The 123736-nt window shown below is 41.6% G+C and overlaps 12 protein-coding genes, 1 long non-coding RNA gene, 1 other non-coding gene and 1 pseudogene across 21 annotated transcripts; 11 read left to right on the top strand and 4 right to left on the bottom strand.

The window, feature by feature from the left end:
* The first annotated feature begins 8465 nt into the window (after nucleotides 1-8465).
* LOC133905504 (histone-lysine N-methyltransferase, H3 lysine-9 specific SUVH1-like) lies at nucleotides 8466-10483 on the top strand. The gene has a single exon (XM_062347311.1). The coding sequence runs from the start codon at nucleotides 8483-8485 to the stop codon at nucleotides 10481-10483; it is 2001 nt and encodes a 666-aa protein (XP_062203295.1). The 5' UTR covers nucleotides 8466-8482.
* A 10227-nt stretch (nucleotides 10484-20710) lies between these two features.
* Nucleotides 20711-25063, top strand: LOC133904979 (UDP-rhamnose/UDP-galactose transporter 4-like). The gene is made up of 6 exons (XM_062346654.1): nucleotides 20711-20880; nucleotides 21673-21889; nucleotides 22635-22819; nucleotides 22897-23097; nucleotides 23935-24096; nucleotides 24400-25063. The coding sequence occupies exons 2-6, from the start codon at nucleotides 21760-21762 to the stop codon at nucleotides 24718-24720; spliced, it is 999 nt and encodes a 332-aa protein (XP_062202638.1). The 5' UTR covers nucleotides 20711-20880; nucleotides 21673-21759; the 3' UTR covers nucleotides 24721-25063.
* A 5787-nt stretch (nucleotides 25064-30850) lies between these two features.
* LOC133905335 (uncharacterized) lies at nucleotides 30851-32947 on the bottom strand. Its single transcript, XM_062347105.1, has 4 exons — nucleotides 32718-32947; nucleotides 32002-32124; nucleotides 31383-31485; nucleotides 30851-31213 (listed from the first exon to the last, which is right to left on the bottom strand). The coding sequence occupies exons 1-4, from the start codon at nucleotides 32810-32812 to the stop codon at nucleotides 30965-30967; spliced, it is 570 nt and encodes a 189-aa protein (XP_062203089.1). The 5' UTR covers nucleotides 32813-32947; the 3' UTR covers nucleotides 30851-30964.
* Nucleotides 32948-34025: 1078 nt separating this feature from the next.
* LOC133904226 (protein sym-1-like) lies at nucleotides 34026-36318 on the top strand. Its single transcript, XM_062345686.1, has 7 exons — nucleotides 34026-34387; nucleotides 34513-34600; nucleotides 35110-35204; nucleotides 35335-35407; nucleotides 35551-35643; nucleotides 35737-35823; nucleotides 35957-36318. Exons 1-7 carry the CDS (start codon nucleotides 34113-34115, stop codon nucleotides 36035-36037), a joined length of 792 nt encoding a protein of 263 aa, XP_062201670.1. The 5' UTR covers nucleotides 34026-34112; the 3' UTR covers nucleotides 36038-36318.
* A 2578-nt stretch (nucleotides 36319-38896) lies between these two features.
* Nucleotides 38897-43215, top strand: LOC133905436 (vacuolar protein sorting 38-like). The gene is made up of 6 exons (XM_062347205.1): nucleotides 38897-39269; nucleotides 39591-39797; nucleotides 40328-40508; nucleotides 41464-41618; nucleotides 41861-42091; nucleotides 42848-43215. Exons 1-6 carry the CDS (start codon nucleotides 39042-39044, stop codon nucleotides 42962-42964), a joined length of 1119 nt encoding a protein of 372 aa, XP_062203189.1. The 5' UTR covers nucleotides 38897-39041; the 3' UTR covers nucleotides 42965-43215.
* A 2675-nt stretch (nucleotides 43216-45890) lies between these two features.
* LOC133905288 (uncharacterized) lies at nucleotides 45891-49892 on the top strand. 2 transcript variants are annotated; one of them, XM_062347047.1, is made up of 4 exons: nucleotides 45895-46034; nucleotides 46146-46584; nucleotides 47193-48874; nucleotides 48963-49892. In XM_062347047.1, exons 3-4 carry the CDS (start codon nucleotides 47233-47235, stop codon nucleotides 49571-49573), a joined length of 2253 nt encoding a protein of 750 aa, XP_062203031.1. In that variant the 5' UTR covers nucleotides 45895-46034; nucleotides 46146-46584; nucleotides 47193-47232; the 3' UTR covers nucleotides 49574-49892. The 2 variants fall into 2 exon arrangements, with proteins under 2 accessions (XP_062203030.1, XP_062203031.1); XM_062347046.1 differs by having other exon boundaries at nucleotides 45891-46217.
* Nucleotides 49893-51709: 1817 nt separating this feature from the next.
* On the top strand, nucleotides 51710-52872 carry LOC133904261 (NDR1/HIN1-like protein 13). The gene has a single exon (XM_062345719.1). It carries the CDS (start codon nucleotides 51792-51794, stop codon nucleotides 52614-52616), a length of 825 nt encoding a protein of 274 aa, XP_062201703.1. The 5' UTR covers nucleotides 51710-51791; the 3' UTR covers nucleotides 52617-52872.
* Nucleotides 52873-63322: 10450 nt separating this feature from the next.
* LOC133905355 (uncharacterized) lies at nucleotides 63323-66816 on the bottom strand. The gene is made up of 5 exons (XM_062347121.1): nucleotides 66777-66816; nucleotides 64324-64388; nucleotides 63869-64102; nucleotides 63677-63752; nucleotides 63323-63597 (listed from the first exon to the last, which is right to left on the bottom strand). Exons 1-5 carry the CDS (start codon nucleotides 66814-66816, stop codon nucleotides 63323-63325), a joined length of 690 nt encoding a protein of 229 aa, XP_062203105.1.
* Nucleotides 66817-68162: 1346 nt separating this feature from the next.
* On the top strand, nucleotides 68163-75487 carry LOC133904724 (uncharacterized). Of its 2 annotated transcripts, XM_062346228.1 has the most exons (8): nucleotides 68163-68306; nucleotides 68385-68592; nucleotides 70377-70624; nucleotides 71408-71581; nucleotides 71692-71848; nucleotides 71963-72102; nucleotides 72200-72235; nucleotides 74173-75487. In XM_062346228.1, the coding sequence occupies exons 2-8, from the start codon at nucleotides 68475-68477 to the stop codon at nucleotides 75058-75060; spliced, it is 1761 nt and encodes a 586-aa protein (XP_062202212.1). In that variant the 5' UTR covers nucleotides 68163-68306; nucleotides 68385-68474; the 3' UTR covers nucleotides 75061-75487. The 2 variants fall into 2 exon arrangements, with proteins under 2 accessions (XP_062202212.1, XP_062202213.1); XM_062346229.1 differs by lacking the exon at nucleotides 71408-71581.
* Nucleotides 75488-78107: 2620 nt separating this feature from the next.
* On the bottom strand, nucleotides 78108-79013 carry LOC133905463 (uncharacterized). Its single transcript, XR_009907614.1, has 3 exons — nucleotides 78872-79013; nucleotides 78645-78773; nucleotides 78108-78559 (listed from the first exon to the last, which is right to left on the bottom strand). It is a non-coding gene; the product is annotated as an uncharacterized LOC133905463 (long non-coding RNA).
* A 6408-nt stretch (nucleotides 79014-85421) lies between these two features.
* Nucleotides 85422-85494, top strand: TRNAA-UGC (transfer RNA alanine (anticodon UGC)). The gene has a single exon. It is a non-coding gene; the product is annotated as a tRNA-Ala (tRNA).
* Nucleotides 85495-86687: 1193 nt separating this feature from the next.
* Nucleotides 86688-89052, top strand: LOC133905353 (uncharacterized; annotated as a pseudogene).
* Nucleotides 89053-91200: 2148 nt separating this feature from the next.
* On the top strand, nucleotides 91201-96601 carry LOC133904941 (ethylene-responsive transcription factor WRI1-like). Its single transcript, XM_062346592.1, has 7 exons — nucleotides 91201-91434; nucleotides 92016-92101; nucleotides 92497-92505; nucleotides 92634-92722; nucleotides 93939-94063; nucleotides 94763-94839; nucleotides 95637-96601. Exons 1-7 carry the CDS (start codon nucleotides 91247-91249, stop codon nucleotides 96215-96217), a joined length of 1155 nt encoding a protein of 384 aa, XP_062202576.1. The 5' UTR covers nucleotides 91201-91246; the 3' UTR covers nucleotides 96218-96601.
* Nucleotides 96602-96770: 169 nt separating this feature from the next.
* On the bottom strand, nucleotides 96771-100414 carry LOC133904942 (uncharacterized). 6 transcript variants are annotated; one of them, XM_062346597.1, is made up of 11 exons: nucleotides 100251-100414; nucleotides 100008-100082; nucleotides 99467-99628; nucleotides 99271-99379; nucleotides 98750-98862; nucleotides 98116-98184; nucleotides 97835-97950; nucleotides 97677-97731; nucleotides 97460-97580; nucleotides 97179-97321; nucleotides 96771-97084 (listed from the first exon to the last, which is right to left on the bottom strand). In XM_062346597.1, exons 3-11 carry the CDS (start codon nucleotides 99602-99604, stop codon nucleotides 96983-96985), a joined length of 966 nt encoding a protein of 321 aa, XP_062202581.1. In that variant the 5' UTR covers nucleotides 99605-99628; nucleotides 100008-100082; nucleotides 100251-100414; the 3' UTR covers nucleotides 96771-96982. The 6 variants fall into 6 exon arrangements, with proteins under 6 accessions (XP_062202581.1, XP_062202579.1, XP_062202577.1 ...); XM_062346595.1 differs by having other exon boundaries at nucleotides 96772-97084; nucleotides 99865-100082; XM_062346593.1 differs by having other exon boundaries at nucleotides 96772-97084; nucleotides 99467-99635; nucleotides 99869-100082.
* A 13792-nt stretch (nucleotides 100415-114206) lies between these two features.
* LOC133905376 (uncharacterized) lies at nucleotides 114207-121513 on the top strand. The gene is made up of 7 exons (XM_062347138.1): nucleotides 114207-114367; nucleotides 118581-118744; nucleotides 119293-119509; nucleotides 119621-120016; nucleotides 120115-120645; nucleotides 120730-120795; nucleotides 121122-121513. The coding sequence occupies exons 1-5, from the start codon at nucleotides 114350-114352 to the stop codon at nucleotides 120268-120270; spliced, it is 951 nt and encodes a 316-aa protein (XP_062203122.1). The 5' UTR covers nucleotides 114207-114349; the 3' UTR covers nucleotides 120271-120645; nucleotides 120730-120795; nucleotides 121122-121513.
* The last annotated feature ends 2223 nt before the right edge of the window (nucleotides 121514-123736 follow it).

The following is a 123736-nucleotide window of genomic DNA, read 5'->3' as shown; positions in this document are numbered from 1 at the left end:
TGAAATTCCTAACGAATTTTGGAGAAAACTAATCATGAAGTTGGGTCTGACCTTTTGGTTTTTTATATTGTGTCTTAGGTTTCCTACGTCTTTCATGTATTGCATCCAAACTCTACTTTTCAGGCTTCCATACGTTCTAAATTCCTATATGATTCCAAGTGCCTATGCACTCTAATTCTATATTTTTCCTGTTTATGTGTTTTTAAAAATCTTGTGTTTCAAAGTGGTATGGTATAAACCAAGAGAATAGGTCGGCAAGAAAACACTGTATTTTTTTAATGAAGAAAATCAGTAGTAAGTAGTATTACTCGGTTGAAGATGAGATTGTTTTGGGATCACCGACGGGAGGTGGCCCTGGCTAGTCAGGGGGAGTGCAACGAATATGAGGTAGCACAAAAACTGTCGCTACCTTGGGTAAGCCATAAAAGAGTGATGATATCTGATCGACGGTGATGCCATGCTTATTATGCCACAGGTCCATCTGCCCGAGTGTTTACACAATTAATCGTTGTAATTAAAGAAACCAAGCAAAGAACTTATATATATATGGGATTACTGAAAACATACTGCAATTATTTACAAGTATTTTCATGATAAGTCTAGCTACTGGAACCGGTAATATATACACTTTCATGTTTTAGTGGCCATTTTTTGAGTTTGAATGCACAGGCTTTGAAACAACATCTATGTAGCTACTTCACCACTCTATTCGTCTCAAAATAGATGATATTTTAAAGTTGAGTATAAGTATTAATGTGAAAGATAAAGTGATCATTTTACTCTTTATTAATAATATTTATTACGTGAAAAATGAAACTTATATTGGTAAGAAAGTTACTTAATAGATAGATAAGATTAGAAAATAAGTTATCTTAAAATTATAGAATACTATATAAACATTGTTGAAGAAGTTAAAATGTCATGTATTTTAGAACGGATGGAGTATTTGGTAACAAAAACGGTGAGGCAGAACTCGACGATTTGCTAGCTGCATCGCCCGTATATCTATCTTATCGGCAGGTGGTTATGCGTGATCCGATGGTTTTGCTTAGCTCTCAACGCAAGCTAAGCAATAATATCGATCGATCCAGCTAGTGGATGGATGATTGAGATTGATGTGTCGCGCGTGCTGGCCTGCCTGTCGCTTCAAGTCCTCGCACAGGCTCTAGTACGCATCGGCATGGCGTCGCGATCGATCGATCGATCGATCGGACACCGTCGTCGATTGTTGCTTCGCGGGCGGGCATGCAAATGGAAAATGCAGCCCGGCCGCCAAAACTGGAACAGGCAAGAACAGAATTTTACCCAGCACTCCAGCAGTCTTTCCCTTTTGCAGCACTGCAGTCTGCAGTGCACGCGTACGCATCCATCCATCCATCCATTGCCGGATCGAAAGCGATCGTGTTGCAGCTAGCTGCTAGTGGATCGACTCAGATGATATGATCCAGGATGCATGCCATGTGTACATCGATGATCGATCGCTAGCTTGGAGTAGAGTAGTGGCCTACTGGGGCATGTCCATGGTGCATGCATTAGTTGCAGTTGCTTGCTGGTTGCTTGGGTTGGCCACTTGCCAGATAGGAGTATATATACCGGTGACGCGCGCACGAGCAGGATGGCCATGGTTGACGACATGCATGTGTTTGTGCTTGTTGCTTCCCTTCCCCCCAAATCGAATAGTGTCTGTAGCTATAAGAGGAATAGAAATACCGAATAACTTAATATACTAAACATTATCATGTGTTACACATTGAAATGGATGGGAAAAAGTAAAGTAGATCTATTGGGCCATTCAAATTGTAGTACTATATAATTAGCAACATATAGAGATAAAGTCAAAACTAATTATCTCTTTCCAAACTCTATTCCCTGATGCACTTAGAAGTTCCGGTACAACTTGAGGTATGTTGTCTTTAGATTCAATTCGTTCTAATTAAACTTCAATAGATGTACCAAAAACTACTTTCTCAGTTCGTAATCAATGTCTCAATATTAGAGATGCAATCGGATCGAACGTTGATCCTATATCATATCATACATTTTTTTATAGTCGGAGTCAAACACAGATAGTATCGGATACAGATACAAATGCGGATAGTCTCGGTCACGAACATGATTTTATACGAATCAAATATGTGACGAGTCGGATGCTGACAATGTCGGTGACAAATATTTCTTCAGATATTGAGTAAAAGTAACAACCATATATATCACATATGTTATGATCGTTCGACCATTCTACATGTTCAAACTCAACTACATTAGCGGTTCAACATTTAAAATAGCAATATACTCCCATGTAAGTAGTCATGTTGGAGCGAAGCCAGAGAAACTACAAGTGCCCAATATATTGGCATGAGCTTCTTTAAATTATTTGGATACATTAACAACTTCAAATGAAAAAAAAAATCTCAACTTTAAAATTGCAGATCTTATCGAGAGCTACAATTTTTATATAAAAATCGTCTTCATCCGATTTCGTATGAAAAAGTTACAGCCTTTGGAAGACAGACTTGATAGTCGTCGAATATATCCAATTTTATTCTCGGATATCTGGTATCAGACGGATACTTGTCTCTCTATATATGAATCTGATATCTGATATACCTCCGACTCCGATATTCGAAAAATTTCTCAGATATCCGATTTTTTTCTTCGAAATACTATCCGAACCCCTTCGGGCGGTCAACTGGTCAAGAAATATCCGACTCATTTGCACCCCTACTTGACACATAGTTATATCTGCTGTCAAATGTCAAAATGTTATTAGCCATGATATCACACCTTGGAAACCCCAACCTAGACATCGAGTATGCATATACACCATGACATCATATTTTATTGTTTCCGACCTTTTTTTTAGGGTTCAAAACTTTTTGAAAATATTATGTTGTTAAATGCTTCGCATTTTCACCATATACTTATGAGTGAGAATTTCTTTGAAGTAGTTTAGATAGCATAAAATCATTTAGGAAGGAATGGGAGAAGGATTGATAGAAAAAGAGAAAATCAGGAAGACCTCACTGCACGTGGGCTAGCCTACGGTCTGATCGGGCCTCCCCGCGGTCTGACCGCCAGGGCTCAGAGCGGCCACTTAAGACCAATCAACCACCTCTCACTCCCTCACTTATTCACTTCTTCCCCACCCGAGAGAGAGAGGGCAAGGAGAGCTTCCTCACCATTCCTTCGCCTCGAGCTCAATGGAAGCCGAAGCTTGAAGTAGAAGGTTGCCCACGTCATCCCCAAGCCTTCCCCTCGTCAGAGCAATCCCCAAGCCTTCATCCACCCAAAATTGGAAGAGAGAAAGGAGAGCTCCACCTCGACCACCACGACAGCTGGAGATCGACAGAAACGGCTTCCCCAAGCTTCCCGAAGACTTCTCCAAGCTCCTCTTTGCCATCTTTCTCACCGGAGAAGCTTCCCATGTTTTCTTCCACCTCTAGGCCGGTTGGAGCACCCCGGAGTCTATCTTCAGATCGAAGCTTCCCCGGAGCTGACCAACCCTCAAGAAAGTTTCCCCACATGAAGGTGAAGCTCCCCAACCCATTTCTCCTCTTTTCTCCCGAGTTCCCCCACTCCCTATAGCCATAGGACCAAGCTCCACCTAGCTATAGACATCAATCCATGGGGCCTAAGCTTTTTGCCTCGTGCATGTCATCCAAACCACCAAATATGAACTTCCCTAGACTTGTAGAGTATTTTGGTACCACTCTTGACCAAAAGCACCACTGGTGACCTCGTCGAGGTGCTGCCGGCCAGGCCTAGCAGTTTGGCCGCCACCTAGGCTGGTCTGACCACCAAGATATGACTTGGCCGGTTAGACTCCATTTCAAACTCCATAGTTAGGAGTCAACCCTCCAGACCCCACGGTCTGACCACAATCGGTTCGATCTGACTGCCAGATTTACTCAGTACCGTTTTCTTCTATGTTCGACCCCCACGATTTGACCACTACCTTCCACGGTCTAACCACTAGACACCCAAAACTCACTGAGCTTAGTTTATCCTATGTGATGTTTAGATCCTTTCTAGCCCAATCGTTTCAACGTTCTTTTACAAATGTTTTCATGATCATACATCATAAAACGTACTTTATGGTATTGCATCATTCTTATTGCGATGCATTTTCCTTTTTTTAGTGATCGACAAACCGGAGAGTGATAGGTTTTCTTGACAAGAATTTTATGGTTGATCTTGAGTGAAGCTGAACATCAATGCAAGTATCGATGCATATTTCTCCTATATTTTAGTGAATTATTGGTTAATACCTAACTTAAAATTTATCTGAAATATTTAGAAAAAAGTCAAGCGGTGGAACGTTCCATCGTTCGCGAGCTATGTGGCTTAGTTACTTTTCACGATGAAATTAATGTTAGGAAAGAGTTGTGAGAATGAGACGATATGTGGACGGTATTAGGAGTAGGTCGGGAGAGGGATTCGGATACCATAGACCGCTTTGTATCGTTTAAGCACCGTTCATTGGTGCTGTTGATTTAAGCACTTTTTCGTACTATCATATATCTGAATATGGTAAGGATGAGCCAAGTATTGTAAGTCGTCACGTTCATTTGACTCTACCTTCGTACTCACTGTACTTTATTAATTGTTTTGCAGGAAAAGTTTAGAAGCCGGCTATTTGTGCCCCACTAAGGGTGGTGTGGTGATGAGTAGTTGCCATACTACTACTAACACCAATTGGTTGCTTTGTGGGCAAATGGCGCCACCAATCTTTGTTTTCTTTTAGATGTTATTCCACTGCAATTTGTGTATAACTACGGTAGATAATACTTGTCATTTGTTTATTTTATTAACTTGTAATCACTTGAACTCTTGTATCGTCGCGATGTTATGATGTACATATTGGTAGAGATATGTGTTGGATAATAATTCTCCTAGGAATTATCCAAATGCACATATTGGGACTGTCGAGATTGCCTTCATTTTAATCATTTAGTAGATGCGGTTGTTGCTTTGAGATGTGGGTTAGCACGTAGCATGTTGAACGATGAGCATTTGATTAATTCGAATGCGATTTGGTCAGATCTTCATACATGACTCATCAAATCTGTGAACAACTAAAATATGTAGTTCCCTATGTTGAATTGAATTACCGCTATTCTCGTGTTATATAAAATAATTATTCTGTAATTTATTATTAAAGTTGTAGGATATCTAAAATCAACCAAAGTAAATGGATATTTGGATTCAAACAATCATATTTATATTAGTATTCAAGGATATTCGAATTCGTTCTAGTCTTTTAAGTTGATCTACTTCAACCTAAAATAGGTTGATGGATATTTGGATTGAACTACTTCAACAAGTAAATGGATATTCAAATTGATCTACTTCAACAAGTAAATGGATATTCGGATTGAGCTACTTCAACAAGTCGATTGGTCGGAAAATATCCGACCCGTTTTGTCGGTGAATCAGGAACCGGGGTCCCCGAATCCTGAGGCCAGGCCAGCAATCCGCCACGTGACGTCATTCCGCGGGGTCTCCTCCGCAAGGTAAAAAAGATTAAGTCCCGGGAGAGGGCGCTCGGGGCCACGATCAGTGGTCCCCGAGTACCCAGGTTCTCCGATGATCTGCGAAGTCTAAGTGCCGGGAAGAGAGTGCTCGGGGAGGTATACGGTGACCCCCGAGTACCCAAGTCCCCCGACGACCAGGAAAGCCAAATACCGGGAGAAGTGTGCCTGGGGCCGCGAGCGGTGGCCCCGTGGGCACCCAAGTATCCTGAGGACCCACTGAAGGAAGTTCCGGGAGAGAGTGCTCGGGGCTGCATACAGCGGCCCCCGAGCACTCGGTCCCCCGAGGATCCGTACAAGCGTGCCCGGGAGAGAGTGCTCGGGGAGGTGAACAGTAGCCTCCGATCATTCGGTTCCCCGAGGACCAAGAAAGGGCATTCTCGGGAGAGAGTGCTCGGGGAGGTGAACAGTGACCCCCGAGCACTCGGTTCCCCGACGACCCAGGAAGCCCCCTGACAGTGGCCCCCACAGGGGCCCACTGGTGAGGTGTCAGCCAGTCAAAGGCCCAAGGCCGCATTTAAAAGCGCGCGTGGCCTGTCACCTCCAACTGCTCCCGCCACGCTCAGTGTCAGTTCCTGCCACATTCTGGCAGGAGGGCGTGGGGTCATTAAATGCACGGGTCCCATCCCGTGCCATCCGGCACGCCTCGGGATAACGTCGTGAGGGCCGAGATGTTCCGTCTACCGCGCTGCCGTGGCAGGAAAATAAGACAGGGCGGGCACGCCGGGTCGCTCTGCGGCTGCCCGGTGGGCCCTCTCCACGGTGCCCGTTGCCAGTGCATTTATGGTGACGAATGACCGGGCGCGGGGCGTATTTTCCACCCCCGGTCACTTCGCCCAGAGGCTATGATGACGCCATTTCCATTTATGGTGTCTTGGGACTCGTGCCCTCCCGTTCGGGGCATGCTACTGCCAGTGGGTATTTAAAGCAGCCGGCAGCACGGACAAAGACAGGCTAAGAATACCAGAACAGGCTGAATCTCTGAGCAAGCTCGACAAGTTAGACAATCTCTCGGAAGTAGGAAAATCTCAGAGAAAATGGGTAGAGAAGGGAAGAGAAGCAAGAGCACCCAAAGCCAACAGATACACACAGACCGAAGAAACAAAGAGCCACAGGTTCTAGGATAGACAAACATTCTTGTAACCAGCAACATCCTTGAGGGACATTCTCAGGGCATTTATAGTATCCATACAGAAGTAGGGTATTACGCCTCCGTACGGCCCGAACCTGTCTAAACCCCAGTGCATTTACTTCGTTCCGCACTAGATCATTCCACCCCGTCGGCCATCGCATTTATACCCATTTATTTCTCCGGCGAACATATTCAGTATCATCCCCCTGACCGAATCTCTAAAAAGGAGTCCCTCAGGATCCCTGCGACAGGAGTTGACCCTCTAACACGTTTGCACCCCTACTTAATAATAGTTATATATGTTATCAAATGTCAATATGTTACTAGCCATGACTCATCAAATCGCCGAAGAACTAAAATATGTAGTTCCTCCCTATATTGAATTACCGTCATTTTTTGTTATATAAAATCATTCCGTTATTTGTTGTTAAAGCTATAGAATATTCACAATCAACCGAAGTAAATGGATATTTGAATTCGGATTCAAACAACATAATTTGTATTAGTATTTGAGGAAATTCGAATTGGTTTGAAATATGGATACAAATGTGGAAAGCACACTACCCAGTTTGTGTTGGATCCGTTTCCACTCGTATCTGCGTTACAAGTTTTGTTATCTTTTGCTGGTATACTATCGTTGGTGAGATGATGGAGGGACATGCCTATATTTGTATGGCTTTGTGATTGAGCTGCTATGTTCAATGTTCTCGTATTATCTCTAAGTTTTAACCTGGAAAGAAGCTGAGAAGCAGAGTCTAAGAAAAATGTGTTTCGAGGTGCTGTTGAATTGAAATGAGTTGGACTTGCTGACGCAGCAGTCATACAATTTTTTACCGTCTAGCCTGGCCACGTCAACTACACCGCTGCACTGTTTTCAGTCGTTTCCAGCTGATTCCAGCGGCACGAATCTCAAGGTTCATCCAAGTGCAGCGGTGGAGAGTTGGAAACACTGTTTGTGAGGTGAGAGCCAGAGGTTTGTGCGTTATACGTGTATACGTTGAAGCGACTTGAACGAGGAGCGACTCCATAACTGCAAGTACAAATGCCTTCTTCTCCCACTTGTGAGCTCTGAAGGCTCAGCACAGTTTGCTCCGGCGACATCCTCAAGGTGACACTGGCACCCCCTCGTCTTCTCTTTCCTACCCAATCTGCTACATGTTTTAGTTTCTAATCATCTTTGTTGTGATTTTGCTAGTGTTCTTCAAGTTTGGTGTGTGTAAATGGCAGCCTCGAATAACTTAAGATTTAGATTTGTCTGTGAAAGAAATGGCCGCTCTTTTTCTGGTTGCTTGGACGAGCTCCTCAACTTCGCAATGCATGATTTCCCCCCCATCCTTTCTTTATTTGATACTTGTATTTTTGGTTAATATCTAAGGTGGAACGTGCAGCAGTAGCACGCTGAAACGTTGATGTTTTTGTGAAATGACATCCGCTCCAATCTGCAAATTTAGATGTCATGAATACTTGATACATATATCTCAGTGTTCAGCAACACATAGTGATCAAAGTATGCATTTTTTTTCTGGTTATGTTTATTGTTGACTTAATAAGATATTGTGCTCCTGTTCTTTATTTTAGAAGTTTACATTTGTTGTTCTTTGCTCGTTTTCTCTGTTCTCTCTTATATGCTGTTCTTTGTTTGGCATCTCCATTCTTTCTGTTCTCATATATCCATCTCACATATTTATAGTATACAAACATTTTCTACATGGTGATGGTAGTTCACATGCCATTTTCACTCTGCCACCATCACACAAGTCCAGATTGTTCAGTGACTCTTTTATCTACCATTGTTCAGTACCACTCCTAGCAGTTCACCATGGAGAACTCGAAAGACGAAGCAGAAAATGACGAGCAACCCCTGGAACTGGAGCCATTGCGGTCATTAGCGCCAATGTTCCCGACTCCTATGGGATATGATGTGGCAACTCAATCAACCGATCCACTGTTATTCTTTGTCACGCCATTCAGGCCCTGCTCCTCGCCAGAACGGCCTCAACAGTCTCCATCTTCATTTGCTCAACCCTTACCAAAGTCACCAATTCCTCTGAAGGCTACTCCGATCTCAGTGGCGTTTCCCATTGCACGACATGGAGATGAATCTTCGGATGAAGATTATGAGCCCTTTCGTAAACAGAAAAAACCATCATCGCTGAAGACAGCCAAGAGGATGCAGCCGGCTGGAGACTCCAACGAAGCCAAGATCAAGCGCAGGCCAACAAGGAGAAGCCTCAACAAAGAGCTCGTCTCCTGTCCATCCTCGTCAAGTGTCCCAAATGAATCTGTGGAAGCAATCATGATGATGTTTGATTCACTCCGGCGCCGTATACTGCAACTGGATGAAAAGGAGGACGCAAGCAGGCGGGCTGACTTGAAGGCTGGTACTCTCATGATGCAGAATGGCCTGAGACTCAGAAACCTGAAGACCATAGGACACGTACCTGGTGTTGAAATTGGAGACATTTTCTTCTTCAGGATTGAAATGTGCATTGTAGGTTTACATGCACCTTCCATGGCTGGTATTGATTACATTTCCACTAAGCATGTTGGAAAAGATGAGACTATGGCCGTTAGCATTATCTCATCTGGTGGTTATGAGAATGATGATGATGACAAGGATATTTTGGTGTACACAGGCCAGGGAGGCAATAGTCGGCATAAGGAGAAGCATGACCAGAAGCTTGAAAGAGGCAATCTTGCTCTTATGAACAGCATGAAAAAGAAAAATCAGATCAGAGTTGTGCGCAGCGCACTGGACCCCTTCTGTAACTCTGGTAAAATTTACATTTATGATGGGCTCTATCGTATTGAAGATTCTTGGATGGACAAAGCAAAGAATGGTTTCAGTGTTTTCAAGTACAAGCTGAGAAGGGAACCAGGGCAGGCTGATGGGATTTCAGTTTGGAAGATGACAGAGAAGTGGAAAGCAAATCCTTCCACGAGAGATAAGGTTATACTGCTTGACTTATCATCAAAGATTGAGAACCTACCTGTGCGCCTTGTTAACGATGTTGATGATGAGAAAGGACCAGGCCACTTCAACTATGTTACTGGAGTGATGTATTTGCAACCGCTTCGCAAGACAAAACCATTACAGAGTTGCAATTGCCCTAGTGTGTGCTTGCCAGGCGATGCTAATTGTTCATGTGCACAACTGAATGGTGGTGATCTTCCTTACACCTCGTCAGGATTGCTTGTGAAGCACATTCCAATGATTTATGAGTGCTCTTCTAATTGTCAGTGTTCTCAACATTGCCGAAACAGGATCACACAGAAGGGTATTAAGCTGAACTTTGAGGTCTTTTCGACTGGGGACCGTGGATGGGGTGTCCGGTCTTGGGACCCGATCCGTGCTGGCGCATTCATTTGTGAGTATGCTGGTGAAGTCATTGATGAAACAAATATGAACATGGATGATGAGGAAGATGAATATACCTTTCACACATCATGGCCCGGTGATAAGGTTTTAAGATGGAACCTGGGAGCAGAATTGCTTGAAGAACCAAGTGCTAATGTCACAACTGAGAGCTTAAAGAAATTACCGATTGTCATAAGTGCAAAAAATTCAGGCAATGTGGCTCGTTTTCTCAACCATAGCTGTTCCCCAAATCTCCTGTGGCAGCCCGTACAGTACAACCATGGCGATGACAGTTACCCACATATCATGTTCTTTGCAATGAAGCATATTCCTCCCATGACTGAACTGACCTATGATTATGGTACAAGAGGAGCTCCTCCTGGTATTAAGGACAGACTTCCCAATGCATGCAAACTCAAGCCATGCCTCTGCGGCTCTAACAATTGCCGTGGTTCTTTCTGATAAAAGACATGCTGGGCATGTATGAACTAATGCACTAAAGAAGGTAAGAAACATTATCATCTCTGATCTCTGTGCACTTTTAGCACCTTTGTCTTTCACCCATCTGTTATTTTTTCTCTGGTCATGCTTAAACTTGATTTGTATTGAATGATTATACATTTTTGATACATTGTTTTTCTTCTATGGCATAATGCGGCTGTTACTTGTTATGCATGGCTGTGCAAAGGAACGTGTTCTCACATATTATACAATAGAACTATGTGCCTTTTCAAGATCAACAAAGCATGTTTGCAATGTGACTTATTCTGGTGTCATTCTACCGAACTCTTCAGTGTTCTTTCTATTTTTTTTATAAATTATTTTCTTTAAGAAATGCAGCAATCATCATTGTCCTCTGAATAAATTTTGCTCCTCAACATGTTCTACTTTACCCCATCAAGTCCAGCAATATCTGTACATTATTTACCTAGCTGAATGATCTTCAACATGTTCTACTTTCCCCCATCAAGTTCAGCAATATCTGTACATTATTTACCTGGCTGAATGAACTCTTGTATAGTTATATGAGTAGTTATAGTTTATACTTTTTGGCGATTTTTAGGGAGCTTAACTGTACTTGCTGAACATTTGGGCAATGCATGTGCATTTCAGTTCAATGCTGTTTATTACTCTCTGGAAAAATCACCAGTGGATGTAATTTTTTGACATAAACAAGATAAGAACTCACATCAGGACTCTAGGTCATTCCAAGCATAAAGCAATTGACCTTTATGCTTGACAAAATTGGGAAAAGTTCCATGGGCAACTTAAACTTAACATGTCATTTGCCAATAATATTGGGGGATTGAACAGTTAGTTTTGGCAAGCCCAATTTGGCCTTTGTTGCCTAATGCTGCTATCTTGCTTTTCAGGTTATTGTGTTGATGTATGCTGCTGTATAAAGTGGAGTCTTTTGTAAGGGGGCCACCAACCTCGCATTTTGGATGCTGCTGGCAAAGAGGGAAACAAGTAGTAGAATGCAGAATCGATGAAATGCAGCGGCATGAAACATGAGGGTCTCATTTTGTGTGGTAGTGGGATTTCCTGTAATGCATGAATGAAATGCTTTTGTGTACAAACAATGTTGTCCGCCGAGACTTTGGAATGCCAGTATGTGACATGTAGATCTTTCACTCGCAGTACTACTTGCAGATGGGACACAAAAATGACAATGTAAACTCTGCTGCTTTTGGCGCTATGGAAGATGCAATATTTTCTGATAAAAAGTGACATAAAGTTGCCAGAACTATGTGATTATGTTTATGATGATAGCTTCCGATATGAAAAAAAGAAAAGTAAATACATTTGTCTGAGCCCAGGTTCGAATTGGGACCTCTGGTGTGTGAGACAAGCGTGATAACCAACTACACCACCTAGACAACTTGCTGGTCTCGATGTAAGTTATTAATCTATAGAGGATAGCAGAACCATTAAAATAACATTGAAACAGAATGTAGATCTATGGCTTATATGAATTTGCAGGTATATTGGAGCGAACTACAGTCGTGTGAGCTGTAATCTCAGATAGTATATTGGAAATTTGGAGAATTACAAAAAAGTTCAAATGTACAACAAAAATGATTTTGAAGTGATGGAACCGGGTTCGGTCCCTCATGATGGTCTCTCTTTCATATACCCCAGAGATAAGCTTGGCGCTCTCGTGACAATCACTGTACACCTGGAGGTTTTTGATGATCCTAATGGTCGCACCTGGAGCGGAAGCGATCAATGCGAAGGCAATGGCACGCCTCTCACTGTGGTAGGACAGGGCATCAGCCTTGTCCTCCTCTTCGACATCAAACAGCGTCGCTGAAGTGCTCGGCCGGCGCCCACATTCACTTAGTCTGGCCTCAATCTCTTGGACCATGGCGTGGCGTCGCTGAAGGCAGAGTGTGTCTTTATCACCTATTAAGAACTTACGGTGTAGCACGAGATTAATGGTTAGATGGGTCAATAGACGTTTTAATAATTTTTTTTAAATTAATAATTTTCTTCTATTTAGATCATCCAATGTACTCAAACAGAAACAAAAATAAAGAGAAATTTTAATAAAAAAAATTGAGCAAATACAACTCCACAGATAGTATATGAAATATATGTTCTATTTAAGATCAATCTATATATCTTAGCACTCGAAAGATCACAACTTGTAAAAAAACAAGAAAAGATAAACACCGAGCAACGAAACTCTACAAGTTAATTATCTAGAGGCAAATGAATTTAAGACCGCATCATATAAGCGTGTGTATACAAATTTTATGTCTCTAGCAACAAGAAGAATAACCTCACAAGGTGCTAAAATTTATCTAAAAACCAAAATGAAAATAAAATTCAAAAAACAAAAAACTTGCAAGGTAATCAATAGTGAAAAACTAGAAAGAGGTGAGCACAATAATATGAAGAAAAATAAACTTTATTGCAGTAGAGGTCAGTCCTATTTTAGACGGATTACAAAGATTTATCTCTTAAAATTCTCACATATTACATAGACTAAGCACTAATTCTTCTCTCCTTTAAAATCCTAGCTCTATGCTCTCAAATGGGTGGTACAAGAGGGCTCAAGTGGTTGGTTCATCTCCTTTTATAGCTCTACCTCTCTATTTATAAGTTTAGAAAGCTTGATATCAAAGTTTCCTAATTTTTTCCCCAAAATATTCCTCTCTTGTAGTACATTTCTACCTACCGCTGGGGGCATTTAGTTTAATTTTCTCCTCCACGACTTAGCTTTACCTCGACACAAGCTTTACGATGGTGCCACGTACTCTTCTAGTCCTCCCACAGTTTTGAGGCCAAACTATGAAACCTTAGCACGCTTTCTTAAAGCGTGACTCACTGCCTTGCTTACACCTTAAGCAAGCGCTCCGATATCGACGCGTGTACTCCGTCTTGCGATCCTGACCGCCAGTAAGTCTCTCCCGCTTTCGATCTCTCGGATCACCTTATCACTTACACCGGATCCCCTTCGATTGACTTTGTCAACACGCCGTCTCCATCCGCTTTTAATGCTTTGTTTGATCTCCACTTGTTCAACTAGGATCACCCTTGACTTTGCTCAATCTTCTTGATCGTCCGGCACCAAGCACTCCGATTGGCCATGATCATCCCATCGTTTACTGCCTAGTTGCATCCATCACCTGCATACCATGAGACAAGCAAACATATATCTCCAACTCCAATTCCAATTAGTCCATAATCAATGTGCTCAAATGAAATCCCAAATTGATTCAAATCACATCAAAGTTCATGTAAAACCGAAGATCATCAAACCAAATAAATACCAATATCAATCACTCATCACAAGTAAACTAAGTCATATTTCAACTTGTTTTCTCGATCTCTCCCTTGATGAGTGCATTGACAACCCTCAAAGCAAAAAGATTTTTGTTTAAAAAAATTAAAACAAGGATAAGCTCATCCAAGTGACAAAAACTGAAAAAAAGAGCAAAATATGTCACTTGGTATAAGAAAGATTGCAAAAGTCCTAGGAGAGGCAAAAACGAGCCAAAAACCTCAAAGAGCAAGAAAAACTCAAAAATCCAATAATACATGCTCCTCCTTGATGATTGCATATTTTCTATTTCCCCCCTTTTATTTCTAGATAAATGCAATTTTCTCCTTTTGTTGAATATTTGTGTATAATATTTTTAGGCATATTTTCTCCCCTTTTGGCAATACAAACATCAAGGATATAAGACAATGTCAAAGATGTGTAAATAAAATACAAGCCTATAAAGCTTCACATATAGATCACAAAGCACTTACAAGGAATAGAGATGTCAAAGCATTATGAGGAGTAAACAATATAACTCAAAGACGCACAAATTCTCTAAGTGAGTTTATATCACCGGCATCGGGAGTTGTCACGTCCCAAATTCCATAATCGCGTGATTAAACTTAATCATGCATCATTAGTGTCATAATTAATTTTGAGTTAAATTATTTTGGCGCACTAGAGCACTTCGTTTAAAATTAATTGGATGAGAGAAAGAAATTCGGGAAAGAAAAGAATTAAATTCGCAGTTAAAATGGACCTCTTACTCTCTAACATATGGGATCCACCCGGCCCCGCACCACCTCCACTCCAAAGGGGCAGCCCACCTGCCCTCTCTCTCTCCTCCTCACTCTCCCTCACGTCCCCACCCGAGTTCCCTCTCCCTCTCACTCCCCTCTCAAGCACTCTCTCCCTTTCTCCCTCAAATCTGCACTCTAGGAGCCGAATTAAGGTGAGCATGTGGTACCAATGCGATCACGAGCTCGTAAGCTATTCATCCCTCCAATTCATTTTCATTTTCCCGGAGGATTTGAGCCGAATTTGGTGTCTCTTGGTGTTTAGGGTGGAAACATGAAGAACGCCGGGTTTTTCATCTTCCGAGCCTTTCCTCCTTAAACTAATGGTCCTCAAGCTCAGCAAATATATCTTGGGTGAGTTTTCTAGGTTCCCATGGCATGGATGCGTGAATTGGTTGATCAAAATCCAAGAATTTGGAGTTAGGGTTGAAGTTCATGAGTTCTTGATGTTTTGGTAGCAATAGTCGAGTTTTGGTGGATTTCGGCATATGCGTGTGATCCTATGCGGTAGAGGAGGTCAAGATGATGCTTTAGGTCCAAATCCCCACCCCAAAGGTTGTCAGAATCATCGCCGGTGAGCTCACCAAGTTTTCCCGGCTGTATACAGCGGTATGACTGCCAGCTCAGGCTGGTCAGACCATCAGGGGCCAAAACCCTCTGTACTCAGGCGGTTTAACCGCGTTTCTGGCGGTCTGACCGCCCATATGCCTGCGGTCTGACTGCTGTCAACTGTTTCAGCATAGTTTTCTGTTGGCTGAAACTTATAAAATTTATAATAAATACTTTGTAACTCCAAAAATTATGAAACCAATTTTGTTGGTTTCATAATAAACTACTCTATATATTAAAAATATCCTCAGCCATTAAATGTTGAATTAAATTTCTAAGATTTGGAAAAAATTCCCCATAAGTTTCCTTTTCTGGAAAGTTTTCCAAAAAAACTTTTCCAAACAAGTTTTGAGACAAAATTTACCGAGAAAAAGTTTTTAAAAAAAGTTATCGAGAAAAAGGTTTAGAGGAAAAGTTATCGAGAAAAAGTTGCTTCAAAAGTTTTGAGAAAATAATTACCGAGAAAAGTTTGGCTCAAAAGTTTGAAAAATTTTGAACGAGAAAAAGTTACCGAGAAAAGTTTGGCTCAAAAGTTGTGAGAAAAAAGTTAACGAGAAAAGTTTAGCTCAAAAGTTTGCACGAGAAAAATTTGGAATAAAATTCCAACACAAACGTTTTTGAACAAAATTTTCAGCATAAACTTTTTTTTAAAAAAAATTAACATAAAAGTATCAACACAAAAAATTCAACTTTGTGCGGCCCAATCAGCGCAAGGCCCGACCGAGTACATATGCCACTTCCCATCTAGGCCTGCCCCCTCCCTGCCCCGGGTGTCCGCGCGCCTCGACAGCCCATCGTTCGTGACTTGGGCGCCCGCGGACACCCGCGAAACATGATTAGTGATTTGGTTTTGGGCTGCTTGGAGGGAGGAAGCGGCACCTGTATGATTTTTTTATATTTTAAATCAAAAAATTGCAAATATATGTTTTGAAAAATTAAAGATCTAGACTCATTTCAACAAATGATAGACTCTAGATTTGCAATTTATAAAATGAATGCATATATTTGTAATTTTTTATTTAAAAATAAAAAAATCCACTTGTATTGTTATGTTTTTTTAGAAGGGGTGACTTTATTAGATCAAGTGAAGCACAAACATTACAAATAGTAACCTAGGATGAAGGAAAACATAAAGAAATAACACAGGCCCTGTAGCCAACACCCCGAGCTTCATCTCCGATCCATCGTCATCAAACATGGTCAAAGAAAACAGAGCCGAACTCTGCACTGACGATGAGGGGCCATTAAAGGCCATTAGATTTTTCACAGTCACCAAGAGTAACATCCTATAATTAGGATGCATTGAGAGCAATGAACGCATCGGACAAGCTCGCCAACCAGAAAGGAACCCAACGCTGTCGAACACGTCAACGACGCGGAAGAGAGAACCGGCGCCTCCGATGAGCATGTCATCGACCCAGACTTGAAGCTCGCACCCCTTCACAGAGATGCAGCACAACAAACATATGCATACCCATCAGCAAATCTTTCAAAACACACCAACACACACAAACACTTAAACTACTAACCTAACTATCAAGACGTAGTAGATAAACTAACCCAAACACCGAGGGGTTGGGCCACCCTCCAGCTTTGAGGCTGTCGGAGGCAAGGGGGCTGGCCAAGTCGCCAAATCGCCTCAGAGTCACCTCGATGAATCGCTCCTGGAAGTCTCTCAAAAGCTACTTGTATTGTTATGTGGTCTGAAGAGTTCCCAGATAACCGCCTCCCAGCCCAAGTACAGCCCACTTTTTTTTTCTTGTAATGATTCTTCTTCCTCCTCATCCGAGCTCTAATCTTGATCTTTGTTAGCTTTGGATTCTTCGGCTACTTTTCTAGCTACTGGCTCTAATCGGTTCATCAGGAGCGCACCGTCCACCACGCCACGTTCAACAGTCTTCGACTTAGCCTCCCCGACGTATCCGTCGCCAATGGCCTTGGACTCAGCTCAACATAGCATGCACGACTCCAATAGCAATTAGTTAGGCCCGTGCTTGCAGCGCTCATGTACTCAGTTTATAAATAGACTTGTGTAATGTACATTGTGAATCAATCAAGGCAATTTATTGTTTGCATGGTATCAGTTTCCCTTTCCTGTGACCTTGCCTCTCTCACGCTACAAGTTCTAAGACTTCCTCTTGCATGGAAACCCCTCCTGCTCCCACTGCGCCATCGGCTCCTACTACTCCCATTGCTCCAGCTAGCACTTTTGCCGCTGTTCCTATCTCCTAGGCTATCCACATAAAATCCTTGATCCCCTTCAACCTTGACATCGCGGCTAGCAACTTCACCAAATGGCGCACCTTGTTCCTCGTCATTCTTGACCCTTTTACCTCCACACTCACGTTGAAGGCAATGAACCTCGACATGACGACCCCGAGTAAATCAAGGAGAACCTCACGGTTCTCATGTGGATCTATGCCACCATCTCTGATGAATTGCTTGACATGGTCATGAGGCCAAGCACAGCATCCTTTAGCGTTCGGTAGCATCTCACTGAGATCTTCTCCAACAACAAGCCAAGCTGGGCCGTTCACCTTGAGGTCGAGTTCCATGGCCTCTGCCAGGGTGATCTCTCGGTCTTCGTCTATTGTCATAAGCTATAGTCCCTCGCCAGCGTGCTCGCCGATTGCGACCAGCCTGTCTCCAAGCAGGCACTCATCCATCAGCACATCTGGGGCCTTAGCTAGCAGTTCACCATTCTGAAGACCCTCATCTTAGTGTTTCCCACCTTCCTGACCTTCATTCAGGCTTGGGATCACCTTCTTCTCACCGAGAAGTCCCAGGCTAGTCCACCGTGCAAGAATCCGAGTTTGCTTGTTTATGCATGATCCTCATGATACACATCTTCATCTTCTGAAACTCATTTTGCGTTATGTGTGTGGTACTTCTCATTTTGGCCTTCATTTGTTTCATTCTACCTCTCACGAATTGGTTGCCTATTCAGGCTCCGACTAGGCGGGGTGTCTTGATACCCGGCGTTCCACGTCCAGGTATTGCGTTTTCTTAGGCAAGACCTCCTTTCATGGTCTTCTAAACGCCAGGCGACCGTCTCCAGATCAAGCTTGGAAGCAGAGTACAGGGTAGTTGTGAACACTGCGATTGAAAGTTGCTGGCTACGACAACTTCCCGGTGAACTTCAGCACCCTCCTGATCGTGCTACCATAGTCTATTGTGACAATATTAGTGCGATGTATCTGTCCAACAATCTGGTGATGCGTCATAGAAATTGATCTGTATTTTGTCCATGACAATGTTTCCATTGGCGAAGTGAAGGTTCTTCATGTTCCAACAAGCTCCACCAAAACATCGTCAGTGTTTGGCGAATTCAGATTCAGTCTCAACATTGCACCACGTTTGGATTACAGGGAGGGGGGTGTTAGATTTGGATTCTTCGGCTACTTCTCTGGCTACTGGCTATAACCGGTTCATTAGGAGCGCACCGTCCACCACGCCACGCTCAATGGTCTTTGACTCAGCCTCCCTGATGTATTCGTCACCAACAGCCTTGGACTCTGCTCAGCATAGCACACGTGACTCCAACAACAATTAGTTAGGCTAGCACTTACAACGCTCATGTACCTAGTCTGTAAGTAGACTTGTGTAATGTACATTGTGAATCAATCAAGGCAATTCATTGTTTGCAAGCATCAATGGCTTCGTTCTGTTCTAGAAACTTTCAGGGAAATCTTTAGTGCAAACTACTAAATTGGTATAAATAGTGAATGTCGTTTGTCTGATTCCCATCCGAAGATTTCGGTTGATCCCACAATCCCACCAGTGAAAGGGTATTTTACGATATTTCGTGGTCATACATGAGTTTTCTACAAATCACCTCCTCCACTGGTGGGAAAGTAGGACCAACTGTAGCTTTCAGATGAGGATCGAACGGACGTCGTTCACTGTAAGTACGTTTACACTTATTTACTTGTTTGCACTAAAGATTTTTCTAGAACCTAGAAACTTCCAAACACCGAATGTTCATAGTTGAAGGCTGCAAGTTAAGGTATGAACTAGTTAACCTCAGGATACTTAGGTACGACGGGCAACACAAGTTACTCTGGGCTTAAGGATATTCATGCGTCACTCAAATCATTCATTTGGTGGTCCTTTTGTGTGTCGACTGCGCTTCTTAAAAATAAAATAAAAACTCAAATCACTCCGCCCTTAAAAGTACACCTTTCCTTTCTTAAAGCTTAACAGGAACATCCTTTTTTAGGCTTTACAAGTACACAGCTTGAGTCTATGCATGTCCAGAAAAAAAGAGATGAATTAACCTTATTTTGGATAAGGAGGATTCTAAATTTTTGTCACCAATTAACTCGACGATTTACATTGCGTGAAACATGGCCTTTTGGATCATGGTTTTTGTGTTCTTCTTCCATGGGCATGACAAATCAAACCCTTAACTTGTTTAATTAGTTCATATATAAGAAGCTTGAATTCTTTTATTTAAAAAGGAGTTCAAAATCTTTTTTAAAAATAAAGGTGGTCAACTTGTTAGCACATTTTCACGCGATTAAGTATATTAAGATGCAAGCTTTTACTTAGTCAAGTGTACTTCACACTTGTCTAGACAAGAAGTCAAGTGTATTTTTTTTTTAAAAAAAATCTTTTAAAAATAAAAGGTGGTCAATTTGTTTTGCTCGATGCATATATAATATGAAACAGGATCTGAATTTCCTTAGTTTCCATGTCATGTTCATTTGATTGAGATGGCTTGCGATCTGAAAAAAGGTCGCACCAAATTATATTATTGGTAGGAGGACCATGTATGAGTTGGCAATTTGGTGCATACTCTGATTTGTTATTCAAATTGCAGTAAGCAGCCATCACAATTCTTTTTTCTTTTTTCAGTTTAATGATACCCTTCAATTCTTTTTTTCTTTTTTGGCATGGTTACCCAATAATTGCTATGCATCAGAATTACTAACCTGCTTCTTAGTACTGCAATGAATTATAGCTAGACCTTACTGCCACGTTTCAAGTCTCGGAACCAACCGGAAGAGACATGAAAAACACGTATTACAAAAGATAAGTCAGGGCTTTTTTTGTAATTGCACATATTTAAAAAAATATTGTTAAACTGTCCTCTGGTCTGCTTAGAATTAATGCAGCAATTTATATGAAAATTTTGAAGAAATTTAGTTGTGAAAAATATATATTCCCAGGAGCTCCTACAGATTTCCTACTGAAACCAACTTTTGGTTTGATGCCTACTTTTTTTTTCCTCTAGCATTTCAGAAGGAGATGATGCCAATAACTTATTTTTCCATTACAAAACAAGTTTCTTATCAGCTTACCTGAAACTGAATTTGATTCGTTCTTAGAAATTTGGAAATGCAGAGGAGAGGAGGAGATGGGACGGCATTTTCTTGTCACCTTACCTGAGAACGAAATCATGGCGATTTAACCGAGAAAATTGTATTGAAAAAGTTGAAATGAAATTAAAAAAAAGTGAGTGGCCTGTATATAAATAGTCCCGAGGCAGGGGCAGATCTGGGAGGCTCCCAAATCTTTGATTGTGGTCGTTAATTGCAAAAAATAAAACGAAAAAGGGGGAAAAAAAGAGGGAGCGAGCACTGAAACGAGCACACCCAAATCTCAGATCAAACACACCGGAGGAGGAAGGGATCCGTCATTTCGGACCAATCGAGCGCGGAAGGGGTCCGCAATCGCAAGTAATCTCTCTTTCCCTTCGCAGTTTCTCTGATTTTTCTGTCATTTTTCGGGGCGATCTGTGGTGGGTTTTTTTCCAGTCATTTTTGGGGAGATCTGTGATGGTTCTCGGCGTGCTATGTTGAACAGGCGCGATTTCGGGACGTGTTCTTAGGATGGGAAGGCTGTTGGTGTGAACTAGTGTTTGGTTGTTATCCGGATCTATGGTCATTTGGTTCGGGCTGTCGATAGATCGCATTCCATGCTATGCTGTGTAGGTTTTCCAATTGAACACAAGAAAGGATGCAATTAGGAATCGAAAGGGGTGGGAAACAAATGGAGGATTATTGGATTAGATAGGAGGTACGAGGGAATTCTTCAATACAAAGGAATGAAGGATCCCTGCCTTCTTTCGTTTGCTTGTTGAGTTCAACAACGGGAAGCAGTAGGGTATACCTGTATCATCCATTAATCAGCGTTGCAAGTGAAAATACAAAGAACCATTGCATCATTTATTCAGCTTTTGTTGCCTCTTCGGGGTGCAAGGCTACAAGTCCGACCTAATCTCTGTGTGATCATCTGACTCTTTCTCGAAATCTCAGGCCCAAGACTTAACCTGCCCACAGCTTGTAAATACTGCATTGCTCTGCATACAGATATTTCTAACTGCTCTGGTTAGATTTCACGCTGGTGCGTGAAGCACACTTTGATCAACTTATAGCCATCCGGTGCAATATCCTCTGCTAGTTCTCTAAAAAAAATTATATTCACTGCTACATTTGCTCACTTATAATTATTTACTTCACTTTATGCAGTTCAAGCTTGAATTCCTGGATCTAATGGCATTGGTCTCTTGGAGATTGTAATTCGGCAAGCATTGAATTGAAATCGTTAAACTTGAGATGAGTTCTTTAAAGAAATCTCACAAGAAAGCTACCCTAGATTTTGCAGCATGGAGTTTCAATGTTACTACATCTGTTGGGATCATCATGGTCAACAAAGCGTTAATGGGTACTCATGGATTCAGTTTTGGTATGTCTGTGCTTTAGTGAAGATTTATTTATCAAATATCTGACTCTCACCTTCGGTCTCTATTTCTTGTATTTGTGGCTATTGAGTGGTATTATCTTGTGCTGTATTTTGTTATGCGTTTGTCAGACTTCGAACTGAATATTGTATGTGTATTTTCAGTTTTCAACAACAAATCAGTGTTATGCTTTTGGTTGTTCTGAACAAATTGACAGTGGGTCTTATTTGGAATTCACATACATTTTCCTTGGAGAATACACATTTGGTGAACTTATAGACATCTTATAAACTTTTAGTAGTTTTAACAATACTAATGCAAGTTTGCTACCTATATTTTATTTAAAAGGAAAGGGATTCCTACCTCAATTCGAATGATGTATGGTCTTCTGTGAATAAAATTTTAATTGCAAATACCAATTATACCAAAATATTCACACATTTGCTTTGCAAAGAATAATTGTAACACAAACTTATAAAGCTTCGACTATTGGAGGTTTCTGCTGAACCTGAAACCTACCCTCTTGTAGCTGCTAACTTGAAACTTCCTTGGCATGAATTGGTAACGTGTCTGTTGAGCCTTAATGGCCTTAATAGAAGCAATAGAATCATGCTAACATTATGTAATGTCTTACTGTATGTTAGGTAGTTGCAGATTCTGCCATATTTCTGCACCTTCTCAACAAACTATACATGGATGGGAACTTAGACATCTCCTGCCATGTCATTAATTACAATTTTCTTTTTGCAGCCACAACATTAACCGGGCTTCATTTTGTGACTACCACCTTGATGACTATTGTATTTCGGTGGTTAGGCCTGAGCCAGCCCTCCCACTTACCGCTAGCGGATCTGATTAAATTTGTGATATTTTCAAACTTGTCAATTGTTGGGATGAATGTGAGTTTGATGTGGAACTCTGTGGGCTTTTATCAGGTTAGTGAATTTTTCAGTAGCTAAACTCTGTGACTTTAAATTGTTGACAGCTAAATTCATTCTTTTCCCTTGTTCAGATAGCAAAGCTGTGCATGATACCTGCATCATGTCTTCTGGAGGTTGTCTTTGATCATGTTCATTATTCCCGGGACACAAAGCTGAGCATAATGGTTGTGCTTATAGGTGTTGCAGTCTGCACGGTTACTGATGTCAGTGTGAATGCAAGAGGCCTAATTGCGGCTGTTATAGCTGTTTGGAGCACAGCTTTGCAGCAATACGTGAGTTTAACCACCTTATGCTGCTTTCTTATCTATCAGCTCACCAGTGAGATTGCTTGCTATAACTGATGGTCTGCTTCTGTTTGCAATTTACTGCAAGTTCTTTGGTATGCCTCAAACCTTTTCAAAGGACAAAGTATTAAAATATGGCACTATAGTGACAGTGATTAGTCTCTCTTTACAGACTCCTCTCATGTTAGATTTAGTCGACTCCTCCCTTTATTATCATTATTGTTTTCTCATCATCTTTTTAGTTAGATCTTGTGGGTTTCATCTCTAGCCTACGCCAACTTGCTTGGGATAAAGGCTTTGTTGTAGTTGCTGATAGTGACAGTGATTCTCATTCATTTTGCAAAATTTATGAATTATTAGCAATTATTGATTGTTAAATCATTCGTTGGTTTTGCCGCTGCTTTAGGATATAGCTTCTTTTTTAACATTAGGATATAGCCAACAGTGGGGGCTTCCCCCACTATAGTCCTTCAAAAAAACAATTAGGATATAGCTACTTAACTTCTTTTTATCTTCACTGAGCATGGACAGGAAGCATCATGCCAGTATTTTGTATTTGTCATTATTGTGAATTGTAAGGCTTGGTACAGTGCCCTCTTGATATTACTTAATCTTTACAGGAGTTATCCCTCCATTTTCCAAAAGTGGAATACATAGTTTCGTTTAATATCACAACTTTGGCATTTTCGACTATTTGATTGCCCTTGCTGCCCTACATGTTCAGTAATAGTTCTATGAGCAGTGCATGTGGATTTTCGACCTATCACATACCCAATTAATAGGAGCCCAATTTTGATTCTTTTGTAATTTCTGCTTTTTTGGCAGTATGTTCATTTTCTCCAACGGAAGTACTCATTGAACTCATTCAATCTCCTGGGCCACACTGCTCCAGCCCAAGCAGGATCCCTCCTGCTAGTGGGGCCATTCATAGATTTCTTGCTGACAGGCAAAAGGGTGGATCACTTCAATTTCTCATCTCTTGCTCTGGTAAGGGCACAGTCATAACAATGTTTCATCTCTCTGGTCATATGGTGATTGATGCTGCAGCTTCTCTATAAATAATTCACCCATCTGTTTGCTTAGAGATAGAATGTTGATTAGCCAGCATTTAGCAGGTTGAGGTTTTTGCTATACTGCATGTGCACAATGGTTTATGAGTTTACAGAACATTTATATTGTGGTCTTGTGGATGTTATGTAAGAAATCATTCTAGCAACTATTAGTTTCCTGTCATCCTAGAATTTTGGATTCAAGTGTCTTTCTTACCATATCTTTTCCCTAATTCTGCAGTTTTTCCTTGTACTCTCATGCTTCATTGCCATTGGTGTTAATCTGAGCCAATTCATCTGCATTGGGCGGTTTTCTGCTGTGTCCTTCCAAGTCCTGGGCCACATGAAGACCGTGCTTGTTCTGTCCCTCGGGTTTCTCTTCTTTGGCAAGGAGGGTCTGAATCTTCAGGTCGTCCTTGGGATGGTCCTCGCTGTTCTTGGAATGATATGGTACGGAAACGCATCAGCCAAACCAGGTGGCAAAGAGCGGCGTAGCGTTCTGCCAGTGAGGTCTGAGAAGCACAAGGAGGATTCAGAAGAAAATGTTGGTGCCGAGAAGTAGTCTTGTTGTCTGACTGCAACTGAGATGAGCATTTTTCCAGTGAGGTTAATTTCTGGTGATGCAAGTATCACAAAAGTGGAAGGGCACCTTATGTTTACCGCAGACGCTGAACTCTTCCCGACTAGAAACTCAGCATTGTTATAGTTACAGGTATACAGTACAAGCTCATTTTTGGCTCTCGGAAACATTTGTAGCGAGGGGAATGACAGATGATGTTTTACAACTTTTCAAGACAGTTATATCCAATAGTGTAATTGTTTGCAAAGCATAGGCTTCTGTATTTCGTGCGAATTTGTGTTGAGAACTGAACGAAGTTATTGAATTGCAGTAACAAAGATTGGAAGAACTGTCGATGTGAGTATGTTTATTTTAGAACATGTGAGCTTATTACAACAAGAAGCCACGCATGGCAGTGTAATTAAGCTATATACGTGCCACCGTGCGTCTACGCGCGTTGCGCATGGCTTGGTTGCTGGGTAGCGAACCGAGGGGGATTTGCTATCAAATATGCAGCAAATTGGCTCTCTAGAGTCTGATTCATATGGATTTGCTTGCAACCTGATCTTTAAGTTCGTAAGGATTTTGCATGTAAATTGAAACAAACTTGCTTACTGAGTCTATACAAATTTGCTTTAAATGGAAACGAATTTGCCTTTCATGTTTGCATGAATTTGGTTGTAAATTGAAGAAAATTTACTCTCTGAATTCATAAGGGAAGTAAAAAATGTTGATGCTGCTATGTTGGAGGCGTCAAGAGGGGAGGGGGAACCGTGCTGGGGTGGGTTTAACGGATGCATGTGCAGGCCTTATAGCAAAGTAAAAAATGGAAAGGGGGATTCCTCATGTCAGGGGTGGGCTTTCCAAATCTAGGCGTGCATGTTGGGAGCTTGACATATGCATGTGTAGACGTTAGCAAAGTCCTATAATTAATGAAGCATATTTTACACAGTACAAATATAGACTTATCTAATATCTCTTGATTAATATTTTACTGCAAAATTTCAAAAAATTCTACCGTTGTATTGAAATCCAACCACCCATATTACACTCTTATCTCATCATTCACACCCTCCTCCCAAACGGCATCGCTCCCATGAGCACCCCTCCCTCCATGCCCCCTCCCATAGCCTCCGACGCTGACAAGGCCTGCTGGCACTTCCCTGTTGTCGTCACTCCATCCACATCCTCTCTATTCCCACGCCGCATCACCTTCTTTTCCCCACCCATCTCCTCTGTCTTTGATGGCTCATGCCGCCAAATCCATAGCCGCCCACCCCTTCATTAGCCTGGCGTCGCTGAGGCCATCATCTTGCCTCCCGCCGTCGACACCGTCCAAACCTCGCTTCCCTGTTGTCGCCGCTCCATCACGTCCTCTCTCTTCCCACGCCGCACCACCTTCTTCTTTGCCCCACCCACCTCCTTTGTCTTTGGTAGCTCATGCCGCCAATCCATAGCCGCCGCCCACCCTTTCATTAGCCCGGCGTCGCCGATGCCATCATCTTACCTCCCACCGCCGATACCGTCCAACTGGTGTTGCTCCGCCACCCATGGCCGGCACTACTAGGACCGATTGACGAAATTGCATCATGCGATCAATGTTTGTGAGTCCATCAGACCATGACTGCACAAGACAAAAACATGAACATGGAACAAACGAGCGATCGAGGACGGTGGTGCTTAAGTTATCGATTAGTAGGCTTGCATGGCAGTAGCAACGGTGACATTCAGCTCACTGATCGGTTACAAAATATTCAAGATGTACCGTAACCATAAGAGGATAGGGCCAGATCAGCATATGGACCATGATGAGGTAACAATCCTTTCTTCCCATCCGTAGAACGATCACAAGTGTTATGAATGGACTTCTTTTAGGTGTTAGCTATGTGCTCCATTATCAGGAGTTGTATCTATTGTTTGATTTTGGTACTACTGTATTAAATACCCTATGTGTATATTTATAATGGTCTAGCTGAATCTCTCATCAAAAGTATTAAATCATTTGCATTACCAATCAAATAATTGCAATTTACTAACATCTAGTTGGTGACATGCGGTTTTACACACCGCATCATTAAACTAAATTCATCCAACTGCAATCATACGGCTCCTACCATTGCAGTTAATACGTGAAAATTTGACCTCAGACAAGCATTTTCCATCTGCGAATTGGTTACGTTCTGTACGTACTGATATCACCACCGTACAACATACATCAAAGGGGCATTGGAGATCTATATGATGTATAATTATTCATCAATCATATAATACCTCGAGTCCCTCACAGGTGACATATTTATTATCCGTATGCTCAGAACATTTTGAGTACAATTCTCGACATTAAGGGGAGATTAATACCATAATGAATACCAGGAATCATAAGAAAATATCACACATATTCACATTCGATTCTCAAATCCACGTACTCAATAATCTAAATTCCAAGTTCAAATAATCATAAATTTGTAATATATTGTAAATAACCTAACAGGTGTATTTACTGACACCAAATCCTACATTACTGCTAAAAATGTGTCAGAAAGAGTGGTGGTATCAAACAAAATCACTCAACTCCCAATTCAAAATAAGGGGGGAATAAGTCCGGTCACAAAGGATAAAGATTCTTACAAGCTACCACAGAAACAAAAAAAAATCTCCTCCACAACAGTAAATGTAAATCAATATCAAATTGATAGACACTTTATAGGTATTCACTATCCAAACATCTATAGATGTTTAGCATCTAAATGCCCAGCACAAATGTATACACAAATTCAGACGCTGGGTCATAGGAATACCCTAACTTTATTATTTTAGAAAATACACGAAATTAAATAGGATAATATTTTCAAAAACTATATTGATTCTATAGAATCATTCAATACCAAAGACTACAAATTATCGACATAAATTTCTTCTCAAAATGGGCGTACACCTTCAATTGAATTCTGACCAAAAGTCCTAGGTAGAGTACTTTAGCACTCAACTTGGTCAAATCAAATGTTGTAATTAAGGAGAATTGCTTTCGCTCAGTAACACAATAGCTTCCTTATGGAAGCAAAATGGATCTTTATTTCATAAGGTTGTAAAATAGCAAGACCTGTAGCATAAGGGTTCACAGAGACTTGTTATCAATTACGATGCTACATACCTCATGGTATGTGTGAAAATTATATTCTCATATTCAATATCATTGGCAGATCAAATGAATTTGATAAATTTGGACATATAAGTCTCTAATGGACTTCATATTCTGAATATAAATATAAATCGTAATATATATTGTGTAAGTCATTCTATGGCTGTAAACAGTTAAGTTGATTGTGGTACAACTGACTAAATGAATTCATTTCACATAAGAATTACTCTACTACAACGATTGTATATGTGTGTTCATAACAAAATCTCAATTGGATTTTATATTATCTCCAAACCACACACGACGAAGTATGTAATCATCTTATGATGGAATTTGAGATGAATGATTTGGTTATAACCAAATTTCGCTTAAATCTACAACTTAAACATATTCATTCAGGAATATTTATCCATCAATCCCTCAATATCTAAATATTATTAAATAATAATATCCATCAAAACACTTATGATCATTCAATCTTTATATATAAATCAAGATACATTCATACCTTGGATTGATAATAAAAAGATATTGAACCTAAAGTTCTATATCTAAGTGCCATCAAAACGCTCGTGTATCTTGCAAACCGCAACCGACCTAATATTGCATTTGCAAATAACTTGTTAGCTTAAATAGCGTAACTGTAACAACACCATTAGGTATGAGTCAAAGAGAATATCTATAGATATCTTTATGGCATCAAAGATCTAGATTTTTCTATCAAAAAAATTAAGATATGACCATAGTAGGATATCTGAATTCTGACTATATAATTGATCCTCATAATGCCAGATCACAGACTAATTTCATAGTGGTATAGCCTTCTTATAGAAGTTACCAAAACATATTCCAATAACTACTTACACCTATCATTCTGAAATATCGCATACATGTATATGATTTCGCAGAATGATCAACCATATACAATAGTCATATGGTGCTAGTTCCATTAAATCATCAACCATTATCTACAAAGATAATACTACTTGTGTTACTCAGATGCAAACGGGTTACATAAAGAGTAATATCACTAAGTATATTACCCATAAATTATTTTATCCTCATAAGTTACAACAATGTAGGAGAGATAAACACCTTGTAAATTAAATCTTGCAATAACCTTATAGATTTATTTATAAAATCCTTACCAACTTCAACATTCCAAAATATGTTCATGGTGTTGATATGCGATGATTTCAAGATTTGCAAGTATTAGAGAAGTCTCCTCTTGATTTTTAATATATTCATACATCATATTATACTCTTTTTTCTTATAAATTTTACTTATAAGGTTTCTTATAAAAAATTTTAATAACGCAATATCTACACAAGAATATATGTCATATCCCCTATTTTTCCTACTAGATTTTTTAAAGAAGATATCAAACATATATTTCATTAACATATCATACCTATTATTCTCTAAATCCGCTTATGAATTTTCCCTTTCAAAATTTTCTCATATAAATTTTTAATAAGACAATATCTAACTTATTCCTCCTATTTTCTCAAGAGATTTTCAAAGATTTTAATATGATCATAGATAATTATTATCCTTTAAATTCACCAATAAGCTTTTCCTGACTAAATTTCTCATATGAACTTCCAATAAAGCAATAATCAATATATACCATATCATTTTCTTTTTCTCATTAGATTTTAAATAAGTTTTAATAACATATCAATATATTATTTTCTTCTTATATTTTCTCACAAGATTTTAGAGGAGATTTTCAATAAAGAGTTTACGACTGGAATAATAAATCAAAAAAGAGTGTTACGAATACTCTTTTATGTGTTAGTCATGTAGTCAATTACAGGAGGTATATCTATTGAGAAGAAGTGTCTTTCTAATAAACATATCCATTCATCGTATCCATTCAACACAACACGTAAAAATATGTAAATATCTCACAAATCAATACAAAATTTTATTTTGCTACTCTATTGTCTCCAATCACTTAGGTGATGGCATACTTATAAAGCAATGAGCTCAAGATACCTAGTGGTAATACAGTTGTACAATTAAGTTGTACGTTAAGTATTTTCTTCCTTTCTATGTTGCACACGCATAGCATACGTCATATAAAAATAGTCATCTGCGAGGCCCCCTTCCTGAGCCAAAGCTGGAGATAAAACGTAGTATCATATTTTACGTACAGCATGAAGTTTTTGCAACAATTAGCACCAAAAGACTAACTAAAACCAAATCAAGAAGGCAAAAAGATAAAAGATAAAAAAAAGGATCACATGCGATTCTTTAAAGAAGAGAATAAAAAATGTATCAAATGTGAAGTAGAGTAATCAACAACTCAATCATATCCCTCAGAACGCCAAATCTCAACAGTGTATATAGAAATGTTGGTTCCTTCAACCTCCCGCAGAGTGATGAGGAGGGAGCACCAACTGAATGAGCGCTCAGATTACTAAAATGTTCATCACAGGGATATACAGAAATTGCATGGACAACATACAAAGGGAAAAAGGAAAGTGACATCCTGCCAACATATCACAATGCAATTGCTGATTTGATCAAGTTTTATCAGCTGAGCAAAAAATTCTAAAGGAAACAAAATGCAATTCAATTTATTAGTTTATTGAGAAGCTTTTCCCGTTAGAAAATAGACAATCTCCTATGTAGGCCACGGAAATATGATCCAACATGGCTAGTTCCTACAGTAGAAAAGATATGACATTCAATATAATTTAATCATTTAACTAAATAGTATGAGCAAATTAAGGCTCCTTAACATCAACAGCTTTTCTCGTGCAGTCATGCTTGTGCACAGTGGAGCACAACCATCCATATAGCATCAAGCTATTAGGATTATAGCAGAATGGAAAAAGAAACTCACGAACTTCTATGAAAATACTGGATTCACCTTTTTCCGAAAAGAGGATACTGGGAAATAAGGCCACAAAGGAACAAAGTACCATGGACAAATATTGCATTTCTAAGCACATCAACCATCTCAGAAAACATGCATAAAGATCATGAGTTTTTTGTTTGCCATATCAATGTCAAATACGCATCCATTATTTTTTATAATACCAGTTGGACGATGTCATAAACAACGATGCATAGTCGGCCAGTACAACTGATACCAGCTACCGCCACTGACCTGATGCCGCTCTATCTTGAAGCATCAGATCTCTCTCCTCTTTCATCTTATTCGCAATCTCAATTACCTTTGGGTTAAAGAAACGATCCATAACATACTTCTTTTCCTCTGCCTGTATTTCTTTGATGGCACTTGGGTATGGATTTGGGGGTGGTCTCTTTCCTTCACTGCGGGCAATTTCTTTCAGTTCCTTGTATGCTTTCTTCTTTGCTTTCTTTTCTGTTCGATACTCCATCTATAAAAAGGATGATGGTCATACAAACAGATATCTAATAAAACTTAGTGTTCAAACTTGTACAACTTTATAACTTCAAATTTAAATAGACTGGAACCCAGAATAGTATTATCTGTTTAAGGGTATTTGATAAAACAACAGAAGGATATAGTTAGGAGAGGATAATTACATCTGCTACAGCCATCGCATTATCTTCACTGACTCCTTGCTCTTTCAACTCTAAGACGCGCCAAGCAAAAACTCGTGCTGGTGGTGGATCAAATCCACTTATCCTGAAAAGGTTGGACAGGTATAACATTTTGTGTTCAAAAGACACATTGAAATAAAGTCAAATACAAGAAACAGGGAGAAAATATTGTAAAGAATTGAACCAAAAAGGTAATGCCATCAGTAGCAGGGAAATGAGGCAGCTACCAAGAGGTTGGCAAACAGCAAACATGACCATCAAAAGGGAACTGGCTGCCTATAGATAGAAGCTGAAGGTAGAAGCCATGGTACCAAACTAATACTAGAGCTTCCAAAGGAACAACACTAACCAACAAGTTAAGAACCTTGTTAATCTGTGTGCATCTTTCAAATAACAGCCTTTTTCACTAATATGTACGTTATGTAACGGTGTTCATAAGTTGAAAGGTACAATCAGGCTTTGGTATGGAGGCAAAGCAAGTCTTAGAACAACCATGTACAGTGGAAATGGAATCCATGTCGATGTCTCAACAGAATAGTGTTAATAAAGCAGGAAAACAATAAAAAAATTCGTCCAGCCCTCCAAAAACCTGGTGTCTTACTTGATCGCATCATGGTAGAGTGAATCTGGGTGCTTTTTGAAGAACCTCTTAACGTACACATCCTCTGGCATCTCAATCTTCTTGATCTTCCCATCGGTGCGAGGAAATGTCACCGGAGGTGCCCTAATCAACAAGCCTCATATGTTACAAAAGATCAGCAAGTAGAATGAAGAACGAAAAATGGAAAGATTATAACAGAAAAATAAAATAACACTTTGAAAGAAATAATTATGAAGCATAGATAAATTCACCGCATCCTCAGTTTACAAATATCCAGACTCACAATGTAGCACAATTGAACCAAACGAAACAAAATAACACATACCCTTTGACAACAGAGACTATAATCAAGAATCACATCTATATGCAATACCATGGCGTTCAGGGTTTTGATGACAAAGCAATTAGAAACCAATCAACTTTATCACAAGATACACCGGTTTCAGCACAGAATCATGGCACTTACAACATTATAAAATATAGATCCATGGATGAGCTATCAATTGAACCCTATGTGATTGCTCGTAGAGTTTCATTCACAGAACCAGCAAACCTAGTAGAACCATCAACGGCTGGGCGCAGCAGAGGCACTAATGCATCTGATCCTAAACGCAGCGATAACGGTAAGAGTAATCGAGAAATGCAAGCGTAATGGCACAGGCACAGCTAGGGAGGTAGAGAGGAGGAGGAGGGGAGGGGGGCAGCAGTGCACTGACTCCTCCATGGCCTTGAGCCAGGTGGGTGCAGGCTTGGCAAGGCCCTTCACCAGCTTCCGCGTCTTGGTCAGCAGGTCGCCCCGCATGTACGACATCTCCCCTACCCCCGGTCCGCTCCGAGGATCTGCCCGTCGGAGAGGTGGAGGCCGCGCCGCCGCCGCCAGTGAGAAATGGATGGATCGTTTCGCTTGCGTCGCCGACCCACTTGTCTTCCTCGTAGCTAGGTCAAGCGCACATCAATGGGCCGCGGAGAGAGGGCCCAAATGAGCACAATAAGTACGTTGAATTTTTTATTTTTATATTTTAATAATAACAAATTGTAAAAATAGATGCCACTTTAAAAAATTTATAGAACTAGGCTACTTATAGTCCGCTAGAAGTGCGACAGGTTATGCCTATCTCCCTTCCAACGGAATATATTTAAAAAATAAATATATCACCCTTCCAACAAATAGCAGGTTTAAAAAAATTGCATTCTATTGTCTAAAAATTTAAAACACTATCAAAATAGTTATTATAAAAAAATTTGATGATGTAGGGGATATTATGATCTAGCTCTCTAAAAATTTGATAGTGTAGAGGATCCAGCTAGCGATAAAACCTAATTCTGTAATTTTTCAAATAGATACTTATTTTTTATTTTTTTATTTTTGAAATATAAAAATAAAAAGGCTCTAAGTTCGTTTACTCCTACGTATTCCCACTTTCGGCACGGAGAAACGTAAAGCACCTAAGGGAGTGTGCTTCATAAACTTAGGCCCTCGAACAAGATCTGCTCATCGGAGAGGTGGAGGTCGTGGCGCCACCGCCAGTGAGAAATGGATGGATCGTTTTCGCTTGTGTCCTCGTAGCTAGGTCAAGTGAAAGTCAATGGGGCGCAAAGAGGGTCCCAAATGAGCTCACTAAGTAAGTTGATTTTTTTATATTTTGAAAATAAAAAAATTGTAAAAATAGATATCTATTTAAAAAAAATACAGAACTAGACTACTATTGCTCAATAAAGATGCGACATACATCTATCCCCCTTCCAATGAGAATAGATTTAGAAAATAAACCTGTCGCATTTTTAATGGGCAACAAATTTATAATTGTTCAGAAAAAATTTGGTGGTGTAAAGGATATTGTGATCTAACTCTCTAAAAATTTGGTGGTGTAAAGGATTCAGCGGGCGATAATAGCTTAATTATGTAAAAAAATTTAAACGAACATATATTTTTGCAATTTTTTGATTTTTTAATATAAAAATAAAAAGGCTCTAAGTACGTTTACTCCTACGTATTCCCGCTTTCAGCAGGGAGAAACGTCATCAAATACCTGCGGGAGTGTGCTTCATAAACCTAGGCCCTCCCCTTAGTCCCCTACCCATCTTCCATCGCAGCAGCAGCAGCAGCAGCCATGGCGATGGCGGCCGCCCTCCCCCTCCTCCTCGGGCCCCGTCCCATCTCCGCGAGGCCCACCACGTCTCCTTTCCACTACCACCGCCTCGCTCTTCCTCCCCGACCCGCCACCCTTTCCGCCCCAGCTGGCAGTGGCACCCACCCGCGCAAGTGCGGACGCCTCCAACAGCTCCATGCCGCCTCCTGCTGCAGCAATTCCGCCGCCGCTTCCGCAGGCGCCGCAGCGGGAGGCGGTGCCGGCGCAGGCGCAAAAGATTGGCGGCTCTTGGCATGGTAACTCGGTTCCGCGTCAGTACTTATTCTTGTGCTCTGCGTGCAAGTGCAACTGCTGGCTCCTTGCCAAGAAATTAGTAAGGATTCAGGCGTGCTCATATTGAAATTGTAATGTGTCATGGCAGGTATTTGATGGCTCTTGATAAGAATCCGGTGGTAACTAAGGCGATTACTTCTGCTATCCTAACTCTAGCCGGGGACCTTATCTGCCAGGTGACTAGTTCTCACTGCAAACGTTATATTTGCAGCATTCTGCTTCGATCTTATACAATGCAAGTGAAATTGGTAATGTGTGTAATTATTTGATGAACCATGGTTTCGAAGCATGGCCCCTTGTTTAGATACCCCTTTTAGACCTTCCTAGTCCTGCACAATGAACGGCTAACGCATAGCCAAGCCTTGTCGAGGTCAGAGAGAAGTTTAGTGCTGCAGAGGTCCGAACATAAGCTTGCCATTTCAATTTTCTGACAGTATTATGGAATCTTGTTAAAGATGCTTGTAAAAATTAAACTGATTTTCTTCATATATTTACCATTTAATCCATTACTGTTGTATTTGCTACTTATGTGACTTCTGAACCTGTAGTTGACAATAAACGTCTGCAGTTCCGCTATGAAACCTTGCTTGAATGGATCACTGAATTGTTTTTGGTTTATAGGTATTGCTTTTTGATGTTGTTTACTGCTACCTAACATATATGTCTACTTTTGTTTATATTTCAGCTTGTAATTGATCGAGCGCCGAAGCTAGATTTGAAGAGAACATTTGTATTCACATTCCTGGGACTTGTCCTGGTTGGACCAACGTTACATGTCTGGTAATCTTGTCTATGCTGCAAAAGTGCTCTTGATTTATTAGTCTATGTCTGGTTATCAGTAGTCACTAGTCAGTGTAGTCAGTGTTCTCAGCACGCTACTCTTTGTTTAATAATTAGTCTCCACATGCAGGTACTTGTATTTGAGTAAATTAGTGACTATCAGCGGAGCATCAGGTGCAATAGCTCGCCTTTTACTTGACCAGGTTTGCATTCTGTCCCTTTCTCCTTCCCAACCACAAGGATCGATATGATAATTATATTGTTTTCTTGCATGTGCTGTTCTACCTTGTTTCTACGTTTATTGTATTTCTCTTTAACATATCTTTTCCCTGCTCCTTCTGTCCAGTTTGTTTTCTCTCCCATTTTCATTGGAGTTTTTATGAGCTTATTGGTCACATTGGAGGGAAATCCATCTCTTGTAGTGCCAAAGCTTAAGCAGGTGAGGCGAACCTTTTATTATAGATTCTCTCATACCACAATGCTATGTGTATGCTCTCATTTACTGCTATCTAATTTTTGTTATACTATTTAGGAATGGTTATCATCAGTATTGGCAAACTGGCAATTGTGGATACCATTTCAGTTTTTGAATTTTTACTTCGTCCCGCAAAAGCTTCAGGTATATATAAATGCATGTCAACAATATTTTAGAATATAGTGTTTAGCACTCTGGAAAGTGTTTTTTTTCTTTTTGTTAATCTTAGCATAATGTATGCATTGATCTCACCTAAATTATTGCCCAATTTTTTCAGGTTCTTGCTGCCAATTTTGTAGCCCTCGCATGGAACGTGATTTTGTCATTTAAAGCTCACAAGGAGGTTGTAGTGAAATAGGTAATCTCGTCTGGTAGATACAACAACCCAGGTTTCCATCTCTTATGTTAGTTTTGTTGAAGTGATTGCATCACTTTCACTCCGTGCCAATGCAGTTTGCCTGTGTTTATAACCAAGAAAGGTTCAGGGTTATTACTTGAACTTTTCCTTTCTGAAATGGTTTATGCCTGTATGGATGTGGTTATTAATCATTCATTGGTATCTCCTTTGAGCAACTTTAGTAAGAACACAGAATATGTATATTTACAGTAATGCATAAGCATATTACTCTTTCATGGTTATATTATGGGCAGCCAGTACAATTCAAGTTAATGTTCCATTCCGAGGCGGGCTAACTATATTTTCTTTAGTTCAGTTTGACGAATGTGCCGTCTGTTATGTTTGTTATTGCTTTATTGTGAGGGGAGGATTTGTTGCACTGGACTTGCCAGACCGTAGACATTTGTTTCCATAGGCATTACATCTGTTGGTTGATGCATCACAACATGTCGTTTAAACAACTGCGCATTATGTGAAGTCATGAATCAGGGAAGTAGCTGCATTAGTGGTCTAGTCTTTGTCTGCCCAATGTATTTTTGTTGGAAATCCAGGTTGATTCATCCTCTTTTTAGGAAGAGGTCTGCTCATCCTTGCATCCGGCACTGTATTAAGACTTGGCATGAAGTGCAACTTTATGTCGAAGTGAAGGTTTTGTTGAACTCTACTTTATAAACACTAACAGAGATAATCCTCACGTATATTATATTCGCTCAGTATTATTATGTACTACTTGTAGTATTGTGACTGTCTCTGAGTGATGTCGAAAACCACAAGAGAGGTCATTGTAGGCATTGTATATGCCTCTGAACTTCCCTTTCATATTTTTTTTTACCAGCTATGGGAGTCGCTTTGATCTGTTTCTGTGCGCTTTTGTTACTCCATGTCCATTATTGTGTGGACTTATTTTCTGCCACCCTTAAAAGCAACACTGTGGATGACTTGTGATGTCAGGTCCTCGTCTTTATCTTTTAGTTAGTTATTTGGAAAGATAAAAAATCGTAGATGTACAAATACACATATTGATGTTCAGTCGACGAGACTTCATTTTGATGGGAAACAATCTCCAAATCATAGGTCGAAACAGAAACCTAGCAGGATAAGCGGAAAAAAAAAGTCCATTCTAAAGACTAATCGTGGACCGGTGTCTAAGCACAGGCTGCAGTGAAGGCCTTCTTCCCACCGCTGCCGCCGGTGGATCCGGCTGGAATGACTTTCAGGACGTTGAACCTCAGTCTTTGACAGGGGCCTGTTGCATTGCAGAAATGATACTTCAGCAATGAACAATATTCCCTTGGCAAAAGACTATCCAGTGAATTGAAACAAAAGTTTCACAGCACGACAGAAGTTCTATTCTGTAGGTGAATGTTGGAAGGCTAACATAGTGTTCATTTGATTCACAAGTGAGATACCAAGTTATGAGCGCATGTAAGTATTACCTGCACTGGCCGATGATGAAATGGTCACCTTCCTTGACACGGAAGCATGGGGGAGATGTGAGCTGGAATGTTGGAATGCCTCTTCTCATAATATGGAACAAACACTTCGATTCTTCAATAGTAATTTGAAATCCTAAACAAACTAATCATACGCCCTGCACACGGTAGTCTATATTGTACCAAGCATATAAAGCACTGCATTAAGCTCGTTGTACAGATAAGAATCCAAAATTCCCCGTACAACTCCAAACCTTCCCTCTGTAATAATTTCGAAATTACAATGCTTCACTGACGAATCAAGACCATGCATTTACATAAGCATTTCGCAACCCCAATAAGATGCTAGCTTGATCCACCTCACCTTTCACAAAGTACGCCACGGACGGCCACCAACGTGGCGTGGTGAAGCACATCGCCTCCTCCTCCATCATAACCGTCGCGCCCCTCACGATGTAGATGGCCATGCCGAGGAGGTCCTCCCGGCGTCCCCATCAGTGCCGCGGAGTCACATCAGCACCCGTGGATAGCATCCTCCATGTGCCACATCCATATCGGTGCCGCGAAGTCACCCACGCTTCCTGCTTAGAGGAGGCGGAGGAAGGGGACTCCTCTGAGAGGTTGATTCCGATGAACTCCACCTTGGGCGAGAGCACGTGGGAGATGCGGAAGCGGAACGTGGAGGGCGGAGCCGCGGGGCGAGTCAGGATTAAGGTCCACGTGAGGAGGTGATCCATGGGATGCAAGAGGGGTGATAGGGAGCGAAGGGGTACGAGCTTGGGGCGGCAAGGTAGCTAGGGGTTACCCCAATGGCAATTACATGTAATTACCCCTAACTCTATGGATACTGTGATAAGTGGAATGTGTGGAACGCCTATTTTGCTGCTCCATCAAAATAAACTGTAACCTACCCTGCTTCATGGAGTTGGGTGCTCCGAAATTAGTGGAGTTAGGGTGTTTGACAGAGCTCTACCTAAATCCATGGCGGAGTTTAGAGTTAGAGCTATGCCAAACACTCTCTTATAATGATATTTTTCTAAGTACCGAAAGGGTAATGACATTTCAAATTCGTAATATTTTTTAGGGAAAACCATCCTGACATCTTTATTGATATCAAAACTATGATATTTATAATGACATAAATATAAAAACCCCATTAACTAGATTAATATAGCGACCGTGCAACAATGGAAAGAGAGAGGGGAGCCTCGTGTCAAGAGATGAAAGAAATGGCCCAAGTGAGGTAGGAAATATTCGGCCCAGCCCAAAAGCAGCCTAAAAATCTTCGGCATAAAATAAAAGCAGTGTAAGTATTTTATAGCTGTTTCGTAGTAAAATAGTTTAAATAGAAATGGGCCGTGGGCCTGCTTCCTATGGGCTTGAAAAAGCAGTCGCCGGAAAGGAAGCAGACGACGGACGGACGAAGCATCATCTCCTGCTCCGCCACGCATCCAATACCTACAAGGCCCAGAACCCACGCCGTGCTCGCTCCTCCCCCCGAAGCCCCGCACCCGCGGTCATGATCGCCGGCGATGGGGGATCCGGGACCGCCGTCCGCTACCCCTGACCCTCCCCCGCCGGAGGACGACAGGTGGGTGCTCCTGCCGGCCAGCGAGGTCCGAGGAGCCGACGCGCCCAAGGTCTTCCACTGGGAGGATCTGCAGCAAGAGCTCGCGCGCCTCTGGAGCCTCTCCGCCGCGCTCCAAGCCGCCAGGGACCGCAAGGCGCACCTCGCCGCACGCCTCGAGCCCGCACTAGAGGTAATTAATAACTTTTGTCGATTCATCAGGTGTCGCTCCTTGCTTCGTAGTGGAATGGTCGGATCCGGATCTTGTGTGCTTTAGATTCCCATTACATACGGATAGTCTGATCCTTGGTGTCCTTTTGATCCTGAATTGGGAAGATTTCTATTATTCGTTCCCCTACCTTTGATTGTTCTTGGAATGTGAGAAAAAAAAAAAGGAAACCCCACATCCCCAATTCTTCACGAAAGGAAGCCCTGCGGCTGATTGAATTTGTATCTATGGAGTCATTCTGGACGTTTGGCTTGTAGCTTTAACTATTAACATGTTTATGGACAGGCAAGGAGGGCATTCCTTCAGCAGGATAATGAATTGGCTGAAATGAGGCAGAGACTGCAAGAGCATGGTGATCACATTGGGGATTTGAAGATGCGCACCAAGAAATTATCCGAGAATGTTGACGATCGAAGGGAACAGCTTTGCATCAAGATTAGAACGTTGTCAGTGGCAAGCGAGACTCTTGGCGCGGCACGCGGTAAACTTGAGGTATTCGATATTTGCATGAGACACGAAGAAATGGTTGCACAATGTCCCTTCTTTGTGGACGTTATCAGTTCCTAGATACTAATATAGTAAAACCACAGTTTAGTAAGCTTTTGTTCTATTCTGTAACTGGTTACTTTCTAGTCTCTGTTAAAGCCATAAATGCCCCACACATCAATGAGATTATTGAATACTGCTCATTTACATTTTATCTCCCTTTTGAGCTCAAAGAATCCTCTCACTAACAAAAGGCTATGAAATATGCAAGGGTACTGAAGCAAGTATTTTAATATTTTCCTTGAGATACTTTTGAGTACAAACAAAAGATGCTTATGTAAGTAATAATCATTTTGTTAATATATTTGTCTAAAGTTGTGTAAGATGTGCTCTTGTCTTAAATGTATTGCTCTGTGCATTTGGATTCTCAAGATGTTGATTCTAGGAAAGATTTTTTTTCCATGCATTCAAACTGGATATGAGTTAGCTGTTCTATTCCACTAGTCTTACCAGAACATTTTATTTTGTGGTTATAGGAAGCTAAAAAATTGCTGTCAGGGGAAAATGGTCATGGACGCCTTAAAAATCTGGAACAGAAGTTGCGGATGAGACAACAACATATGATAACGCAAGTTGCTCAGACATATCCTGTGCGGCCTTTGGATGAACAATCTCCAGATGACAAGGCCGTCCTAACCTCTAACAACATCAAAACAAGTATGTCATTTTTTGCATCGCAACTTTCAAGGGTTTTCAGTTCAGTATACATGCTCTCTATAAAATGCTATGGCTGTATTTTTCAAATCAAAATATTGTATATTACTGGTGTACAGTAGCGGATCTTAATTAAAAATAAGAGAGGCTAGCTGATGGCCAAATAATAATTATAATTATGGGCACATGATGACAGTTGTTAACAAAGAAAGGCTAAAGTGATGACTAAGCTACAATGCTGTACAAAGCTTGACTTCATGTCTGGTAGTGATTTCCTAGTAAGACAGTACAGTTGATAATAAAAATCACCCAAGTCGATGGGGAGAACTATTGCTGCTAGTTCACTGGCTTGTTTAAAAAATTTCTCTTAAAAAATAGGGAAATTGGTTGGTGACCAGGGTATCCGACGTCCTCTTTAGCGAGAATACGATCAGTCTAGCATGTTGCAATGTTTAAAAAAATTCCATAAAACTCATGTGTATAATACACATGAAGATAAGTAAACCTGCAAAATTCAACTTCAAATTCATCTTTGGTATTGAGATTCAAATAACGCAAGGGGTACTGCTAGCACATGATGAACAATGCAGACTTACTGCTTGTCTATTTTGTTTCTTGACATCTAGCATGAATTTGAAATTGAATTTTTGCAGGTTTACTTTACTTAACTTTGTGTGTACTACGTACATGTTTTTTGAATGAATTTTTGAAACACTGCAGCATGCTGAATTTGCTAATCGGTATGCTGGAACCCCTGGATACGAAATCTGCACTCTAAAAAAACATTGGAAGATGCATATGAAACATGAAGACTTTTAATCTTTTTGTCAGACTTGATGGATAGAGAACTAGATCTCTAAAATTATTGCTACTAGTTCATCTGTCTTAATATTCTTCTTTTTGAAATGGTAAACTTAATGTTTTTTGTAGAAACTTAAATGCTACAGACAATTTTCAGGCAATGCTGAATCAATGTTGTCAAATGGCTCACAAAACAGATCTTTGGCCATATTGGGTCTACAGTTATCAAAGCTTTCTGTGAAAAAGATCGGCTACTTCAGTGACAAGACAGAATTTCAGAAATCTGCTACTGTTCTGGGATATGCTGCACATGTATGTAACTATGTATAATCTAATTTGATTAATTATTGTCAAATGAAAGTTGATTTCACCATTCATTTGTATTTTCTTCTACTTTCGTTTCTTCAGTATTTTGAATTTTGATTGGTTTATATTTTATTATGTTCTAGAACGAAGAGATATTCAGATTAGGTGGATGTATAACTTAACATTGCTCTTCGATTTGTACTATTTTACAATGATAGACCTAACCGTTTGTTTATTTTGAATCATAGGCAGTCTCCCTCATTGCATCATATCTCAATGTACCTCTTCGATATGCTTTGCGCTTTGGAGGTTCACGGTCATATGTTCTTGATCATGCGTCTTCAGTTGAGCCATCATCTATAACCTCAGTAGTAAGTTCTGTCCCTCTGAGCACAAGCATGAGGACAACGGAATTCCCTCTATTTTTTGATGGCCAGGAGTCAACAAGATCAGCATATGCAATATTCTTGTTGAACAAGGTTGGTCTCCTTGCTATTTGGGTATTTATTTTGTAAAGTGAGCACTAATTAATTGCTCTTACTTTTTAGCACTGTTGTTGATCACAGAATCAGGATGATGTAAAATGAACTAAGGAAAAATATACATGTTTTCCTCTTGTTGCCCTGTTTGCCTAATCTGGAAATTTGTCCCCAAGTCACTAGAAGGTAGAAACATTTTTAGTGCTATCAAAGATGGTTTGAAAGGCCTGCCTATGTCTGTTTGTTAATCCCCTTGAATCTTGATTCAGCTTCAAATAGACAAATAGGTGGTTTTGAATCCTAATCCGAGCAGAATATAATTGTTTTTGGGTACTTGAGTGGGTGAATGAGTAGAAATAGCTCAGTTTAGGATAAATATCAATCTTAAGTGAATTTGACAGAACATTGTAGAAGTACCAAAAGTGTCAGCTCGTGAAGATGTTTGCATGTTTCTGGACTACTATGAAGCTGCAAGGAACAAATAATCCAACAAAAAATTTAGCGATCCATGGAACCTGAAATTCTGATCAACATTCAACAATATAGGTAACTGGGAGTCCTTTTTTCTAGAATAGCCTGAACTGCAATTGATAAATGCAGAGTTGTTCCATGTTTTTTAGCCAAAATTTTCTGTTGAATATTGTAACCATCTGAAATCTGTGGTTATCAAAACTCCCACAAGTGTACATTTGTATTCCATCCCTTTTTGGTATTGTTTCGTTTTAGACGTTAACCTATCGCTTGTGGTTCCCGCAGGATATTGAACAACTTCTGAATTATGTTGGTGCTGAAAGTCTTGGGCCGAGACATGTATTAGCTAACCTCAAGCAGCTGACAACGATCATCCAGTCACAACAATACATTTCTAGTTGATTGATTTGTGACCCTAAAACAGTTTTGGAGTTCAAAGTGAGTTTAGTGCAGATGCGGTTTGGTGCTATTTTTAACAGCCACCGTTGTTTTCCCATGACACAATAGAGTACATGTTGCTCTTTAGTAAACGAGCAAATCAACTTGTTGGTGCAAAATGTTCTCACTTCCAGGTGTACAGGAAAAATGTGGAGAATAAATTTGAGATGTTAGTGAGCAAGACGAGCTGCTTGTTCCTTCCAGACTTTTGTTTTTGTAGGAGTGTGTTTCGTAATAGTACTTTGAAAGTGCATCCCTGGTTGATACCCTTTGAGTTTTGACCTAAGAGCGGGCTTGCACATCATATCGATACACTTTACCGAAGCCAGAGTATTTTACTGTAATCACGATTGTAATTCGGTAGCATATGTTTTAGCAAAGTATGATATTAGCTTGGGTGGGGATAATCCTCGTCTATGGTTGAATCATTTTTTGAATTTTGTAACCAGTCGTGTGACTCTGACCTGTGGTATAACAAAAAAAGTTTTCTACTAAATCTGAGGCGGCACAAAACTCTAAGTTGCGGAGATGCTTTTCATAGGCATCGGGGCGGCAAAAATCCAAAATTAGACAATATACGTGACTGTATTTACCGAAATATACAATATGTTAGCGTATTTACAATTTTAGCATCCGTATTCGGCACACCATGTGTCGAATATATGTGTCGAATATGGCACTGTAGCTCATATTCAGCACACGGTGTGCCGAAAATGACACTGTAGCACAATTTTCGGCACACCGTGTGCCGAAAATGGACTGTAGCACAGTATTTTAGCACACCGTGTGCCGAATATGGACTGTAGCACCGTATTTTGGCACACCGTGTGCCGAATATGGACTGTAGCACCGTATTTCGGCACACGGTGTGCCGAATATGAACTATAGCACCGTATTTCGGCACACCACACTCCGAAAATGAACTGTACCGCGTGTGAACAGTAACAACTGTGAGTTTGAATTTCGTTTTTCCTCTTTTTCAAAACGGTGGTCTTCTGTTACTCCAAAAATGTTAAAACTTTTTTTACATATTCCATAATCCATGTGCAACCCATTTTAATTGGATTCACCAAAAAATCCTTTGTATATTTAAAACTAAAATTATTCAAAAAAGACTACTTTTATAACTTGTAATAATTTTTAGTGTCTCAAATAAACTCCCAAAAATCTAGAAAAATTCACTAATATTCTTATTATGTGATGAACTAATTTCTAAAATTATTTTCAGCTCTAGTTTATATGATGAAAAAATGAGTTACTTTGTAATGCTTCATTTACATGAAATTTCGGGGCAAGGAGATTGTCAATAATGCCTGGAGGCTCCTCGTCTCATGGCTGTGTTTGGTTCCTAGATTAAACGAGGGACTGTATGGAAGCCCGGTTTTAGGCATAAAACTAGTATTAAATACCGGCCCAAATTCTTTTCCAACGTGTGTTGGAAAATATTGTTTGGATGGGCTGTAGATATAAAAGAATCACACTCAGATCAGGCCTTTCCACCTGTGAAAAAGAAAAAGAAAAAAAAAAGCAAATCCGTATTATTGGTCGACCGGGTCTAGGCCGGCGGGTGGTGGGACAATATTTTGAGGTTTTTTCAAACTTTAAAAGCTACTTTATCTCAAATTGGGTGTCCATTTTTGAAAATCGTGTAGACCATGTTGTTGTTAACAATTAATGCAACAAAACAAGATCCAATATTAATATTTTTGTTGAATTTTTTAAAACATTCAACAATTCAAATGCCCAATTTCAAAAAGTTGAATACACTATTTCAACAAATCACATAAAAATTAACAAATTGTTGAACCAACAGGTTGTCACAAATTGTTGAAATTGGCCTCACAACTTGCTGAACATGTGAATTAGGTATTCCAAATTGTTGAATCAACATATTATAAAAAATGTTGAAATTAAAAAAATTGAATTAGGTTTTACAGATTGTTGAATCAACATATTATCACAAATTTTTTAAATATGTCACATGGATTAAATTATAGGTGGAAAAAATCTGGGGCCGAAAAGCAAAAAAAAAAAAAAATTGCTACATGGACTTAATGGACTGACCAATCTCCTATTACGAGTCGGTCAGCCGGCCTCTAGTGCCCTAAAAAAGCAGTTGGTGCTGAAAGTCTCAGGCCTGAGACATGTATTAGCAGGGGAATTAATTTTACGAGCAATTTTGCTATCTCACTGACATATTGGCTCATTTGAGTCACTGACAGTGAATCGAAATGGTAAATTGTTAATCGCTCACTCGGGAGGATGGTGAAAAATTAATTGATCCTGTAGTAGCTAACCTCGAGCAGCTGATAAGGATCATCCAGTCGCAACAAAACATTTCTAATTGGTTGATTTGACCCAAACACAAATTTGGTGTTCTCTGTGAGTTCAGTCCAAGAATCCAGATGCGGATGGTGCTAATTTAAACAGGCAGCCTTCTTTTTCCTTGCGACACAGAAGAGCTAATGTTTCTGTTTGCTGATATGCTTACTGTAAACGGGTAAACAACCTGTTGGTGTAAATCTTGTCACTTGCAGGCGTACAGGGAAGATGTGGATAATAGATGAGAAGTTGTTAGTGCGCAAGTATAGCTGCTTGTTCTTGCCAGTCTTACCGGTGTTTCGTGCTAGTACTGCGAACTGAACAGCAGTGAAATTTTGGCCGACGAGCGATCTTTCTTGTACCTTGCACAGCAGATGCGTGAAATGCGTTGCGTTGTTCAGTTCTTCCTTTCAACCTTGTTCATCATCTATGGTTGTCGATCCAGCAAGCATTGATTCATGCCACCATTGGCATTACCCCACAGCCACAGGCAAAGGTCACCGACCACATGCTGCACTATCATTGTACCCTCTGGGACAGGTTAAAAGAAATCAGCATGCCTTTTGCCTCTGCATGCAAATAGCTAGAATGGATGGTGCGAACTGTGAATCCAATATGAGTGAGCGAGCTTCTTCTAGCCCGTTTCGGTCAGAGCTTGATCTCACGGCTTTTGAGCCAAGAATGGCACATTTGAGACTCTTTCTACCTCAAGGTAAACTCGATGCCAGTAAAGCAAAGCATTGCAGCACCATGAAAGGAGATGGGGAAAGCTTCTTGTCTTAGCAATGGAGCTGTACGGTATGGTCCTAACTGTTAACTCCAGTCTGCAGAGTTGCAGGAGCTGGCAGAGCCAGGTCAGATGGACTGGATGGTCGTATGGGGGAGGTGAGGTGAGGTGAGCACGACAGCTATGGATCAAAGGATACTATGATTGCCTTGCACTTTCCCTTTCCCTTTCCTCCGCAGCAAAGAAGGCAAGGTCATCGTCGTCGTCGCCTTTCCGTGCCGACCAAAAGCATTGTCGCCGCTGGCTATGGTGGTGCTCCAAAGCAAAGAATCCTAGAAGGAAAAGGAGCCACTGCACTGTAGCTTGGATTGGTGCCTCCTTGCTTGCTTTATTCCCTCCCAGCGCTTGTCCCCTCTGTCCATCCCCTTGCTTTCCCCATCCGCCATCCCGTTCCCTGTCGCTGCATTCGTGCGAGACGATTCATTTGAAGGATTCTGGCTCCTGCTGCTCCCTGCCTGTCGTCTCGTCACGGCAGGTGCGTGCGTCTTCATCTCCCAGTTCTTGCGCTGTAGGTACTGCTCATTTCTTGAGTGCCATCGTTGGATTCGTTCGTAGTGAACGGCCATATGCTTTCTGCTGCCAAAGCTCTTTATTTCCTTCTGCGTAGTCTCATTCTGTTGATTTGATCTGCAAATTTCCTCATATTTCACTTGTTTTACTATAATTTACTATTGTTTTCCTCTCGTTTGGATCACTTTTAGACACATGTTACTCAATAGAAACTAGGGTGTCTGCCGAAGGATTGGGTATCTGATCAAATTTGTCACTATTGGTACCAATAATGTGCTCATCTTGTAAAGCAGTGCCTTTCCCTTCCTCATTGCTGTACAATTTTAGGCAGTAGAGATGAAGGATCCTCGACCAAGTTTGCAATGTTAGACAGCAGAGACGAAATGTTCTCCAACCAAAAAAATCACATGAAAACACATGTCCTATTTCTCTTGATCTGTGGCTGAAACGACGCTGACTTCACCACCTCATATCTTGGGATCGAGTTGCCTTCACATGCTTAATGTACTATACTTGTTTTCAACTATTTCTATAATACTGTCTACTGATCTGCTTCCTTCTTCCCGTTACCAGGCTAGGTTTTTGTCTCAGGACTGAATTCAAGGCGATAAATATGGCTTTCGATACGAACAACCTTCTATCGCAGATCAAGACAACAGTGTATTCTTCTATCAGACTTGGCTATCAATCTGCTTGTGATTATCCTGTAGTACTCGGCGCTGGTATTTTGGTGCTGTTCCTGCACAAACTTTTCCCTTCTCTGTTCACCTTCCTACTGTCTTCCTCTCCCGTGTTCCTGTTAACTGCACTTCTTCTTGGAACACTTTTGAGTTATGGTGAACCAAGTGCTCCAGTGATTGGAAAGGAAACATTTGAGAAACAGCAAATTTTGTCCCCTAAATCCAACATTTCCATTACTGACTATTCAATTGAGGAGGTCGAGAATGTTGATGTCAAGGTGCACGCAGCTAAGAGATTTGAAAGCCACGCTGTCTACATTGAGGACAGAACTTCTGAAGGTATTTTGCATGACACTGAATGTGATGAAGAAAACATCATATCTGTGTCAGCCGATACTATTCTTTGTGCAGAATCTTCTGAGTTTTCCAAGAGCAACACAATTGTGGAAAGAGAAGAGTATGTCAAGGAAATCTGCGAGAAGGTTGAGCTGCAAGAATTTGAGAGCACCAATACTGAGAGGGTTCATGAAGAAGTGAAAAATCAGCTTCAGCTCGGTGAACTCATGAGCACATGCTGGCAACCTGTTCCGAGGCAGGATCCTTGTTCTGATTCTGAATCTGATCTTACCGAGAGTTCTTCTGATGCATCAATCACTGACATTATTCCGATGCTCGATGAGCTGAACCCTCCTGCAAACATGGGGACTAGTCACCCTAACCCAACCTTCAGTGGCAACCTGAATTCCTCATCAGCAGATGACGAAGATGACTCTGAGGAGGATGGTGACCTTAGCTCAAATGATGATGGAGCAGAAAAGAAAGATGACAGAAATAACTGGAAGCATGTTAACCCTCTAAGTCCTTTGGATTCGGAAAAGAATAGTAACTTGGAGAGTTTGATGGAACGGCGGCATGCTAAGAATATTCTGAAGTTTGAACTTGACAAGAGGTTAATGGACATGCAAGCTGCTGATGCAATCCAGAAAATGGAGGAGGTGTCACGCTTCCGTGTTCAGGTTCCCTCCATTTCCACACCAAGGCGTAACCCGTTTGATCCTTCAAACGGTTCAGAGGAAATAGTACTGTTACCACAGATTCCTGATTCAGCGCCATCTGTTCTCCTTCCCTGGAGAAAACCATTTGATGTCCCATTTGACCAAATAGTGGACCATGACAGGCAGTTGCCGAAAACTTGGACTCCTCGCCCGTACTTTCCATCAACACAGCATAGGAAGCATGGGAACTTATATGTCCAGCAGTCTACTTATCTGCAACATCACAACGGTGTCAAGCAAGAAAAGTCTGAACTCAGTGGAAAAGATATCTGTGATAGTCACTCGGATGGTGATTCTGAGGTAGCAGGGAACAATGGCAAGTTGTTTGGTTCACTGGAAGCACATATAGGTGAAGAGATTAAAATACTAAGCGCGGCAATTTCAGATGCTTGTGTGTTGGAAGTAAATGATGGAATTAATGAAGGCACTAAAAACACTGATTCTAGCGATGGCACATCTTCGTTTTATGTTCAGAAATCCATATCCAGCATTTCAGAAACAAAGGATTCAGTTTGTGCAGGTAAAGTTGTTCATTTTTCACATTATAACAAATGTAATGCAATTTACCTATTTGAAACATTTGCTCAATTGAGGCTTATGCCGTGCAGGTAGTGAGCAATCGGTATTGTGTTCTCTATCCGAAGAAAATAATTCCGAGCAACATATTGTTGAGGCAGACTCCATCAGTGAAGTTAACTCATTATTTAAGTGTCGCATGGAGGAAGTACTAGTGCAGTCCATTTCAGAGTCCAGTATCAGTCAACCTTTGACGGTTAAACTTGAAGATGAATTGAGTGGCATGTTATCTGCAGGATGTGGGATGCCTGTCATTGAAGCAAGTTCAGTTGAAGAGTTGAATTCACAATTTGCACAGATCAATGAAGAAGAGTTGAATTCACAATGTGCACAGATCCAAGATAGATCAAGTGAAGCATTGCCTGCAGAAAATTCAGAACTGCCAAATGAAGATGGGTATTCTTCAGATTCTACTCTAGATGATCCAGTGGATGTGAAGATCGAAGGTAAACCAAAGGAGCTGCTAACTGAAGATGCTGAGCTTCCTATTTTAGAAGTGAGCTCAGTTGAACAGATGAACTCACTATTCAAGCAAGTCGAAGAAGAAGTGCAGGCACAGATGCCTCAAAGCTCAGAGGACAAGTTTGGTCAACATAAGGGAGAGACTGCTTGTGGTGTGCTAATTCCTGATGATAAGATATAGATTTCTGGAGATGGTGAAGCAATTCTGGATTCAGCAGAGATAAACTGAGGACTGCATGCTATGGTGACCGACACTATGAACGGCGATGATACATCCTATAGGACCAAGATTCACTTGAGAGGGCTTACTTAATCTACTGTTACTGAAAAATATTTTTGGTCTTTGGAGAACGATGGACTCATATTCTCTCTTTTGTTTACTTTGTTCATACGGTGTTCTTGTTTGACAAAATAGATACTAGCATGGATCACTAGTCTGTGTGTCTGCTGAGTGCGAGATTTTGTGCTGGAAAGCTACCTACTAGTATTTGCTTATTTCATTTCATATATATTTACTGATCTTTAATTATGTAAGTCCAAGAGCTTCTATTACTTTACCGCCAAATCTGGGAACGCCATGTCATGTACAGCGTCCGATCATAACCAACGGTGTGGATCACATTACTAGTAGCAACTGCAACTGCAAGCCTCTGTTCCGATTAGGAAGGAACTAGTCGAGTGGAGATGGATACGCCCCGCCCGTGGATTGATTCCTTCTTTTGTTGGTGAGCATGCATCTTCTGGTGGATCGATTCCTTCTTTCATTGGCCAGAATGGATCTTACCTTCATGCTCTTCGGCTTGACAATGTCACTTTGGATCCACCTCCAGATTTTTGTGGCTTTGCGAACCTTAAAATTCTTGCTCTTGACAATGTGATTGTATTGCAAGATTTACAGCACTTAATATCAAAATGGTGTGTACTTGAGTGGTTAAGCCTCCGAATGTGCTTCCAGCTGCCATATCTGCGTGTTCTAGAACCATTGTGCCAGCTACAATAGTTATGTGTTCAGGATTGTGCTTTCCGCGACATTGAGGTTCATGCCCCTAATCTCACAATATTCGAGTACAGAGGTTTCCCAATTTTGATGAATCTTAATGAATGCTTGAAGCTTAAGACAAAAACTATCAGATTCAGTGTTATCAGATTCAGTGTTAAGGAAACCCTCGAATACGTGCTAATTGGAATTCCAAGTATGTTGCCTCATGTTGAGACTCTATTTGTGGAACTTCTCATGAGGACCGAGGTCTCATATTCTTGTGCTCTCCAAACCTTCTATCCTATTTTGTTATCTCACTTCCACTCAGTCATCTTTCAGATGTTCAGATGTCTGGATTTGCACAGTCCCCTCTCAAGTTCATTCAGTTGAGGCATATAACTATGGAAATAACCTTCTGGGGTGATACAAGTTCAGTTTTTCAATTGGCTTATCTTTTGGAAGCAGTTCCTCTGTTAGAGGATCTTCATTTGAAAGTAAGTACGCCCTCCAGTCAAAAATAGCATTCTAGATATGACATGGTTTTCAATGTGTAAATTTGACCACTATCTTTTACTAAAATATACTTATAAAATCTAATAAATTTACGAGATTATGAAAGTATTCTCCAAGACAAATCTATACATATAATTTCATATTTCTAAACTAAATATTTTAAAAATTATTGATAGTCAAAGTATCAAAAGTTTGATCGGATCTTGTCCAAAATATCAAGTATTTGCAACCGGAGGGAGTAATTGTTTTGTATGCCCTACCTTCCTTGTCGTAGTTACACATGTTTGCCATTTCATTCTTATTGAGTGATCCTCATACGCCTCTATCTTGTTTTGTTTTCCCTACTTGTTGATGAGTCATTATTTTGGAAACCCGAATTGTGTGATCTCTCATGCACCATTCATCAATTTGAAAGTCTTAGTAAGTGGAGTAATCTCAGCAAACTATCTCGCTCCTTTTTGCAAAGATAATAGCCATACAATATAGTTACATTGGTTAAATTGGCAAATAGATATTGTTCAACGTTGATCCACAATTACATTGTTTCTCTATGACAATAGCTCTTTTATTTTTATTTTTCTAATTTCTTTGGACACTTTCATATTACAAACTTTTCTCGTTAATTTTTTCTTAAAATTTTTTCTCGTTAATTTTTTTCTCAAAAGTTTTAGCTAAAAAGTTTTTTACAAAAGTTTTCAAAAATAAAAAGACGCGGAGGAAAAAAAATTCCAAAAAAAAAAAGAGAAGAGGCTATCGGAAGGAGACGCGAGCTTACCAGCTCGCACGTGCGAATTAGCACGCGCTCATCTGGACGCATAAATGCACCCTACTGGCTAACGTCCATTTCGTCGTTGCCCGCCTCGGCTCAGTCAGCTCGCAACCACCCGGCCCCCAGCTTCACCTCTCCATGGCCGACCGCGTCCACCCCATGCCACCGCCTCCGCGACCGGATCAACAAGCCCACGCCGCCGCGGCGCCCACGGAGACCACGCCGTTGCACCCGGCCTTCCACCGCCCTCCCGCGCCGCCGCCGGGCACCTACGTCATCCAGGTCCCCAAGGACCAGATCCTCCGGGTCCCGCCCCCGTACCGCGCCCGCCGATACAAGAAGCTCGCCGCGCGCCCCGAGCGACGCCGCCTCCTCCGCCGCGCATGCTGCTTCGCCTGCGCCGCCGTCATCCTCCTCGTCCTCCTCGCCGCCGCCTTCGCGGGCGCCGTCTACCTCGTCTTCCGCCCCCGCGCGCCATCCTTCTCCGTCGCGTCCCTCTCCATCCGCGGCCTCGACAACCTGACCCTCTCCACGCTCTCCCCGCAGCTCCAGGCCGCCGTGCGCGCGGACAACGGCGCGAACGAGAAGGTCGGCATCGACTACCGCGGCGGCGGGGAGGTCACGGTCTCCTACTCCGGCGAGCAACTCGGCACCGGCCAGTGGCCCGCGTTCTACCAGGCGCCGCGGAACGTGACGGTGTTCTCGACTCGGCTGAGCGGAAAAGGCGTGAGCTTCACCGAGAAGCAGAGGAGGCAGCTCGCCGCGGAGCAGGCGGCGGGCGCCGTGCCGCTGACGGTGGAGGCGACGGTGCCGGTGCGGGTGCGGTTCGGGAAGGTGCTGCGGTCGTGGCCGGTGGACGTGAAGGCGCGGTGCGAGGTGGCCGTGGGCAGGCTGGCGGGGAACGCGGCGGCGGCGAACAGGGGGTGCAGGGTCAGGGTCAAGCCGCTCTGGTGGTGGTGGTGATCGCCGTAGGGAAAATTCGGTGCGCACGTACCGTATGTCAGTCGTCAATTTACCTTGAGATTCGTGCAAAAAATTAGTGTAAAAGAATTATGGAATATGGCTGGATGAGAAGAGTGTACAATCAAGATAGACGACACATGTATAATATATTACAGAGTTGTATTTCTCGTCATTATAGTAGTGACTACAACTATGCATGGAACCCACATAGTATTACTCCTACATGTGAAGTAAATTAATTTTAATTTCTAGAGAATTTTTGGGGTGTATTTTTGGGTTGCAGATGTAACTGGTGAAATTAATATCACAGATAAATTTATGTTATTGTAGGTACAAAAGGAACGTGAACTTTTGCTATCATCTCAAATCAAATGTGAAATTCAGTAGGGACATTTTGCTGTGCCAAGAAGGCTCCTGCGTCCTGCGTTAGTGGTGAATTTTCCAGTTGAGTTTCCTTGGTGTATCTGAATAGACTGAATTCTGTAGCAAAGTCTGTGGGCTGGTGTTACTAGTTTAATACCTACATGTGTGTAAGAGTTTGTTTGTTAGAGCTCTAACTCGGTTTAAGAATTTTTGAGAACTAGATATTTCTAGCTTAGGAATTTGTGAAAGTAGAATTGTGGGTATAATTAAGGTATTTGGACAAGTTATCTTATTTGTATTTTAGACTAAAAATATGAACTTAAACCATTTATTTTAGTATACAGTATCAAAATCTAAAATGTGGAGCTGAAAGCTGAAGCCCTGTTAAATAAGATCTAAAATTTGTTTGCTTGCTACCGAATTATTCTTATCCAGTCATCTTCCTTGGGTTAGCTGCGTGCAAGGTTATTGCTCCAGATGGCATTCTGAAGCTTAGCTTGATCTTATCCTAATACCCTACTACCAATGTCAGTTTCCATTTATTTTTATTAGCATGCATGACCATGTATGTAAGTTGCAATATGCACACCCAATGCATAGTAGTGGAGCGGCTGTTTGTCCAGCTTGGTTGTGCCGGATCGCATTTCCATGCATGTTCAGTAAACATAGCATCCTTGGCTTGTCCTGGCTCTTGTTTTGTTACTTACTAATGTCACAGCGGCATTGTGCGACCTCAGCGCGTAAGAGACGAACGATTCAACAAAAGCAGCGTCGTTTTCATGCATGTACCCATCACCCTCACATCACCTACTGATTCAGTCTAGACTGGACTTTTGCATCTGTATGTCATCTTGTGGGATTGTTTAATTCTGTCAACAACAGGACCGTGCAAATGTAGCACCTGAACGAGAATGATGCAGGAAACAGCATATGTAATTCAGTGTAAGCGTAGTCATCTTTGTGTTTTCATTTTCGTCTCCCAGCTGTTCCCCATTCGAGCTGCATCAGCAAGTAGGTAGAGTGCGTCGGTCAAACAAGCAACCGGAGGGATAGAAAATGCAGCTGTTCCCCATCCATTATTCATAGCCAAAGTCAGCTGGGTCAGTCTCATGAGGCAGGCTGCTGCCTGGAGTGGTGCGTTCATCGTCTTCATATCAACGCGGATGAGAGAGCTAGCTCCATTTGAAGCACAGAGGCATCTACCATTTCTATTCGGCGTCTCTGAATGTTAACAAGGAACCATTAATCTGTTTTGTTTTTGTTCACAATCGGACGGATTAGGTCACAATCAGGCATAAATCAAATATGCCTAATTTGGTCATGATCAAATTGATCAGCAAGGTTTTCGTTGTGACTAGGTAAAGCTGGGCCTTGATCACGAAACCGGTAGGTACTGAAACCTTGATCTTGGTCCAGCCTCTTTTGAGGTTCTCTTTTTTCTTGCCCCTTTTGGTCCGGCTGCACATGGCCATGGTCGTCGCAGAGAGGCGAAACTGGTGCACTGACATGAACGAAGCTGGCTTCTTCGAGCTGCTCCACCATTCGCTCACGGACATGGTCGGATACTCAGATCTACCAGCTCGTGAGGTAGAAACAGATCCAATTTTTTTATTTAACTTTTGAGAATCAGATTGGGATGTTCTTCTGCCATTGATTGAGAAGTATTCAAGCTTTGACATGGATGATTAGTGCTACATATTAGCAATCAATTGAAGGTGATTTGATGAATGTTTGCGCCGAGTTCAACAGTTTTCTGAATGCCATCTGGCTTTCCTCAATTCTCTGATTTTCGTGATTTTTGGAACAAATAAATTCACGGGTCCGAATTGTCCCTCGTTACCCAAAGGACTATAGAGATTATCCCTATGGGTTTACGGGGATGTCATATGCCCATAAAAATCTCCTCTGGCTTTTAATTTCCTAGGTTTCTTCTCCCTAGCATCCAAACAAGCCCTAAAGTGTTGGGAATTTCTTACCTTCTATCTGAGGAAGAAGAACAAAGAAACAGGCAGTAGAAAGGATCAAAACAGCATGCCTGAATCCGACATCAACAAGCAACAAGCTCATCCCTTGCTCAAGCTTTTTGGTGTTAGATGTGCTCTCTGCTTCCAAACAAGTAAAATGTGATTAACTCTACCACTGTTCCCGGAGCCAGCTTTTTCATCTTCCTCTGTGCCTGAAAACGCACAACACACCAAAAAAGCCAAGATGCAGTGAAAGATTTGCAAGTAAACTTACACCAGGCAAAACAACCGAGCAGCTTGCACAAGATGTACTTGCCAAAAAAAAAAAAAAAAACTAGCTGAGCTATCCCCGCCTAGTTCAACTAACAAATGTTCATCTGACCGCTACTTGCAGCGCTTCGACCAGCCTTTGAGCAAAGAAGCGATGGAGGTCATCACCATGCTGGTGGACAAGGGGAACCATCTCAAGTCGAAGAAGTCCAAGAGGGTGGCACCCGCAAAGGGGGCCATGGCTTCAAGGGAAGGTTTTCGGCAAGAAGAAGGAGCATCGTCTGGTCCACCATGGAAATTTGCAATAATGTATTGAACATTGCCGTCTGTACCAATGGTTGTAGTAGTCCTCCTAAGTCTAATAGTATGTGATTCCTGTGTTAAGGTCAGTCCACCCTTAGGGCTTTAACTAGTAGTGTTGTAGTAAGACCAAGTACCAGATTGCCTGCTATCAACTGCCTGAGTGACAAAAGGAGAAGCGGGAAGAGCCATTGTCGACGAAGACTGAAGCAAAGGAAGAGTTTCGACTATGAGAGGAAGTATTTATCGGATTTTGTAACTCTTCTCCTGCTCCATCAACCCCCTAGTAGTATTCGGTGTCTTTTTTATGTCTCAACTTAACTGCAACATTTTGTGTTGGAACGTCCGTGGCTTAAACTCCTAAGCAAGAAGATCCACAGTGTGAAACATGGTGACGTCCACAGCGACTAAAATTGTCTATCTGCAAGAAACAAAAATGCAAGCTTGGTCACAACAAGATGTCATAGAGACTCTGGGACCTGAGTTCACCTAGGCCTATGCCTTCCTCCCATCCTTGGGGGTCAGTGCCAACATCTTGCTCGCTTGCTCATCTAACCACTTCTCCCTAGATGACATCTCTTCTACTGAACACACCATTTCGGCAAATATAACAATGCTCAATGACAATGCCACGTGGTCGATAACCACGGTGTATGGACCACAAACAGAAGAACATAAGTTGGCTTTCCTAGAAGAACTCAAAGGGGTCAAGAAACAGATGCGTAACGAGTGGCTCTTACTAGGGGATTTCAATCTAATTTATAGGGCTGAGGACAAAAACAATGGTAGACTAAACCACCAACTAATGGGGAGGTTTAAACGAACTATTGATGATCTACAAATCAGAGAATTATCGCTTAATGGTAGACGTTACACATGGAGCAATGAGCAAGAATGCCCAACGCTTACCCGTATCGATCGATGTTTCGCCACACCGGACTAGGATCTTTGTAGCGAAAATAGCCCTATTAGGCTATGATTATGATTTTGGTGATTAATGACAATATAGTCATTGGGACTAACATGTTTATCAAGTATATGCTTTAGTAGGTCTCATGGATGCAACAAAAGAGAAGTCGCCGAAGCCGGAACAAAGAGAGGAATGAATTAGACTTGTTACATGAATTTTGATGTGATCAAATGGAATGAATTTCTGTATAATCTTGTAGAGCTCTTCACAAGATTTCCATAGAGCCAAAGATTATCAAAATCGAAGTTCAGAGCGAAAAGTTATGCCCAAAATACATAACGTTGTTCTACTGAAATTTGCCTGACCGGATAGTCCGGTGTTCACATAAAAATTAGTCTGGTGCTACATAGGATAATCCGGTGAGTACAATAAAAAATAGTCTGTTGTTCACAAAAAATTTGAAGCGGAATCTTTTGCCTCACCCGGACGATCCAGTGTTCACAAAACGAACACACCGGACTATTATTTTCAGAGAGCATCAAAATGAACATATACACATAGGATAATCCGATGCATTTGTTCGGTGTTTAGTGAGTCATCACAGGATAATCCGATGTTCACAGAGGCTTGAGTGAGATTCTAACGGCTAGTTTGTGAGAGTGTACTCACCGGATGATCCGGTGTTAGTACTACTATTCTCACCGGATCATCCGGTATTAACAGCTTTTTAGAGCCGTTGGGTTAACATCTAATGCGCGAGTTTGAGGCTATAAATACCCCTCCACTCAGTCATTTGAGTGTGCAGGAGTCCAGAGAAGTTCACATACACCTGAGAAAACATCCAAGGCACCAAAGTGCTTAAAGTGATAATCCAAGACGATTAAGCACAAGATTAGTGAGTGATTAGTGCTTATAGGCCTAGAGAGTATGTTGCTAGGTGATTACTGCCTAGAGAGTGAATCAAGGAGTGATCCAACAGTGTATCTTTTGGTACGCCGGCACTTTGGAGTTTTGGTGACTCGCCGGCAAGCTTGTTGACCCTCCGACTTGGTGTGGAGCGGCGGCAAGGCGATTGTGCGGGGATGCGGAGACCCTTGTCTTTGTGGCTCAAGCTCCGAAGTGATCACGACGGCGAGGAACTGAAAGAGAGGCTAGTGGTGCGACCTTGCCTTAGTGGCTTGGTGGCTCATCTGGGTGGAGGCCTTGTCTTTGTGACTTAGTTGCTCAAAAGCCGTGACCGGGTGCCGCCGGGAGCATATCCTTTGTGAAGCTCCAACGTGGACTAGGGATGGCATTCATGCCATCGATACTACGGGAAAAAAATCCTTGTGCCGAGTTTGCTCTCCCCACCTTATTTACATTTCCACATTTACTTACTTGCAATTTACCTACTTAAATAGGTTGCAAGCATTTTGATTAGTAGAGTAGACACACTAGATAAATATAGAGCTTATTTAGATAGAAATTGATATATATTTATCTTGTGTTGTTTTTGGAGCTGAAATAGTTTTAAGTGTCATAATTCACCCCCCTCTTAGGATGTCACCGATCCTTTCAACCTTCTATTTCCTCAGGCAGGTCTCCATGCAGTCTCATTAATGGCCTCTGATCACTGCGCATTGGCGGTCCAAGGTGAGGAAGCATCGGTGAAATTTTCAGGTTTCCATTTTGAATCCTACTGGGTCAAAATGCCAAACTTTTTGGAGACCGTTCAAGAAGCCTGGGAACAACCAATACATATATTGAACCCTTTATTACATCTCTGGGTCAGGCTCAGTAGAACAACAAAGGCACTGAAAATCTGGGCGCGTGGATCGATCGGCAACACCAGATTGCACCTGGCTATTGCAAACGATGTAGTTTTCAAACTGGATGTCGCCCAAGAGCAGCGTGAGCTGACCCAGGATGAGAGGGTTTTTAGAAGTCAACTAAAAAAAGTGCTGGGACTAGCATAGATTGAACGTACCAGACTGAGGCAACACTCAAGAATGACGTGGGTCCAGAAAGGGGACACGAACTCAATTTTTTTTTCCAAATTAGAGCCAATGCACATCGATGAAAGAGCTTCATCCAAACACTTCAAACAGATGGAGGGTTTGCTCTAAATGCTAAGTAAAAGGAGGCTGAACACCCAAAATATTTCAAAGGCCAACTGGGCACTAATAATCCGAGAGAACTTCACCTTCACTGGGAGCAGCTAGGCTACCAAATGATTGATCTCTCTGAACTTGAACAACTGTTCCTGGAAGATGAGATTGAACAAATAATAAAGAGCATGCCAAATGAGAAACCCCCGGGTCCAGATGGTTTCATTGGAATTTTCTACAATGCTTCCTGGAACATCATTAAGGAAGATGTGGTGGTAGCGGTTCAGAGTTTCCACAGCCTGAATACTCTAGACCTTGCTCTCATGAATGAGGCCAATATGAAAGTACTTTATGTCGCCTAGAGGGGGGTGAATATGTGATATCTGAAATTTAAAACTTCACAACGGATTACAGCATCCGGATACTCCGTGTCAATCCGGAGACTACGGGTTATACAGACCCGGATACTCCGAGTGAACCCGGATAGTCCGACCTCAACAGGAAATCAAAAACTAAGAACTTTTAAGCAAATCTACTTTAATATATGAGTTACCGCAGGCTCTAATAGATGTCTAAAGACCTATTGACCAACAACCTGCAACTACACACTCACAAGCAAGTAGATCGGGGCAAATCGCCCAAAATCAACTAGACAAGAAAGTATGCAAGAAAGTAAAGGAGACAAGAATTTGTATCCCAAAGTTCGACCACTCTACAAAGAAGTGTCAACGTCTCCGTTGAGGAGCTCACAAAGAGCTGAGTGTCTTTCAACCATTTCCTTACCCAAGCGACCAACAAAGTCAAGCTAGAGCTACTTACTCAAATCGTTGGGATAATACAAATTTCTAGGGGCACTCCATAAGTTTTCGTGCTCTTCGGGCGACGTCTAGCTGTCTAGGAGCTCAAGGCTCCAAGAGTAAAGAACGTGGATGACGGCTTGGCGATGAACTCAAGTGCTCAAGATTGGATTTAAGCTCACTAGCTCTTAGTCTCACTCTCCCAACATTACTCTCCAAATCTTCCAAGATTTAAGGTTTTAGAGGAGTTAAGAGGGCTATTGAATGGCTATGGATGAGTTTGTCCATGAGTTGTTCAGCATCAAATGAAGGAGGGGGTATTTATATCCTCCCCCTAAAAAACTAGCCATTATTGTACTTTTTGAACTGATCCGGAGTATCCGGGTCACCCCGGAGACTCCAGATTGGCACAAATCACACAGCCACGAGCCTGTCTAGAACCCAACCCGGAGGGTCCGGATGAACACAGAACTCGAAGTTTTCGGATCAACCCAGAGGGTCCAGGTGAAACTTTTAGGCTCTAACCGAGACTCTCTACCAGAGTATAGTTCGAAAACTCCGTTCACCCGGAGTATCCGGGCCAACCCGGAGACTCTGGGTTAAAACATTAAACCCATCCCAAGAGCCTGGCTTGGAGGGTAGAGACTCCGGGCTGCTGTCCAGAATCCGGAGTATCCGGTCCAACCCGGAGACTCCGGGTTCAGACAAAAATAACACTTTCCCAGTGTCCGCGAATTACTGTGTCTCTCAATTTTTTGTTCTAAAAGGATACTTGAGCACTGAGACACCATCAAAACTATCAATACGCGTCCCTCTTGATAGAAGATATTCCTAAACTCAAATTCGAAAATAAAGGGAATTAAAACCTATTTAGTAACTACATGTTGCTTCTCTTTTCTTTTGAGGGATGTCATCATCGTTTAACTTTTTCATCAGGACTAAAACCTGTTCATAACCTTAATAAACATGTTAGTCCCTTAATCGTTTATCATCAATTAGCCAAAACTCACATAGGGGGCCTAAATGCATTTTCACAATATCCTATTGTTACCGAAAAAGGGAGAAGTTTGGACGGTAGCCGATTACTGACCAATTAGCTTGATCAATAGTGTCTCTAAGATCTTAACAAAGCTTCTTACAAACAGATTGGGAAAAGGACTCAAAGATATTATTTTGATCAGCCAAAGTGCGTTCATCAAGAAGAGATGTATACATGATAATTTTTTCTATGTCCAGGGCATAATCCAAGAACTGCAAAGGTTAAGAAAGCTGGCTCTGTTCATCAAGCTTGATATCTAAAAGGTTTTTGATTCTATAAACTGGTTGTATCTTCCAGAGGTGATGCAAGCTATTGGCTTCAGCCAAAGATGGAGGGATTGCTTATTAGAGCTCTTAAGGACACTATCATCTAGAGTTATTCTCAATGGTTAGCCTGGACCATGGATTCGACACGCCAGAGGCCTTCGTCAAGGGGATCCTTTGTCGCTGATGCCTTTTATTATAGCCATCGATCCCCTGCAATGCCTGATAGAACTAGTAGTACAAGAAGACAGCATCAGACCGATGCTGCCACGAGGGGCACATCTAAGATGCTCCCTATATGCAGATGATGTGGCTATTTTTGCTCAATCGGACAACAAGGACCTCACAACTCTTAGCACAATCCTTTCGGTGCTCCAGAAATGCTCCGAATTTGCAACGAACATGCATAAAAAAGAAATCTAACCAATAAGATGTGATGGCATTCAAACGGATACCCTACTCCAAAACTTCCCAGGTAAGATTTGTGACTTTCCTTGCTGCTACATGGGACTGCCATTACACATGAGAAAACTCAGGAAATTAGAAATTAAACCGGTAATTGATAAGCTGGGGAGCAGGCTACCGGGTTGGAAGGGCAAGTTCATGTCCTTGGCTGGCAGGGAGATGTTGGTCAAGACAGTTTTGTTGTCGCAACCGATCTATTTTCTGACCGTGTTCCCTCTTTAAAAATAGCTTGCCAAAAAGATTGACTGCATTAGAAGAGTGTTCCTTTGGAGAGGCGACAAACCTGAGAAAGTCATGGGAGGCACTGTCTGGTAAACTGGGACACGGTGTGCATGCCAAAGTTCCTAGGAGGGTTAGGCATACTAGATGTGCAGAGATTCACTCGTGCACTATGTCTTAGATGGCTTTTGCATAGTTGGAAAGAAGAGGAGCGGCCATGGGCTCACATGCAAATTCCTTGCGATCAGGCGGACCACGATCTCTTCAGTGCATCAACCATTGTAACCCTTGGCGACGGTAAGAAAACACAGTTTTGGAAATTTAGCTGGATACATGGCCAAGCCCCAAAGAACATTTCACCGAGCATATATGCAAAGTCTAGAAGAAAGAAACAACTTGGCAATGCGCTCCCAAACCACATATGGATAAATTGGCTAGGTCCAATACAAACCCAATCAGAACTTGAGCAGCTGCTATATCTTTGGGTAAAAGTGCAGGATCAAAGCATCACCAAAGGCTCTCAGGACATCATCACTTGGAGATGGACTGAAAATGGGGAATATACCATGAAAAGTGCATATCAAATACAATTCAAATGAAAGTTCAGAAGGCACAACATGAAAAATGTATGGAGAGCAAAAGCGGGATCCAAATGCAAATCCTTCTCATGGATCCTCCTTCAGAACAAAATCCTAACATGAGATAATTTGGCCAAGCGTGGATGGGGTGATACTCTAACTTGTTGACTATGTGACCAAGAAGACGAAACGACCACTCACCTGTGTATGGACTGCCTATTCACCAAAGAAACTTGGTAGCAGATTACTACCTGGTTCGAACTAGAGCATTTTCCACAGTTGGCCTCCTTCCAGACACTACGAGCGTGGTGGCACCATTCCAACAAGCAGGTTGACAATGAACACAGAGGGGAGTTCAACGACGTTGTCATCTATTTTTAGTGGCACATATGGAAGGAACACAATAGAAGAATTTTTCAAAATCAAACGATGACCGCACAAAGAGTTGTCGTTTTGATCAAAGAATCCATTGACGTTACGAGAGCCACGTGGAGGGTACAAGTTGTGGATTCATACGATGACTGGTTGTTCTGTCTATTTTTAGGCTCCTCTTTACTTAGTTTCTTCCTTCTTGGCATGTTTTGGAGGGGATAGGTTAGTTGTTCCCAACCCGGGATATGTTTTGGTGTGCCTGGGTTAGTCATTTCACAACCCGGGGCAACGTGTGTCGCCGTGTGCTGCAATCACCTTTTTTTTAATATCTCCTTTTCCTCTAATCTATGAAAAAAATCAGCAGAGCTCCTGCTGTCTCTTCGAAAAAACTCTACCATCCTAGATTAATGTTGTCAAAAGATAAATGAGCTCTAGTATTTGCGACAAGAGTATCTTCAAGCTCCATATTCTACCAGAACTATGGACGTTGCAGTGTTGCCACTTCAAAAGGACCATCTACTACTACCTGATACCAGTTACCGTATGCACATCAGGGAAGAAAAAAATCATTCCGAAAAATCCGGTAAATCCGACCTTTTGGTTTTACCCGTGGAGACTAGTAAAAAATCAAACCGGTTAAAAAAATTTCAATGGAATTTAAAAACTCTGCCCACTAGTTCCCGTCGAAACCCTATCCCCAATTCCCCATCATGTGTCCCTCCCCACCCCCAAATTTTCTAATTCTCTGATAGCGATGCTCAGGCTCGACTGCTCCCGTGGTCCCGCTCCCTCCCTCCTCTTTGGTCGCATGATGGCGCTCGAGCTCAGCTACTATATTATCTCGTTTCTTTGTTGTTATATGCAGTTTGTGATAATTAATTGATTAGGGGTAATTTCTTGCAAATTCGTGCCAATTGTTTTTGAATTTGATTTTGATAAATCTGATATATCATGTTTATCGGTGACCTCGGTAAATTTTATTTACTGGTAAAGAAAACCTTGTTTGTACACGACAAAAGAGAACCCAACAAACAATCTCACTAGCTATCATTAGCCAATATCATCACTTCTCTCTCTCTTCAAAGTCCTGGTTGCCTGCGAAGCTCCAGCTGAGCAACCTCCACTGCTTCAGCTTTAGTGCTTCTCAATCTCCTCCAAGGCATCACCGTTGATGGGCATGTGTTTCCATTTCCTTCCACCAGTTCGACTTTGACTCCCTTGTGTTTCTTCCTCGAAGAACGGTTAGCTGATGGGGCTTGATCTTCCCCAGGCTCATTCACATCCTCATCACCATCGACTTCACCCTCCAGTTGGGGCCATTCAGTACCACAACCAGGACATGCTCTTGAATCTTGCATATGCAAATAAATTAGCAAACCATGGCTTTAACATCAACATGAGTAACAGTGTGAACTAGAATTAGGCAACTACATTTCGTTGCGAAAATTTCTTCTTCAAACAGTACTCATGAATTCTAACATTGCATCCCTCATTCGAACAACTTGATGCCTATTGTGAAACATAAATAACAGAAAAATAGATCACAACAACGTTAGTTGGTTATATGGTAAATTAAAAGCAAGAGCAAGGCAACTGAAAATCGCAGAATCGTCGCATATCAATACCTTTATACAAGCTTCATTGCAGACCACGCATGACGGAATATTGTTACTATGGAACCAGCTTCGGATATCAAGAAATGATCTGATGCCCAGACCAATCTTACCTGTGGAGGTGTATGGTAGACAATGATATCGTACCAGTTCATTAAGAGTTTTCTCTTTCTGGCTCAACGTGAAGTTCTTTATGGAAGCAGGAAGATGAGATTGACTGTCCTGTGAACCGTCTACAATTACGACCTAGGAACAGAACACTAAATAACTCATGATAACATATTGCAGTCAAGATTAAACTGTGGCAATAAGTACATATGGTGCTGCCACAATATATGAAATTTATAATTCTATGAGCTACACCAAAACCACATGGCCATTTAGTATAGGTAGATATATGATAATGTGTGGTCAATGCATACATGAAAATAGATGAATCACGTTTCCAAAATGACAGTACAACAAACCTGGTTCTCAAGCCGGACATTGAGAGCGTCAATACTGGTGATGCTCCCATCATTTTGTGGCTTCACTGATGACGAAGGCAAGAACTAGTTGTGTCCCGAAGCGGCACCACGTGGACAAGTGCATAGATTAGCAACAAAAGGCCGCAGCAACAAAAGCAAAAGGAGACACGCTCCTATGCGCGAAAACCCCGCAAACACGGCAACTGAGATCTACAAAAATACTTCTACCACGTAGCTTGCAAGACTGAAAGGATCTAATGGCCCTAGAGGGGGGGGGTGAATAGGGTACTAATTTAAAACTAAACCAACTACCGATTTCTAGAACAAGAAGCAACCTTAGCCTAGAAAACAACTAGACGACATAGCAAGCTAGAAAGGTAAGAACACACATGCAAGCATATAAAACATAAGTAAAGTGCGGAATTGAAACTTGCATGAAAGAAATGCTGGAAGCAAAATGCGGAATGTAATAAAAGTAGGGAAAGAGGACACCGAGTTTTTTCCGAGGTATCGAAAAGTTGGCACTCTCCACTAATCCTCGTTGGAGCATCCACACAAGCACGTCACCCCCCCCCCCTGAGTCACCGAGACTCAAGTGCTCACTAGTGATTGCCACTTCTCCATCTCCGGATTGACGGGTATCAAACCAAGTACACGAGCTTCCTAGGGCTCCCACAAGATCTCCAAGAGCTCATCGAGAACACCTCCAATCTCCACGACTGGCTAGGTGTTGTCAACCACCAAGAGTAACAAGCTAATTGGTTCACTTGATCCCAATCAAGCCTAAAACAACAGCTAGATGCGCACTCACTACTCTTAGAGCACTAATGGAGTCCTTAATCTTGAATTAAAACATGCAAATCACTTCAAGTACTCTCCCTTGCCTCTAGATGACACACAATGTGTATGAATGCTTCTGAGTTGCAAGAGAGACAAATGAAACCAAGTGAGGAGGTATATATAGGCTAGAGGTCCAAATATAGCAGTTGCCCAACCACTCATTTTTTCTATGAACACCGAATGGTCCAGTGCACATGTCTCTGCTAACACCGGACAATCCGGTGAGTTAACTTTATCGACCTGCTAATTTGACAGTTGTCAGTAGCCATTGCAAAATGCTCCGGTGTTCTTCCATATAGCATCACCGGATAGTCCGGTGAGTTATACTCTATTTACTCAAAAATACGAAGCTTCTGTTAAATGGTCTGGTGATGACTCCTTTAAGTCATCAGACAATCCGGTCAGTTCAACTCTAATTTTCTCCAAAAATACCAAGCTTCTGTTAAATGGTCTGGTGTATGAACCCTTCAGATCACAGACAATCCGGCGCATATAACTTCACATTTCTCTAAAAAATGATTCTTCTGTTTAAATGCTTCGGTGTATAGTTCCTTCCATCACCGGACAATCCGATGAGTTTAGTTGAAGTCTTCTCAGAAAAGACAAATAGTCCGGTTAATTAAAAAGCCTTCTTACACCGGACAATTCGGTGAGAACAAACTTCCTAGAACTTGTTCAATTCAATTGACTTTAAGTTCTAACTTCTCAACTTCTCACCCATGGATTTCTTTGAGCTACCTAGTGATAGATTTTCGCAAGTATGCATCCAACTATATCTAGACTTAACTAGGTCAAGCTACAACACTTAGCCCCCTTTATAGTACGGTCAAAAGACAAAAGAAGACCTATAACTACTCCAAGTGTCATTCATCACCTTGTGACACTTAGAGCTAGAAGATTCTTAATCTTGACGCAAAAGTCCTTTGATCGACCAATAGAATTCCATGAGGGACCAAGAAAAACCACCCAATCATTGTGAATTAAAGAATTTTAATTTCTTCAAAACATACGTATTAGTCACAATGATATGGTTGTCATCAATCACCGAAACACTTACCACTTACCACTTACCACTTACTTAGGGACCTAGATGCTACAAAGACACCAAGTGAGACTTCCTCTAACGAGGTCGAAGATTGTAGAACAAAAATACCTCGTGAACTAACTTCGAATGGACAATGTCATTGTTTAATCAGTTGCTCCTAAACCACTCATCCAAATCGAACAAGACTAGCACCATCATAAAGAAAATGACTAGACCTACAACTTTCATTTTAAGCTTATGATCGCATTCGACACCGATTCAACCTCAGCTTTCAGAATTAAAATGCAACACGATAGGCGGATCCTCGGACACTAACCCGACGACAAAAAGTATATTCCCAATTATCCACAAGCATCTAAGGACTAATTAGAAGTCACCTTCGCGATAAGGAACTTGAATCGACGATGGATTCGATGATTTCTCGCAAAAGCCTCTCTTCTTTCCTTATTCTTCTTCCTCTTCCTATTCCTTCTCCTTCTTCCTCTTCCTTCTCTTTTCTTTCTTTCTCTCTTTCCTTCTATCTTCTTTCTTTCTCCTTTCCTAGTTGTCGGTCGCCACTGCGCCTCACAGATGCCCCTGCAACCACCGACAGGCAACACTCTGGCCATCGGTGGTGGTGGCCGGGCGGCACTCTGGCTGGGTGACAATGGGCGCGGGAGCAAGCAGTAGGGTCGGGTGACAGCGGCCGATGAGTTGGTGACAGCCAGGCTGACGGTGGCTAGGGTTCTGGGGGAAACGGGCGAGGGTGTCAAGAGGCTCTAGGTGGGGATCAGGATGATGACCGATCCCACATGACCTTATTCTCTTTTTTAATTTTCTTTTCATCCAACGGTCTAGATTTATTGGACTCTATACGACTTCACTGAGTGCCCAAACGAGACATTTCATAGCAAAACAGATTCGTCTCGACAAGATTTATGCATCCATAGTCTCCGATCGTCCATCTAAGCAACAGAACAAAAAGTCAAAATTTACACTTCTCGTTGGTCTCGCGGTCAACTTCTGAATTTGCATATTTTCAAGTATTACAAAATTCTCGACCAAAATTTAGTGTTTCGCAAATAACGAGGATGTGGCATTCTTGTGTTACAAATGTGCATTCTTTTTAAGAAGCACCAATACAACTCATATATGCATACATATAGTCACACCATCACATGCATATCCTTACATAACATCTACTAAAGGCTAGAGATACAAAACTTAAAGATTGACAAAGTTACCATATACGTCTCGCTATTAACGGATACATCGTCTACACTAAAAAAAAATTATATCTTGATGAGACATATAAGGAGCAAAATTAAGTTTATTATTTGATGGATAAGGAGTACAACCACATTCACTAATCATCGAAGCAAACGTGCATTGATGGAGGTGAAGAGCATCATAGATAATGTTCATTGTTCAATGCGCATGATATGAGCTAAGCATCTCCCTTTCTTGTTGGGTTAGACAGAGATTAGTATGCTAAGTTAACCACTTGAGAGCATCAAGCTTGCGCCTTTTGATTTGCTTGTAATTGGTTATGTTGGATCTGTTAGATAAATTTACTGATGTGAGATCTCATATGGTAGCATGGCTTATATCTATGTATCTATTTATTGTGCATCAATTAATTGTATACAACTTCCTTTTTCTTCTTATCCAGTGAAATTTACGACATGATATGTTAAATTTGTATTTTTAAATATCTAAGTATTATTAAATTTGTAATCATAAGTATTTAGATATTTTTTATAAGTCTACTAAACAATTTAAGAGGTTTTCTTGTTTAAAAAATATCAGTGACTGTGTTCGTTCTTTATTTATATTAGAGACTATCCACGTTCATACCTATATCCAAAGTTATCTGTATTCATTTCGAATCTAATAAAAATACGAAAATAAGTATGCAAAGTTATTTATGTTCATTTCGAATCTAATAAAAATATGAAAATAAGTATGATACAGATATTGTAACCGATCCGTTTTCACCCTACACAAAGAACGGGAGGAAACGGCCCCAAAGCCAAACCCTCTCGTCTTCCACCCTCCTTCCCCTTCCCCTTCCCCTTCTCCGCGGCGGCAGAGTCAAGCTCAGGAGCTCGCTACCGAGGTACTAATCTCTCTCCCTCCCAAACCCTAAGCGAATTTCTGATTTTGGGCGACTTTTCTGATTTTTTTTCTGCGCAAGATTGGCTCGATCTTGCTTTCCCAAGAAGCATAAATTTCTTTAGGGTTTTGGCGTCTCCGCGAGGGAGCTGAGTTAGGCGGGGCCTTCGTGATGGCGGGCACGAAGGCGGACGCCAACGCGGAAACGGGGGGCGGCGGCGGTTCCTTCAGCGAGCAGAGGCTGGCAGAGAAGCTCGACAAGCTCAACAGCTCCGCGGCGAGCATCCAGAGTATCCTTTTCTCGGTGGTTTCTTTCTTGCACGCTTGCAAGTTCGGGTAATCCAGCCGTTGCTTTCTGTCTTATTGTTTTGATTAATCTAGTATCGAGTAAAGCCCTAAATTTCAAAGTTGCAATGTCTATGAGTAGAACTGGCCAGGCGATGTCATTGGTCATTCGAAGTACAATTTTCTTGTGCTGTTTTTGTTTCTTGGTTTATAGCCATCTTGTTTTGTTCCATATAATGCTTGTTGTGTTGTTGTTAGTTTGCTGGTCACATGGGTAGAAGGTACCAATATTTCCTCTTGTGGTTGAATGTGATTCATATGAGTGTATCTGTAGTATAATCTGATTTATGCCTCTGTACTTCTTGACAAGTATTTTGTTTCTAGACTTCTAGTGTCTATCTTGGACAGTTTGTTCCAAAAAATAGTTTTCTTTTGCTGCATTATAGATTTAAAAAAGTGAGGGTACAATTCTTTTTAATTAGCTTTGTGCTGCACTTGATTTTTCATGTGTTTACTGCTGAAGCTTGGTTTCCATTTTTTTTGTTATAAAGATTATTTTCATTGTCTTTTTTTAGGGTGTTCTCTTTGTGAAATGGCACATGATGACAGGAACTCCTAGGACTCTACATTACATTTAATTATATATATCTCTTGCTTGCCTGGGCATGCATGTATTTTTTTTATCCTCTTCAGCTTACCAAATTAAGTGAGCAGAATAATTATATGCTGCACTTTGATAAGGAGAATCATATGATTATTTCCATGTTATTGTTCTTGCATCCTGTGTGAGGAAGTCCATGTAGTATGTGGTATATCTCTACTATATAAAACACGAGTTGATTCCCACGTCATCTCTTCTCCTACTCTCCTCCTATCTAATAAAAACCCCTAGAATTCAAATAATTTACCTACTTTTGCCATCCACTCTCATCATCTAGCCTCCATGCGTCGTTACCGGCCCCAAATATGAGACCTATTTTACTAATAAAAATAAATGAAAAATTAGGAGGGAAATTAACGAATAATCTCCTTTTTTGGGGATCATATCTGAAATCAAACTACGGCATTGCTTCCGATGTATTCGTTCGGTGGCGCTCCCATAGCGCATCCACATCTCCATATCTTGAGTTTGTGCTTTTGATGTTACCGCGTCCAATGTTTGTGTTTTCGTTGCAACGCACGGACATGGTGAAATATACGGCAAATGTTGTTGTGACTCTTGGAAATGTCTTACATACTAACAATTCATATCCTGTAGAAGCAAATGTTCTCACCCCATGTTAACTTTCCACGCTAATCCGGACCTTTGATCTACACTCACCTACCTTGATCTCCACCACTCAACCTTAGGCTTTATGCACATTGTTGCACTTTTTTTGGGGCTCAAAACATGCTCTGCTTCTTGACATCTAACATAGCACTCACTAGCAAATTGGGATGAAATGACTGAAACTGTGGCCCATTTTCTAATGGGAATCTACATGGTAGGTAGGCTTCAAAGATGGAACCTATATTAACCTGGGAAGTATGCTTCCATTTTATTTCATATTGGTAGACTCAATTCTGTGGTTTATACCTTGTGTGCTTTAATCATGTCTTGATACAATATGGTTTTATTTAATCCAGTTTTCTCAAGTAGTATATGACCACATTATTTATTTATTTCTTCATTTCCTCTGGCTGTTTATAATGTCAAATTTAATCAGAGTTTCTTTTTTCTGTTTTCCTTTGTAAGTTTGCATCTAGATTGCAATAGTGTTTTTTTTTGTATTCCTTAATTCTTATGCAGCGCTTTCACAATGGTGCATTTTTCACCGCAAGAGAGCCAGAAGAGTAGTAGACACATGGGAAAAGCAGTTTAATAGTGCAACGAAGGATAAGAAAGTATCATTCCTGTATCTATCAAATGATATCCTGCAAAACAGCAAACGTAAGGGAGGAGAATACGTGAATGAGTTCTGGAGGGTTCTACCTAGATCACTGAAACATGTCTATGAAAATGGGGAAGAGGAAGGAAAGAAAGTGGTGGCGAGATTAGTAAGTTTTTCTTGTTTCACTGTGACATGATTAATGCTTCGCAGCCCAGCAACTCCTTTTATTCTAAAGTGGTCCTATACTCCTAGTGCCTTGTACTCATGATTGTTGTTTGTTTAGTTGGTATAGCAAACTATTGGAGTCATATGCTATTGCTGCTTTATGTTATTTGACTATCATATTATTCCCCTGGTATACTTCTCTGGATTTCTGATATTTGTTTGCTCTGATGTCTTTTGAAGGTATGATCATGGTCATGTGCATGGTGCATTAGATTTTGACATATATGTACATAAAATGTGAGCTAAAAGTCATACAAGAGTGGGACCAATTAATAAAGTGAATAGCCTTTTCGTTTCTAGCCTCATTTCCTCGTTGGTAGCTCTTGTTGGGTTTCATCTATAGCCTACCTCAACTTGCTTGGGATTCAAAGGTTTTGTTGCTGTTGTATTGTTTTCTCAAATGACTGTTTTCCTTGGTAAGTTGGTAGTCAGCTGCCAGAAACAGCAATCCAGACTTTGTTCCACTTGTGTTCTTTAGGTGTATAAATATTTGCATGGGCTTCTTATTCATAGTTTGCTTGGACCTTCGTCAATACTCTGTAAGGAAATTTGCTGCAAAAGTTGATGGAGTCATGTGCACTAATAGGACACCATACTGCATTGTGACTAGATTAATTATGGAACAACCGATGATAAATTTAATCATTTACTTAGTTTTTTTTATCGCAAGTCCAAAATTGAAAAAATTGAAGTGTTTCTATCTTGTTGTTTTCTGGAACTACAGATAGGAATTTGGGGTGAAAGGAAGGTTTTTGGGACCCGTATTGAAAGTCTGAAAGATGACATCCTTGGTGACAACCCTCCTACATTGGATAACAATGGGAATAGTTCAAAACCTAGCTCTAATCCCTCTTCAAATTCCAAAGCTGCACGGAAGGATTCCAGTACAATAGTAAAAGTAACTTGCCTATTATCCTGTTGTACAATTTTGCTTTCTTGTACGTGAGTGGATTTAACATATTGAATTGGATATGAGAGTACCTTCTTATTGTTGATCTTTTACTGTAGAAACTGACTGTTGGTGGTATGCCTGAAAAGATTGTAACTGCATACCAATTTGTGCTTGATAAACATTTTGATGAAGACACAGCTTTGAACAAATGCAAGAGTATTGTTGGTGTTTTGGAGAAGATAAATAAAGATATAGATGATGCTTGTACCCATGGTAAGGATTTTGCTCGATCACTAGTTATTTAGTGTTATGGATATCTGCTGTTGAAGAAATTTGACACCATCCTTATGCATTCTGCAATTTTGGCCTGTATTTCTTTTTCATAAGGTATTCAGCCAGCATCATCATTGATTTCCGACCTTCAAGAACAGGAAACAACCCTAAAGCAGTGCATTGAACAACTTGTAAGTGTCGGTACAGCGAGGATGTCCCTGATCAATCAATTAAAAGAAGCCCTCAGTGAACAGGTCTTGAGCACCCTTTTTTATTACTTCCGAATGTTCCATCTCAATTGCATTTGCCTCATGCTTCTCAAAACTATATGTTTTCCTGTTTATATAACAGGAGTCGAAGTCGGAGCTTCTTCGCCATCAGTTGCAAGTAAGAATCATTCTTTTACGTTTTCTTGCATGTTATCGTCCTTTTCGTTTGTTGTTATTCCTTGCAAAAACATGCCCTAGAGGCCTAAATCATTCTATCCTATGATGTTTTTACTGCTCATGTCCAATTAAATGGGGTTTGTTAGGTCATAAATACATGCCGAGCATGTTCTTGGATCTTTAAGTATTCCCATTATGATGCTTTGCTTCCTTGCTCCAGCTATTGTTATTCCATATCGAAGTTTTGGGCACCATTCTTTTTCTTGGTACTGCATGACATGTAGGCATAAATAGAGTTCGTTATCAATGGCATACCATTGGTGAAATTGTGTCCACACGTTCAGGATGAATAGTGTGATAAAATAATTAGAAAAGAGTGGCAGCAGATGGCCACGTGCACAGATGACAGATGGATAGAGAAGCACTAACATGGTTCTATTGCTCAAATCCTTAATCCTCTAATAGGATAGCTGATGACTTCTGAATCTAACATAATTTGCCTTTGCGATGGAAGGCAGACCAACTGTGCTCTGCTTGGTATGTGTTTGTTGCACATATATGTCAATGATCATAACAACTTGGTGCGCCTGAAGTCCAAGCCAGTCTTTTGAGGTGTGCTTACTTCCATTTGGGCTGCTCGGACTATGGTGTGATCTGACTGTTCTGTGCACTCGGACGTTTTTCCATTTTGTTATTTGTTCTTTTGAAACAAAGAATGGACCAACCCTCATAACAGAAGTGTCCAGTGTCCTAGCCTGAAAAAAATATTTTTATTATTTTGTATATGCTTTCTAGTTCTCTTAGGTATTCTAATATCTTTTTGGTGCATAGCAATGGTAGCATAGCTCTTAATCTGTTCATGTAGCTCACGTCTCACCACAACTTTTGTGGCACTATTATAATAGGTCTAGTTGTTTTGGTCCGTTTTGTGCATCTGCTCCCATCTCCCATCAATATTGCTTTGCCATATGTACTGGGGCAGGGTTGAGAGGGGGACGGGGAGGTAGCTTGCAATTTCTTCCATGATTATTTCTTGGGAATAGACAAGCTTATATAGTGCTTCCCCTAACAATTGCAACTAGGACTCAAACTAGAAACAAACCAATCTAGAGAACTTTCCAACTAATAAAAGATAACTCAAATCTAATTAACTTAACTAATTTGGGCCACATGAGATACCCCATGACAGTCACATTCTTATCGTGACTCATACCCTATCAATATTGTGAGTATGGATGCGGGTATGGCTGCATGGGTAATGTTTACCCATTGGCATCTCACTGCTACTAGCTCCAAATCTAAATTCATGCAAGTTTTAATAAAAGAATCTAGACTTAACAAATTCTTGTTTTAATGAATGCCACTTGGACTAGCGAGCAGCGGCACATGTGTTAGCTGAGCCACCTAGCACCCTGTAACACAAATATGCCTCGTACTAGCTCCTATTGCAACCTGGCCACCCCATGGCATTTCCACTGCGCACTTAGACTACTTCCTGATTCCAACTTAAGCCTGTTAATTTGAAAAAGGCCACCTAGACTGCTTCACTGTACAGCACCAGCCATGCAGGCCTTAGGTCTTCACATCCTCCCAGGGTCCCAGTCTGGCCCTTGCATTGCTATGTCCGATGGGCATGTGCTGATACCAAAATGTGTCTGTTTTCATTTTCCTTCTATTTTTTTTTTCTTGAAATGGAAAATGCACCTCTGGTGATGGAGACATGCATATGTTTTGTTGCTTATCGCTGATCCTTAATTGTAGTGTTCATTCCTGTGAACTTCTTGCTGGAATTATTTTATGAGGGCACAATTCTTTAGTATTGGTAACTATCATCATATCTGATATTGTAATATCTTTTCTGTAACTGTAATCGTGCTTTAGCCGTTATATGCAAAATTAGTGATATCTGGCTAATCCCTGACCTAATTGCCAAAACAGGTTGCTCAAATAGAGGCTGAACGTGCCATGCAACTAAGACAACGACATGGTGGTGCCCTTGTCATGAATGGTGCAGGATCTATTTCTAGTCCACTCATGATTACTCCTCCAGAGCAAACAGCTACCATGATGCAGAGTTTAGGAGTAAGGCCAATATCTCCCCAGTTACAACCACTGCATCCAGCAACCTCACTTCCCACGGCAGTCAGTGCAGTGGGTGATGAGCCCAAGAAAACGGCAGCAGCTATGGCAGATAAGCTTGCATCTTTGTCAGCACCTGAGCAGGTGCTGTCCTCCATTTTCTCATCCTTTGTTGCTGAGCAAGCTGCTTCCATGAATAGTGGATCTCTTTCTGGAGAACTCTCTGCAGGACCGCCAGGCTTCCAGATTGAAAAGAGGCCTAGGCTTGAGAAATCCGTGCAGGCAGGTGACACGGTTGCTCCTCCCTATTTTGGGCAATTGACACAGGTGCAACGACAGATTGGAGCAGTACCTACTTCTCTTGGAGGCACACAACCACCAGCACAACCAAATCAAGCACCTGGCCCATTTCCACCTCCACCACCATTGCCATCTCTATTGCCACCACTTCTGCAACAATTTGGTCAAAGTACTGGAGGAATGATCGGAATGGGACCTTTCGCAATGATGGCCGGCTCTATGCCGCCTCCGCCACCATTGTCTAACATTCTGCCAGCAGGTTTTCCAAGACCAAGTGGGCCACCGCCTCCACCTCCGCTTACACCAGCTCAGAACCAACCCCAGCAACAGCAGTCTCCTCAGGCACCACAGCAGACGCCGACATCAACTGGATTCTTTCAATCATCAGGCATTGGGTTCTTCCCACCGGTGCAGGTGCAGCAATCTCCATCTGTGCAACGACAGTGATTCAACGGCATTCATCAAGGCTTTAAAGGCAGCACCTTGTGCTAACTTTGTATATTAAACAATAATCCCCGAGTATTAAGCTTTTACTGGTCCTGCAATCGAAGCAGGATCAATGCTCACGAATTGGAAAGATTTGTAGAATAGGCATGTGGCTTTTGAGGTGTATAACTGTTCCTTTTGGTCTGAGGAGTTTGTTTTAACTCTTCCTGGTCATGTGAAGTAGTTACTTCCTTTTTTTGCACTTCCCCTTAATTAGTCCCGAGGCAAACAATAGTGACAGTAACATTGTTGCTTAAGTGTTGCCCAATGCTAGAACAGTTTTAGGGATCAAAGAGTTGTAGAACTTACTGGTCATAGTCTCATAGATATGATGTGAACTGCAAATATTTTTCCTGTTCAAATTTATTTATTATCATTTTTATTATAACGGTTGGTGCAAAATTGCTGTTTTTCTTCACTTGCTTCCTACTTAAGGGTTAGTCTGGAGAAGGGATGGTGATTCAAAGAGTTGAAAATAAACAAACTTGACCTTTATGAATAAAGCAAATGTCTATGTAGTCTGTTGAGGTAAAGATCCATGTGATTTGCGTAGACTCAGGTTATCTGTTGCTACAGAGAGTTATACGATGTTAAATGGGATAAGTATTCCTTTGAAAATCAAAATTTTTATGTAGTTGGTGCATCAAAATGTCATTCTTACTAAAGATAAGTTTATCAGAACGAAATGGAAAGGAGACTCAAATGTGTTTTTTTTTAACATGAGAGCAACGAACATTTGTTCTTTAGATGCACTATGGCCAAATATATGCGGAGTTTGATTGGTTTAGTTATTGGGGTTAATTGTAGGCTAGAATGCATAGAGTAGTACTTTCTCTGGGTCCAACATTTCCTCCCCACTAGGAAACTTTCTATATAATGGGATTAATTGCTTTCATCTGGGTCATTTGGAGAATAAGGAATAGAGTAGTTTTTGAAAAAAACCAGTTTGATCTCCTACTAAGATTGTGCGTTGTGCATGCTCTTTTCTTCGGTATTGGACAGTCTCCTTGGCGGTCAGCACAAAGATATGCTGGTGACTGGAACGCGGACACTGCAGGAAATGACGCTCTTCTTCCAACCCAAGAAACAAGACGATGACGCGGCGTTGGTCGCAAAGGAGCAAACAACAGAGTGTGTCCCAGCCGGTGCAATCATCGAGATCATCTAGTGGGGCTGTCGATGCTTTGTTGTTGAGAGCAAGAGGGTCCGTGAAGTCTTGTGCATTTATGGTTTGGTGTGTTATAACCTGAATAACTTCAACTTGTGTCGCTAGCGTTTTGTGCTATGTCAGGAACCGTCATGTTTATCCTGGTAAGGCTATAAGTTGGTCTCGTTGTCAATTTTTGGTTAGGAGGCAGCCCTCGGTGCTGCACTAGTAACGTTGGTCGTTCAAAATGTGTGGTGTGTTTTTGCTGTAAATACTTTGGATCGGATGGAGAGACTGGTTGTAATTTCATTACCTTTGTGTAATGAAATCTGGAGATAACCTGTTCTGAAAAAAATGAGCGAATCATGTATAACAGAAATATAAACATAATAACTAAACTTACCTTGTTTTTGCTTCCTAGATAGTGGCAATATTCAGTGAGTCGGATGCCAACAATGGTGAGGGGAAGAAAATGAGTTAGCATCATGCACATATTGGTCTCAACTTGCCAACAATGGGGACAAATTGTCACATTTTTCGAATTCCATCACAGAACTTATGATCTAGCAGCACTAGCTATGCACTACTAAAATTACCTGCTCATACTTGCCCTATCAGATCATGTTAGTATTCTTCCTACAACATGAGAAGAATGACACATAAAAAAGATTGCTGCTAGCTACAAGAGAGAATCAAAGGAGGAGGAATAAGCTGCTAGCTTCTGGTCATTCAGATGGACCGGCTGACTTGGGATTGGATCTGGTCCCTGGCGCGGGCTTCTTCTCCACATTCGGCTTCGCGTTGGCCCCCGGCGTCGTCCCTTGATGGACGCCATTGACATGGAAGGTGTTGGTGGCCATTGCGGCTGGTTGCAACCTTCTGGCCATGGGACGATTGCTGTCGTCGTCGTCGTCGACGTCAGGAGGCAGGGTCGTCGGTGATGCTGCTGCACTCGCACTAATCAGGAGGACGAGGAGGAGGAGGAGATGGAGCAAGAGCATGGCGCTCATGACCGCACTGCTGCGTAGAACCATCATCTGTGACTCATGTGTGGGAGTAGTAGATCCAGGGGGGCGATCGATGTAAGAGTGTTCGTGTCTGTTTGGACTCGATCGGAGAGTGTTAGTGACTGCACCTTGTATATATTATGCTACTTCCACTACCCAAGAACATGCAGAGAACATGCTACCCTTCTCCATATCTTTGGTAGTGGAGTGGAGCAAAAGGGCGAGCTAGCCATGCATGAAACGTATGGCCGAGCTGTGTGAACATGTCACCCTGAGATCTGCATCAATTTCTTATTTTCTGTAGGGAAAAAAAATCTAGTGTAGTTTGATTCTCTTTGATCACAGCTAGCACCTCCTTTTCTTGAGCTAGTCAGATCTAATCCAAACAGACCCCTAAATGATCGATAATTCATACATCTGTACATACCAAGTCTTTCCTTTCACACACAGGAATTAAAAGAAAGAAAGAGAGAAATACATTGCCGTCAGGTAGCAGTAGCATGCATACATGCATGTCTACAGTTATCTGGTCAAATGCACATTTCAGTACAGATGGGGTCCTAAATGCAGACCATGTGAAGTTCATCTTTGACTAATGATTGTATTTGGTGATGTCGGGCACTATGAATTTGAGGGGTTTTTATCAATCAGTTAAGCTGCGGCTTGTCATGTGATCAGATCATACATCCACTTCTTGGAGAACAGTTGGGATAGTTAAAAATCTTATTTGGCTGTGCGTACACTACAATAGTGCAGCAAGCTTCACATTCAGATCGTCATTGTGCGCGATGTACGGCCAGTAGGTCACAGACGTATCATACACAGATAGCATGCTCATGCTCTGGAGTCTGGAGTAAGATCGGACAGTACATATGCAATTCATTATTCAAATCTACTCTTGACTCAACTCTGCAGTGGGAGGGATTATTGCTTGGCTACTCATCAGTTCACTCTACAGGCATGAGTATGAGGAGATAGTTGAACATATATACCAAGTGAAAATGCCATGCTCGATTAAGAGTAAACGATGCAGTACTAAGTGGATCTCCACATGGAAGAGGGGTTGGCCAAGAACCATCTGTCTCAACTCCACAGATTTGACTGGCTATCAGTTGGCCAAGTTACCTAATTGCCGAGCTTCTTGTTGCCTTCCTCCTTTGCAATCGTTGGAACATTCTTGGCCTTTTTGCTCTTGGACCGCAGTGGTAGATGCATGACATACTCAAGTAACATGGGGGCACTTGGAGTAGAGCTACTACTAGTCCACATTTGTAACGGATGCCACATGTTGTTTGGAGCTGGATGACTGCAAATGGGACTTATTTCTTAAGTGAACTGAACTGTCAATGCTCTGCAAACTTCAAATCCAGCTGAGCTTAAACAACATTTACCTGAGAGACAATAAGATCTCTGCGAAGCAGACACTGGATTCACCACGCAGTAGCTCAGCGTAGGTAGGCGCCGGCAATGAACGAGCCATAGGAGCTGTTTACACTTGGACCTCCTATAGTCCTATTTCACTTTGTTTCCAAGCAAACAGCCACAGAAAAAATATGAAATAAATCACACACATTGGAATGGTTGGATAAGCACATAAAATTTCAGGCTCAGCCGTTACCTGTGGAGGGAGATGAAAGAAGAGAATTCCAGACTTGGGGTGGCCGGTATTTGAGGTAACGACCTGTAACGCACACGGACCACCACAAACTTGGGGTGTCACTAAAAACCTACCTACAGCTCATCAAAGAAGAAAGATTCGATAACATCTTTTTTATAACTAGAGATATAACTAATCAGTCACTATAAAAAAAATAATTTATGTATCCGCACACTTAGCAACATATAAATCCTAGCAAACAGGGACATGCATCAATCAATCACCACACAGAAAAAAAATAACAATTTATATATCCGTACACTAGCAATATATAAATACTAGCAAACGAGGGACATACCTCGATCAAACATATAGGCCACCACGGGTCAAAACATACACAACATGGCTAAGTGTCATCATCTGTCAACATAACAAGATTTAATAAAAGTTAATGGTGGTTGTGCAAACGACGTGCAGCTACCCATCCCATATGCATGTCATCACCTCAAGATATACCTGGAGAGATAGCGAGTGTAAAATTCGAAAATCTCAGTAAGTGAATTGTTTTAACAAACTATTTAGCTACATTTGATTTAACATTAATCTTAACAAGATAATAAGCTGAATATGTTAACAATATATGAAGAAAACATAACTAAGCCTGACAATACCACAACAACCACATACTATCATCTATTAGCTACGATTCAACATAGCAGTATCATCCATAATGGTATTAAAGACTTCCTCAAAATATAAGAACGACATTGATGCAATTAAAGTAAAGACATCCACGTGCATGCAAATGTATGCATATGTCATGCTATTTCTTATCATTACTCCTCCATGGACAATGTAAGAGTGTGCAATGTACCCCTTTTCAGGTAACATACCATGCTGTACCGGTACAGTCGCGAATGATGCACGACATAATTTCCAATGTATGAGACGGATATATATGACATGCCTTAATCATAATTAAAAAGCATAATTTCCAAGATAAAATATTCCCATGAGCATGTGTATGGATGCACATGTTATATTTTTCCTCACCCTTACCATTCCACGGGTAACATAAGGGTACGCATTGTACCCCTTCTTAGATAACATACGGCGTTGTACTGGTACAGTCGCGACTAAGTATGGTGACCAAACTTACTATGTAAGATGTCGAGCTCATGATATGCTTCATGCACAAACGAAAGAAACAATTTCCAATATATGGATATACTTCAAGTATTGCACACGAAGAGTATGAATATTTACAAGTAAATAACATACTCTACTACTTTGACCTCATAATCTATGAAATCATCAAATCTTCAGAATGTGGACAGAAGTAATATGCTCACATTGAATTTAAAAGATTATTAGAGAGTGCAACAATTAAAAGATGAAGGTAATAGAATAACAATTTAAAGTGTAGCCATCTGCTACATTTACTTGCCTTTACCGATGCTGAACATGTTTCCCAGAGCGATTCGGAGCACAACAACCCTTGCAACAGAGAAGACAAATCGATGACAAATTTCGGCAAATTTGCGAAATCCCAATTTTCCCCCTTCTTCTTCCTCCCTCTTCCCTTGTTCCTCCTCTTCTTTCTTCTCTTCCCTGCTCTTCCTTCTTCTCTGTCCCTGTTGTGTGCCAACAGCAGTAGCACAATAGAGCACAAAGCACAGCACAAGGCGCGGTAGCAGTAGCAGTTGGGCGCGGTCAGCTGTGATGGGAGGCACGACGGCAACACGGTGGTGCAGGATGGCCGACGGGGCAGGGTTGAAGGTTCATCTAGCCCCTAAGTATAGTTTTGATAATTAATGACAATACATATGGACTAACAATTATGTTCAAAATTGTTAGTAGGTTATTTCATAGATGATACATGGAGGATTGTGCATGAATTTATTGAGGAATAACTTGTTGGAGAGGTAAAGTGCAACTCTAATGGAATCGAGGTAGTGAGTGGTTCATTGGATTAATCGGCTCAAGATCAAGTTGCTCATGGAGAGCCTCTTCTCGTGGTGAGAATTACATACTTGATAGAGGAGCGGTTAAAAGTTTGAACCCATCTCAACATGGATTATGGGTGATCGACAAATCACCAATACCACGGGATAAACTTTGGGTGTTATCTCTCATTACTTCTATGTTGTGATATTTACTTTCATACAATTTATCTTGTGTAATTTATATTTCTATAATCATAATTGCTTATATGTCACCTTAGGTTGCAAACCTTGACATAGATATAGAATTAGTTACTTTGTTGAGACATAGAGTTTGAGAATTTTATATATGTTGGAACCGATCATTTTAATTTCGTATCTTTATCGATTAAATTGATAGATAGTTTTTAGAACCGTCTATTCACCCTCACTAGTCGGTCTCCGTGATCCTAAGGGGTGGGGCGATAGGGGGATGGCCGATGGGGCAGCGTCGGGGAGCGATGGCTAGCAGGGTGGCACCACCGGTGGTGGCTAGGGTTTGGAGTCGGGGTGCTTGAGCCAAATGGGTTGGGATCGGGGTGGTGAAAGATCCCACCTAGCTTTTTTTTTCTTTTCAACCAATGATCTAGATTTATTGGGTTCATTAGGGCTTCACCAAGTGTTCAAATGGGACGTTAGATAGCAAAATGAAAATGTATCGACGAGATCTATGCATCCACGGTCTCCGATCGTCTATCCGAGCAACGGTTCAAAAGTCAAATTTCACATTCTCGTGGGTCCCCGATCAACATTTGAGTTTTCGCATTCTCGGGTATTACACAACCACCCCTGACCTGTATTCTAGTTTATTTCACAGTCAATTCGCGACGATAAAAATCTGAAAAAAAATCCCGGACACAAATGATACAATGGAGAATCACTGTAAGAATTTCAGATCTGTGGTGGGAGAACTAAAAAAGAGAATTTCTAGACGAATTCTGTAGCCCTGCGTGTTGGAGACTTGGAGTTTCAGTTTCACTTCATTTGCGATTCAAATGGCCAAGAGAAATTGTGGGAAAAAATCATTGAGCGGTGAAACACCATATGAAATCTCAACTAAAAACGATCTGCACAGGGAGAAACAAAAAAGAGAAATCACAGACAAAACAGTGTCAACCTTTACTGTTCCTCTTGTCAAAACTCTGTCATCAGCTTTGGGAGTTTATGCTTGAAGAAAGAACTATGTCAGCAGTCAGCACATCATCACGGTTAGATTAAAATTAGAATCATGTAGCGTAATCCAGCTAGAAATCTGTATGCCTCGATTGCCTAGCTGTGGTGCTGAATGCATGTGCACATGTGTTCCAGAACTGGATATTGCTTAAACTGAAGACGATCATCATCCAACTGAATTTTCTCTAGAACGATCACCCAACATAATTTTCAATTATAGAAAAAACTGAGTAGCTAGAAAGGTAAACATTTGACCATTGGAGGTCGGCTAGTCCTAGGGTTTGTTTGTTTCAGCTGTGATTTTTTGGAAAAGCTGATTCTAGGTTGCGAATTTTAAAAAGTTGCTTCTCCAAAGCTAATTGTGAGATTAGTTTTTGATGTGAATGAAGTGTATAATATGTATAATACTGTTATCAGCCTCGGAACATCACCACTAAGAATCCACAAAAGCATATTTAGACCAACTTTTGGATTATAGTTATAAACCTAGCTTTTGATTCTCAGAATTGCTTTCCAGAATCAGTTTGTTTATTTCAGATTTTGATTCTAAGGGCAGAATCCAGAATCAAAAGCTGAAACAAATACGGCCTTAATTAATCCAGTGCTGAGTAGTCTCGCGATGTATATGTTGTCTTTTTTTAGTCCCTAGAGGAATTATAAAAAAATACTAGACTATTACAAGTCCAGATTCTTCTCGCAAAGTAATGAAAAAAGTATAGACTGGCTAAATGAGAGGTCTTATGTAGACTGAAGGATCAAGAAGGTTTAGGATCCAAGATCTTGATATCCAAAATAGGTGGGGTATGACAGCAACGTGTTAGGAAGAAATAATTAAAAATAAAACTATAGGCAAAGTGCAATAGAAACCAGGTGATTCACACTTTTGATCTAGCCTTATGAAGGTGAAAGACCAGTTTCTAAGCTTGGGGACATTTAATTTGAATAATGGAACCCAAATCCATTTCTAAGATGATAAGTGGCTTGAAATCTCCGCACTTAAAAACCAATACTCATCTTTATATTACATAGTATGAAAGAAACAAGCTACAATTGCTCAAACTACTAATTCATACCTGATTAATGTGCCCTTTCCTAGGGCATTGACGAGGAACAAATCAACTAAATGGAATGAATTGGTTAGAAGTTGCATTTGTGCATGCATTTAAACAACCAAACTAATTCCTTTAGATGGTCACTTAATAAACATGGCTTGTAACAATGAATGGTTGAATGCATATCTTAAATAGAGGCCGGAATAAAGACTATTGGGAGAACAATACCTTGTCCCTCCTATGGCCAAGATTCGACGATGCCTGTATAAAACATGAAGCCCAGGGGACGAAACATGCTTTTGGCTAAGGAGCGAAGGGAAGCAACGAGCGGATTGGAGCGAGGACAAATTTCGTACCGGAAGGGAATGCAGTTCATAGGGGTAGAGATTTCGTACCATGCTCGAGGCCTGATGTTCAAGTTGGGAAAGTTGAGTAATGGGCTAACGGCAGGTTTGATGGGAGCAGAGGAGAGCATATGATTGCTTTCATCTTTTAACATGAAGAAAGTGACGAATTGTTGCATCACAACCTGTAAGATTTGCAACGATGCAACTTTGCAAGCCCTTTCAGATGTTAGAACAGCCATGCATTAGTCCGTGTGTGGCCTTAGTTAGTTAATCTGTTAAGATATTTTGGCTAGGAATAACACATCAACCATATCAGTCCTGATTTGATTTGTTGTTTCTTTGTTCCTGTGTCTTTTTCTGAAACAATATTGTGACAACACGTCAGTGTTCATGTCTGATATAACTAGCAGAACATGTATTACTGACTGCATTTGTACCTTGTCTCGTTCTCGGTTGTCGTTGGACCAATCGATGTAAGAATATTTTATTTATTAATTATGGCTCGTATAATTTATCAAATACTTTCAATAATTAATGTTCTAATGCGATGGTTGCTAGACTAAAAGATTTGGAATTTTTAGGTTTAAATACCCTTTTCTTTCCCTTCTATAGGACAGTTAAAGACGAAGGAAGAAGAGAGAAAACAGTATGTAACTGGTACCTAGGATGTGTTTTCCACGAGATCAAGGTACGTATATTATAATATTGACAGGTTGAATCGAAGTTGTGCTCAAACAATTCCGACTAAAATTTATAATATTGACAGGTTGAATCAAAGTTGTGCTCAAACAATTCCGACTAAAATTTCCCGCGTACGATTTTTTTCTTACAGTGTCCATGCTGCAAAATGACCTGAAACATCGGGCGATCTTGCCGTGCTAAGCTCTATTGTCTGTTTTCATCGATGGCGTTGTTGCTAGGATTATGAAAAGTCTAGGATCCTGAGGATTTTGTAGCAGCGGTATTCACACTCGAATTGAAGGTTCCAGTATCGATTTTTACCGGAGCTAGGGAAAGTTTTTTTTTAAGGAAAAGCTTTATTAGCTGTTAACTTTATATCATGGTGATACAACATAAAAATTTTCTCATGTCCTTTGCATAGCTAACATGAACAAATAAAAAATAAAAATAAATGGCAAAGCCATATAAAGAACCAACCAGTCAGAACGAAAACTCTTAGGCATGATTATTAAGATTGACTTCAATGCGTATCTAGACTGACATTCAAACCGGCTGAAGAGCTACCAAGACACTCGTTTCAAACATGCCGCTGCCGTAGTAGGTAGCACGCGATGCTCCTACCGGTGTAACACAGACTACGAGCGAAGCTAGTGTAAACATATAAAAATAGCATGCAATGGAGAAATAAATTCCTTTTGGTTAAAGACAATATTATTTCTGCGTAGTCATGCGGACTAATAAAAAGTGGTTGTTGTTGCCAATATATTGGATTTTAAATTTTTATTAATACCCAAAGCCAATTCTCAAACATATTTGATTACTTCGCGGTAGGTAAAGATTTGATACACCTTTATTATGAACCATATAGACCGGGTAAAACGACAATCATAGAAGATGTGATTAATTGTCTCTTTTTTTTAATAAAAGCAACAATTCTGATTCCTTACCTATTATCTTTTAATCAAATTATCTTTTGTTAAAAGAATTTTTTTACGAAGGTATAGAGGAATATTTTTTATTTTTAGCTGTATTTTAAGCTTACATATTAGGTTGTTTCTAATTGGTTCGTCTCCTCACACTAGAACCTTATAAAAAGAGTTAACTGAAAATATGTCAGACTGAGTTAAACTCCATCGAAATTCGTCTCGTCCGTGTGCCACGGAAAAGTATCATAATATCCAAGAAGTTATAAATTGGGTTGGATTCCTCGCATCTCCAATCAACTCTTTTTTCTCTTATCAATGGTTTGATTGAGGATTTCTGTTTCTGCATAATGGGCCGAAGTGTTATGTTGTATATAGCACAGATAAACTTCCAAAGGGTTAAGAATCGCTCGGGGGATGTAGCTCAAATGGTAGAGCGCTCGCTTTGCATGCGAGAGGCACGGGGTTCGATCCCCCGCATCTCCAACTAATGCTATCGTCTTTTTCTTTTTGCGTGTTGCACGGCTAAATCCTTGGAATCGAGGGAAGGGGGAAAATAGTCATTTTAGTCCCCAAACCTTTCCGGTGGTTTAGTTTTGGTTTCTCTTTTATACCAGTTATTTTTAGGCTATGTTTCTTTTTTATTCTAATTATAAATTTTAACTTTAAATTAAAAACCAATTATCATAATTTATAAGCTAAATTATACTACAAAATTTTATAATCTATAATCTAATAGAAATAAACTTCTCTACGAAATTCAAATTAGTCCCTATCTCCTAAAGCTGAGTAACAACAATCCTTACTCTTCTTCTCTAACGGTTTTATAGACGTGGCACAAATGATATCACATGCTCTCTTTTATAGCATGTATAATATGGTGTTTAGAAGAGATAGTTATGGAAAAAATTGGTTTTTTTTAATTGTAGTAGCATAGCTATTTAGTCGGAGGATAATGTACTTATTTAAGCACCGATATTTATATTAGCACTAACAAGATATATAACCGTCTTTAAATATCTGTAGTCTTTATTTGTATTAGAAATTATAATTTTTATATAAGTGCTTAATACTCTATTTGTCTAAGGGCCATAAGCACCGTATTATTCATGCCCTTAAGGCATATTTGGTTGGGTGTATATGCTCCAACCAGACTCATAGGATGTAGCATCTTGGTGTTTACCATCTCTGGTGTCTGGCTAACTAGATGTAAAATCACTGTATGAGCTTAACTCTGGGAAACGGATTGCAATTGTGTTTCTATAGAGTCAGGCTCATGGGATGCAGACATGGCTCAGCTAATGATAATATTAGTATATAATTAGTGAGTATGAATTTATATTAGTATATTTTAAATTAGATTAAAGTTTAATATGATAAATTAAGTACTATAGAGTGTATTTATATAAAATAAATATCATGTTAATATTTATTTTTTTATTTTAATCTCATAAAATATATACCCGTATAGACAATCAAATATAATTTCTTCATAACTAAGTTAAATATATATAATTAACTAAATAAATTACTACTATATACACTTAATCAGACTGAGATAAACCTGTCAGACCAGCCAAAAACATGCGAGCAACCAAACGACGGCATCGAGCAGCTTCTCAATCCTTGCAGTTGCCGCCGTTTCGTTTCCTCCGCCGTACCAATCACCTGAATACCGGATGGCGTCGTCGGCGTCCAAATCCACCACGCACCGCGCCCTCCACGCCTCCTCCCACGACGACCGCCCCGCGCAGCCTTTTTTTCTTTTTTCTAGGATTATTACAATGGATATGACAATATGATGCCCACTTGTTTCTCTGAGTTTGCAGCATGTTGTCTTTGCATATAATATTGCCAGGCTGAAAAATGTGTTTTTTTTTTCTAGAAATATTTGTTAGTCCCGCTTTCTCTGTGTAAAAGAGAAAAGTTGCATTTCTTTCCAGCTTTTGCTTTGAATTTAGGCCTTTGATTTATATTTTATTCTCTTGTGTTAAGTTGTTCTTGATGCTACTGTTCTTTTTTTTCATCACTAGGCCATTTGGCAGCAGAACTATTCAACCATCCCGGTGGATCCAGTTCTGGAAATTCCTCCTGAGTTCGATCCGGATTCTGCTGAGTTCATCTCTGACATCAATGATTATGCAACAGAATACCGAAAGGAAGATGTTATGGAAATCCCTCTTGATTTTGATACAGATTCTGCTGAGCTTGTTTCTGACATAAGTCACAATGCAGCAAAACAGCATTGGGAGCAAATGGAAATACCTCTTGACTTTGATCCAGATGCTGCTGAGCTGGTTTCAGACACACTGGACCATGCAGCAAATCAGCAACGGGAACAAATGGAAATTCCTCTTGAGTTTTATCCAGACACCTCAGCTGGCTTCTGATATAACAGAATATACAATAAAACTCAAACAGGTCTGATAACTGTTGTGCCAACTGTGTTGTGCCTTTGGTTAAATGCAGTTATAAACTATAACCTTTTACTGCTTGATTGCAGTCACATGAACGCGCTCGAAAGCTTTGGGCAGATTTGGCTGTTGAAGAGCAGTGGGAACAAGAGCGGAGTAGAATGCTAAAGGACATAGTAACAGTTCCAAATTTTACCGAGACACATAAAAAGCGTCCAAGAAAGGTAATATACTCACTATTCCAGACTTTAATATGATCCATTTATCGGTACAATCTAGAGATTGATTTGTGTTGATAATATGAAATCTTTGGCTGCCTGTTCCCTTTTCATTTGAGCTGACCTTTATATTTGTGTTGGAGTTTCATACTAGTATAGAAAGACTGAAAGTGTCAAGGCATTTAGCTGAAGAGGCAATGGATTATTTTGAGGAATGTGTTCCAATTTCAACAATGGATAGCACTGATTTCTCATCACCTGAGGATCCTCAACCAAATTCAGTTGTGAGTATCCCACCAAAGAGCAACAGTAGATTTTTTTCACAAAGGGAGATCAAGCTTTCAAGAACCCCACACTAAAACTGATCAACGTAGCCATCTTGAGGTTAGTTAATCGATTTGTTCTGTGCGTGGAATCTTGTTGTTCAAGTTTGCTCATTGTAATTCTTTTCAATATGCTCCCAGTTGTTGGAAATGCACAATAGCCCCACATTGAGACTATCATGTTTGAAGTATTATTGGAATATGTTGTGCCTCCATATTTCTGCATGATATGATCCCCAACACATTAAGTGCTCTGAATCATGCGGCGCAATGCAAAGTTTCAATTATTCTATTCAGAAGTTCTATATCTTTTCATTTTTTGTGGGGAAACAAATTTAAAATGTAAACACACCCTTCTAATCGATTCTGGATATTAAAACATGCTGCTTCTTACCATGGCTTATAGAGGTCCCATGAGGTACACTGTACTTGAGCTTGGGATCATCCTGAAGCCCCAACTTTTTTGTCTGATGTATGGATTCATATGATATCTCCATCTTGAATTTTTTTCATGCCATTTTAGTAGAGTGACATTTATGGTTTTTTTGCCTCCCAGGAATCTGACAAGCAAACCCAGTGCTCAATTAGCATAACTGGATCTGATGTGTCCGACAGTTTTTGTCTTTAGTCATACAAATGCCACTGGTTTGAAAAATTAGAAGCAACTCCAGTGATGATCTTGATGGCTTTAACACTCCACGGAGCAGAAGTTCTTGTTTCGCTTTCACCGCTAAGCCAGCAAAAACTGTTGAAAATTGTGATGTTCGGCAATACCTTGGAAATTTTGGAAGGGGCAACAATAGAGAGCTAAGAGAGATAAGGTCTAGTTATTTTGCTGATGACTATGTCTCCAAGAAAGCAAATCTGGACTTGCTTACGGATATGGTGATATTTCAGAATCGAATAGAATATGGGGGGTTTCTTATTTGTAACATTAGAACATTCTGACAGTGAACAAAGCAAATAGTGCCCACTGGTAAAAGAACTTAAGTAATTTATCATGATGTAATTATAAAGAGAATATCATTGTGTAATTGTTTGTGTTGTAGGGGTATTCTGCATCTATTTTTTTCCTGGCGAATGTGAATTTTCGGCAACTGCTATGACATGTTATCATGCTTCTGTAACAACCCTGCATGCTAATTTGTTTACTTGGGAATAATTTCGATCATTTTGCACTACGGGAAGAGCTATTAGATTTACTATCTATTCAATAGCATAATGCTTAAACAATTCTCTTAGTAGAAAAATATTATGTCAGCTCATTTCCTTTAGTTTTAGCTGATCAAGTCTCCCAACAGATGAAGTTACTAATGTTTGTGAACAGAATTAGAGAGAATGCCATACTTTATATTCTAAATCCAAGTCGTGGTGTTTGTTGTCGACGTCGCACTTCAATATATGCTATTGCCGAGGTTTTGTTTGTTGTGAAAACATATCATGTCATCATTTTCTTTAGAGGGGGCATATCATGTTATCGTTGCACTCGTCTCCCTTATGTGTTTTTTGTTTTGCGAAATGAGGCAAGAGCTCTGTCGATTCAATTAAGATAGGATTTTTAGAGATAAACAACAACCACCCCGGTAGGCGTCAGGAGCGAAAATGGACTACTCACTCCCGAAAAGACAACAAGATGTGTGAAACAAAACACTCTATGCAGCACTCCTCTCCCTTAGACTGGGGTGTAGACTTTATATATATACCATCGAGTGGTCCATGTTAATTCTAAATTTGGGTTCTCCTTTTGGCCAGCAAGCATGTTGCTGCATTACTGGGGAGAGATTAGATGGAAAGGCTCAGGAATTTCTTTGTCTTGGTTCAGGAATCTGGCAACCTAAAACTTTTTACTTCGTCAACTCAAAGACAGGTGAAAGTAGATGAGAAATGAGGTTAACTACTAAACCAAACACCCGCCTGATTACCTGCACTACAAGCAACTTATTAGTCTCTCAAACTTCAGGGTTCAGAATACTCAGATTGCTGCACGAAACTTTCTGTTTTGCACTCAACTGTGTTGAGCTACGGTTGATTTGTTCTGGATACATGTGTTTGCTATCTCTGAATATGAACACGGGGGTATGAAGCATGATGATCAATCATTCGTAGTAAGTAGATTTCTGATTGTACTTCACTGGTTCACTGTAAAATTCGCGAGGCTCAAATTTGAGCACGTATTTGCAGAATGCCTACGAGACAAGATTTCTCGAACTTGAACACACGATTGATGTGTCAAGAGCTCAAGATGATTGCTTTGCCTTTTTCTCTCGTAACTGTTGAGCATGATGACTGAAGAATGAATGACTGATCCTTGGCTCTTGCATGCGCAATGCGGTGCAGACGGGGGATCGCTCTGCTCTGCCCAGGTGTCGACGCTGCTGGCATGTATCTGTCTTCACTTGAGAGAAAGCAACACGTGTTTGTCTACGGCACTGCGATGCTCGTCTCATTCTGTTGTAGCTCTGGGTCTACTGCCCAGGCCAGAGACGCCCGTCCGTCGGTCAGTTTGTCCTAACGTGGCACTTTGTTCCAACAACGAAGTACGGCCTATTTAGTGGAGGTATTTTTATCTAAATTTTATCAGAAAAGTGATTTCGTGATTAAAAATGATTTTTTATGTAAACTCTATGAAGGAAGTTTAGTAGAGGTATTTTTTATTTAAATTCTACGAGAAAAGTGATTTTTAGTGTAAACTCTATGAAGGAAGTTTAATAGAAGTATTTCTAATCTAAATTCTACGATGAAAGTGATTTTTTAGTGTAAACTTCATGAAAGAAATTTAGTAGAGGTATTTATGATCTAAATTCTACGATAAAAGTAATTTTGTGGTTGAAAATAATTTTTATGTAAATTCTATGAATGAAGTGAATCAAGTGAAATTGTTTTTTTCAGATTTCAGTATCTAGTTTATTTCAGAGAATCACTTCTACGAATCAGCGTGGGAGCTAAAAACTAAAAACTATCGTTTAACAGAGCTCTTACTGATTTCACTCTGAGAACTGATCAAGGAGTTTTGTCAAACATGCACGTAAACTATTTTTCACAAATTCTACGGGAACTGAACTGATGAAAGAATGTATGATCAATTTCATGCAGTGACATATGATTTGCCTCCTTTTTAGTTGTGCCGTTTTGCATGACAAGAAACAGGGTGTCATGTGTAAAAACGGCTCTCTGATAGAAATCTTGTCCAAAACCCCACCTCACACCTCTTGTATAAAACCCCTACTCCACCTCTTCGTCGGCCATTTAGCTGCAGCAGCAGCAGCATTAACAAAGAGAGATCATGGTCATGGAGAGATCTCCTCCTCCGTCGTCTCCTTCCTCTTCCTCCTCCAATTCCTCCATTTGCAAGAGGGCGAGGACCCAGAAGGGCAGCAGGGCCACCAAGGCCAAGAGGCCCAGGAAAGATCAGGCTGATCCTCCCAATGCCACCACCGGGAAGAGGAGCTCAATCTACAGGGGAGTCACCAGGTACGCATCTCGCCATCTCTGCATGCCTTCCCATCTCTTGATTCCGATCGCCACTTCTCTCCCCTTGTACGATCCTTTCGGTTTCAATCACAATTCTCCGCGGATCCTGCATTGCCTTGCTGTTAAGTCTGTCGGCAACAATCAGGAATGAGTGCAGTGGCTGATCTCCAGTGCAGGATTGCGCATAACATCCATTTATCGAGCATCCCCAATCAGGCAGCTGTTTTCTTCGGATTTGAACGCGAATCTTCACTTGCATGTTACATTCGCCGGGTCTGGATTGCTCCTCTTTTCACTCCTCATCTTTAGGAGCTTGCTGAGAGTGCAGCGCCATGCTCTCCGGCCGTTTCTTGAATCCAACAGTCCCTTTCCTGCTTTCTCTTCTTGAGTGTTATTTCGAAGAAAACAAAAGGTCGTTTTCTGATAGCTAGGAAGTAGGAAGTTGGTTGATCCGCATTACTGTTTTGATTAAGATGGTCAGTTTCTTGAAAAAAAAAAGTTTTTTTCCCTTCCTTCTTGTAAATTAATTGCTGCTGCTGCTGCTCACCAATATACGCGTCGCATTGCATGCGTGGAAACAGGCACAGGTGGACGGGCAGATTCGAGGCACATCTCTGGGACAAGCATTGCCTCACCTCGCTTCAAAACAAGAAGAAAGGCAGGCAAGGTAAGTGTATCACAAGTGCATTTACACTTACTTGAAGAAACACTAAGTCTCCAAAGAAAGGATCTAAAGTATTTTTCTCGTGACTATTTTTTCCTCTTCTAAAAATCAGTTCCTCATATCTCTTTTTTTAATTAAAAAAGGAAAATGGAAAGGTCTAATACGAGGATTGTGCAGTAATAGCAATAGAAATCCAGGTCCTCTCATTCTGCAAGGATCCTGATGCATCTGTCATTAGTATAAAGCTCAGTTTAAAGTGCATCGAATTTTATAAGGCTGACATTCTGATCATACTTTGTTTATCTCCTTTCTTCTTTCTGTTATCTTTGGGGGGGTCCTTGCCTCGTGATGTGCATGTGACTGTGATCTACTGCTGCATTGTGTGTACCCCTCAATAGTCTATTTGGGTAAGTCCCACAAGTACTAAATATGTCTAAGCTGTCTTGCCAGATTCATGTTACTTGTCGCCAGATCATCTTGTGATCTGCATCCTTGTCTTAATGTGAACTTGTGAAAGATTATCTATTATCTGCAGGGGCTTATGATAGCGAGGAGGCAGCTGCTCGTGCGTATGACCTTGCAGCTCTCAAGTATTGGGGTCCTGAAACAGTGCTGAATTTCCCAGTAAGTTCCTGCTCCTGAAAACAAATTGTTCGTATGCTGTCAGAAGAATCATTCGTTCATTCATCATGGGAAATCCGTCATTTCTGGCACAAAAAATAAATAAATAAATGCACCGATTCCCATTTAGCAAGAGCCAGCCAGGATGCATCCTATTCCTAGCACTCCTGTATATTGTTCATGACCAAACAACCCAGAGAGGAGTGAGGTGAAAATGGCTGTTTTCTGCTCAATTATGAACAAGACAGCTAGTAGTAACAAAGTAAGATGCCATGGCCTCCAAGCCGGGGATTCCTGCGCCCACTGCGCTCAACTGCCCGAAACTGCGGACCACCTATTCCTCCATTGTTGTTTCGCTCGGCAAGTGTGGTGGAGCGTCCTCCATGTTTTAGCGCCTCTGGCGGAGACTTCACTTCTCGACTGGTGGATGGATATCCGGTCCAGAGTTAATGCCTTTTACAGGAAAGGCCTTGACTCCTTGATTCTCCTAGTATGCTGGAGACTTTGGTTATCTAGGAACGGCATCGTCTTTGACAACAAGCGAGTCTCTCTCAGTTCGGTGCTTGATCTGATTCGTAGCGATATTGACCACTGGTGCCGAGCTGGAGTAACCAAGTTGAATGCCCTTCGTAGCCGGCTGCGCATCTACGGCTCAATCCTTTGAGCTACGCATGTCTTTCTTAGTTGTTCTTAAATATGTGTAATCTCCTTTTGTGTTTGTTTGGTATTTAGGTCTGTCTGAGGTCGTTGTATTTAAGATTTTTTCTACTTAATATAAAGATACGTAGCTCTTCTGTGTTTTCAAAAAAAAAAAAAAGTAAGATAACATTGATCAAACTCCCAATACCTCATTTTTTAGATGATCTCTAAGAGGGGAGAGAGCAAGAAATTGTTGTTAAGAAAAAAAGGTCTCTAAATACAATTAATTGTCTCACAGTTGTATACGATTGTTTTTAAAGAGCAAGTTTCTTCCATATCAACTTTTTTCCTAACTAGACATCCAATTAATGTCTAAGGAGACCAGACTCACAATACCTGTCGGCTTGTAGTAAGCAGGACACACATAAACACAGACAAGACCAGATTTGATTAATGTGTGGTGGTAAGCAGGAGTAACTGGCCGTCAAAGTTTGTTTGCTGTTCGTATGCATGTTAGCCAGTAAATCAAATAAAACTAATTTTGGAGAAACATGTATGATGCGTTGATTGATGGATGCAGGTGGAGGATTACGCGAGCGAGAGGTCGGAGATGGAGGGGGTGTCGCGGGAGGAGTACCTGGCCTCCCTCCGCCGCCGGAGCAGCGGCTTCTCCAGGGGCGTGTCCAAGTACAGAGGGGTCGCCAGGTACCCAACTAATCACCAGTCCTATCTCTGTTCAATTACCAGATGCAATGATCATCAAACAGACCTGCCAAAAATGGATGGGTCCAGTCTGCAGCCTGACTCAGAAGCACAAAAACCTTTCTGCTCTGTGCTCGGCTGACACGGCATAAGATGAGGTCCATCTGTAACGTCAGTGACATGCGTCACTGGCCTATGCAACGTGTCACAGCCATGCCATGCGTGACCCATGAGCTCTTTCCTGCGTCAGCTTCATGCATCAAGAAAAAGTCAGTATTGTATTATACTCCTATAAAATGAATGAGTTGTGATACATCCAAACAATCTCCACCGTACATCTTTCACGATTAAAAGATTAACAATCAAAGTTAGTACCCCGTCACCTTTCCTTCATTCTCTGACCGTCAAATTAATTAGCAACTAATTTGAAAACTTCAATCAATGTACACACTAATTTGGAAAGCCATATCAATTTGGAAGCTTCTCTTACGCTGGAATCAATTCCCTCCACCTGGCTCTTACGCAATATTATTGATTTCACGTGTGTAATAAGTCCGTGGTTGCTAGTAAACTACAAACTCTGTCTGTCCTGAATGAATCACTCATGTACTCTGTTCAGTGTTCAGAGATGTCTTGAGTTCGTCAAAGTTGTAAATTTCAATCAACTAGTTCTGATGTTCTCTCTGTTCAATAATAATCCAGGCATCACCACAACGGAAGGTGGGAGGCACGAATTGGGCGGGTCTTTGGGAACAAGTATCTCTACTTGGGAACATTCGGTATGTATGGCTCCTATTCCTTTGGTACTACCAGCAATCTCATGCTCTTTCTTCTTCTTTAGAGCAAGACTGTTTTCAATAGGGGCCACCTAACTTTAACCAATTTTTATGATGGTTGATCAACCTAACTCCTACACAATTGAATGGCTTGTACTCCAGTTTCCCTTCAATGCAGACTTGACAATTGACACTTCCACCCATACTATACTGTACTACTCAAACAAGCATATTCTTAGGTCTAACCAACTTTTTTTTAACACACACTTAGCTTTCAAATCAGATCAGGATACAGTAGCATAATGTCGAGGCACTTTTACTGGCAAAAAACTGTCCTCTTCTTGATTACTTAGATATTCTGGACCATGAGACCAAGATACTATCATGTGGGCAGTCCCCAGAAGATTGATCCTCCAACTTGCCATAAAAATACTGGCATAAAACGGCAAACCGTTGGCTAATTACCAGCCAAAACTGCATGACTTCCAAAAGCATGTGACAAGCAAGTGATGGGAGTAGTCACCTGCCACTGCCACTTTCAGTAGTGGTAACAATAACATGGTGCATAAGGATCTTCAATTTCTCATCGCTGCCAGCCTTTTCTGTTTAGTATTATAAAACCAGCAAGAATACACCCGAATCTATCACTAACCATTTGTCTTCTACTCCAGATGCACTGCACTCTTGCAGCATAATAGCATATGTTAATGACGACGATGGGACACAATCAGTTCACAAATTTTGTAGTGTGGAACGATCTGCTCTTGTTCAGACAAACTTACATTGTTCTCTTTCTACAGATACTCAAGAGGAGGCAGCCAAGGCCTATGATCTCGCAGCCATTGAATACAGAGGCGCCAATGCTGTAACCAACTTTGACATTAACTGCTACCTGGACCACCTGCAGTTACTGGCGCCACTCCAACAGGAGCCACAGGTGGTTCCAGAACTGAACGAAGAGCCTCAACACGACCAACGTGAAAACACGGTAGAAGAGCCTCAACTTGACCAAAGTGAAAACATGGTCGAAGAGCCCGATTCAAGCCAAGTGAGGACACCTAGTGACATTGCAGAGCCCCTTGCAGTCGATGATGGGATCGAAGAGAGCTTATGGAGCACTTGCATGGATTATGAACTGGATACTATGCCAAGATCTAACTTCAGCAGCTCAATCAATCTGAGCGAGTGGTTCAATGACGCAGCCTTCGAGAGCAACATTGGGTGCCTGTTCGAAGGGTGTTCTGCGGTTGACGATGGCAGCAAGGATGGTGAAGGTCTGACAGAATTCAGTTTGTTTGGAGAAGGTGATGACAAGCTGAAGGATGTGTCAGACATGGAAGAGGGAATACATCCTCCGGCAATGATCAGTGTGTGCAATTAATTGAGTCTCCCTGTGCGTGCATGTGTCTGTGACATACCCAAGGAGGTTTTCACTTTTCAGGTGTCCTTTCTTGGGTATACTCAATTGTCTAATGCCATAATGCCACTGCAGTAAAGACGATGAACTTCTTGTAGACTGCCTGCTCAAGTGGGGGGCTTAGAAAAGAGGGAGATTCTGAGAGAAAGCCCCATGGCATTCAACTTGGCATTAGACAAATGTATTATTGTTCTTTAATTCTTTGAATTTCCTCCAGGCTGCTTGACTAACCTTAATAGATTGTCTCATTTAGATTCAACTAATCACATTCTGATTAACCTGAAGTGTGATTAATGGTTGTGTAGTATCACTGTTTTCCAAGGAATGCAGCATACATTTGTTTGTTTCCACGGTTGGCTGTAATCCTAATAGCTCCAGTTAAGCTATAAGCTATTACCCTTTTCTCCTTTAGATTCCAATGAAAAGTAATCTTAACAGAAGACCTTGTGTAACTTTTATTCCATACAAATGTGACATGTTTTCAAAAGCAGATAGTTCTCCCAGAGAAATACTTAAATATAATTTGTCACCCGTTACCCAAAGAAATAAAAGATAATGTCAAAAGTTGTAGACAAGTACTTTTTTCAAGGTATCATATATGAACGGGGACTTATTATGACCAATATCCACAGTATCACATCTTGAACATCCAATAAAAGAATGAACAGCATATTTAAACAACCTATCAACAGGTAACAGTATCCCTTTGCTTTGAGGAACAAGCATGGGCTACCTTTTTAACATTCTGAATGATGGCATGTTTTGAACACTAGAAATGCCTCTGAGTGTAAGCTCTTGCTCTAACTGAACTCGTGTAGACTTTAGAACCTCCTGATAAAATGGAAATAAAAATAACTGAACAAGGTGATCGAATGGGAAAGCATTAGTTATGCAGAGATTATTATCTTCGGTGAGGAACACTCACATTGAATTCCATATAACTAGCTCGTCTTGCCAGCCACTGAGAATCAAGCATCTGAAATGCTACACAGAAAAGGTTATCGAAAGCGGTATCATCATCTTCAAGTAGTTGAATAAAGCGTACGCCAGCTTTTGTACTCATATTTCCTACAAAGAGGTGAAAAAGATAAAGTGTAATTTTGTATAGATCACCTGCTTATGAACCTAACTCCAAAGGCAGTGAAGGAAAAAAGTGATTCCAAATGAAGACTAAAAGAAATTTAGCAATCATTGCATTCACTTCACCTGATTGTAGATCCAACATTTGCACTAACATATAAGATATGTTTACACCAGCTACCGCAAAAGGATATTCCCATTCAGCTCTATTGCCATCCGCCTTGTGCAGTAGCCTATGGAAGGAATCCTGCATGTAAAAGCAACTACAGAGTGTTAAACGCAACCGAGTCACCCACAAGTGAACGATTTATAGAGTAAGTGTCCATGACGAATAGAAACATACTGCGTAATTTCTGGCAAAGTATATCAGATTCTCCAAGGACACGAACCCACCTGCCCTGCAATCATTGGATAGTTCAACATACAAATCACATTGATTCGAGTGTTGTCAACATAATGCATGATAATTTGTCATGAAACATCATCACTAGAGAAATGAACCTAAAATCTGTTGCTGGATCGGAGTTCTGCCAACCCATCTCCTTCCACAGATCTGATTTTAGAGGAGGAAGTTGTCGGTTAGGATAAGCCAACCTCCAAAGTTCTTTCAGAGCATCCTGTAACAGAAAAAGATAGTATTTCTAACTCGCACTGCCTTTTTGGTCACGAATATCAACATATTAAATTTAATTATATTTATACCATTCTTCTAAGGAAGAAAATTAGCGTTCACTTGTAAGAAAAAGGATGCCATAAAGGTAAACTATATGCAGAATGAGAACCTGATGCTTGATAGAGGAGCAGTCATATGGCACATCTAACCTTTGTCTCAACAATCTTAATCTTTCTTCCTAAAAAGTAAGTGAAACTGTCAAAAGCCATAACGCGGTATCAAAGCAAAGTTGAGCAATGTAAACACTACTTTAGCAAACCAGAAGGAAGTCAAGAATAATGTACATAACATTGCTCTCTATAAAAGGTAGGAATTAAGGGAGGAAGGATTCCTTGATTACCTTTTTAAACATGAATGTCAGCATCTAAGGAGAAAGTCAATTGAAAAAGAAATTAACAGCATATTTGACATGGATAAACCAGCATTTTTGTTCATGATTGTAAATAAGGTAAACAAGTACGAACATTTGTTTCTGCACACACTAATGAACATGCAGATGCAGAGGGCACCAAAGGTTTAGACTTTATGCACCAATCAGCTCATCCAAGAGCTTAAGTTATTAGGGGAATATGAGGAATTTCTACTCGTACTAGAATCAAATTTCTACTCATACTAATAACAAAATATCTCGACGATAACACACTGCTACTTTCGAAACTCATGCTTTCAATAGAACGATTACCTTCCCTTTTTGTTGTACAATAGCCCAAATGAAAATAGGACTTTTGCAAGTACCACTGTACCTGTAATGGACTGAGATTAACTGGAACTGTCTGTCCATTTCGTGAACTTTGGGGAGCAGAAGAGCAACCAAAGAGTCTTGCTAGCAAAGATCCAAATTCAGAAATAACATTTACTGCATAAAGAGAAGTGTGATTTTTCAGAACAGTGAAACTTCAGAATGACAGGGGAGACAATAGCAAGCACATCATATTAGACAGATAAGACAGGTAAATTTCAGAGCAAATGATACATACATGTTCTACACATAATCAAATCCTTGAGCTAGAGGACCTTGTATACAGAATACCAACAATATTTTCTTATCAATACCCACACTGTCCATGATGTTCAAAGCACTAAGAGATAAATGTGATTTAAGTAGATTTTTTCAGAAACAGAATTATCAGCAACACCCACGTGATAGCTCATATGCACTAGGCCAAAGATGAAGGATGTATCAAGTAGGAGTACTGACTTTAATATATCTTGGACAACACTATAACATCTAGCTTTTCTTGGATTAAGGTTTCATGATAAGTACCTATCTTTCTTGCAGACTGAGCAATAACAGTTGATAAAAGATGCACCCAATGAAGGCACTCCCGTCTTGTCCCATCCCAGAAATCTGACCTTGTAGCAGGTTCATATCTCTTCAAACAAATAGATAAAAGGCATACTGAGAAAACATAAACTAAAAGTTGGTCAATGATACAAGGATTCCAGGAGAAGTTACAAACCTTAGATTTATCTTCATGAGGAGTATTTCCTAGAAGAGGTTCTGTTATGGAATCTGGTATTGTTGCTTCCATATGTTTTTCACTTGTTTTATCAGTGTCAGCACTGCAAGACCTTCTTTTTATAGATTTTGAGGCCATACTAGCTGGCTGTATGAATCATGCCTGCCTGCTGTGAGAGAAATATGGAACAATATCACAAAAATTTTACAGAAAATACATAGGAAACAACTAACAAATATAGAGCAAGACCAAAAAAAGTGCTCTTGGTCAACAAGAATCCCAGGAATATATTATATTTTATGCTTAAAAAGAAAGGCAAAACCATAGAGGGTTCTGACAAACAAAACTTGGCAGTTCCCGGTAAAGAACAAATTGAAAGACCAAATTTATAGTGAAACTTGCCTAAAAAAGTTTGCAAAATATAGTGAAACAATGAGGGACCAGGAAAGTTTGACTCGAAGTATTGCACAAAGTCGAGAAGACCCAATGGCATCGAATTTACGCCCAATTCATCAGAACGATGGAAGCAATTTCGACTAACTCGCCGCTATTTGTCCGAGCAACAATCACAACCTAATTGGCTTCAAAGGTGGCAAATTTAGCTCTTGAGCATCACCTGAAAGGCAGATAATCAGGTCGTCGAGTTGAAATCTAGTGAAAGATCAGAATTTAGATCGCCTCCAGCCCTCCGCCAGCGTATAAACCCATTTTACAAGAAGTTTCGCCCCAAGGGGCAAAAAAAGGGGGTAAGTAGCAACATCGCATCGGACCGCGATTAGCTTACCACGCGAATTGCCGCGCCGGATGATTGAGATCTGATTCCAGTAACCAACCCTTGTCTCTTCTTCCGCAGGGTGGCGAAGGGGTGAAACAGAGCGTGAGAGATCCCCCCACCTGCTCGGCGGCGCGGCGATCTGCGGAGCACTGTATTTTTCTGTTCTTTTGAGGGTGTTCCGGAAAACATGCCATGACAGGTGCAGAGTATTACATAACCCCCTCGAAGAATTTAAAATTCAACGCATGACCCTCCCCTTCCGCTTGGAGCCCTGGACGGCAGCTGCTCACAGGGCCCAGGATTAAAATTTCACAAATTATGAAAATTTAGGAGAAAAACGAAATATTTAATTTAAAAAAAATTTACTGACCTATGAGATTTATAGAGGAGAGGACGAAAAATAATCAAAATTTCAATAAAAATTTGACAAATTTCAGTCTATTTCTCCAGAGAAATTTTAATTTATAAACTGTCCCAACCGCGTCCCTTTCAAGCTTGCCGCAGATGCCATCTACCGGTTCCCACCACAGCACCCTAGGCATGGCGCTCCTCCCTTGCGCCGCCACCACCCTCCCACTCAACCTCACCTCCCCTTCCCTCTCCAGTCCATGCCTCTTCCCCTCCACTCGCCGCCTCTTCCCCGATCTTCTCGGTAAGCGTCCAATACAACTGAACTCCAAATTCCAATTACAATCCAAGCCCCTGTCTCACGTAGTCACACGCTTCCTTCGGCAGCCGCCAAGATGGGCCTCCCGCCACCGCCCCTCATCTCCACCCTCAACGGCACAGCAGCCGCCGTGGCCAAGGGCGTTAGCTTCAGCGGTCATGTACGGTGAGCACGGATTCTTCCTGTCACACCCCAAAATTCCTATTTTAGGTTGTGAGTATTTTAAAACAATAAAATAATATTTTTCCTAAAATTTGAAAGCTTTTCCAAAATTTTATTTAAAGTTTATAAAGAATTTGTTTTGTGTGATGAAAAATGTATTTATAAAATATTAGAATAGGTTAAGGAATTTCAAGGTTGGATAAATTCTTGTTCCATTTTTCTCACATTATCCAAAAATCCTCCGTGGATAATTTTATCTCGCATAATTTTGATCTAACTCAGCATGCACTGCTTTTCCTTAATGTTTTTCTTTCTAGCCTGTGGCTCCAAACCAGCATCAAGCCAACAACCTTGCATCACGTTGGATTGCTAGCATGATGGCACACATGTACGCTAAAGCCAACCCAAACCAGCTCTCTTGCATGTGCATTTACCTGATCGTTTCATCCACTTCTAAACGATGTCGTCCTTTCGCCTAGCAGCCAAGGCCGACCAACAAAGCTCAAGTTAGTGCTCAATCAAGACACATTGACATCCATTTATCCTTTTTCAATTCCTAACAATTCATAGTGAAAACCGTCGCTTAAATGGCCATAATGGCAATTGAAATCGGCTATCAGTTACTCCTCGTCGTCAGCCTCATCTTCTTATGCAGTTTCAGAGTTCAATACAGCCTCAAATGCAAATATTGACAATACCTAAGTTGTAGGTCTCGTCGAGAGCTTCGATTTGAACCTATGGAAGTCCCCTTTTGGATAATAGACCTGGGAGTTATGGCCCACGAAATTAGTACTGCGCAGATAAATCTGAGTTCAAACAGTTTATATTGTGGTGCATTTTTAAAAATCAAGATGGCGTTTTCAGAAGTTCCAATGAATAACAAAGATGTAGATCTTTTCGAGTACTACAATTTAGAGTCTAGAAATGTACAATTTAGAGTCCGAACGTTAGAGATATCATCCTCGAAACACAAGCCATGGCCTGGGTAATCTAATCGCGCGACGTTAATTATCGATTTAGCGCCTAGATTTGTACTACCTCCTACCTCTAGGTAGTATGGACCACTGTAAAAGAGCTAAAAAAAAGTCCAAAAGCATTGTCATTTAGAAAGGCCAAAAGCATTGTTCCCATGGAGATCTTCTTAACCATGAGATTCGGTGCTGTATGAGTTCGAATTATCTTTAGCCGTCTCTCTATGCTCTCAAGAGACTACTATGATTCCCAGCATATTTGAACTTTCAAACATACATAGGAAGCTCAACGATACAGAGTTGTATTATCATTTAATGCCATATTTGAACTTTCAAAGATTGGCAAGCTCATGAGGTGAGCCGCGCAGCAGATGTCGCGCTCACCAGTGATCCGCAGAGCCAATGGCATTGCGCCTCAGGCGATGTCACACATGGCAAAGTGCACAAGAGTTGCAGATGAGTTTCCTTCAGTGAACAATGGTGACCTCAAGGATGATCACACTTGCAAAATGCCGCTGGTGGATGCCGAAGACATGGAGAATCCCTTGCAAGCTGGGTGGTGCTAAATTTTAGCAGCCCGGACACTGTTCCTTCAACATGTGATCTTATCATTATCTTCAGCCGATTCGGGCCTGTCAAGGAAGTCAGGGCAGGAAATTCGGTTGCTCTGGTGATCTTCAAGAATCATGCACATGCTGAGCATGCATTTTCAGGCACCGTGAAGATCAGTGCTATCAGCACGTCCTTGATCAGCTTTCGTCTCACCAATTCACTGCTAGCTGCACCAACTGATCATCCACAGAGCATGTTGAGCGCCGAGAAAAAGGATTCCTTGGCTGTTGAATCTGTTCACTAGCTAGTTTCGCATAACTAGTCAGGTTAGTATCTTCTGTTGATCCATGAGAATGTAGCTTTCTTAGCTGTTCTTGTATTACTTAGTAATTACTATCATGTTTTTCTTTCAGGTGGGGGAGGCGAGGGGGCAGTGAAGAGGTTACCCGTTCATCCATACATTAAAGTTTTGAATTGCTATGTGGTGCTAGTTTGTCAGAGGAAATATTCAGAATCATAGGAAGTAGTGGGTAGAGTTGAATCATTTCTACTGTTTCTCCCCCTTTGCCGCGTTCTGAGCACGATTCCAGGCGAAGCACACGTCTAGCCACGCAATCCAAATTTTAGGCGGTGGGCCCTTCCAAACGTGGGGAGCTCTTGCTCATGCGTCGCCTAGAACTCATCAAGGAGGGCGACAACGTCTCTCCACACCTCCATCAGGTGTATCTCAAGCTGCTCAAGGGGCCGCTGTCCGACCAGCATCTCCAAGCAATTCGTGAGCTTTTCCCTGCATAGGCGTCAGCGGCAGCCGTATCTGCGGCGCTTAGCCCGGATTGCTGAGGCGTCGACTCCTCGCTATTGTCCCTCCCTATGGATAACCACAACATCATCTCCTAGAATGTCCGCGGGCTCAACAGCAAAGCCCGCCGGGATGTCATTAGAAATTTAGTCTTGGACCACAATGCGTCTGTTGTTTGCTTGATGGAAACAAAAGTCAATGTATTCAACCAACTCCTAGTTAATCTGCGGCCCTGGTTTCTCCGGGTACTCCTTTCTTCCAGCTACTGAGCCAAGGGGTGATGTGCTCGTGGCTTGTCGCCAACCGCTGTCGCTTGTCGTTGTCCATGTGCTGTAGTTTACTATCACCATGAAGGTCTACTCCGGATCAGATGGCTCCTTTTACTTAACAGCCGTCTATGGCCCTACAGACGACTCCTTGAAAGATGCTTTCCTCGATGAGATCACCGATGTTCGATCGTTGTTGCCAGGTGCTTGGCTGATCATGGGCGATTTCAACATGATATCTTCGGTAGCAGATAAGAATAACGTCCAGCTCAATCGTCGCTCCATCTCCAGATTCCACAATTTCATCGACGGACTAGAGCTTCACAATCTTCTTTTGTTCGACCAACGCTTTACTTGGTTGAATGAGATATCTACCCCGATGAAAGGATCTAATGGCCATACAGGGGGGGGGGTGAACAGGGCACTAATCAAAAACTAAACCAACTACCGATTTCTAAAACAAGGAGCAACCTTAGCCTAGAATGAATAAAAGCAACTAGACGACCTAGCAAGCTAGAAATATAAACACAAATATGCAAGCATATAGAACATAAGTAAAGTGCGGAATTGAAACTTGCATGAAGGAAATGCTAGAAGCAAAATGCGGAATGTAACAAGAGTAGGGAAAGAGGACACCGAGTTTTTTCTGATGTATTGAAGAGTTGTCACTCTCCACTAATCCTCGTTGGAGCATCCACACAAGGATGTCGCTCCCCCTTGAGTCACCAAGACTCAAGTTCTCACTAGTGATTGCCACTTCTCCATCTCCAGATTGACAGACATCAAACCAAGTACACGAGCTTCCCGGGGCTCCCACAAGACGTCCAAGAGCTCACCGAGAACAACTCCAATCTCCACGACCGGCTAAGCGTTACCAACCACCAAGAGTAACAAGCTAACTTGTTCACTTGATCTCAATCAAGCCTAAAACAACAGCTAGATGCACATTCACTACTCTTGAAGCACTAATGGAGCCCTTAATTTTCAATTAAGAATTTGCAAATCATTTCAAGTGCTCTCATTTGCCTCTAGATGATACACAATATGTATGAATGCTTTTAGGTTGCAAAAGAGATGAATGAAACCAAGTGAGGAGATATATATAGGCTAGAGGTCCAAATCTAGTCATTGCCCAACCACTCATTTTTTCTGTGAACACCGGATGGTCTGATGCACACGCCTTTGTTAACACGGAACAATCCAGTAAGTTAACTTTTTCCACATACCGATTTGACAGTTATCAGTAACCGTTGTAAAATGCTCCGGTGTTCTTCCACATAGCATCACCGGATAGTCCGATGAGTTATACTCTATTTCCTCCAAAAATACCAAGCTTCTATTAAATAGTTCAGTGATGACTCCTTTAAATCACCGGACAATCCGGTCAGTTCAACTCTGATTTTTTTCTTCAGAAAAACGATCCTACTATTAAATAGTTCGGTGTATGAGTCCTTCAGATCACCGGACAATCCGATGCATATAACTTCAAATTTCTCTAAAAATGACTCTTCTATTAAATCCTCCAGTGAAAAAATTCCTTCCATCACCGGACAATCCGGTGAGTTCATTTTGAATCTTCACAAAGAAGAAAAATAGTTTAGTGAGTATAATCCTTCTCGCACCGGACAATCCGGTGAGAACAATCTTCTTGAAACTCGTCCAATTCAATCGACTTTGAGTTCTAACTTCTCAACTTCTCACCCATATATTTCTTTAAGCTAGCTAGTGCTAGATTTTCGCAAATGTGCTATGTCTAGACTCAACTAAGTCAAGCTACAACTTAGCCCCCCTTTATAGTACGATCAAAAGACAAAAATGAGACATATAACTACTCTAAGTGTCCTGAATCACCTTGTGACACTTAGAACTAGAAGATCTTTAATCTTGATGTAAAAGTCCTTTGATCGACCAATAGAATTCCATGAGGAATCAAGAGAAATCATTCAATTATTGTGAATTAAATAATTTGATTTCCTTCAAAACATACGCATTAGTCACAATGATATGGTTGTCATTAATCACCGAAATATTTACCACTTACCTAGTGGCCTAGATGCTGCATCCGACCCTTGTGAGGCTAGACAGGGCTCTAGCTTCTATGGACTGGGATGCGCAATTCCCTCTCTCCTTCTTACAAGCGATGTCTTCGGATTGCTCTGACCACTGCCCTTTGCTGCTTTCAACTTCGATTTACTCCGTGCGAAGACGACGATTCCACTTCGAGCCTCTTTGGAACAAATGATGGGCTTTCTCTCGGTGGTGGAGGCTACCTAGAAGCTCAAGCCGGGAGAATTGTCTCTACCTCCTCTCTGTCGGGTGGATGTGCTGCTTAGGTGCACCACTATTGAGCTTTAACGATGGAGTAGTAGGCACATTAGCAGCATCAAGGACCAGCTACTCATGGCACGTAAGATCGTCCTTTGGTTCAACAAAGCTCAAGAAGGCAGAGCGCTGACCACGCCTGAAGCCGACCTACGCAAACATCTCAAGGTTTTGTGCCTTGGCCTGGCCTCCCTCAAACGTACAATAGTTCGGTGCCATTCTAGGGTAGCTTGGGCCCTGGATGATGATGCAAACACCAGGTTGTTCCAGTCCTATGCCAACTTTCGTGCGCGTAAAAACCACATATCTTCCCTTGCCATTTTGGACGGCATGGTATCCTCTCATCCAGAAATGGAAGCAGCAATGTTCAGCCACTTCTACTCCGTCTTAGGCGTCGCTTCTCCTCGTGACTTCTCCTTGGATCTGCACAGGCTGGGCATCATGCCGCTGGATTTACTAGCGCTGGACGGACCTTTTTATGAGGAGGAGATCCTCGGGGCCATTCGAAGGATGCCCCTCAACAAGGCACCAGGCCTGGATAGGTTCACGACGGAGTTCTACCAGGCCGCTTGGCCGGTGGTCGGCAATGACATGACTATTGCCATATGCACTTTTGCCTCGGGTGATCAGCAAGGGCTCAATCACTAAAACAATGCCTTCATCACTCTCATACTGAAGAAGGATGGGGCCTCGTCACCGTCGGACTATCATCCAATTAGCCTCATTCACAGTGTTGCCAAGATATTTACCAAGGCCTTAGCTCTTCGGCTTGCTCCATGGCTCAACACACTCATCTCTAGCTGCCAGAATGCGTTCATAGCCTGCCGTTCGATTCATGACAATTTCAGATTTGTGCCTCCATTGCGCGCTTGCTCAAGAAAACCCGCACACCGAAGATTATGTTCAAATTAGACATCTCTAAAGCGTTCAACACCGTGAGCTAGCCTTTCCTCTTGGAGGTTCTTCGTGCCTGGGGTTTCGGCTACCAATGGTGCAGTTGGATTGAAGCACTCTTGGGATCCTCTTCAACCAGAATTCTCCTCAATGGTGTCTCCGGGCCTACTCTCTATCATGCTCGCGGTTTGCAGCAGGGCGATTCACTATCCCCTTTCCTATTTGTTCTGGTCATGGACACTCTGACCCGCCTCCTTTCGAAGGCGGGTGAGGCAACTGTTATTGATCCCACGGGACACAACGCAATCCAGCACCGTTGTTCCCTCTACACGGATGACATTGTCCTCTTCATGTCGCAAACCTATCGAAATATCAAAGCACACTTGGCCATCATATAGTTCTTCGGGTAGGTGAGCGGGCTCAAAACCAACTTGGCCAAATGCATCGATGTTCCCATTAGCTGCACTGACGAAGACATATCCATTGCCCGTGACAATCTCCCTTGTGGCTTATCATCATTCCCAATTCGATACCTGGGAGTCCATCTAACGGTTGGCCGTCTCTGCAAGAATCACTTGCAACCTGTGGTGGACAAGGTCGCTGATAGGCTTCCCGTGTGGCAAGCCAAGCTGATATCGAAACCAGGACAGGCTACTCTTGTGAAATCGGTGCTTTCTTCAACTCCTATCCATACAATGCTCTCCATTCCGTTCCGCCATGGGTGATCAAGGAGGTTGACAAGATCAGGAAAGCATTCCTTTGGGTCAGGGAGAAATCTTCCACTGGCGGTCACAGTGCCCTTGCTTGGTCCACCGTTTGTAGCCCGCAGGAGTTCGGTGGTCTGGGCATTCAAAATCTCAGGTTGGCCGGGTATGCCCTGCGCCTAAGATGGATGTGGTGGCAGAGATGCAACTCACCCAAGCCGTGGGTCGCGCTACTAATGCACCATGAGAGGCATGTTGAGGCGTTGTTCGATGCATCTACCACCTTTGTGATCGGAAATGGTAAGTCCACATTTTTTTGGATGGACGCTTGGCTCCATGGATCCTCTATTCAGTTTTGGGCTCCCGATCTCTTCTGGTGTGTTGCCATGAGAGCTTCCAGGACAAGAACGGTGGAGGATGCTTTATGCAACCGGCATTGGATCTAGGATATTGTCGGCCCACTGTCCTTGCCGGCATTAAGCCAATATCTGCAACTTTGGATCCAACTTCAGTCCATCACCCTGAGCAGCAAAGATGACAGGCCTGTTTGGAGATGGTAATCCTCCGGACAATATTCCGCAAGCTTGGTGTATCACCTTATGTTCCAGGGATGCATCCGTTTTAGGGGCGCCAAGATGCTTTGGGGGTCTTGGGCACCAGTGAAGGTCAAATTTTTCGGTTGGTTAGCACTTCATGGTAAACTTTGGAGTGCAGCTCGTAGACGAAGGCATGGTCTACAAGCCAACGACGAGTGTGCCCATTGCTTGCAATTGCCGGAAACCACTAATCATCTGCTTTTGCACTGATACCTGGCTCGGGAAATTTGGTGGCGGGTGCTAGGAGTCCATACTCCTCTTGTAGATACTCCAATCCTTGATTGGTGGTGTGATACTCGAGATCGGGTAGCTCCGGACTTGAGGAAAGGATTGGACTCCCTAACCCTTCTGGTCTGTTGGAGGATTTGGCTTTCGCGTAACGATGTGATCTTCAAGAACCGTCATATCTCCTCATACTCCTTGGTTGCTTTGATCTGGGATGATGCTGAACGATGGTGCGGTGCCGGAGCAAAACACTTATCCATACTCAGAGAGAGGTTGCGGTTGATCGGCTCAATAGCCTGACCTCTTGCTCCTTCACTCTTCTCTTGTTCCTTTTCCTTTCAGTTGTTCCTTACCGTGTAATTTCCTGTTGTTCTCTAGTGTGTATTTTCCTACGTCGTTTTCTCCCTTCTAAAGGGCAAGACCTACTATGGTCATCGTGTAATCTCGGACTTCCTTCTTCTTAATACAAAGATATGCAGCTCTACTGCGTATTCTAGAAGAAAAAAAGTGGTTGCTCTACCTGATCCTTTTTTTGCTGTGACATTTAAATTATATGCTGCAGATGATGTAAAAACATCCAAGTGATGATGTTTTATACTTTCATGCTTACATATCTGGACTTGCTGGTATGGCCTCTTAGTGGTATTCTATTGTCTGTTTGATGAGAAGGTGAGTGAGAGCATTGAGTGGTCGAAACGCTATGGGATCTGCAGTCCTGATTCTTTTGTTTGGTTATCATCAGTATGTCTACTGAACGTGCTACCTTCATTTTGACATCTGAATCCTGGCAGAGTATACTTATCATGCAGGTTTTGTATATCAGTCAATGTTCCTGTCCTCATTCTTTGTATAGTATTTTACATACGGAAAACGCTGATAATCAGTAATTGTTTGTATCAGTAATTGTATCGTTATCCTTTTCACTTGCAGGGAGAAGGTTAACTCCATGGACCTCCTCCGTTACATGGCTCCGGTGGCTGTCATCCTGCTGGTTCCAGCCATGGAAAAAACTTTTGGTTTGAAAAATCGGTAAACCCGATTTATTGGCATTACCTGTGGGTTCCGATAAAATATTAAACCAGTCAAAATATTTTGATTAAATTTGAATTTAGAAAAATATAAAAGTACCAAGCAGGTAAAGAAGAAGAAATATCCTTGTGGTGCAATGGCAAATTATCTTTTCCCCATAGGCTTGGTCTGCTGTTCGAATCCTGCTAGGCAGGTATTTATTTTATGATTTGCATTCTGACATGTGGCTACCACAGTTAAACGATAGAAAATATTAGGGAAGAATTTCGAACTCGAGACCTTGCATTTGATTACAACTAGGTTAACTGATATGTTATGTTCCTATGGGCTAACTGATATGTTATGTTCCTATGGTGTTTGTTTGTTTTATATTAAAGTTTAAATTTGATTATTTTCTACTCAATTTTTTAAAATTTGATTAGATAAATCTAATATATCCGATAAATCATATTTACTGGTGACCTCCGGTAAATTTTATTTAGTGGTAAAAGAAACCTGTTCCAGCAACATTGATCATGAAGCGCGATGGCAGCTGCGCTCGCACGAGAGGATCCCAGTTTCATCTAGATACTGCTCTGCAACTCCTCTCTGGCCTACTTTGTGAGCCTGATCAACTTCCTGGTCACCAAACACACCAGCCAACTGACGCTTCAGGTGATTCAGTCATCCTACTCCTGTTGTTGCTTCAGACGAACAGGAACGCTGAGCGCCTACATTACTAGTAATGCAAATATGTTGATGTGCTTCCTCGTTTCAGGTTCTTGGAAATGCAAAAGGCGCTGTTGCTGCTGTTGTTTCCATGCTGATATTCAGGAACCCGTTTTTGTTCTGTACGGTGAGGCCAAGAAAAGGAACAACTGAGCCCGGCCTGATGAACAAGTCGCCTCTTCTGTTTCAGCTCCTGTACTCTGGGAGATGGTAGATTCGACGCTCGCTCCGTGCCTGTATATCTTTCGCCGGTGCCCTGAGTTGTTCTGATGGAATCATGGTGATGGTATCACGAAGACAAGCACGGAAGTTCTTTTTTTTGCATGCTCTAGAATTGCAATGTGAGCTCCTAAACTGTAGGAAATTGGGATGTAGTTAACTTCGCAGGTGCACATGCCAGCAGATGTATTCATCCTTGTAACAGTGTTTATGTACACTCTAGATGTACGACGAACTCACGGTTCCTACAGGCTATTGTTGCTAATCAGAGGGATACAGATACCGTGGCGAACATGTTATGCCTGCAAGGTTGTTCCACATTGAACAGTTCATGCACTTCATAGTTGCCTGAGCAAGAATAATTCTGACAGTAATATGTGTCAGCAGTTAGAAGTAAAGGAATGGAAAAATCATATACGCTTTACTCGCATATCTGCAGTTCATATGTAGCTCCAACTCACATCGACGCCCACTCCACTCATCTCATTTTCTTTGGCATCTGCTCCAATCCACGGGCGGCAAGTAGAAGAAAAAATATCACTCATCGGTGCAGCTCCGTGGCAGAGGAAGGCGGCCGCAGAAGCAGGAACGGCTAGACTTGTCAAATCCCTAAATTTATTCTCTCTCTCTCCTTCCTCTCTCTTCCTCTCTCCTCCATCCCCTCCCTGTGACCCGTCTGCCACCGCCGCCTGCCGCGCCGTGCCGTCCCGTCGCCGCACGCCGCGCCGGCAGTCCTCGCGCCCCGCGCCGCCTTGCGCCCCGCGCCATCGCCTCGCGTCCCACGCTGCCCGGTCGCCGAGCTATATAAGGCGCTGAACAATGCTCCCCCACCTCACACACTCTCTCTCTCTCTCCCCGAGCCCCTCCGCACCTCGCCACCTCACTCCGAGCGCGTCGCCGCCGGTGAGCATCCCCCCGGCCCCCTTTCTCTCTCTCTCTCTCCCTCTCCCTCCTTTCCCTTCCCCGTAGACATACCTGGGCCGCCGCTCTCCGTCGCCGACCGCCGCCGCCGCTCTGCCGTCGGTGCGCCGTTGCCGCTTCTCCGTGCCAGCCGAAGCCGTCCCTCCGGCCGCCGCCGCTGTCCGACCGGCGCTCCACCGCCGCCCTCCGCCGTTGGTGCGCCGCCGCAGCGCCACCGTCGCCGCCCGTCACCCCTCCCTCTCTCTCGCCAGCTCGTGCTCTCCGCAGCCGAGCCGGCCGGCCCCCTCTTCTCTCTCTCTCTCTCTCTCTCTCTCTCTCTCTCTCTCTCTCTCTCTCTCTTTTATATCCTCCAGAGTCGAGTCTGAGCCGAGCCGAGAAACCGAGCCGCTGAGCCGAGCCGAGAAACCGAGCCGAGAGCCTGAGCCGTGATCCCAGAGCCGAGCCGTGAGCCACGAGCCCGAGCCGAGTCCAATCCCGAGCCGACTCAGCAGAATATTCCAGGAATATTCTCCTCTTTTCTTTTTCTGAATTTCTCTCCCGGCAAAATTTCCAAAGCCCGTTTCTCCTCCGTCCTAACTCCGTTTTCATCGATTCTTCCACCGATATTCATCTAAATTCGAGATCTACCCAATCATGTCAATTTCATAATTTTTGTAAATTGTTTGGTCATTGTTTTAATTGTGTGATTGATTATGCCTTTGTTGTTGTTGCGATTATTAGAAGAAGGAGCATTCGAGGAAGACCCCGAGGACCCGGAGTTTGAAGAAGGAGCAGACGAGAACTTCAACGAAGGCAAGTCCTACAACCATTGATCATGTTGATCATATATTTTAAATACAACCCGTAGAGTCGCTGTTTCAAATAATAGGAGTATGCATGATTAGATTAATAGTTGTGATTTTTAAGAAATGCTAGAATGGTTATGACCCAGCTTGTTTATCTCATGCATTGTCATTGTTACCTTTATTCCGTTGAAACCATAGAAGGATCCCAACATCAACTATAATGATTGTTTGGATGAATGCTTGTTTACTAGTATGCTTAGGATTGCTTTGCTCAAAAGAAAGAACTAGATTATTTACATATGATAATCATGCTTTACAATGTGAAGTGATGTGTGCTTGGTGTGTGTGCGTGTAAGACTTGTGTTCTTGGGAAAACTCTAGAGTAGTGTTGACGAGGGTGAGTAAGGTGCCCCACAAAGGTGGGAACTACCTTGGAGCAAGGTTCACCTTTATGGTGTTCTTGTTGGGAGACTCTTGCCTCGGTCATATAAGGACCGGTTCGCTGTGACATCTCACCTAGTATCCACTCGTACAACCACATGGCCTGTATGGGCAGAACTTGACCTAACCCCTCTGATTTAGTGCGGTACCCACCCGGAGGCCAGTAGTGGCAATGGGGATCAGGAGAAGACTTGGGTAGTGTGTAGCCCAAGGTCCGGCTGGTGATATTGTTGAGGCTATGTCAAAGCCTTGGGATTGCTAAGTGGTCCTTCCCGTGAATCTTCTAAGGCCCCTGGTATCTTAGTGCCCCATAGGTGGATATTGTGGCTTCGTTGTGAGGTCGTTGCGTCTCGTTATGACAGCTTCACCAGTTGTTAAGGTGGGAGCCTGTACATATCTTGTGGGTAAAGTGTACAACATCTGCAGAGTGTTAAACCTATCCGGATAGCCGTGTCCTCGGTCAAGGACATGCTATGGTTTGGTCACAATGATTAGCTTTTCGGCGTGAGTATCTCCTTGGTGTGTGAGTGAGCTGTGTGCCCGTGTTTTCAAAAAGAAGGATTTTAGCTTTGTGCCCTAAGCCTCCTGACTGTATGTCCGCTGGCAAAAGACTTGTGGGAACTGGCGGGACGGATGTATCTCCCCCAGGGCCGTCAACCCCCATAAACTCAACTTATGTATTTCTCTTAGGAAATGTTTTTATTGAAGTTAGTCTTTGCTAAATGAACCTTGCATCAACAAAACTAGCTTTCCACAAAACCTAAAAGACTCTATAGTCTTACCCTTGATCTACCTTTAAGCATCTAATTTTCCCCCCTTGAGGTAGGACTTGCTGAGTACCTTATGTACTCATACTTGCTAATTATGGATCCAGATGATCCAGAGGCCGACTTCGTCGAAAGAGAAGATGAAGATTAGAGACACTACCAGAAAACATTTTTTTCCTGACGAGATTTATCGCTCCTGACGGCTCCACAACCTCCGACAAGAAAATATTATCGTTGCCTGACGTTGTGGTGCAACCGTCAGGAACAAGTTGACTGCTCGTGGCAGGAGGTCACCACTGTCAGGAACAAGTTGCCTGCTCATGGCGGGAGGTCACCACCATCAGGAGAGCTCTGTTCGTACTGAGTGTAATTTGGGGCGCAAAGCGAAAGTTCACTACAGTGCGCGTGGGAACGGCACAAGGCACTTGGCGCGAGCGAAAATGCAGTGCGCGGCAGCTATTGGCGTGAGCACTTAGGCAGACATGTGGGCCAGCTGAAAAGCAAATACGTGTGCTGAAGAAAATAGCAAACAATCCCCATCCCTTTCCTTTCCCCATCCATATCATCCTCTCCCCCAGAACCCTCCCTCCCTCTATCAGGCGTGCACTCCATCTCCATGGCTCCTGGTCTGCAACTTCATCCATCCCCTCAATCTTGCACCCCCCCCCCCCACTTATTCCTCCAGCCTCCCCCACCATACACCCACAAAAATCAACAAGAGCAGATTTATTTGGGTGAAGTGGCCACTGCAGGTCTAGTGAGGTGGCTGCTGGATTCTCACAAATCTCAAAGGAAGATAGTACAATAATTCTTACCTCAAGCCAAAGTGGAAAGCCAAAGGATGCCCTTGGTAGAAGCTCTGATTTACTTCCATGCTCCTTCTTGGTTGACTGTCATTCACCTTGGATTTCAAAGGCCGCTTTGCTTGTTTCACAGTTATTGGTAATTCGGAAGACAATATTCTCTTGATTTTGGTTGTCGTCGGCCGTCCTCCACCTACCTTGCTGCTACTACGTCGTCCACAACCCTCCTCTCCCATTGCCATCTGGTGCTCCCATCTGACATTGTCGCAAGCTCCCTATGTGGCACCCCCTAGAGGTAAGCTCCTGTCTGCCCCCATCCTTTTTGTTCTTTCTAGCAGAAAATGATACAAATAGCTGGAATCATGGGCTTTCTGCTGCTTATCATTGTGCAATTTCTTTGATTGCAAAACAGCTTTGTCATGTACTAAGCCAATCTTGAACAGCGGAGGGTCCAAATCGAAATGCCTCAACTTGATAAATTGACTTAGTTATTGGGTTTTACTGATGCATGTAACTGCATGTTGGTAGCATCTAATTTGATAGTAATTTGCTGCTTGTTTGTTTGATTGTTTGTATATTTTCATCCATAACAATTTTTTTTCTGTGTTTTAAAACTGAATTGGTGAAAATCTTGGTTAGAAATTCACATATGTTTTTATATGAAATCCAGATACAAATCATCAATGGCAGACCGTGGTTGGATGTATAGTGGTTGGAAACGTGGTAGACCATCAAATGAATGGGTTGACAAAACAAATAAGTTCTTAGATCATTCCTTCTCCGTGCAAAGTTTAGTTGTGGCTGATACGATTAAGTGTCCTTGTTCCATGTGTCGAAATTATTTCAAACACAAAAGGCCCAAGATAGAATTGCACTTGTGTCAATTTGGGTTCAAGAAAAATTACCAAACTTCAGCACATGGTGAGAGGCGTCTCAACCATCGTAATGATGTCGGACCTCAATTAGAGCTTGAGGGATTTGGTGAGACAGATCGGATGGACAATATGTTAGCTGATTTAGTTGGAGACCATCCACCAGCAGTAGATGAGACACCAACAGCCTCGGCTCAAGCTTTTTATAGGATGGTTGCTAGTGTGGATGAGTTAGTACATGAGAAAATATTGCATTCAAGTTTGTCTGCTGTAGCTCATCTTTTAGCCATAAAGTCACAATACAACCTCTCAGTGGCCTGCTATGATGACTTTATTGAACTCATGCATGAACTCCTCCCACTTCAGTGTAAATTGCCTAAGGACTTCTACCATTCGAAGAAAATGTTGGAAGGCCTTGGTATGCCATATCATAAAATTGACGTGTGTTATAATAATTGCATGTTGTATTACAAAAGTAATATTGACAAAGAGAAATGTGACATTTGTGGTACCCCTCGCTACGAGGATGGTTTGAACAAGATCCCTCGTAAAGTGTTGCGCTACCTGCCCATAAAAGATAGGTTGCAAAGATTATATGCACATGAGGAGACATCAACACTAATACGTTCACACAAACAAACTCTTCTCTCCAACTCTAGTAAAATGGTGCATCCATGTAATGGAGAGGCATGGCAACAATTTGATGCAGATTTCCCAAACTTTGCACAAGAGGCAAGGAATGTTAGACTTGGTATAGCAACTGATGGTTTCACACCATATAGCTTGGGTGCTGCACCTTACTCATGTTGGCCAGTATTTGTTGTTCCTTATAATCTTCCTCCGGGCATTTGCATGAGGCCAGAGTATATCTTTCTTTCCCTTGTTATTCCGGGTCCTGAACATCCTGGAAAAAAATTAAGTATCTTGATGCAACCTTTAGTAGATGAATTGCTCAAGCTATGGGAGAGGGTAGAAACATGGGATTCTTCACTAAAGCAAAACTTTAGGATGAGGGCAGCATACATTTGGTCTATCCATGATTTTCCTGCCTATGGCATGTTTGTTGGATGGAGCACCCATGGGCTTTTGGCTTGTCCTGTGTGCTTATGTGATTCCCATGCCTTCCGTCTATCTAATGGTGTTAAGCCTTGCTAGTTTGATTGCCATAGAAGATTTCTTCCTAGGGACCATGAATTCCGAACCCAAGCAAATGCATTTCGCAAGGATACAGTGGTGCTGGATGAACCACCTAGGCGCTTGAATGGAGAGGAGATTGAAGCCCAAATGAATGGACATGTACATGATACCCAGAATTTTGGCAAACAACACAACTGGACACATATAAATTGCTTTTGGCAGCTTCCTTACTTCAATAAATTAAAACTTCCACACAACATTGATGTCATGCACAATGAGAAAAATGTGGCTGAAGCTATTTGGAACACATGTTTTGATATTGCAAACAAGACTAAAGATAATGTAAAGGCTAGACAAGACTTAGCAGCGATTTGCAATCGTCCTTCACTGCATTTGGAGTTAAAGGGAAATGGCAGGTGGCATAAGCCAAGGGCACCCTACTGCATTGATAAGAATGACAAGATCATAATTCTAAATTGGTTCCAAGAGCTAAAATTTCCAGATGGTTATGCAGCCAACATTAGGCGTGGGGTCAATCTGCTACAGAAGAAGATATTTAGTTTAAAAAGTCATGACTTCCATATCTTCATGGAGCGTGTACTTCCAGTTGCATTTCGGGGATTCGTTCCGGAAAATATTTGGATTTGTTTGGCTGAGCTTAGCTATTTTTATAGACAGTTGTGTTCTAAGCAAATCAGCAAAGAATCAATAATAGCATTGGAACAGAATATTGTCGTCCTAATTTGCAAACTAGAGAAGATATTCCCCCATGGATTCTTTAATCCTATGCAACATCTAGTGATGCATCTTGCTTGTGAAGCTCGATTAGGAGGTCCTGTCCAATTTCGCTGGATGTATCCATTTGAGAGGTAAAACAAAGTAACTTTATTGTCTATATATTTACTACACTAGTGTTAGAATTAATTAAATTGTGTTCCTATGTAGGCTTATCTAGCGACTTAGAAAGAAAGTACGTAACAAAGCTCGAGTTGAGGGCTCCATTGTTGAAGCTTACCTTGTTGAGGAGGCAACAAATTTCCTTTCTCTGTATTTTAAATCTCAAGTGCACTCCATTAGAAATCTTACTCCTAGATATGATGATGGTGCCTCAACATTTCAAAGAAGTTGTGACCTTGAATTGTTCCAGCATGCTGGTAGATGCATAAGCTCACAAGGCCACCGTGACCTGACAACACCACAGTGGAAGGCAGCATTCATATATATAATGACTAACATTCTAGAGATGGATGACTTCTTAAAGTATGTATTTAATTTACTGCATTTATCCTAATGCATTTGTCTAGAATCCAAGTATAATAATGATGAATATGTCCATGTAGTGAATTTGAGCAAGAACAATGGAACAGTCAACGTGGCCCTAACTTATTTGACTGGTTCAAGAAACTAGTAATGTCCCTGCTCACATGTAATTAGCTATTTGTTTCATACTTAAATCAGCAAACACTAATACATATAATGCAATTATTTGCAGTGTTCAATCAGATCAAGTGTTCACAATGCTTTGCGTCAAATGTCCTATGGGTTTCGTAGAAGAGTGTCCTCCTTTGGCTGCTATGATATTAATGGATATAGATTTCGCTCAGAGTAGTATGAGAGGAACAAAATAGGATTAGCCACAACTAATAGTGGTGTTTGTGTTACTAGTTTTGATGAGGATGGCAACGCTATGGAGTATTTTGGTGTTATTGAGGACATCATCAAAATATCATGGGAGGGCAGCATGCAACTTGAGCTAGTTTTATTTGATTGTCATTGGTTCGATCCTACTTCTAGCGGTATTAGGCGTACTGAAAATCTGGGTTTGGTAGAGGTCAAGCATAGCTCAAGACTTTCAAATTTTGAACCGTTTGTCATGGCAAGTCAAGTTACTCAAGTCTATTATCTCCCTTATGCTTGTACAACCAGATCAGATTTGATGGATTGGTGGGTGGTATATCATGTAGCACCTCGAGATCGTTTGCCTCCAATTGACAACAATGGTTCTTCTAATCTAAATGAAGGGCCAACAGATGAAATGGCATTTTTTTCAAGAGGATGGGCTGGATGGTTCATTTGTTATTGACATAGGAATCAATTTAGAAATAAATACTCCCCTTGCTTCTGATGAGATTTCTGACCCAAAAGAGTTGGAGGTGCTAGAAAAGCACAACAATGGCCCTGATGATCAAGAAGAATTCAGTGATGAAGAATATAGTGATAATGAAGATGAGCACATTCTGAATTGCTATGAGGAGGAAGATTTCTGAAAATGATTTTTGTATTGCCATATGTGTTGTGTTACTTTTGATGTATTTGGCAAACTTTGTTGCTTCAAGTGTAGTGTCATGGCTGAACACATGAATTGTAATATTATTGCGTCCAATGTTTCTTCCTGTGTTTCTTATGCTTCCTGCATTGGTCTGAACATATTTGACTTCTTATGCATTTTAAAGTTTTAAAAATAAGACTCTAAATCTGAGTTAATGTGTAATGTTGCAGGTGATGGCGAGGGGCTTTAACCACCGGGTTGACAAACAATCTTTGGTGAGGAGTTCAACTAATGACAATGTGAGTGATCCATCTACAGAAAAGACCGTGAGGGGGCGCACCAAACTGAAAAGGCCCCGCAATGGTCAAATTGCCATCTTACCTCTTGGTGATAAGTGAGTTCAATTTAAACCCTTTCAATTTCATTTATACGTACTGTTAAATTGATACATTTCCAATTTTCTGTAGAATCCTTTAGAGATTATAAAGAGCTAAAAATCCTTTCATGCATGTATAAAGTGAAAAAGTAAGTCTTGTAACGAATATCATTGCTTACCTGGCTTGCCACCATTCAGCACATTTGCTTTAGCAGGCTCAACACCATAGATCTGCATACACACATGCCATGAAAACCGAATACATGTTTCAGAAACACCACATGAACTTCTATAATGCAGATTTTCTGCCTGGTCTATGTTAGTACCTGTGCATTGGGGTTCTTCTCTTTAAGGTACTTGCCAATGCCCGTGACAGTGTCGCCACTCCCTTTAACTAGTTCACTGATACCTTTAACTAGTACCTGTGCATATTTTTTTACTTCCTCCAATTTTTTGGCAGAGCTTAATTCACTGATACCTTTAACTAGTTCAGTTCTCAATTATCAATTATCAACATGATTTCTATTCTACAATTTCATTTGTGCTTACTATTGTATAAATTGTAGACAATTTGTGTATGTGAATTACTCACTGGATGATAAGATGAAAAAAGGACCAATGCTTGGCGCAATTCTGAAACATGAATACCCACCTATCATTGTGGAGAAAAATAGTGCTGGAGTGGAAGTTGAACGCCATGCATTTTATTGGCGGGATTATTATATGATGGAGAGGGAAGACGATGGGACAACTGATGTAGATCGCGTGAAGGAGGAGTTCTGGGTAAGTGAGGGGATGATTTGTATTCATGTTCATTGTTAGCTTATAAAAACCATACTACTTTGTTGTACATGTGTACATCAGTAATATGTGATGTTTGTTATTTGTCTATAGAGTATCTATTCAGTGGGTGAACATCTTGAAGATGAGGCTGAACGTGAACAACTTGAAGAAGAGGCGGATCATATCTTTGAAAAATACGCAGCCAACCAATGTAGGAACATGATGTACCAAGCTCGTGTGGATGCAGTGAAATATTTCTTTAGAAAAATATTGAGTCGGCCTATCAAGGATCCACTAGCGCGGAAAAAAGAACTTACTTTCGAACAATACTTGAAGTGCAAACTTGATTGGATCACAGATGAGTCCTGGGGGTCACTATGTCAATATTGGTGCTCTGCTGGGTACAGAAAGAAACGGAAGCTGGGGCAAGATTCACGCTATAAATCAGAAGATGTAGCTCAAAACAGGGGTGGTTCAAGGCCACTTGGCGAGACCCAACAATATCTGGTTAGTTTTACGCCGCTATTATAGTGTGCTTCATTGCTGTTGTTGCTCGTAGGATTTTCCATACAGATAATCTAATGAGTTTTTGCCACACAGTGTAGAAAGTCAAGTATGGACCTGAGAAAGGCACTATCATAAACACTTATTGCTGCATGAAGGCTGGTCTTAAAAATTGTGATAGCAGTGGGAATAGCGGTCCAGTCACAAGCGGATGTGCCACAAAACGTGTTGTATGTTTTAGTACCGATTTTTTTTAATACTTATAAACTTGTTTGCCATGAATGTTAACTTCTATTATTTTAAAGGATGATTACAATGAAGGCCTCCAAGCTGCGTATCCAACTGATTGGCAGCAAAGACCTTTTGATGGAAAAGTTATGTATAACACCTTAGGTGGCATGCCTCATGGTCGTATGGCAATAGCAGATGGTGCTCTGAGGAAGGCTGACATTGTGTATGCTGCAAGGGCAAGTAACATTAGGCCATCCAACTCCATATCTTACCAAAATCTCAAGAGAAGATTTGATGAGGCAATAGAGGTCAATCGGAACTTAGAAAAAGACAATGAAGTGTTAAAGAAAGACAATGCAGTGCTGGTTCGGCGTGTAAATCGTTCTGATCATCTAATTGAGGTAATTCTTGTGCTTCTCTATATCTTTTGGCTTGAAGATGGAAGGCCCAAAGATGATTTTTGATTTCATACTATATATATGTAGGTCCTTTATAGCAAGCTTGAGATGGAGATACCAGATGATGTTCCTGAGCAACAAGCAGATGAGACGGTAAGTACTTATCTGACATGATCTTCATCTTTCATGCATAGTAGCCTTGATAGCTGTAAGAAAGTTACTGCTTGATCAAAATTAAGGCAAGGAGCAGATTCAAGCAGATTGTGGACTAATGTGTTAACCAGGAATAATGAATCCTAGAACTAGTCATATCAGTTGTGGTACATAGCAGTATAACTATACATCTTGTATGGATGTTAGAAAGGCATGAACATAGTATACATAGTAGTCAAATTTTAATTTGCGTTCATTTCAATAGCAAGAAAATATATTCTGATCTCTCATGCAATATTTTTTTATTCTTTTGTTACATGTAGCAGGGTGCTGCTGTAGATGGATCATCTCATGCTTCAGAAGATATCCACAACAACATTTCTGAAGAGGTGGACTAGCCCTTGTCAACACTTGCTGCAGATTTGGAAGATTTTTTTGTGGATGCACATATTTTGTCATGCGATGGATGGAGAACTATGGTTGGATGGCTGCTAGGGTTGAATTAACCTTTTGAGTGAACCCACTGATTTGTGCCATGAACTAGCTAATTTCTTGCACGTTGTGTGTGTTAGCCAAGTTATGGCAGATTTGAAAAATTTGGTAAACATAGATGTATGTTAGGCAAGTCATGGAAGACTTGCAAAATCTGGAAAACATTGATTTGGTCATGAACTAGCATGGCAAGTTTGTTTAGATGAAATTTGATTATTGGACACGAATTTGTGCTTTTGAATGTCTGGTAGTTGTGATCTGTCTAATGTGGTTCTATATATATATCAATGTGTGTACTTACTGATTAGGCCTGAAAACATCCCTGACAGCAGGTAACCGTCGGGATTTTTGTCATTTCTGTCGTGAAAACTACGTCAGGATATCCCAATGTTTGCCTGACGGAAAAAAATCCGCCAGGAATTCTTCCTGATGGTTACTCCTGACGGTCGCCTGTCAGTGAATGACCTGTTAGGATTGACGGAAGAGCTGACGACAGAGGGAGCTTTCCCGACGATCACACCGTCAGGAATCTAGGCCACTCCATCAGGAAAAGGTTCCTGTCGTCCGGCCATCGGGAACCGGTTACATTTCCTGACATCTCATTCCTGGAGGGTTATTCCTGACGGTTTTGATAGCATTCCTGACGGTGTGTACCCGTCAGGAAAAAACTGCTTCCTGGTAGTGAGAAGCCGGTTTCGTCTGCACTCAAGTTGCCTATAGGGCATGGGTCGCTTTTAAATGTTTCCGCTGTGTTTTGAGGGTTGTTAATTTATGCCTACGAATTTCTGTTGTAATGAACTCTGTGTTGTACTTTATTATCGTAATTATTCGATGTATATCTGTAATGTCTACTTCTGTTGGAGTTCGTGCGTACCAACTACTGATTGAGGGACTTGTATAAGTTACACGAGGTGACCCAAAAGAGGGTCCGACAAGACTCTTGCAGCAGAACTGCAGGCGAAGAAACGAGCGCATCGCCGGAAAAAAACGGCGCACGGCTCGCGTGTTTCTTCGCCGTCACCGTTGCCTTCCTCCGTGCAGCCACTAAAACATGTGCTGTCAAACACAAGGAGAAAGACGAACAGCTTCGTAGGAACAGGGAGAAGGACAGGCGGCCAGCAGGCCACGCCGGATCGCCGGCGCCGCCGCAAGGCTTGAAGTACACCTTCCTCTTGGGGAACACGCACATGTGATACGGTGAACAGCATCTGGGAATCATAACGCTTGCTTCTCGTTCTCGGCGTTCAGGAACAGGTCCCTTTGGATCAGGTGGAGGAATGCGGTCGGAGAGGAGCTCACCGTGCCGACGCCGTACACGGGCATATGTCCGGAGCTCCCTGAGGCCTCCAGTAAGAGTAACCAGAGGCGCTGACCCCCGGCGAGCCGCGGCACCAACGGGCGGAACGCGGACGTATGGATTCGTTGGTAGGATGTGTGACACGGACAAGAAAGGCGTCCCGTACCGCCCACGTTCGCCGCCCGCCGCAGCATCCTCTTGGGCAGCCACGGCACGGAGAGCGCGAGCCTCAGCCATGGTCCCTCCGAAGCGCTGTGTGGCGTACGCGGCGTGCAGGCGGATGAAGTCCTCATCGCCGGCGCAGCAGGCCACGGCGTCCGGGTGCACCTCCCTCCCTCGCCAGGGGCCGGTACGCCGCCTTGATCTCCCCTCCCCCCTCGCGCGCTGGCGTCCGCGCCCATGCCGAGCACCTCTTAGCGCGTCCTCTGCACCAGCGGCGCCAACGTCGCAGATGCATGGGCCACGCACCGGTCACCGCCTGACGCGAAGCGCGCTCCGTCATCTTGGGGAACAAGAACATGGCGACACGGTCCACAGCGTCAGGGTTCTGAAACCTTTGCTTCTCGACTTTCTCACTGCTCGAGAACACGTCCGGGGCTCCTACGACGTCGTACAGCGGCTCCATCGCGGTCGGGGAGGGTCTCACCATGCCGAAGCCGTTCACCGGTAGGATCTCCTGGAGGTTCTCCAGTGATGGAGGCGGCGCTCCGGCGAGGCAGCGACCCTGGCCTGGGCGGGAAACGAAATAACGACCAGCCCAGACGGTAAATGAAATGGTTTTTGCTATTTATCTGTCGACAAATTTTGAGCTCTCTGATCTGCTTTGATAGTTGTGCACTCGCTGATGGATAATTTTCCGTTATCGGGTTGTAACCTGTGCCTGCAACCCTCTACCCGTGAGGAGGAATATGGAGAGACTGTGCTGCTTTGAATGTGACTCCTCATTTTGCTCGGCTTCTCTCATCTCTCTCACCGCTCGCCTTCTCTAGTTTCTATATTGAACGACACGGAGACGATCTCCATCTGCTCTCTTCCTCCCATTTGGGGTTTGAAGGTTCCTCTCTTTTGATCTGTGTTGATTATGCGTAGATTTTGGCCGATATACTCGATTTTGCTATGTGATTTATTCTGATTGCTTCGGTGTGTTTTTGT

This window comes from Phragmites australis, chromosome 22, assembly GCF_958298935.1.
Source record: "Phragmites australis chromosome 22, lpPhrAust1.1, whole genome shotgun sequence".
Classification (NCBI taxonomy): Eukaryota; Viridiplantae; Streptophyta; class Magnoliopsida; order Poales; family Poaceae; genus Phragmites; species Phragmites australis.
Note: the sequence above shows the minus strand (reverse complement) of the source record. Positions and strands in the feature narration are given on the sequence as shown.

Bases quoted from the DNA above. Each gene is read 5' to 3' on its own strand.
- LOC133905504 (XM_062347311.1), top strand. From the start codon at position 8,483: ATGGAGAACTCGAAAGACGAAGCAGAAAATGACGAGCAACCCCTGGAA.
- LOC133904979 (XM_062346654.1), top strand. From the start codon at position 21,760: ATGAGTTCTTTAAAGAAATCTCACAAGAAAGCTACCCTAGATTTTGCA. The intron at 21,890-22,634 runs GTATGTCTGTGC...TTCTTTTTGCAG, and splicing joins TACTCATGGATTCAGTTTTG to CCACAACATTAACCGGGCTT. The intron at 24,097-24,399 runs GTAAGGGCACAG...CTAATTCTGCAG, and splicing joins ATTTCTCATCTCTTGCTCTG to TTTTTCCTTGTACTCTCATG.
- LOC133905335 (XM_062347105.1), bottom strand. From the start codon at position 32,812: ATGTCGTACATGCGGGGCGACCTGCTGACCAAGACGCGGAAGCTGGTG. The intron at 32,125-32,717 runs GTCAGTGCACTG...CTTGTTGATTAG, and splicing joins TGGCTCAAGGCCATGGAGGA to GGCACCTCCGGTGACATTTC. The intron at 31,214-31,382 runs GTAATTATCCTC...TCCTTTTTATAG, and splicing joins ATGCGATGGCTGTAGCAGAT to ATGGAGTATCGAACAGAAAA.
- LOC133904226 (XM_062345686.1), top strand. From the start codon at position 34,113: ATGGCGATGGCGGCCGCCCTCCCCCTCCTCCTCGGGCCCCGTCCCATC. The intron at 34,388-34,512 runs GTAACTCGGTTC...GTGTCATGGCAG, and splicing joins GATTGGCGGCTCTTGGCATG to GTATTTGATGGCTCTTGATA. The intron at 35,408-35,550 runs GTTTGCATTCTG...CCTTCTGTCCAG, and splicing joins CTCGCCTTTTACTTGACCAG to TTTGTTTTCTCTCCCATTTT.
- LOC133905436 (XM_062347205.1), top strand. From the start codon at position 39,042: ATGGGGGATCCGGGACCGCCGTCCGCTACCCCTGACCCTCCCCCGCCG. The intron at 40,509-41,463 runs GTATGTCATTTT...GACAATTTTCAG, and splicing joins CTCTAACAACATCAAAACAA to GCAATGCTGAATCAATGTTG. The intron at 42,092-42,847 runs GTTGGTCTCCTT...TGGTTCCCGCAG, and splicing joins CAATATTCTTGTTGAACAAG to GATATTGAACAACTTCTGAA.
- LOC133905288 (XM_062347046.1), top strand. From the start codon at position 46,108: ATGGAGCTGTACGGTATGGTCCTAACTGTTAACTCCAGTCTGCAGAGT. The intron at 46,218-47,192 runs GTGAGCACGACA...TCCCGTTACCAG, and splicing joins TATGGGGGAGGTGAGGTGAG to GCTAGGTTTTTGTCTCAGGA. The intron at 48,875-48,962 runs GTAAAGTTGTTC...TATGCCGTGCAG, and splicing joins AAAGGATTCAGTTTGTGCAG to GTAGTGAGCAATCGGTATTG.
- LOC133904261 (XM_062345719.1), top strand. From the start codon at position 51,792: ATGGCCGACCGCGTCCACCCCATGCCACCGCCTCCGCGACCGGATCAA.
- LOC133905355 (XM_062347121.1), bottom strand. From the start codon at position 66,816: ATGGCCAGAGTGTTGCCTGTCGGTGGTTGCAGGGGCATCT. The intron at 64,103-64,323 runs GTTTGTTGTACT...TTCTGTTCCTAG, and splicing joins ATGTCCGGCTTGAGAACCAG to GTCGTAATTGTAGACGGTTC. The intron at 63,598-63,676 runs ATGTAGTTGCCT...ATTTGCATATGC, and splicing joins GAAGAAATTTTCGCAACGAA to AAGATTCAAGAGCATGTCCT.
- LOC133904724 (XM_062346228.1), top strand. From the start codon at position 68,475: ATGGCGGGCACGAAGGCGGACGCCAACGCGGAAACGGGGGGCGGCGGC. The intron at 72,103-72,199 runs GTCTTGAGCACC...TTTATATAACAG, and splicing joins AAGAAGCCCTCAGTGAACAG to GAGTCGAAGTCGGAGCTTCT. The intron at 72,236-74,172 runs GTAAGAATCATT...TTGCCAAAACAG, and splicing joins TTCTTCGCCATCAGTTGCAA to GTTGCTCAAATAGAGGCTGA.
- LOC133904941 (XM_062346592.1), top strand. From the start codon at position 91,247: ATGGTCATGGAGAGATCTCCTCCTCCGTCGTCTCCTTCCTCTTCCTCC. The intron at 91,435-92,015 runs GTACGCATCTCG...GCGTGGAAACAG, and splicing joins ATCTACAGGGGAGTCACCAG to GCACAGGTGGACGGGCAGAT. The intron at 94,064-94,762 runs GTACCCAACTAA...ATAATAATCCAG, and splicing joins AAGTACAGAGGGGTCGCCAG to GCATCACCACAACGGAAGGT.
- LOC133904942 (XM_062346597.1), bottom strand. From the start codon at position 99,604: ATGGCCTCAAAATCTATAAAAAGAAGGTCTTGCAGTGCTGACACTGAT. The intron at 99,380-99,466 runs GTTTGTAACTTC...ATTTGTTTGAAG, and splicing joins CTCATGAAGATAAATCTAAG to AGATATGAACCTGCTACAAG. The intron at 98,185-98,749 runs GTACAGTGGTAC...CTTACTTTTTAG, and splicing joins TTAATCTCAGTCCATTACAG to GAAGAAAGATTAAGATTGTT.
- LOC133905376 (XM_062347138.1), top strand. The intron at 119,510-119,620 runs GTAAGTGAGGGG...ATTTGTCTATAG, and splicing joins GCGTGAAGGAGGAGTTCTGG to AGTATCTATTCAGTGGGTGA. The intron at 120,017-120,114 runs GTTAGTTTTACG...CACACAGTGTAG, and splicing joins GCGAGACCCAACAATATCTG to AAAGTCAAGTATGGACCTGA.